Source organism: Adiantum capillus-veneris, chromosome 14 (genome assembly GCF_014529385.1).
Source record: "Adiantum capillus-veneris isolate H3 chromosome 14, ASM1452938v2, whole genome shotgun sequence".
Classification (NCBI taxonomy): Eukaryota; Viridiplantae; Streptophyta; class Polypodiopsida; order Polypodiales; family Pteridaceae; genus Adiantum; species Adiantum capillus-veneris.
In genome coordinates, this window is record NC_140944.1 from 125,969,605 (window position 1) to 126,113,783 (window position 144,179).

The window sequence follows — 144,179 nt, forward strand, 5'->3', positions numbered from 1 at the left end:
ATGAATGGTATTCGACTTTGTCATTATTTTTCACCAACCACTATCGTGTCCATTTGCTGTGGTACGAGAGTCGAAAGCCGCCTTAATCATGATTGGGGATTATATTCTTTGCCATGCAATCTCAAAAAGTGGGAAAAGGTCTATGAGGTGGAGACATTGTGTCACTACCTATTTTGAGAATTATTTTTGAGTGGAATAGTGTATGCAATAGATTGCTTATATTCTTTTAGTGCTATTTGTAGATATTTTGCACTTCTACATCTCAGCATTTTTGTGTTCTTTTGTGTGATCTCGCCACCATGACAGCTTCCTCTCTTCAGTGCATCCCCTTTACACCTGTGCAACAGCTAGATCTTTGACGGGTGGATGCATGGTTGCAGGATTTGTGGCTGCGAGTCTTCGCCAACCTTGACTAGCAAAGCATTCCTATAAACCCGCAGGCTTGTGCATTGATAAAACAATTGGCTCTTGGCAATATGGTGGAGGTAAACAATCAGAGTATTCAGTTAACAGCAGAAAGGATCTCAAGATGCTATTTTCTGTCTAAAGATGGTGTTGTCAGTGCCTCGAATGTTATTCTTGCTGCAGAGATAGAGCTTGAATTTGGATTGCAAGTGAAAGGGGAATATAAATTGTCACCGCTCGCTGATGCGGCAATTAGAGATGCTTATCGCTGGTTTTCAGAAGCTATTTGGCTGCAGACCAAAACTTATACCATCTTTGCTAAAGCTTGGAATGTGCTGCATTCAACCAATGTTGGGCGAGTGGCCTGGGAACCAATCGTCAGGGAGCGATTACTGGCTGAGTGTCAAAGAGTAGTAGGGCAAATGGGGTGTAGTATCCCAACTAATACAAAGGTGGGGTAGCTTTTGACATTGGTGTTCCCCTTAACATAATTTTTTCCTCTTGCCCTTCTACCTTTATGTCATTTTGAGGATGATTGATTCATGGCCCATAACACTGATCCAACAGCAGGGGCTCAGAGTTCTGTACTAGCTGTGGAGTTGCCTCTTACGCCTGCCCATGTAACAACTTTAGCTGATGCTTCTGCTTTAGTGGTAGCCCCTGTTTTAATTGAGATGGCCACTGCGGAGACTTCGAGCAGGAAGAGAGGACGGGAGGAAGTCCTACTTTCCACACCACCTCCTATGTTGACACCTTCTCTGGAGCAAAGCAGGTTGCCTCAGGATTTTGTAATTGCGCAATGGAGAAGAAGAATGCAGAAGTGTGTTGCACTTTCAAACCCTGGGGGAATTGGCTCTGCGGGTGCAGACACCTCATCACAACCAAAACATCCTGAAGTTTTCCAGGTAGCAACATATGTGGTGGGGACAACTCCAGTCCCTTTGCCTTGGGAAATTCAAGCTGCAAACCCTTCTAATCCGCTCTAGGCAGAAACATTTTTGCAACACATGGCAGAATCTTTGCGACCGGTTTGGCCAGCACCGGCTACTGAGGCATGGGTCACCGAGCTAGAATTTCAGGTGGCAGCTTTTCAAGCTCGAAATGTGGAGCTGAAGGGCCAAATCACAACACTTTGAGATACATCCTAGCAACATGATAGGAAAATGCAAGCTCTAAGAGAGGCCAACTCTTCCTTTTTCTCCTCTATTCAAGATGAGCTTCTTCGCTTGCGCACACAGAATGGCCTGGCCAACTATTTAATGTCACATCCAAGAGATGTATCGATCAATCTTAATTATCTCGATGGCGTGGCAATGGAAATGCGACATGATCTGCACAATTTTTGTGAGGGCCAAGTGCAAAATTGGAGATCGTCGTTGGCCAATACGGTGGTACCTGAGCAACAAGCACAACAGTTTGTGGTGCGCCAACCTGATCCACCTACCAATAATAGAGGTAAGGGCATTTTGCAAGAAGGTTTTGATTTCTCTGATTGGGCAAAAGCTACCGAAGATTGTGCTGAAGCCAATGCTCATGTCTCTCATTTGCAGCAAGTAATTCATCATCTTCGTAGGAAGCGGTACAGAATCCGTTTTTGGGTGGAGACACTTGCTCATTATTTTTCACTAAGTCTCCCACCTTGCTCGCCATTTTGGCCCGCTCTAAATCGATATCTGGCTCGGCATTATCCTATACATACACATCTTACTCCTTTACCCCAGGCTCCACAGTCTGCCTCCCTGCCAGCATAGTTCATTCCACGAGAACCTTGGCCAGAGCCGCCGAAGATAGACCCGCAGTTGATGGCCGAGGTTTATAGGGAAAATCGGCAAGACTTTCAAGATTTCGGCTACATTGACATTTCATCATCACTAGAGCGTGAGGAGGAGAAGCGACCAAAGCCTTCGGAATGGAGAAGCTAAAGTTGTGGGTTCACGCAGTCCACCGTGCATGCCAGGTGTTATGGCATAAGCTGTACACTGCGGACCCTGCGGATGTGCGGATCTTGCGAACTAGGACTTCATGCGGCTACGGATAGTTCTTCACGGGATACCATGGGACAGGACGGGTTTGCACCGTTTTCGATCTGCGCGCTGGAGTAGTGAGTGTATTAGGGGGGCATACTGGTCATTGTAGGGATAACAATATCATTCTCATGTAATTGTGTGCTCTGTTGTGTATCAATGAAGCAGATGGTGTTCTATCCTTTTGTACTATCTATTCTGTCTTCTTATATATTGTTGTCTCTCCACTCCCTATCGTTTAGCATCTGAGGTATTCTCTTTTTGGAAGATGAGAATTAGGATCGCTTAACTCTTATATTAGTTTCATTCTTCCCCTGTGGGACAAGGTTAAGACCCCTCTCTAATGGATCTAACTTAAGTTACTTTGTGTAGTATTGCTTGTCCATTGGATCCAATTTTGTCTTGACTATGCTTGCTTTGAACAGATCAGGCCTAGCTACCTGTCAGGTGCCCTCTAGCTGCCAAGTGATTATGGTGATGGGGTGGGGATGCATATATCAATCCCCACTCCATCACCATACAATTGGAGGGCACCTGACAGGTTGTCATACACTATTTGTTTGTAGCAAGCATAGTCAAGACGGATCCAATGGACAAGCTCTAGTAACAAAGTAACTTGAGTCTAAGCCATTAGAAAGGGTTTCTAGCCGTGTCTCACACGGAAAACTAATGCAAAAGTTAAGCGTTTCTAATTCTATCTTCCAAAAAGAGAGCTCCTAAAATTCCTTTTTTCCCATATCTCTCAAAGATACGAACCTCTAAGGGTTTCCCCACTCCATCCATGGACATGGCAACATGATTCGGTCTCTACTTTTTACCCCACACTCATACTTTGAGTTGTTTCCTAATTATTACCACCTTGTTGTTCACAACACAAAATTCCTTTCTTATTATTATTGTTAGTAAAAATGAACACCAAGACCATTTTTTTAAAGAAAAACTAAACATACAACACTGCTTCGTATCTATTCCAATACTCTAAAATCGTTAGAACTTCATCGGGCGGATGTTTACTCCACTCGTTGTCACAACCAATAAGTGCGACACCTCTTAGAGTAACCCTTCAGGTGAGTCACAATATATGTTCATAGAAACGAACTAAGTTGCCTCATAGCAATAAGTCGGCATCGTGTCTAGAGATGCACGGCTTTACGTAAAAATACAAGCTACGTAGCTAAGATCAAAAGGGAGTTTTGATTTAGTCAATATTGGAACAAATAAAGTAGGGTTGAGAGAGTGTTTCTTAAGCAAACATTCTTTCCCACTTTCAAAAAGTATAGCATTATCCAATTCCTTCCGAGTGATTCAACTTTAAAAAAATAACAAGGTTCAAATTGCGTAGTTTCTAATTGGGAGTAACCCAATGCGTTTAGGGTGATTTTTCATTTTTAATTACTTGTGATGCAATGAATGGAATATAATCAAAAGATTTTTCTTGCTTTTTGTGAACGATGACATCAATTCTTGAGATGATTAGTACTTCTTCATTTATGGGAGCCTTCCCTTACCATTCCCATTATTGGTTTGAGCCTCATGATCATGGGAACCATGAAAGCGAGGTTTTTTTGGGTGCCATTTCTCACTACTAATTACTTGATTAAATTGTGAGCTATGCCACTTTGGGAGCATGCCTCTAAACAATGGGTATGAAGAGGAGTGTAGAGAGATGGAGAGCACAATTTCAGAGGGATCTTCTCCTAGGAGCCATCAATTACAGACAGTCTCGAATAGCCTTTTGGCGCCTTATGTGACGAAAGAAGCAAGCGCTCCTAGCTCAGATGGAGGGAGACTTATACCATTTGTTCCTTAGTAGAGACTCAACAGATGCATGTCGTTTCTTTCATGAGTACTCCCCTTTCCCGGTGATTACTTCCCCCCTGATGTGTGGGGTCAGTTTGCAACATCCTTATATACAATCCCTGGACAAGCACCCCTTCCATATCCTCCTAAGCCATGCCCATATACGAGTACCTTATTTATTAGTGAGATGGTAAATCGACCTCGATAGGATGAGGATTGGGAGGGCATATGATCATGATGGTCCAGTAGCAGAGCACTTTATACATGCTAGAAATATGGTGATAGAGATTCTTGCAGTTCTGTTATATCGTGTTATGTGTGAGGGTCTACTTGAGACTTGAAGACTATCTTCTATTGTGCCTATCTTCAAGATAGGTGATCCTACGGAGCCTCGAAACAACAGTACTGTTATGATTGGACACACCTTGATACGGTTGTCAGTATCTATCCTTGAGCAACATTTGAGAAGATGGGCAGAGTGAGGGATGGACAATGGTATGGAGACTAATTTCAAGAGAGGGATATCCCCCCTTGACAATATTCTGACACTCAGAGCCATCATTGAGGAAGGTAGCCCACATGGGAGAAAGATTTATTGTAGCTTTGTGGATTTTTTTAAAGCATTTGACAAAGTGTCTAGAGCCAGATTGATGCGCATACTACAGAAGATGGAAGTTCCCATTGAGTTCATTTGGGGATCATGGCTCTATACAGATCAATGATGGGACGTGTATGCACTCTAGAGGGGGTATCTAATTTATTTCACTCCACTATTGGAGTGAAACAAGGTTTTCCATTGCGTCCTACTCTGTTTGGTATGTATATAGTTTGATGCGCATACTGCAAGAGATGGGAGTGCCATTGGCTTGATTAGAGGATCATGGCTCTATACAGGTCAATGGTGAGACTCATATGCACTCTAGAGGGGATATCTGATTTAGTTAACTCCACTGTTGGAGTGAAATAGGGTCGCCCATTGCCTCCTACTCTATTTCGCATGTATATAGACGAGATTTTGGATTACATCGACAGAGAGGTTGACAGAGGTGCCTAGCTAGAAGTGACATTTAGATGCATTACATAGCTTTGTGGGAGGATAGTGGATTGTCTATAAACCTTGGTAAAACCAAGATTATAGTGTTTAACACACCACAATGGATCAGGACATCAATACCTACATTCAATTATGGCTAGGAGACTATGGAGTAGATAGATACATAAAATTATCTTGGGGTAGTCTTCATTGGGCCAAAGTTTTCTTTGAAGAGAGCAACAAACACTAGACTGGCCAAAGTGTATGCAGCCTTGGGAGGATTGGAGAGGATGTGTTCGCAGGTTCAGTTCTAGGAACCCCGATGTCAGGTGCAGCAGAATTGAAATGGTGAAGATCTAGGTTCTACACTTCCACAAATCTTTACTTCTTTCCTGGCATTAATGATTGCCTTTCACATGAATGATGGTTTCTTTTATTTCTTAGGGGGAGGGGGGGGGGGGGGGGAGAGAGAGAGAGAGAGACCTAATGGGGTGTTACGGCATTAGCCGCACATGCGGTCCTGTGGAGGTCTGGACACTGCGGATCAGGGGTATGCACTATGCGGCGGCTGTAGCGGCAGTTCTTCACAGGATATCATGGGACAGGAGTGTGTGCACCGTTCCCGATCTGCATTGGAGCAGCGGTTGTATATGGAGGGGCATACCTGTCTTTTGATGTAACTTAACCAATCTCTATGATATTCATGGAAACTACTATTGTAACTCTGTGTCTAGAATACAAATGAATGAAGCAAGAGGTGTTTTGGGCCTGAGTACTGTGTACTTACTTCTCTTGTCATTTTTATATGGTCATGTTCATATAAAGTAGTTGCGGGTAATCATTCTCGTAATGCCTATTGCTCCTGTGCGGGCAATAGCCATTACATCTGGCAACCACAATGCGTGATGGACGACCAGCGATGAATATGCATGCGCACTAGGTTGGAGGGTCCGCCGGACCCTATGGTTCCAATTGTAGGAAGATGACGGAGGAGAGGCGGTTCAGATGAATTTGTTTTTTCTTCACCGCAGATTGATGAATCTGTATCTCCATCACCAAGCCCGGTGCGTGGTAGGCGGTTGCCGCGAGCGAGACGTACTCCGCGCTGTCAGTCATGTCCTTCTATTGTACGTTCACCCTCACCCACATAGGTTGCTCCACCACCGTCTCCGGTAAGCAGTCCGAGGGTATCTCCGCCACTGTCTCCACCTCCTAGGGCTCGTTAGCGTTTTTCGGGAGGAGGAGGAACAGTTGGGCAAGGGGTGATGGCTCATCCTCAGATTAAGTGTAGTCGGTTTTGAGGTCTTTCGAGTGAAGACCCTGATGCACATTTGCGCCAATTCAATAAAGCTTATGGATTGAATCATCCTGGGGTGGTGATTCCTCTCCATCAACATTCAGTGTTTGAATCTACACTCTCTGGGAAAGCTGCGAAATGGTTGTCCGAATACCCTGATGATCATTTCCAGACGTATGCTGAAGGATCCATAGCGTTTCTACGAAGGTTTCGAACGGAAAAGGCAGTCCCTCAACATTTGGAAAAGCTTCGAACGCTCCGCGGCAGAAGTCATTGCAAGTGGAGGATTACGTTGTAAAATTTTGGATGCTTTTGCAGAGGGTACCTCAGGCACAAAGGCCAGCGCGACCAAAGTGCTGAATGATTATTTTTTGCGGGGGCTCAACAAGGATCTCAGAATGGCTATGGCAACAATGGATAAGGTAACTACTCCACTGGATAATGTAATCGCTAGGGCTATAGTAGCAGGAGAGGCCTTAGAGGATACGGAATATCCAAAGAAGTCAAAGAAAAAAGACAGGAAGAAATCTCATCGCAAGTCGCAAGACAGTGGCAGTGATAGTTCGGAGTCGGAATTCACAGTATTAGATTCCTTGGACTCAGGCAACAGCGATTTGGGGAAAGAATTGGAAGAGACACCGCGAAAAAACTCCCAGCGTCACGGGAAAGGTGTTTCATCCGGATCGTCGGAATCGGCTGCGGTGGATAAAAGTCTAAAGGAACTATGGTGTACCCAATGTCGGAATCCGGGCCATGCTGATCAGTAGTGCACAATGAATCAGAAGTGGTGTGCGATTTGCACGACCAATACTCATAATATAGTGGAGTGTTATTTCAATGGCCGGGGTCGTCGAAGTCGAGGGGACTCTTCTACCTGGAAACAACCACAGATAGGGCAGGGATAAGAGCCTGCTGTGGCAATGGCTCATGCTCATACATCAGAGACGCCTATGGAAGGTCAAGCAGGAGGACGGGGTCAAGAGGGAGGACGAGGTCGCGGAAGAGGTGGCCGAGATCCTAATCGCCCCAAGACATGCCTTTTCTATTTGGGGGATGGACACTGGCGATCTGAGTGTACTGAAGCTATGGAATACAATCGGAAAAAGTAGGAACGCGCTGCAGGAAAACAACCTAGTGTGGCTATGGCTCAGATTGAAGGACTGGAGGAGTCTGATCCAGTGGTTTCATTAATCACGCGATCGGGTAAAAATGTGGTTGCAACTCCCGATGTGAAGATTCCGGATTGGACGGCTCAGGAAGAGGTTCGGAAAAAGACTGTGTCCTGGTTGCCACAATCTGCCCCACTAGTGAAGATAGTAGGACCATCGACTATGCCATCGATTGTGGACCTAGAAATAAAGGAAGGAAAAGCTGAAAATAGGCATGATATTAAATAACAGGAGGATTGGAATTCAGTTTGAAAAGAGGTCCTCACGTCACCAATTCAAGTACCTCTGGGTTCATTGCTGAAATTGGTCCCGAATTTCCATAATGCATTGCTGCGACAAATGACCACTGAGCTGAGGGGAGTCGCCATTGGGAAAGTTGAAAGCAAGGAGGATGATTCAACCCCGTTGCTGGCGAATAGGATCATGGATACCCGCATTCCAGAGCTTTCAGTTCGATACCATGGAACATACATTGACAAGGTACTATTGGATGGTGGAGCGGGAGTAAACATTATCACCCAAGCAGCTTGTGAGCATTTTGGTCTCAATGATTGGGAGCGTGCACCCTTTGTAGTCTGCATGACAGATCAAAGAAGAGTGCAACCAGTGGGTTTACTTCGGGGCATTGTTTTGGATGTGGCGGGCTTATCCTTTGTTGTTTCTTTAGTGGTCTTGAATATTGAAGATCATAATCAGGATTATCACATTATCTTGGGGAGACCCTGGTTATGATAAGCGAGGGTAAAGCATAATTGGGAAGCAAATATGCTTACAGTAAAGAAGGTTAGAAGAAAAGTGCATGCGATGTTGGGAACTTGCAGCCAGCCAGTTCAGGCAGCATGGCCGGTGATAGCCGAAACAGTCAATATGGTGGAAGGATTAGAAGAGGATGAAGAGGAACAATTTCTCAAAGCTAATCCGGATTTGGTTTCTTTATATCTTGCGGATATTTCTCTGATTCCAAAAGGGAAGTCTGTGGGGGTTTCGGGAACTCCAGCAGGAATAGGGGAGCAACAACAGGTGCTTCCAAGTCGTGAATCATTGGAGGACATGATTCAGCAAGAACGAGCGTTTGAGACGCAAATGGAAAAAATTACAAGGGTTAAAGAAGATGAATTAGAGAAGGTTTTTCTTGGGGAGCAAGCAGAGTCGCAGCCTATATACATTAATAAGCACCTGGAGGCCAGTTTTAGAGATGATTTGATCAAGTTACTGACAGAGTTTAAGGATGTTTTTGCCTGGGAATATGCGGATATGCAGGGATTGGATCGTAAGTTTTATCAGCATACGATCAATCTGAAACCGGATGCGGTGCCAGTGAAGCAACACTCATACAGGATCAATCCGAATGTGGCAAAGCAAGTTAAGATGGAAATTGATCGCCTGTTGGAAGTGGGTTTTATTACCCCTATTGATAATTCGGAGTGGATTTCTCCAATTGTGGTAGTACCAAAGCAAAATAAGCAAATCTGAATTTGTGTGGATTACCGAAAATTGAATGCAGCTACTGTTCCAGATCCTTTTCCTCTTCCATTTTTGGATTCCATTTTGGATGATGTAGTAGGATATGAGATGTATACTTTTTTGGATGGATTTAGTGGATATAATCAAATCCGAATGGCATTGCGGGATCAGCCAAAAACAGCTATTATTACCGCATGGGGTGTGTTTGCCTGCACAGTGATGTGGTTTGGATTGCGGAATGCACCTTCCACTTTTCAAAGGGATATGTTCAAATTTTTGGTCCTTATTTGACAGATTTTATGAGAATTTTTCTAGATGATCTTAGTGTTTTTGGAGCGCAATTGGAGCATTTGAAGCAATTACTGTTATGCTTTATGAAATGCAGAGAGGTGCATTTTCTGTTCGCAGTGGCAGGCTATTGGGGCATATAATTTCTGAATATGGTATTTCCGTGGATCCAGATAAAATTGCCGCAATTATGGAAGCGCCTCCACCGCGGAACCAGAAACAGTGTCAAATATTCTTGGGACAAGCTCGTTGGCATGGGAGGCATTTGCGGTTTGTCGCGCATTTAGCAATCCCAATTACTCAGGCAGCTCATGCTATAGATTTTGAATGGACACAGGAATGTGACTTGGCTTTTCGGAGATTAAAACTTCAGCTATCCAAAGCTCCGATTATGCTTGCACCGAATTGGGGTCAGGATTTTCATGTGTTTGTGGATGCTTCGGATCGTGCTATTGGCAGTGTGCTGATGCAGGAACAAAGTCAAGGATGGTTCCGACCTGTCTATTATGCCAGTAGACGATTATCATCCGCAGAAAGAAATTATTCCATAACCAAAAGGGAATGTTTAGGGATGATTTATTCAGTGAAGAAATTCCAGCACTATCTATTGGGCCGACGTTTTTTCTTCCATGTGGACCATTCGGCTCTTTTATACTTGGTAAGGAAAAATAATTTGACGGGAAGATTGGCTAGATGGGTGCTTTTGCTGGAGGAATTTGACTTTGAGGTCATACATCGGCCAGGGGCTCAGCATGCGGTGGCTGACTACCTATCCAGGTTAGATTCTGGAGAGCCGCCGACGTGTGTAGCTCATGAATTTTCGGATGCGTCTCTGTTTCTAACAAGAGTAGCTGCAGAGGATATCACAGTTCCGCAACCGGAAAGCGTCATAGCATCCCATGGACATGGTATGAGGAGATGTTTCATTTTATCGACAGCGGTGAAATGCCTTATTTCTTTTCCAGCCATCAGAGGAAACGTATGGCTATTAGAAGCAGGAATTTTGAGATTATTATGGGAAAGCTCTATTATCGTACGGTGGCAGAGGTACTACTCAGATGTGTGCTACCACAGGAGCAGGAAGCAGTATTAGAGGAAGTCCATAGTGGTATTGCGGGAGGTCACTTTGCCGCATTAATCACAGCTCGAAAGGTTCTCCAATCTGGATTATGGTGGCCCACATTATTTCAGGATGCGAGAAATTATGTGCAACAGTGTGATGTGTGTCAGCGGTTGGGGCAACCTACCAAACAGTCCAGAATGCCTTTTCAGCCAGTTCTGCCTTTGGAGCCTTTTCAAAAGTGGGGTTTGGATTTTGTTGGTCCTTTTAAACCAGTGGCAGCTCACATAGGAAATAAGTATATCTTGACAGCCACGGATTACGCTACCAAATGGGTGGAGGCATGGCCTTTGAGGGATAACACTGCAGTTTCTGTGGCGGAATGCTTACATAAGGATATCTTTTCTAGATATGGTTGCCCTATTGAGCTAGTTAGTGACAGGGGAAGTCATTTTTTGAATAAGGTGGTGGAGAGAATGCTACGGTTTTATTTTGTATTACACAAGAAATATTCTCCATATTATCCTCAAGTGAATGGGCAAGCAGATTCAACTAATAAGCAATTGATTCGGATTTTAACAAAGTTGGTGAATATGCATCGAACGAATTGGGATGTGAAACTTCCTTTCGCCGTATGGGCCTATCGAACAGCTTATAAAGTGGCAATAGGATTGACTCCTTTTAAGTTGGCATTTGGCATGGAGGCAATCACTCCGGTGGAGCATGTGATTCTGAGTATGTGGCTGTTGATTGCGGATCGTCTTCTTCCGGAGGATTCTGTGATTTATCGATTGGATGTTTTGCAGGAACTGGACGAACAGCGACTGAATAGCTTTGCGGTGCTGCAGGATCTGCAGTCTAGGTGGAAATAATGGTTGGATCGCCCGAAAGCACGGCAATTTGTTCGGGGACAGCTCGTCCTTGTCTTCAATTCCCGCCTCAGGAAGATGCCGAGGAAGCTTAAATTATGGTGGTCATGACCATTCTGGATTTTTCAAGCATGCGGGCCCATCTCTTTTTATTTGGCGGATTTACGGGGGGAGGTTATTTCTGTGCCAGTCAATGGTTTCAGACTGCACCATTATGTTTCACCTACCACTATTCAGTGGCCCTTTGCTGTCGTACAAGAGCCGGAAGCCGCCCTAATCATGATTGGGGATTCTTTTGCATGCAATCTTGGAAAGCGGAAAAGGATCTATGATGGTTGCGACACCGTGGATCGCCCTATTTTGGGAACTCGTTGTGGAAAGGTTACTACTACATACAGACGATTCTTATTGTGTTTCTCTTGTTTAGTGTGTCGCGCGCTCTTAGTTCTATACTCTCTGATCCTTCATCTCATCGCCACCATGACAGCTTCTCTCCTGCAATGTATTCCTTTCACGCCTGTACAACAGTTATCCCTTCGACGAGTGGACGCATGGATGCAAGACTTGCGACTGCGTGTGTTCGCCAACCTGGATTGGCAAGGGATCCCATTTCACTCGCAGGCAGCAGGTTTGATTGAGCAACTCGCTGCTGGCGATATAGTGGTGTTGAATAATCAGCACATTCAGTTGACAGCAGAAAGGGTCTCAAGGTGTTGTTGTTTGCCCAACGATGGCGTGGTGCGCACCTCTCATGTGATCCCTGCTGCTGATGTCAAGCAAGAATTTGGTTTGAAAGTCAAAGGCGAGTATAAGCTTTCAGGGTTCTTAGATGTAGCAACCAGGGATGCGTATCGATGGTTTCTCGAGGCGATTTGGCTGCAAGCCAAAACCTATACCATTTCGACCCGAGTAAGAAATGTTTTGCATTCAGCCAACTTTGGGCTAGTAGCTTGGGCAGCGGTGGTCAGAGAACGCCTGCTAGCGGAGTGCCAAAGAGTGATGGCACAGTTGGGGAGGAATACTCCAACCAATACAAAGGTTGGCCAACTGCTCACATTGATTTTTCCTTTAAGAGAAGTTTTTCCTCTCGCCCTGCGTCCTCTCTACCACTTTGAAGATGATCTCTTGGTGGTCCAAGGAACTAATGCTCCTCTGTCGCAAACGCAAAGCTTGGCAGTACCGGCTGAGAGGGAAACACAGCAGGAGCAGCATGTGGGCAGTGGGGATTTGCCTGGTCCATCGACAGCAGTGGTATCCTCTATAGCCCAAGAGATGGCCACTGCAGGTGCAGGATCAACAAGCCGCAAGCGCGGCAGGGAGGAACAACAATTTTCTACACCACCTCCGGCGAAAGCATCTCTTCTTTTGGAGGATTCTGGGGTGGCTCGTTGGCGCCGCCGAATGCAGGAGAGAGTGGATAGTGCTACTCCGCTGAGGACGGGTTCTCCGGTTGCGGATGTTCCCGATCAACTGGAAACTTCTGGCGCTACCAATGCGCCTGCCTCAACAAGAGGTACTCTTCCCACAGCTCTACCTATTAAGAAATAAGAGGTAGCTATATAGATTTTTGAGTAGATTACTTAATGGAGAGAGATAGATTTCACACACAGGAGATTATAGAGTAGAGTAGAGAGAGAGAGAGAGTACACACGATATACGTGGTTCACCCAATGTGGGCTACGTCCACAGGAAAGCAGCCACTCAATGGCTTTAGCACTTCAAAAGAAGAAGTAGTTTACAAAGGGATTAAACCCTTGATAGAGCTCCCGCCTTGCTTCACTCTCACCACCTCACACTCACCTTGTTGCATCAACTTCATGTAAAGAATGAGGATGCAAGAGAGCTACACAAGACAAGCACAAAGCACACAGAGATGGAAAGATTCTTCTTCTTCTTCACAGAAAAGAGAGTACAAAATGACTAAGTGCTAAAGCTGAAAAGTAGCACATATGTACATGCGGTCACTAAGTGTGAACTCGCTAGAAGCGTACTAGACTGGCACTATAAGTGTAGTCCAGCTGTAGAATCACTGGCAGAGATCCTCCGTGTCGGTCACCTAACACGCCAGTGAGTAAATGCCGTAAGCGGCCAAGACCCGTAGTGGATGCCAGCTCAAGGTGTAGAGCTCGACATCTCAACACTCCCCCTCGAGCTCTGCATGTCGCAGAGTCCAAGCATAGTCCGGAAACGTCGAAGCTTCTCAGCTCCGAGGGCCTTGGTAAAGATATCCGCTATCTGCTCCTCTGTGCTAACGTAGACCAAGTCGATGTCGCCCGCCAACACTCGCTCTCGAACGTAGTGGTAATGGACCTCTATGTGTTTGGTCCTGGCATGGAACACTGGGTTCCTAGCCAACTGCATGCTGCTGAGGTTGTCACAATGGATGAAAATCTGCTGGTCCACCTGCACTCCCAAGTCCTCAAGTAATGTGCATAGCCAAGCTACCTCGCACGCCGCAACTACTGCACCTCTGTACTCGGCCTCTGTGCTCGATAAAGCAACCGGAGGCTGCTTTTTGCTGCTCCAAGTAACAACAGCACTCCCAAAAGAGAACATGAAGCCACTCGTAGATCTCCTATCAACAATGCTACCTGCCCAATCTGCATCTGTATACCCATACAATGCTAATGGTGCATCTGCTGCATAGAACTATGCGTAGTCAAGAGTACCTTGCACATCCCTAAGTGTGCGTCGTACTCCATCCAAATGCGGCTTCCTCGGAAGTTGCATGAACTGACTCTCCAAGCCTACTGTGTAGCTCAAGTCTGGCCTCGTGATAGTCAAGTAGATTAGACTACCCACAATCTTCCTGTACATGTTGACATCCTCAACAACATCACCCTTCTCTGCACTCAGCTTTGCATTCACATCCAAGGGAATAGAAATTGGCTTACAATCAGCCATACCATACTTTGACAACATGTCCAAAGCATACTGTCTCTGTGATAGCCATACACCCTCTGGAGTCCTGATCACTTCAATGCCAAGAAAGTAGCGCAACTCGCCTAAATCTTTCATTTCAAACTCCTGTTTGAGAAGACCCTTCACATGGTCAATCTCCATAGCATTGTCACCAACAATAATAAGGTCATCTACATGTATGGTAATGACCACAATCCCCACATCACTCTCACGTACATAGAGTGAATGATCAGCATGAGCTCTCCTAAAACCAATACTGACAAGATACTTGGCAATCCTGTCATACCATGCTCTAGAGCCCTGCTTCAAACCATACAAAGCTTTGAGAAGTCTGCATACATAATCTGGGTAACCTGGATCGACATAACCAGGTGGCTGATCCATATACACTTACCATCCACCTTGAATTTGGGAAAACCTTTTACAATCAGTTTTGATTGCATGCTGCGCAATCTCTGCTCATTGACATGGCCAATGCGTTTGTGCCAAATGTCAACATCAGCCACAACACCTGTGCCCTGTGCAAATAATGCAGCTTTTACCTCAGGCATGTCTACATTCAGCGTAAACATTCTGCCCACACATTTGCCCTCTGTGATCAACTTACAGCCATTCTGGAAATCTTCTACATAACAGCCATTTGGATTGAAGCGAACCTGCAAACCCTGCTCAACCATTTGTCCAACAGAAACAAGATTCTTTGTAATGTTTGGGACATGAAGTACATCTGCTAAGTACTTTGATTTCCCACTCTTCGTATTTAGAGGTATGTCCCCTACATGAGCAATGGGGTGAGCTGTGCCATCTCCTGTCTGCACATAGCCTGACACATCTGGTTTGCGCATATCTCTAAACCACTCTCCACGAGACGTCATGTGATTAGAGGCACCTGAATCCACATACCAAACATCATCTTGGGTGGAATTCTCTGCGGTCATTGTATTCATTACATGTTGCATAACAAACATGCGCTCGTTTTTGCTGTCATCTGCATCTCTGCTAGTAGATGCATAGTTGCCCTGTTCTCTCTTTCTACTTGCTTTTCCCTTTGGACAGTCACGTGACATGTGACCTCTTTCACCACAAGTCCAACATTCTCTACTATCTGGAGTATGTTGCTGCCTGCTTGATCCTGCACAACGACCTCTTTGACTCCCCCTGCCTTGAGACTGGTTTCCCCTGCCACCTGTATTGTTTTGATTTGATTGACCTTCCAGAAATTGGCCCCTGCAACCCCTTGGGCCTCGACCACGACCTCTACCTCTACCTCTGTTGGAGTTAGAATAGAAGGCATGTTCAGAATTATTTCTGCCATGAGAAGAAGATGTGTCAAGTTTCTTCTCCTCAAGAATAAGCATAGAAATCAAATCTTGGAACACGGGGATGTCGTCTCTTGTATTCATGGAAGACCTAAAATGTACATACTCATCTCCTAGACCATCCAAGCATGCACGGACAATGTCATCGTCTTCCACTGAGACTTTAATAGATCCAAGAGCCTCAATGATACTTTTGATCTTCAAAGCATAATCATTGATGGAGAGGTTGTTCCTCTTAACCTGATTTAGCTCCGACTTTAGTTGAAGCTTCCTGGCCTTGGTGTTCACCTCGAACACTCTGCCTAAGTTTTTCCATGCAATGGCGGGGGTTTCAGCATCCTGTAGATAACCCATCATGCCATCTGTGATGCTCATAGAAAGCCAATACATCACTTTGCTCTGGCCTTGTTGCCAGTCCCTCAAAGCTTTCCTTTGTTCTACTGTAGCATTTGCCTCGGGAATCTCTGGTTCCTTTTCATTGTCTCCTTCTACATCGTCCCAATAACCTTTTCCTTTTAGGAAATTTGTTATTCTGAACTTCCATGCAGGGTAGTTATTTTTCTCAAGCTTCTCAGTAACAATCTGACTGAAACCGTCAGACATCTTGAAGCACTAAGACAAAATCTGCAAAAACCTGCAAATCTGCTGAACATGCTATCGTGGTTCTTGTAACGCTTTCTACACTCAACGAGTGTCCACAATCAAGCGTACATACAACCACTGTACTTGTACAGTAAATCTCTGTATACTGCACTTTGGAGACCTGTTTAGAAACTTGTGCGAAAAACCCCTAAAAAAAAAATTTCGCTACGCGAGGCGCCTTCGGCATCTGGTCGTGGATTGCGAACGAAGGGATTGTGATGCTCTTGCTCTCTTAGCCTCTCTTGCCTGCACCAGGATCTGATACCATGTAAAGAATGAGGATGCAAGAGAGCTACACAAGACAAGCACAAAGCACACAGAGATGGAAAGCTTCTTCTTCTTCTTCACAGAAAAGAGAGTACAAAATGACTAAGTGCTAAAGCTGAAAAGTAGCACATATGTACATGTGGTCACTAAGTGTGAACTCGCTAGAAGCGTACTAGGCTGGCACTATAAGTGTAGTCTAGCTGTAGAATCACTGGCAGAGATCCTCCGTGTCGGTCACCTAACGCGCCAGTGAGTAAATGCTGTAAGCGGCCAAGACCCGTAGTGGATGCCAGCTCAAGGTGTAGAGCTCGACATCTCAACACTTCACACTATGAAATGTGTGTAGAAATGGCCTCCTTTTATAGGCCAAAAGGGCTTCCCTCTCTTATGAGAGAGAGCCATGTGTAGCCGCCCTTGTGCAAATAAGTCCAAATCGGACCCTCTAATCCGCCCATGTGTGGCCGCCCTTGAGAAGACAAGTCCGCTTTTGAATTCGGCCACCGGCCATTGACTTCCGACCATCGTCCATTGGCCATTGACTACCGGCCAACCAACCGGTTGTTTTCCGACCACTTTCCGGCCGCCGTCCGACCATAATATTCCAGCGGAAAAAAAAAGTCTCGGGGGCCTCTGCCCCCGAGGCCTCTAAAGTTGCCCCTGATTCTTGTCTGTGAAAATTTTGGTTTCCGGTGAGTGATTTTCCTTCATGCACGATGGCTTCTCCTCATAATGGGGGCCTTACAAATGTGTGCTTTTACCACAGAAAATTACAAGGGTAAATCAGGCTCCATACTTAACACTACCTTGGGAGGCTACGGCAGCGACCCCCGCTGACCAATTGCAGGCATGCGGCACTTTTTTGAGCAGACTTGCAGAGTCTATTCGTGTGGCCTGGCCAACCCCCCGCCACAAAGGGAAGATTCAATGAGCTGGAAGCGCAGGTAGTGGCCGCGCAGACTCACATTGCTGAGTTGTCCACTCAAAATGAAGATCTGGCTGCAGCAACTCGCCAACAAGGGGCAGAAATACAAATGTTATGAGGGGCTAATGCTGAGTTTGTGGCCTCTATTCAACAGGAACTTCTCCAGTTGAGAACGCAGCATAGCCTAGCCTCTTACTTAGCCTCGCACCCTGGTGATGTAATGATCAATATGAATGACTTGGATGCGTTGGCAGTGGAGATGCAAGAATATCTCCGAGTTTTTTTGGATAATCAACTACAAATCTGGAGCACACGCTTGGGTGCTGAGGTAAGAGCACAGCCATCCACTCAGCAGGTTGTGGTGCAACACCCCGAGTCATCCAACACTGACAGAGAAAAAGTGTAGTTCAAGAGGGTTTTGATGTTGCTGAAGCTACAGAGGATTGTGCTGAAGCCCAGGCTCATGTATCTCGTTTGCAGAAAATGATTCGTCGATTTCGTAAGGATCGGCGCAGGGTCTGTTTTTGGGTGGAGACCTTAGCTCATTATTTTTTTCTCAATCTACCACCTTGCCGTCCATTTTGTTCTTCTCTTAATAGATACCTTTCTCGCTATTATCCCTTACATACACCTCTTGCTCCTCTGCCACAGGCGTCTCAATCTATTTCTTTGCCAATGCAGTTTATTCCTCGGGCTCCCTGGCCGGAACATATTGAGATAGATCCACGTCTTTTGGATGAGGTCTATCGGGCACATACTACAAATTTTAGAGGCTTTGGCTATATTAATATTTCCTCTTCACCAGAGCAACGTGCAGAGCAACCACCGGAACCTTCCAACCGGAGAGGCTGAGTGTGGGTTCGCGCAATCCACCTTGCGTACTAGGTGTTACGGCATTAGCCACACATGCGGTCATGCGGAGGTCTGGACACTGCGGATCAGGGTTCTTCACACGATATCATGGGACAGGAGTGTGTGCACCGTTCCCAATCTGCGCTGGAGCAGCGGTTAAATATGGAGGGGCATACCTCTCTTTTGATGTAACTTAACCAATCTTTATGATATTCATGGCAACTACTGTTGTAACTCTGTGTCTGGAATACAAATGAATGAAGCAACAGGTGTTCTGGGCCTGTGTACTGTGTACTTCCTTCTCTTGTCATTTTTATATGTTGATGTTCATATAATGTAGTTGTCGGTAATCATTCCAGTAATGCCTATTGCTCCTGTGCGGGCAATAGCCATTACATGGGGTCCCAAAAATCATTGCCCATGTGGTATTTGCTTTTGATTGTGTAAATGGAATGTACACAAATGCAATACTTCAAGTGCAAACTCTACTAACTTTAATGGGGAATGTTGCATGGGTAACTCTTCAAGATGAAGCACCTCCGAGGCTGATTTGATGCACCTTTGGATCCTTCTTGACGTGGGATCAAAGATAGCCACCAAGGGGTAGATTTGCCATTCCCATGTGTGAGGAATTAAGAGCTAAAATGCAGATCTTGATGATGCCGATGATAAACAACAATGGGAACACTTGATGCAGTGAGGGAATGGCCGAGAAGCTCAATGGGTTGCCGAAATACCAAACCACATATGGGAGGCTAGCGCTCGTAGATCTCATGCACCTCCAGTGACAAGTAAGGGCTGAAAACTGAAAACTCTGCTAATCTGCAAGGCTTGTGCTAGTGCTAGGCTAAAATCTACAAGTCACTGGCCGGATTTGCTACCAAAAAACGCTAGGCTGATATGGGAGTGAGAATGCTATGCTGGTCTGTAGCTCTGCAAAATGCTGAGGCTCATATGCTCTGCTCACTAGCGCTTTCTTTAGTGATGCCAATCAATGGAGCTCTTGCTCCATTTATAGACCAAGATTTGGGTTTATAAATGTCCTAAGGCTCCGATAGGGCAACCTTTGTCAAATTTCTTAAAAATAATCCTTAAAATGATTTTTTGATAAGTTTGACTAGAGCTAACCATTTATGCAAAAGAATTCCAAAATTGAGAAACCTAATCTAATGGACTCATCCAGACATGCCGGTCTTGTGAACACGCGGACAAAATTGTTAGTACTAATCCTCCTAGGATTCTAGGCACTCGTATCTAGGAATAGGTAAAAATTGGCTCTGGAAGTCGATGAGGCATCTCCACGTGGCACATGGAGCCATGTGCATGTGACACATGAACAAAGATTTGGCTCTATAATACCTTGGTAGTTTCTTTATGCTCTATGGGGTTTAGGTTTGGGACCCTCTGTGGGTCAAGATGGGTGGAGGGAGATGTAAAAACTCTTGGTATTTATGATCTCTCAATTGATTAGAGCCAAGGCCTCCATGCTATACAAAATCAATAGAGAGGAGTTGGCAACCCCCCCTATGGAGATAGAGGCGCTTACCAAATCAACCTCCTTTATGCATAACTTATGGGTTACTATCAGGGATAGATATGCCAAATTGGCCCTTGAGTTCTCTAAAGAGTTAGCTTTACGCACTCCACAGTGATAGGGAATGCTCCTCGCTGCTGCTCTACACTTGCCATCGCTACCTCCCCTTGCATTGCCCCCCTGCCTCCCTCCCTCCCTTCCGCTATCCTACGCAGCCTACCAGGCTCCCGCACTGTCCGACCACCCGCCTCTCTTTCGTGCTGCTTGTAGCTCCCCCCCCCCCCCCCCCCCCCCCTTTCTTTCTCTCTCTGAACTGTTGTCACAAAATGATGACGTGGAAGTACCGCCCGGACGAACGGATTAGTAGGTGATGTGAACAGCTGTACGACCTGCTGTGCATTGCGCTGGCATGATGACATGGTAGCTATATGGACCACCGCATTTTGCGTTGACATGCCACGTGGACAACAGTATGGATTTCCAGAAATTACGCCGGCTGCTCTTCTTGAGACAAAGTGCTGACTTTTGAAAGCAGATGCTTTTTGGGATTATTGCTTTTGAGCTGAATAATTTTGAGTGATTCCCTTATAAGAATAAATAAGGCCCTTGGGGCCTCACTCTACAGAGCAATTTGGACACAGAGTCTGAGAACAGAGGTCCCGCGGGTGTTGTACTTTTCTCAAGCATTAATATAAAAATAAATATCGAAAGGGACACCAAATTTTGGGGCCAATACCTCTAGGCACAGAACTCGACTCTAATTCTAAAGTGTGATAAAGTTACAAAATATTTTAAGTGATTCTCTTGTGTGTCATGCCAGAATTGTGACTTGGGGTGCCCAAGCCCGTAACAGTGGTATTAGAGTACAACCGATTTCTCTTCTATTGGAAAATCCGATCCTCTTATCGTAACACACATGGATTCAAAAGACCAATTCCACATGAATCGGGTGAAAGTACAAAAAATTCAAATGGACAATCGGAACAAGAGTACAAGCCTCCACGGTCTACGGAGTATCAATTGATGGAGATGCAGCGTTAACAATAGGCTCATGATTGTGCAAAGCAGATGCTCTAGTTTTGAAAGGATCCCCAATATGCCAAATTTTTTGACCCGCCATCCGATCAATGAAGTGCATATCTGGTGACAGAAAACCATTGATTTCTCACTAAAGTCATCCCTCAAAAAACCTCTTGTCCCATGGATGTTTACGGAAGATGAACTTGGCGACGTTGTCAAAAGATGAGTCAACCAACTTCTGGGGGAGAAGAAGCAACCAAAGAAACGCAAGAATGGAACTGACTACCTTGGTTATTTGGGCCTTTTTATTGAAGTTCAAGAGACTTTTTATTTCTTTGTCGCTCACTCGAGACGTGATTGTGATGCCTGGAATCATCTTCAGACGGTCAAGGCCGAAACTTTGGATACTTCTTGTGAGAGATTTTGGGATGTTTTTCTACTTGCTTCATCCTTCAAGAAGATGAGTTTAAAGTAGAAGATCAAGCGATTCTACTGTGGAGTCCATACAAGAATCGATGGGACATGCTAAGCAAGGTTTTGCCATGCATTCATGTAACTTGAATTATCCATCAGATCAACCTTCAGCAAGTGATGACAGAAGCAGACGACAGAAAGATACATGACCTCGACTAGCAGAGAAATAGAAAGACGAATATCTCAAAAGAAAAAAGTGTTTTGAATGCAGGGAACAAGGATATATATCTGCACGGTGCCCTAAAAAGTCAGAAGAAAGAGAACGACTAACATATTGAAAATAGAACTGGGCGAGGAGATACTTGCTCAAGAACCGATACTCGATAGAAAATTATGGATGAACTGGTGATATTTTGTTTTATGAATTTATGACTGAATAATTTTGAAGTAGGACTTTTATTTATGTTTGAAATTAATGTTTTATGGAAGATCCTGCTATTTGTGAACAGATAATATGTGAAAATCGAGAATGAAATGATGAAGAATTCGGATCCAGATGAACTTGATCATGATCATGAATCTTGAATGATGATGATCACTGATGATGAATGGTTGAATGAAACTGTGGTGAGCACATCAAGAGTTCGCGAGGGATGAGATGGACACACAGCGAAAAGATGACTAGAACTAAATGATTGAAACACTCTTTTCAGTATGAACTCAGTGGTCTGATTGATGGATTGGAATTCCTGGAAATAAATACTCACACATGTGATTTTGTTTGAGTGCAGGATTGAAAGATGGAATGATTGAAGAAATTATTGCACTTTTTGGTCTTGAGAAATCAATGGACATGATCGCAATAAGGATTAGTTAATCGGACACCAGTGAGGTCCGGTGTGAATCTAGATGCGATTGCTAAATACGTTACTAGGAATCATGGTCCTAGATAATAATGGATTCTACGTGATATGATTTGAATGTGATGTGATGTGACTATCGTATTTGTACAAGTGTTAGATTTGTGTCGCCTAGTGTGTCGACACTTAAGAGTCATTGTGCTGAATTGGTTTATGGTTTATGTTTTGATTTTGAAGGCGTATTGAGAGCGATTACAATTCTTTCAAGAGCGGGGTATGTCACAAAATGACGACGTGGTGGTACCGCCTGAACGTACATACCAGCAGGTGACATGGAAAATTGCACGGCCTTGTGGGAATCGTGCTGGCATGCTGACGTGGCAGCTATACAGACCACTACTTCTTGTGCTGACATGCCACGTGGACAGTGGTGGTGATGATGGCAGTGAGCTTTGAGATACCTGTCATGTCGGTAGAGGTCACTGCACATGGCATTGATGCGATTGCCATGAATATGCTGGCAAAGATTACACATTTGTCATCAGTCTTTGAGACTCACATGTACGACCTCTTAGTGTTAAGACCCGATATAGGAGTTGCAATGGGAGCGTTTGTAGTTGCGACTGTCAATTGTGCCATGGCTGACACTAGCATGATGTATCATGGAGCAGTGCACAACATTACACGATACTTGCAAGGTATGCATGCTGATTCTAGCAGGGATAAAGGCTTTCCTACACCACTAGAGCCTATATGGTTGTCACAAAAATGGAAGTGTGAACTTATAACTTTAAATTTAATCTAGCTTTTTATATGAGATTCCACAAAAAAAATAGAAAATATAACGCAGAGGAAAGACACCACACTAGGGACCAAGAGATGGGCTGGTCCCTGGAGTTTTTGGAGTTTTTCACGTACGCACTTTACTTGCACCATGTGGACATGCTTCTGCCATAGTCTAGCGTCAGTCTTAGTGTAGGACTGAGCTTGGCACTTTGTGAAACTTTAGCAGGACGTGCATGTCTAGGTCGGTCATAGTTGCATACCCTCTGTAGGTGTTTGCCACATGAACTACTTCTTAAGTGCTCACTTAATTTATTAAGTGGACCTTCAGGATGGTAATTTTAAAAGTGAATCGTGGGCTAATTTCAGCCTGCCCCTCCTATATAGGGGGCAACGATCTTAGCTAGAAAGATCCAAGAAGAGGGAGCGCCAGCATCAGCCCAGCATTTCTCAGTGCTCTAGCCTAGCGTTCTCAGTGTTTCAGCCATGATTAGCCAGCATTTTTCGGTTGCAGGCATTAGCATCTTTAGCCAATAGTCTCAACGTTTAGCAAAAGCAACAACCAGTGTTTCTAGAATTCAGCAGTGCAACAGCGTCTTCAGTCAGCAGTACAACGACGTTTTCACCCAATAGTAGATCAAAATATTTCAGTCCTAGCCTTGTCTTGGTAGCAGTCCCCAAACCATCGACCATGCTAGCAGTTCATCATTCAGCCATAGCGTCATCGTTGTCGTCCTTGTTGTCGCCATCGTCGATATAGTACACCTTTGTCGACAGAGCACACCGTAGTACCCGCAGGACCTCGTCGTTGACTTCACTGTCTGCAACATAGAACCGTCATCGACCTCACCTTCTTCGACACAGAACCGTCGTCGACTTCACTCTCTTCGACATAGTATCTTCGTCGACTTCATCGTCGTTGACAAAGACACTTAGTACCACGTCGTCGACTTTATCGTCTTCGACATAGACATCATCGTCAACCTCCCGTCTTCGACATAGAACCCGCAGTACCCGTCGTCGACAACATTGTCATCAACACAGACCCATCGGTACCTCGTCGTTGACATCACCGCCGTTGGCATAGAACCAGCATCAGTAGCATCAACACCTTAGCCCTTAGTCATTGTATCAGCATTGTGCAAGAATAAAGAAAGTACTTTCTTTGGAAATAGACCAAGGGGGACCTCAAGGGTTGGGATACGACATCCTGTATCGTCTCTCTCTCTCTCTCTCTCTCTCTCTCTCTCTCTCTCTCTCTCTCTCTCTCTCTCTCTCTCTCTCTCTCTCTCTCTCTCTCTCTCTCTCTCTCTCTCTCTCTCTCTCTCTCTCTCTCTCTCTCTCGTTATTTCACTTTAGTCCAATCTTTTGAGTGACGTAAAGAAACCAAGGTGGTACCATACGTAATGTACGGTACGTATATGTACGTATTGTACGTCATTCCATATGGATAAATTTTTTATGTACGTAAAAATACGTACCTTTGTAAAAAACCAGTAAATTAGAGAACAATTTTTAAAAAAAAACTATTATTCATTAGAGATTAAGAAAATGTATATCATGCAAACTACTTGGGGACACATTACTACACATTATCAACTGGAGATTCACTAGCCAAGTACCAAGTAACGATCGTGTAAAACATACATTAAACATTTGTATCTAGTGACAAAAGAACAATGAAAAACCTTCAAGTATTCATCAATGAAAGTTCCTGCTAACAAATGAACAATGAAAGTGTACATACTACATAATAAAGAGTCAGAAGTGTGAACATAACATTGCTTAAAGTAGCCCACGACTGCTAATAAGGAGCGACCCACAATCGTGACAAATGTCAAGCCAAAATGGCTCTTAATAGAGCATACCTGAAATATGTAAAAATGTATGGACCTTGGTCGCTGCCATGAGGCCGCTAGAAAATAAAGATTATAATAAATAAATCACCGTACAGTACGATCAATCCATGTACAATACGGATCAGTATCGACATGCCGTACAGTACGGATCAGCACGTACGGACTGAACCAACCTTGAAAGAAACCCTTCTATTTGTGTTTGGAGTACTAGATCCGAGCAAGATCCTTATTCTCTTTTATTGCACCTGAAAAAGTTTATAAGGTTTTTAACCTTTATACTTAAAAACATGCATTAAATTCCTGTTTTCTGGCCAATTTGGGGCATTATATCTCTCTCGACTCAGTCTGTCGACTATCATCGGGTTGTATTTCCATTGTGTCCGGCCGATCACTTCATGGGCGGCCACTAAAAAAATATTGAATTATAGCTTTCCGGAGTAAACTGGGGACACCATCTTATTCATGTGCTTGTTCAGTATTATGCACTGCATCCGTTGGCTACTGTTCTACTTATCATACTATCCGCGATTTCCAGATGGCGCATCACACTGGAAAATTTACCCATTCATAATTAGTACCAATAAATTCATAAAGTCATTCTATGTGCACAAAAATCATTTTCATTTATTTGTAGCCATAGCTAAAAATATTACATCCTTTGGCTTCTAAACAGTAGTCCTCAACTGTAAGGCTTCATGATACTAATGCAAGATGTCTATGAAATGTTGCACTTCTGATTCCGTCATCCACTTAGCATCTAGAGTGGAGTAATTCTAAACTTTACTAAGTACTTAGGATGAGTTCTTACAGACTTTAGTTGGAATTCTTGATGATGAGTGATTTCTTCTGGAAGAAGCATTTCTTCACTTTCATCTATCTCAAGGAGATCTTCTACGGTGCTTCTGCAGGAGGTTCACCAATGAAAGGTCGTAGAAGGTGTGGAAGCGGCGGAGCGAGTGGAACATCGATTGGTGGCCAAAGCCGGTGCTCATAGACGAGAGCGCGAGGCAGAGCCGAGGCCTCTAGACGAGAGCAAGAGGCCGAAGCTGAGTCACGTAGACCAAAAAGGGCAACCATGTGTGATCTCATCTCCACCTTGGCAGTGCGATCATATTCCCTTATTTGGAGCCCGATTATGAAAAGCTTGACAAGACAATCATGAATGTGATCAATGCTACACAGACAACCAATGAACCAATTCCTGAGAAGATTGGTGGCCGAAGCCGAGGCTCATAGATGAGAGCGTGAGGCAGAGCCGAGGCCCGTAGACGAGAGTAAGAGGCGGAAGCTGAGGCACGTAGACAAAAAAGGTCAACCATGTGTGATCTCATCTCCACCTTGACGGTGCGATCATATTTCCTTATTTGGAGCCCGATTATGAAAAGCTTGACAAGACGATCACGGATGCGAGCAATGCTACACGAACGACCGATGAACCAATTCCTGAGAAGATCATGTTGAATATGACGGTAAGATGGATGCCAAACAAGGTTACATGCTTATCATGGGTGATGTTATCACATGGAAGGATGAGTGGATGGACAAGAAGGAGAGAGCCCACAAGGCGGCCTATGCCAAGTCTCTCTTGGTCCCCCCTCTCAATCTTAGTTGGAAGGAGTTTGAGGAGGATCTAAATACTCGCTTCTTAAATACCTAAAGCGATTGAAAGAGGATTTTCGGGCTTTGTCTCCACAAGGTAAACCTGTAATGTTGTTGTTAGGAGTTTATTGGAAGAAGTGATTGCACATATGTACATACCCATGCATGGTGCATCGAATAAAGAATTGCCCATTTTCCAGAGCCAGGTGGTTACGTGGGGCCCACATGTGTACAGGTAGGACAGTAGGTACATAGTGCATCGATTTTCATCGTCACCAGTATCAGTGTTTTTTTCTATAATAATGAGGAGTTGGTAGCGAGTAAAATAGCCAAAACAACAGGAAAAAGTGAGAAATTTGGCAAAATAATGAGGAGTTGGTAGCGAGTCTCTGTTTTTTTTCTATAATAATGAGGAGTTGGTAGCAAGTCTCTGCTCTAATTTGTGATTGTATCTGGCATATTTCATCCATATTGTGTGAGCTATTTGCCCCATTAGTGTTGGCCCAATCTCAATTGTATCTAAACATCAGAAATTCTCCTCTTTTGAGCTGACTTTTTTTGGGTGTGTGTGTGTGTGTGTGTGTGTGTGCGCGTGTGTCTCTGTGTTGAGTGGGCAAACGGATAGTTTCTCTCCTCTCACTCCATCAGTGTGTTCCCTATCTCGGCCAGGTGGGTTGTGTAAGCCGAGTGGTGCCCCATAGTGTGTGTGTATCATTCCAAGAGTGTGTGTCGGGTCATTATAGAGGTGTTATGTGTGTTTCCATCGCACTCACATTCTGTTGGCGCCCCCACAGAGGATCTTCTTCAAGTACCTTGATCTTCGGGAGTATAGGTTACAGGTACAGGTAGCTGGAGTAGAGTGATATACTGACAGCAGAGTCACTTGTAGTCGTTGTGGGTATGCATCATTTGGTACTTGTTTGAGCACATTGTCTTGTATTGTATGTTACTTGTGGATACTGACATTGTATGCCTTTGTGGAGCCATACTTGGTTTTATTTGGCAGTCCCAGCCATTTCTGAGACTTGGTCTCGAAGATAGTCATTTCTGAGACTTGACTATATGAGACTTGCATAAGCTTTCATGAGAGGGTCGATACCGTGAGGTTTTATTGAGTTGGGGGATTCTCAAATGTGAGATCCTTTCGGTGATACAGATGGCTGGAGCACCGTTTTTGTGACCTCACCATAGGCTATGTACTAGTGATTCCTACTTGATGCTCGAGTTATTTTTGGCAAGTTATGCATACATATACAATCTATATTTTGGGTTCTTACTGCTCTACTTCTGGGGAAACTCTACCAAAATGTTTCCAAGTTGTGATGGCTAGTTTTTTGGTCTTTTGAGCCATTTATGTTGTTATGTTGCTGAAATTATGGTAAAATCAGAGGATAAGTCAGATGTGCCTTTTTGGGAGCTGCATGGTTAGCTTTAATGGATCATCAAAACGGACCTCAATTCACTCCTCTTCATTTAACACAAAGAATCCAGATAAATGTTCATGTGTCCAGGAAGATTTTTTTCCAGCAGCGCATAGTCTTTATGTTCGGGCCAAGAAGATTAAGAGAGATATTTGCCTGTTGTAATTCCGATGATTAACTATGAAAACTCATTTGATGTGCATGTGTTTGTCCTTATCTAAAGTTGAGCTCCATTGAAGTTTTTGGGGATTGAGTCAGTAAAATGTTTGGGTTCTTGCACGTGTGTTCGAAGGGGTTCTCAAAGCATTGAAACTTGGGTAGCCATCGCTTTCTCTTATCCGGAATTTCATGGAAGAAGTGATGAAGATGTGGAAGACTTTTTGGAAGAGATGTAGGTTGTCTGCATTAGAAATCAGATTCACAATCCTGGACATATGTAACCTCTTCTTCAAATTTGTTCGAAGAGTGATGCACGAGTTTGTTACAAAGCATTTGAAGAGGAGTTGCGTGCGGTGGATCCACCTGTGAGATTAAGTTGGGACAATCTAAGGCATGGATTGGAAGTGGAGTTTGTGAAGACAGATGACAAAGTGTGGCAATAATTACAGGTTTTGGTGCAAAGGGAAGGTGAGCCAGTAGATGCTTACATATGTAAGCTTTCAATGGCATGGGAGATGATGTGCAAGGCCTTAGCACCACAGGTACCCCCACCTAACATGATGAAGAAGGACAGGTTCTTGGCTGGTCTTTGGGAGAATATACATTAGAGAGTGGAGCTAAAGAATCCTAGGACATATGAAGATGCACTAGAGGTAGCAAGGAACAAAGAGTGGAAGCTGAGAAGAATGAGTCAACTAGGAGTAGAATCTTTGCCCATGAGGTCTGAATTTCAGCCTTTGGATTCTTTGCAAGGGCGCATGCCAGGGGTTCATCATGAATCATTGGTTTCTATTACTCCTTAGGTTATGCTAGCAATGGTCACTACAGCAGTGCAAGATGATGGGCTAAGGCAAAACATGAGGCAAGTGGTAGATTTAATGAATAATCTCATCCTAAACTTGCTAGGTAATGTGGAAAATAAATGTGTGGCATAAAAGAAAAAAATTGGGACAAGGTTATATTGATGGCGGAGCCCAAATATGTGTCATAACACACTCATGCGTTGAGAAGATGGGTCTTACATTGACTGGGGTGTGAAGATTTCGGATCAGATTGGCAAACCATCCAAAAGTAAAATTTGGGTTTTGTAAAGAGATTAGAAGTGGAGGCGTATGATACAAAGGTGGTGGTTGATTTTCATGTGATGCTAGCGGGGTTGGGAGCATATCCTATTATACAGGGTAGACCATGGTTACGTGCAGTGGGAGTTGTTCAAGATTGGAGACGTGGTATGATTAGCCTCTATGAAAAGACAGGTGCCAAGAAGCTATATAATATGAACACAAGGAAAGTATTGGAAGAGCTTTATGAAGATGAGGATGAGTCTAGTGTCCAACAGTGACTGATGAGGACAGTGATAGTACTACCAGCAGTGATGAGGATGTTGATGTTGCATTTCTTCTAATGGACAAAGAAACCCATGAGTCTGGTTTAGTTGCATTTGCAAATGAGATTGAAGATGAAAGTGAAAAGACTTCTGAAGTAACTGAAGGGCTGATGCAAACCAAGTTGAATTATCAAAGAAGCAAGAATTGATGACACACATGATCAGTGGAGACCTCTCAGCTATGGAGAAGGAGATATATTTGCACATACTGGCTAGTTTCCCTGATTTGTTCATTACTTCATATGAGGAGATTAGAGGGTTTAAAGGAGAAGAGATGCATATAGAGCTGAAAGGTGCTAAGCCAGTGTGGCAAAGGCTAACAAGGATGGGTCAAGAGCAGATGGAAGCCTTGCGGGAAGAGGTGGACAAGTTATTGAAGGCAGGGTTCATAGTCCCAGTGGAGACCACAGAATGGGTGAGTCCAGTAGTAGTCAGCCCAAAGAAGGATGGAAAGTGGAGGATTTGTGTAGATTTTAAACCCTAAATGTAGCCACTCAGAAGAACCCATATCCTCTTCCATTCATTGATAAAATCTTGGATTCAGCGCTGCAGGTTATGAGAAGTACAGTGTGTGTGATGGTTTTTCACGATATTTTCAATTGAAGATTGCTCTTAAAGACCGAACAAAGACAACTTTCGTTATGCCATGGGGCTATTATTGCTACACGGTATTTCCATTTGGGTTGTCAAATGGACCATCCTTCTATCAAGAGAGATCAAATTGGGTATTGGAACCATTTAGTGGTAGTTGTGTTAGAGATTTTATGGATGACTTCTGTGTCTACAGCGGTAGGGCTGAACACCATGAGAAGTTGCAGATGGTATTGGCTCGATATGATGAATGTGAAGGACAACTAAATCCAAAGAAATGTCATCTAGCACAGCCAAGGGTGAGGTTATTGGGCCATATGGTGTTAGAAAATGGCATTGAGGCTAATCTAGACAAGGTTAAATCTATTATTCTTCTTCCATCACCTACAAGTACAAAGCAATTGGAAACCTTCATACACAAAGTGAAGTACATGGCGCGGTTTATTCCATTGTCTTCGCAGCTCCTTTATCCATTACAACAAGTGGCAAAGCATGATCCATTGCAATGGGATGACAAGTGTGAAGAACTGTTTCAAGAGGTGAAAGAGGTGTTAGGGGGGTTATCAGTCATGCAAGCTCCTGATTGGGAGCATGCGTTTTATGTAAATCCATTAGTAGGGGATGATGCCGTTGGAGCCATGCTATTGCAAAAGGAGAAGGGAATCCATTACATGAGGGAAGTGTTTTGTGCAAGCCGAGTGAAGTTAGTAGCAGAGAGAAAATTCTCGGAAGTAGAGCTAGTGATGGCCAATGTAATATTTTCTTGTCGACGATTTCGTCATTACTTGCTACCACGACCTTTTGTTTTCTTAATGAGTTACATCTTTTTGCCATAGTTAATTAATGGCACTAACATGCCAAATGTGGTCAAGAAATGGGTAATTGAGCTGCAAGAGTTTGAGTTCTCTTTTTTAGTGGAAGACAGTACAAGAGCTACCCTAGCTGATTTGCTGACTTACAAGGAGAATCCCCTTCTTGTTAAGGAAGAGGTGGTGAGAAGGGTAGTTGAATAAGTTCCACATACCAGAAATGCACATGTGTTGTTCTTTGATTGCTCATACAGAAAGAGCCATGATGCGGCAAGAGAGAGTTCAAATTGGATGTTGATAGTAACAATGAGGCTGAATATGCTACTTTGGAAGCCGGATTACACATTTGTTTGAAGCATGGGATTAGAAGGTTGAACATAAAAGGTGATGCCTTGTTAGTTGTGAAGGAAGTGTAGGGTCTGTGGAAGCGCAAGAACACCTCATTGAAGGAAATGTGTTTCAGAATTAAAGGACTGTTAAAAAAGTTCGAAGCATGGAGCATAAAATAAATTAAACGTGCTCTAAATGGAGAGGCACATGAAGCATATCAAAGCATGATTGGGGAGCTATTTGTGTTGAGGACCAATTTACCTCTTTATCATGGCCGGGAAAGTTTGGCTCAAGAAGAGGAGTTTTTGCTAACAGGAATCATTTCGAAGGACATTCACAAGTCTAAGCAGTATGATTTTGTGCGTAGAGTATCTAGGTACAAATTGATTGGGGATGTCTTATACATGAAAGGGGTTGATCTTATGTTGAGATGTGTACCTTGGCGGGAGGAGCTTTATAGAGTGTTGGAAGAGAATCATGAAGGCGCATGTGGCGTACATTTTGCTTTAAAGATTACCTTGCATAAGATCTTGCAAGAGGGGTATGTATGGCCTAGTTTGCACAAGGATGTTCACCATTGGTGTAGGTCTTGCAATAGGTGTCAAGCATTTGAGAAGAGAGTGTTGAAGACAGAGCTACGAAAAACCATTATGGCATTTGATGTTTTTGAAAAGTGGGAGATTGATACAATTGGCCCGTTACCTATCACAGGCAGGGGCAAAAGCTATATTTTGACTGCAGTGGACTATCTCTCTAGATGAGCACAGGCTATAGCAGTAATACAAATCACTGCAAAGGATGTGGCAAAATTTGTGTACGATGAAATATGTTGCAAGTTTGGGGTGCCACTAGAGCTACTTTCGGATAAGGGGCGACGATTTAGAGCTAAACTGCTAGATTTTTTATGCACGAAGATGAAGATTAGGCACCAGCATACCACTCCTTATTATCCACAATGTAATGGCTTAAATGAACGATTCAATGGTGAGTTGGTACAAATTCTTTCGACAGTGACAGAGCACCAAGGAAAGAATTGGGATTTGGAATTGCCTAGTGCATTATGGGCTTACTATACTTCGGTGAAGACAGGTACAGGGTTTACTCCATTCCATTTGGTATATGGAAGGAAAGCACTATTGCCTAGGGAGGTAGAGTTTCCTGCAGTAAAGATGTTAGAAAAGGTGCTTGGGCATTCCGGTGATGCATTCAAAGAGAGGCTCTTACAATTATAAGAGGTTCAGCTGGATAGGATGAGCGCATTGGAGCATTATGGAAAGATGCAAGATAAGGCTTTAGCAAAGATAAATGAAAAGGTCAAAAGTAAGGGTATTAAGAAACATGACTTGGTTTTGCACTACAACAGTAAGCTGGACAAGACATTCCAAAAGAAGTTTCAAATCAAGTGGGAAGGCCCTTTCAAGGTAGCGGAGTGTTTTCTGAATGGTACATATAGCTGGCTAACCTGGATGGGATTTTATGTAAGTCAAGGGTAAATGGATTGCGTCTTAAATTGTATCACGCTAGATTGATGATGGTGGAGCAAGATGAGCTATATGTAGAACAAGTAATGCATGTGAGGGATGACGAGACCTGTCATGCGGCGAGTCTCATATCTCTTTTTGCTACTACTGATCATGAATGATCTAGCAGGCTAGGGGATGGGAAAATTATGTTAGGGATTTTTTGGAAGAAGTGATTATGCATATGTGCATACCCATGCATGGTGCATCGAATAAAGAATTGCCCATTTTCTAGATCCAGGTGGTTACATGGGCCCCACATGTGTACAGGTAGGACAACATGTACATAGTGCATCGATTTTCATCATCACCACTATCAGTGTGTTTTTCCTATAATAAGGAGGAGTTGGTAGTGCATAAAAATTCTCAAGGAATCTATTTGCGGGCTGAAGCCATGAGGTAATCAGGTGTGTCAGATGAGATAAGTAAGGTGCATATAGTGGCGTAAGGAGATCGAATTTGATCAATACTTGCATGTGGATAAGTACGGACACAACGTGGGTGTTTTCTTGTGATAATTATGCAAAACGTTCATCATGAGAACTATATTTAGGGGCCACTTCACGTGGTGGCGGGATGCATTATTGGAAAAGGCTGAGTGTCAGGTGGGCGGATGATGAAAAAAGGTAACAAAAATGCACTGCGTGGCCAGTTTTTGGCCTGTTCGGGGTCCGTTTGAGGTCAACTAAAAGACTAAAGGTGCCCAAGAGATAAAGTGAAGTGTGGACACTGAAAAACCTGAGAGAAGACTAGAAAAAACATGGAGAGAAGAGGAGGCACAACCGCAACTGAGTTTTTGCTGTTTTTGGAGCATGTTTTGGCCATAAAATGCTCATCCAAGGTTGGATTTGAGCACTTTGATATAGTAGACTGGGGTTTTGGGCCGTTCCGAACACAATGGAGCTGTAAATTTTTCCAAACTCCTCACTTTTCTCTGTTGTTTTGGCTGTGTAAGTTTCTCCTTGAGCGAAGTCTCTGATCCAATTTGTGATTGTATCTGGCATATTTCATCCATATTGTGTGAGCTATTTGCCCCATTGGTGTTGGCCCAAAATCAATTTTATCTAAACATAAGAAATTCTCCTGTTTTGAGCTGAGTTTTTTTGGGTGTGTGTGTGTGTGTGTGTGTGTCTGTGTTGAGTGGGCAAATGGATAGTTTTTCTCCTCTCATTCCATCAGTGTGTTCCCTGTCTCGACCAGGTGGGTTGTGTAAGCCGAGTGGTGCCCCATAGTCTGTGTGTGTGTATCATTCCAAGAGTGTGTGTCAGGTCATTATAGAGGCATTGTGTGCGTTTTCATCCCTCTCACATCATATGCTAATTGTGTGTCTCAGTTAGGTGGACAACTTGTTTGTAAGAAACTAAACTATTTCGTTATTGTGTGGATTTCAGGGCACTCACGACAAGGATGGTCAAACTCTAGAAGCCAAGATCTCACATGGCCGTTCCTCTGAAGCATCTACAAAAGGCACATCGAGTTTCCACAATGGGCGTGACGAGTTTCCGTCACAAGGGTGGACTTCCAAGGAGCAATCCAGAAGAAGAACCATCGGAGATCATTGTTCCAAATTCACCAAGCCGAAGCCTTTTTCAATGCTTCAATTTCAGTTTAGCGGTAAAAAGGAAGCAAAGCAACATTTCCTCAACTTCAAGGATCGAGGGACACACCAAGTGGCTTGGGTGGACAAGGAATTTTTCATCGACTACCCGGTTTTGCTAGCCTTATACAAGGAGGCCATACAGATCGGTACATATACCTAACCTTAAGCAGAAGGAGATGTCATGTGCACATGGCTCTGTGTGCCATGTGGACATGCTTCATTGACTTCCAAAGCGAGTTTTCTCCTTCTTCCTAGATAGGAGTGTCTAGAATCCTAGGAGGATTAGTTGAGCCTGTTCATAGAACCTGCATATCCGGACGAGTAGGTTTTCCAGTTTTGAAACCCGCTTGCGCATAAATGGTTTGTATATGCGTTTTGACACATGTTGTTACACTATTGTGGGCATCTAATATGACTTTCATGTAGTGCTAGGTTAGAGGAATCCAAAGAGCCATTCCTTATGCCGGTCGGATTCCTAGGTTGGCAGATGTGCGACAGTTTCACCCACAAACTGACCCCCTGGTTCAATTTATTAATATATCATTTTTATGATTTATTTTGTTGGGTTTGGTGAACACTTTTCCCTACGTAAGCCTAAATAAATTCATAAGCCCAATTCCTTACCTATAAAGGGAGCATATTGTGCTCCCGCTAGCAAGGAGGTAGAGGAGCTTCAACGTTTTGCACTCCAGATCAACCTAGCGTTTTCAGCCCTGTAGCATTTTTGGTTTTCAGCCTTATTTCTTGCAGATCCAAGCTCTACAAGTGAGCATTTTGGGTTTTCAGTCCTAGCATTGCGCAGCAAATCAGCCACCAACATTTTCAATTTTCAGCCCATCTTCCCGCGATAGAACGGCTCGAAAACTTTCCTCGCGATTTTCCATTGCGGTTCGGTACTTGTGCAACCCATCGAGCCATTCCCTCACCGACATCAAGTGCTTCATTGATATCTATCATCAGCTTCGTCAAGATTTATGTTTTAAGCCACTCATTTCTCTCACATCGGGAGTGAAATTAGCCCCTTGGTGACCATCCGCAAGCCCACATTGAGAAGGATCCAAAGGTGCATCAAATCAGCCCCGGAGGTGCCTCATCTTGAGGAGTTACCACGGTGACACATCATTCGAGTCAGTAGAGACTACACTTGAGTTATGGCATGTGTGTACATTTCATTTGAACAATCTAAAGCAAATACCACAACGGAAATGGTGTGGGGGGCCCTTGAGAGGGTTGGTTGGGACCCCATCGAGTGCCATTCTCCTCTTCTCTCTCTTTCTCTCTCCCTCTCCACATCTCTGTCACTCTCTCTCATTCCCTCTCTTCAGGGAAAGGTAAAAGGAATCATCATTCAAGTTGGAAAGAATCACTAACGCAAGGAAAGAAAGAGAAGGAGTTGTGGAAGTGTAAAACCTAGATCTTCACCATTGCTGATGGAAACCTTTGAATGACACAGCTTGCCGTTTGGGGAGCGTTTGATTGTATATGGAACCCTCTGAACGACTGAGACTTCAGTTTGGGGAGCATTTGCAAAGTCTGGATGTTTATGTGTTTGCACATGTGAGATTTGTGTCATCTGTAAACCATTTTTGTGAAGCATATGAATTTGGTGCATCAATAAGTTCCAAATTGGATGAGATTTCCTGTGTATGTGGTCTTTGTGCATCAAGACATCTGCTAGAGATTTGTGAGGTCTCGATGTTATGGCTAATTTTGCTATGCCAGAATGTCAAGAGATCCGATGTGGATGAGATGATAAGATGAAAATCTGATTATGGAACTGTATAATGTAATGCATGCTAGAGAATGTGTTGTCTGGACATGATGGGCATGCATGCATAAAGGCATTGTCTGCTAAAGAGTGGATTGAATTTTGCAGGTGTAATCACAAGAGATTACTCTTCTTCTAGGGGGGTACATCATATAGTGATGATGTGGCAACTCCACTGAATGCGGCTTGTTCTAAAGTGTCCAAAGTGGTCGGACCAAAGTGAACCATAAGAAGATGCTAGCACGAAAATTGTATAGATGGCCCCAAAAATGCAAAAATGTATGAACGGTTAGAAAACGTGGAAATAGCTTCCAATGGGAAAATGGATATCGCCAAGGACATACATGCGTATTCGGAAAATGGGTATCACCCGGGGTGTACACCTGTATCCGTGGCGAACCAACCTTTGTAGCTAGTGAACCTCATATAACCAAGCCCCACCTAGCAGCTATGCCAGTAAGACAACCCAAAAGATGGACTCGGAGCAATGGCAAGCAAAGAGTGACTCAAAAATGAGGGATCCACTACTAGCGATAAAACTCCTCAACATTTTGATCCTCAACATTGAATTCTTGTGTCCAACGTTCTAGAATCAAGAGCCGGGTCCTAGCCACAATAGGAGAGCAATTGTAGAGAGACTTGGAATAGCGCTCGTCTAAAAGCTGTACTTGAAGGATGCCACGGCCTAGCATGATGAGCTCTAGGATGTTGCCCTCAGAGCCACCGAGTGCAAAATGAAGCCACTCATGAACTGTGTCGTGCAAGGGTGAGAGGCCTACCATCCGCCCAACCATGTCGAGTGGCATGTCTCAATATTGCCTAGGTCCTCTGCAGCCAGGTCATTAAGTCCAGGTGAAGGGAGTGTGGGCAGTTGTTGTGGCACCTGGAGCAAGTGTGGTAGCAGTCATGAAACAAGAACTGACTAATGGGTAAAAGATGAAAATGTTGAAGCTCTGTGTGTGTGTGGTAATGGAAATGCTGTGAAGGGTAAGAATGTGAGGTCAAGTGATTCTAGCGCTTGGAGGTTCTTAAAAGGACGGTGAAAATTCGATGTCACGGTACTTGTAGACCCGTGTGGAGTCTCCTCTCTCTCTTGAAAATCTGTTTGTTGTCTATGCCCTAGACAATCCACTCTGCGTGGATATTCAACTCCTTATGTGCATATGTCTTGCTCTACTACAAACAAAAGTGTTCTAGGATCCTTGAGATAGTTGTCTACCTGTTGCGTCACCTTGCATATCGAGCAACATTCCAACAACAAAACCATCGAATTGAGAATGGAGCTAAGAGTGGCTGTTGATAGTCTAACCCCAATAGAAAATCCATCAGAGTCCGTAGTGTATAGAGTCTCACCTCCAAATTTGCAACACCAAATGAAATCTGGAAGGTCAAGAATTACGGATTACCAGATCTTGGAGCCAAAACTTGGCTCATCTTCCAACTCCCACAGTGCACCAGACAAGTGGTCCTCCCTAAGTTTTCATCATTCTTCTTCTTATTGGGACAATCTTTCACCATGTGCTCTTTGCTGTTACAAAAAAGCACTTTCCTTCACACTTCTTATTGAACTTTCATGACAATAGTTTTCACCCGATCGCGTAACCTAGTCAAACAGGATTCGATAGGTTAGGTGCATAATGTGACATCAAGGGTGTTCAACTAAGTTTGCATTTTGTGGTATTTTGTCTTGCATGTACTCATGTCTCAATTTTTTTACCTCCTGTGCAGCATGTAATAATTTAATAAAATAAGTTTTGCAATGGCTTTCAGTCCAACTTTCAAGCATTCTAGTAGTTCTTGAAACGAACACACACAGCTTGTTTGCTATTGTAGCCTTGCTCCTCTTCAATTTAATTTCCCCTTTTTGATAGTCTGTAGATAATATACTCTTAACATTAGGATGCATTCAAATATGAATGATATTTTTTCCCCTTTTTTCTCCCTCAAATGTGAACTAAAAGGGTTGATCTTTCATTGTTGTGAATGATTTTGGATCATGGGGATGCTTGCAAGATTGTTTCAGTGATATCACATCAATCCCACTCTCAGATTCAACAGCAATTCTTTCGGGTTACACCGATATGCCTTAAATTAAATACTTTCTTTGGCAAATGATATCCTTGAAGTTTAATGCATGTATGGAATGCTATTTTCTAATTTATTTGTTCAGAGTCAAAAACTCACTTTTTGAGTGAAGAGAGCTTTCAGGTTCAAAGGTTCTTAGATGTCAAAGCATTTTTGTAGCAAATTTTATCTAGCTAAACATGCTTTAAATATTTAAAAATATTTTCATTTCAAGCTCTCTTGAGAGCAAGATTACATTGGCTACCAGCTTGGCTATCGTAGCAGCCCTTGAAATAATCATAATATTGAAATGGTGCTTTATACTAATTTTTGAGTAGAAAAAGTGTATCAAACATGCTAAGTTGACAAGAATCTACGACAAAATTGTTCATAGCTATTCCCACTGGATTCCTTCGACAACTGGAGGTGATTCAACACATTACTTTAGTAGATCAAATGCACTCCTATCATGTCTATGACAAATCGATTAAAAAAATTTGTAAGTGAAGTGAGCGTCCTTCAGTGAAGTCCAAACAATCTCACTCATTGAACGTCCAATTTTAGCACAGTACCATCATTAATGTTTCTTTTTCATGATCTACATGCTATAGTATGGTCTCGGCTAAAGAGGAAGTCTTGAGAGTTACCAAGAGACGGTGAGAAGCCAACAAGCTACCATGGAGCGTTGTGCATTATGATTTATGGCTTTCAAAAACAAGAAAGAAACGCTAGGGAATGCTTGCCAAGCCGGTTATGAATTGCAAGCGGTACTCGTGTTGGCTCAAGATCATCACATGGTAGGACTCCTGCTTGCCTTTCGAAGGTTGTGAATTGCAGGTGCCACTTGTGCTGGCTCAAGATCACATGATAGGACTCTTGCATTTGGAAGAGTTGGCACTCAAGTAAATCAACCACCTATAAGAGTCAACTAGTGTTTAAAAGGCTTACCTCAATGTATGAACAACCCCTAATGCCAAGAAAACTTGCATGCACCCCTATGTGCATGGATACAACCTCCTACTTAGAAATCCCTAACACATGCTTCTCATTCCATGCACACATGCTACACTTTAAAGCCACAAGCTACATGGTGCTTGCCTCTTTATATTTGTGGTGCATATCCCTCCTGCCTTAATTTCCACTTTTCACCATTGAGCCTATATAAGGCTACTATGCTCACTTTGCAACATTAATCATTTTCATCAATCAAGCAAGTCCATTTATATTTTATTGAGTACAATCTCTCTAGTCTATTTGCTTCTACTTTGTTATGAAGCTCTCACCATGATGAATTCCTTGTTGGTCTATCCACCATAGGCTTTTCAAGTGGTATCAAAACATGGCATAAATTAGGATTTTCTAATCTACTAGATCCTAGGCATCTCCACTATGCTAGATTGCATCGGCCTTCTTTCTCTTCTTCATTGCTATTGTTAATCATAATTTCCCATGCATTTGCATATAGATTAGTGAGTTAATGGAATTGACATTTGTATCATTTTTTATGATGTTTTTTGGTTGTTTTTTTGTCCATAATTAAATCTTCCCCTCTCTATCGCTAGAGAGGTATTTGCTTTAGATTGCACAAATGCTGACACAATGGTCCTGCTGTACTTCTTATTAACGCGGTTTGTGAAACTTTACGGAGCTTTTAATTTGGAGGTGATAATCAAAGGCTTAATCTTGTGTGTGTGAGTGTGTTTTTCCCTTTTGAGTGAACGTGCTTGTGTGTGGCCTACAAAGACAAAGGAAGCACTTTAATATTCTCTTTCCTTTTTGGAGCTTCTGCAGGATGGAAATGGTGGGAACCACTTCAAATATTTTGAGTTTTGTCATCACTCGACTGCCCTGCACTGGATTAATGAAGCCGCCTATGCGAGATCGTGTGGAGGCTCACCTACCTATTGTGAAGCCAAAGCCGCTTTCCCTTGTCAAATTACCCAACAGTGTTCGGGAAAAATCATTTTCACAAACATTACAAAAATCCCTCCGAAACAAATCTCAACCGGAAATTTTACAATCCTAGCCAATATTTTTGCAAAATTACACTATTTTCCATGTATTTTAAGCGGATTTTTCTCCTCCTTGCCCTCCCTCAACCGGCTACTTTGATTTTGCAACCTTCTCAAGGCTAAGCTGAGGCACACTTTTCGCGAACACTGTTACCCAAGTTGCCAGCCACGGCCCGCTAGCACCTACTATCAGCTGCTCGTCAAATACTTGCCATCATCGTCAACTGCCGCTCTCAAGTTCCCCAAAAACTGCGAGCTTTTGACCAGCTTCCCAAAGTGCCGCACTGTCCCGCCCTCGGCTACTGCTTGTATCACCTGCAAAACACATCTCCCACATTAAAGGTTTTTCTCTCACTCAGTGCCATTCAGAGTCGTCACCTGCAACCCCATCACTGAAATTTTACTCTCGCTTCCGAGTTACTTCTACTCCCGAGTTCACATGCATGACATCTTCTCCCGCTATCTCTCGGCTACGCCCTGGCCTTGCTCTCAGCTGCGTTTACTACCCGCTACCTCCTAATATCTGTAGTTGCCGAAAGTCAGTAACGACACTGTGTGCCGGGTCTGTGAGTTCTTAGCTGCTTTTGTCAAGAATTGGCATTTTTGGCTAGTATTGTGTATAAGAAGCCATCATTCACACAGTGCTCATAGCATACTTCCGTTCTTATTTCACACAAACAATAAGAAGCTATTGAGTGTATTTATCATTGTTGGAGCATGTCTCTTTAGGCACTTCAATTCCCATTCGAAAGGCTAAAAGCCTCTCTTCTCAAAAAATTGAAATTTCCTCGTTTATGATGACGATGACAGTCATTTTGGGTCGTCAAAGAAACTTTGTATGCCATAGTGTCTCTCCCATAGTGCACTCTAATTGTAAAGGGTCAAGACACTACCAAACTATTTGGTAAGACCGCCCTATGAGCACAATGTCCACAAAAAACATAGACAAATTTAATGGCGCCGGGTTTCACACCTAGCAAAGCAAAGTGAAAGAAGTGCTTATGAAAAAAAAATCGTTGGAGCATTGTAAAACTATCGTTCGGTTTGGGGAAGCCTCGATACGAACCTTGAATGCTCAACAATGAGCCAAAGATGAGCAAGCACTTGGAATCATCATCACAGAACTCGAAGATGGCTTCATTCACCACGTGATGCTACATGCGCACTTCACGCTTGGAAAACACTAGAGCGGCTTTTCAGTGCTCGAGGTAAGCACTCTAAAATGAGCCTCAAAATTCAACTTTCTCACAATGCAAAAGTAAGATGATGTCGCTAGCCTCGTCAACAAACTTAAGCGTATCTCAACCCAACTTATCTATGCCGAGGTACAAGTCCCAGATGAGGATAAAATCACCATCCTTCTCAAAGCCTGCCAAGTAACTTTGATACCATTGTAACTGTGCTTGAGGAGAAAGATCCCATTCCCGCACTTGAAGATGTAATCAATTCACTTCTACAGAAAGAAAAAAGAATTGGCACTTACACAAGTTCTCAAAATAAAGCATTTGCTGTAAATAGTAAAGGTTGCTCACATTGTGGCAAAAGCAACCACAAGTCACAAGATTGCTTCCACATTAAGGTGTGCCCTCATTGCAACAAGAAGGGACATGCACCCAACCAATGCTTCTTCAAAGATAATGTGAAGAATTCAAAGAATCTTAGAGATCCCAAAGGCAAAACAAATATCGTGGAAGAAACAGAAGAAGAGGGGGACGCCAACATTGTTTACTATGAAGATGTATTGTAATGGGTTTAGACACTGCCCAAAGTTTGGAGTGAAGACATATCCTCTTTCATTCATCTTTTTTTTTTCCGAGAAAAAGATTCTGCTATTAGCTAATGAAAACTGCCCATAGGGCTACAACCACCTCTGCAAGAGAGGGCTACAACAAACATGATGGGGAGACTCTCCCAATGAAAAAATAGCATATATACAATGAGGCTACATCAAGAGATGGGAGGAGGGAAAAGCCACACGGGTGGACGGTAGTGCCATCTGAGCACACCGTGGACAATGGTGTACAAAGGTCCAGGGGGCCAGAGCCGAAGGAAAGCCTCCCGTCGCTCCCGCATGCGGTCGGAGCTGCCCTGTAGTCCCTCAAGCTGTCCTCTGAGAGTATGGATCAGCTCTAGCCAAAAGTCACGAACAGTCTCTGCTGGTGGCACAAGGCAAGCCTCAAAGATGCGGAAACAGTGGGCCCGCCAGATGAACCAAAGTGTCAGGCCACTGATGAGCTCCCAACACTCCTCTCTCTCACTGCACCACTCCTGTGGAGTAAGCACTCTGCTACCTGCGGGACCTCTACTGCAACTCGCTGTAGTCGTCCCCCACCCTGAAGCTCGAAGAACAGGGCTGGGACAGTCTTTGATCAGGCCCTCTAAGATGAGAACCTCCAGTCATGTGAAGGCTCCCATCCACTGGGGTGCTACTAGCTCAAGAGGCGTGAGCCACTCAGCTAGAACTGACTCTCAGATGTATTGACACATGCTCTGCACCCCTCTCATGCCCTCTAGCTGGAACCCCTGCACCTCCTCTAAAAAATCTGAGAACTCTAGCAAGTCACCTAGAGAGCGCGTTGGACCTGCTGCCATGGAACTCCAGGAAACATGAGGCCGACTACCAACCAAGTGGCCTCTCTGAGTGCTAACCATGGGGTTCCAGACGAGGGGATGTTGTAGGCGCTCCTCCGTGCACGTCAGCTGTCTCTGCTCTAGGACACGCGGTAAGAGCTCCCAAGATCGAAGCAAACTCATAGCAAAGCGTTCCTCCAGTCTCCTGCTCAAACCAACTCTACGCACCTCTGTAAAGATCCATCTGGTCGAAGGTTACCAAGGGCCTCCTGACTGAGGCACCCTGGAACGAAGCCGTTGTAGCAAGAACTCCTTCCAAGGCTCCTCACCTGGAAGAAGTCGTCTGATGATAAACTTCCCAAGAAGGGCTCTGCTCTGCTGTGCTGGATCAAATATCCCAAGTCCTCCCTGAGAACAATGAAGCATGATGACCTGCCAAGCCACCTTGGCTCGGGCTATCTGAGTGTCACGTCCTGACCAAAGGAAGTTCCTGATCAGCCTCTCTACCTGGCTGGTACACGAACTGGAGAAGATCCAGCAGGAAGTGATGTACCGCATAGTCGCCAACAACACCTGGTTAGCGACTACTACTCTGCCAGCAAGAGAAATTCGTACTAAGCTCCAATGTAACAACTTTCTCTTGATAGATAGGAGAAGGGGAGCAATCTGCTTCTCCGGAGACAAGTACAAACCAGCCTGACAACCCAAGTACCGAACTGCAGTCCCTGGGGGAATCCACCTGAAACCCTCTCCTGGCATCCAATTTGGCACAGGAGCACTACCAACTGAGAAAGCCACTATCTTTCTCCAGTTGATCAGTGCGCTCGATGCACAACAGAAGGTCTCCAAAGCCTGCTCAGATCTGTGAAGATTGGCCTCCTGGCCATGTAAGTACAAGGCTGAGTCATCGGCGAACTCAACGTCCAGTAGCTCATCACACCGAATAGGGAGTGCTAAGCCCCGTAGACCAACCTGCTGTGACACCAAAAATCTACTCATCGCCTCCGCATAGAACAGAAAGAGAAAGGGGGCAAGGGGACAGCCCTGTCTGACCGAGCATGTAAGCATGAAGCGATCAGCCCTACCTCCTGCCACAAGTACCTGTCTGTACAAGGCTGACACCCCTCTGATCCAAGCATCTGAGAATCCCATCCTGCGTAGAGTGCCCTCTATAAATTCCCAGTCAACTCTATCGTATGTCTTCTCAAAATCAAGAAGAATAATCACAAGGTCGTACGGAGCCATGCCAAGGCAGAAGCCTTCGAAAAAGTAAAGATGTTGTCAAGGATACTGTGTTCCTTGACAAAACCTATCTGAATCCCATGTGTAAGGCTCTCTAACAGTGGATGAATCCTCAAACTCAGAGCCTTGGCAAGAATTTTGTAGGCTGAGTTGAGGATGGTGATGGGGCGCCACTATCGAATCTCATCCAAGGAGCCACCCTCCTTGGGAATGAGGTACATCAAGCCCTTACTCATGCTGTCAGGCATCACTCCTGTGTGTAAAATGTACTGAAAAGCACTACAGAGATCTGGGCCAAGCAGGTCCCAGTACTCCAAGAAAAAGCTAGGAGTCAACCCATCCTCACCTGGACAGCTACCACAGGGGAGAGCCCTAAGAGCCGTGTGCAGCTCCTCAAGATGAAGTGGCATCTTTAGCCTCTGACGCATCTCCTCAGTCACAAGACAAGGCATCTGTGCCCAAACCTGCTCCCTGCATGCATCTTGCAACTCTGACTGGGGCTCTGTAGACAATAACTCACGGTAGAAGTCAGTAGCAACTACACGCATATCCTTGGGCTCACAAGCAACTGACCCATCGAGCCTCATCAACTGACTGACCTTGGCATGCGAGTGCTGAGGTCCCACTGTCTCAAAGAAAGCACCAGTCACTTTGTCACCCACCTGCGTCCATTGAGATGCCTCGGTGGAAAGCAAACTCATGTCGCCTCTCCACTATGCTAGCAAGCTCCTATCGAGCCTGCTGTAACTGCTCCTCCAACCAAGGGCTGTCTGGATACTGCTCCTGCATCTTCTGTAGTGAAGCAATGCCCCGTCTAAGGCACTGCTCTGCCTCTCTTGCTGCAACCCGACAAGCCAGAGACTCCTGAAGAAAAAAATGGCTAATCTCAGCTAGGCCTGAGGCCACTCTGTCAACAGGAGAATCCTGTCTATCCATGCCCTCTGTCCAGAGAGCCTCTACCCTCTCTCTGAGTGCTCAGTCCAACAAGACCCTCTCTAGGATGTGAAGCATCGTGCTCCCACTCCTCTGCATGTCTGCCACTGTGAGGATTTTTGGTGCATGGTCCGAGAAGAAGGTCCCTGCCAGGATGCCCACTGATCCTCCCAAGTCACTGAAGTGGTCACTAGTGTAGAAGCGATCTATCCGCGATAGATTCACTCCTCCCACTCTGCGGTCCGACCAAGAGAAGGCAAGACTGTCTGCGGGCCTCACAAAACCAGAGTTCTGCCATGTATCCGAGACACTCAGAGTCATACAAAACCTCTCCCAAGTTGCCAACTTGACTCCATGCACAGTAGCATGGCTGCCACCAATCCTGTCAGAAGGGTCCTCCAACATGTTGAAGCCCCCTCCTATAATGCACCAATGATCTACTTGCGGTAGAGACTCAACAATATGTGACCAAAACTCTGCAGAAGCACTCACCACATTGGGTGCATAGATGTTCAGGAAACCCACAAGGCCACCCTGAACCTGCATAGTAATCCATTGAGCCCTGCGTGGCACAATAATCCCTCTGCCCACAATGGCGTGCTGCAATGAGTCCGCAATAGTTATACATACCTCATCCTGGATGCCTCCAGGTCCAAAAGCAGTTGACCAAAAAGTATTATATCATCCATGCAAAAGCTGACCACATCGCCGAATGCGGTTCTCACACAGATGGTGCTCCTCAAGCATAAGGAGATCAATCTCTCCTCCCACAAGGCAACGCTGAAGCTCCTGACGCAATCGGCCCCGCTCACACTGAAATTGGGGCCCACCTAGTTCCTGTACGTTCCATGAGACGATCCTCATGGGGAGCGAGAGAGAACAGATGCTGTCGCAGTAGCTAGACGGGCTATCTTCGAGGCTCGCTTGGAAGGGGAGTAATCCGCATCCGAGCGTCCTCTAGATAGGCGTGACTGCAGTGAGTGCCTAGCCCAAGCCCAAGCAGAGCGAGCCATGCGTAAAACAACCTCCTCTGTCCAGGAGTCCTCATGAATGTATACATAGCATGGAAAACATTGCATATCAGCAAAGAAGTAAACCACAACATGCCTACATCCTGCTGAGTCTGGGGGTGTCACCGCAAACTTGGCCAATGGCCACAAAGTCTGCAGCATGTTTGTAACTCTTAGTTCTCCCATGTGGTGAGAGAACTCTAGGACCTGTGTATGCAACCATCCCAATGAGTCGATAGTCCACTCTGTCTCGGCCCTGCTGCAAAGGGGGAAGGAGAAACCAACTACTGAGTCCAAGGCCTCTATTCCCCTAGCGGCAAGGAACAGAGCATGGAGTCTGAAGCAGGCTGCCTAATGGTCTGCTGAGGGATCGCCAAGAAAACGAGTGAAGCCGTACTCAAAGAAGTCCCAGTGGCGCCGTATGTCAATGCTCGTGTTAACCCTCACGGCACACGGACACCCCATCACCTACGGCGGACGTGTATTATGTATTTGGTAGAGTCAGGTACCGGGCTTGTCGGTCCAATAGGGAAAGGTAGAGTGATCGCCGATGAGAGGCGCACTTTAACTTGGACATTCAAGGGATTAGTTGGTTAAGCATGGGCGCCCAAGTGTGAATGGGGTGAGCTCCTATAAAAGCCAACTAAACCTAATTTTTACTCATTCTCTCATTTGTGCAATTGAAGAGTGCTCTTGCTCCATCTCCATCTTCTTCTTCTTCACCTCCTTGTGTGTGTGTGTGTGTGAGAGAGAGAGAGGGAGAGTGTGTGTGCGATCGAGCATTACGAAGGCACGACGGCGGCGAAGCGGTTGAGCACGGCACGACTGCAGCTTCTTCTTCATCGCGGCGAGGAATCCACCACGAAGGCGAGCGTAGAGCGGTGAGTGACACACCCTTTGTTTTCTTGAGCTTGCTAGTTTAGGCTTGTTGTGTGCTTGGAGCCGTTTGTGGCTCGCATACGGTGTATTGACAAGTCCCTTGCTTCGACAGTGCGGCAAGGAGCGCACATTTTTGGCGCCGTTGCCGGGGATATGCCCTACACTAAGCTCGGTTAGCACTTTACGCTTCCTTGTGGTGCAATTTCTATCATAGGAAAGGCAGGGAAGGAGTGTGTGGAGATTTCTGTTTTTTACGTTTTCTGCATTTGCTGTCAAGTTTCAATTTCTGCTATTGTCTGCGTTTTTTCAATTTTTGCATTTTCAAGTTCGGCGTTTTCAATTTCTGCAATTTTCTGCATTTCTGCGTTTTTTCAATTTTCTGCAATTTCTGCATTTTCTGCAATTTCTGCGTTTTTTCTGCAATTTCTGCAATTTCTGAATTTCTGCGTTTTCTGCAATTCCGCATTTTCAATTTCTGTATTTTCTGCATCTTAAAAAATAAAAAACGTGACTCTTAAAACGGACGGTAAAAACGCGAGTGAGCGGGCGGCGAAATTTTTCGAAAATAAAAAACGTGACTCTTAAAACGGACGGGTTGGTTTGTATAAAAGATAGATCGGGATCATTTTCCCAAGCCCAAGCCCAAGCCCAGGCCCAGGCCTTAGTCCTCAGTCTTATGATATATACTAGACTCACTCTTATATATATACCCTACTCCCTCAAGAGAGAATGAGAGCATGTGGGACAAGTCCTCCACTCTCCTCCTTTCTCTTCCCACTTGCACCCTTAGACTTTCTAGTTTGGGCATAGTTCCCTACTGGAAATTGACAGTTTTAGGGATTCCGAGGGCATAGAGTGACCAAACGGAGGGCTGTAAAGCACGGCACGACCCTCTGACTGATACGCTCGTTTCGAGCTATCACACGGCCCATTCCACGACACGCTCTAAAAAATCTAGCAAAAAAACAAACAAAAAACACGCTAAAAACTAGTCACAAGGCCTCCTAGAGCAGCTTTTTGACACCTTAGGGTATCAAAAGCACATGCACTTACGCTCTAGGCGGGTGCTAGAACACGAACATATTGAGGGTGCCTCTGTTCATACGGACACCCATTACCCATCCACGATAAGCTCTAGACCCTCAGCGGGGACACAAGGTAGCACCACGCAAGACCCTAAAATAGCCGCTAGTGATTCCTCCTCCGACTCATAAATCATGGAAGCATACCCTACCCAAAACACTGAGAGAGAAGACCATGCACCTCCCGAAGCTCCACAGCCTAGTACTAGTATGTTTAGCCGTTTCATGGAAACATTAGGTAGAGCTACTCGCTCGGAACCTGATGCAAATGAAGCACACGAAGGGGGTGGGGAAGTGGACTCTCCTTTCACATCGCACGTGGACCCCACACCCCCAAAGAGTGTCCATGTGGATATCCTGCCAACTTCTTACCAAGAAGGCCCTGTTGGGCTGCCTCCTTCAGAAGTTCCCTCTAGAGTACCGTTGGTGACAAGTAAAACCACGGGGAGCAACATTGCTTCTACCTCACAAGAAACCATTAACACGTCGACTCTAGAAGGATTGTTCATTAATGATCATTGGACATACGACCTCCACACTGAGGTGTTGACGGATCTACACTTTGGCCACGCCTACCATGTAGGATGGATAGAGATTGTACAATCCACCTCTAGTGCCACGAGCATCGAAGATCAACAGAAAATGATCTGTAATGTTATCCATGGCATTATTCAATCAGTAAGGCAAAACCGAGGGGTAAATATACTCTCAACTGGCCCCATGAGATTTCTGGATACGAGCAAGGCTCAACAGCCTACTCTATCACAAATGGAGACTCCTCTAATGAGCCCCATGGACCCATCTTACGTCATTTCACCTGGGGTCTCTATGCAATCTGAGCCTCCGAGCGAAAACTTTAGCTTCCCTAACTTGGCTCAACCCTCTATTAAGGAAAACCCAGTGCTCACTCCAGGGATAAGCCTGACAGAGAATGTACCGATGACATCTACGATTAGCGTAGTGCCACTACCTAGTGTCGTAGTACCTAATATGGGGCCTCGACCATATGTGCCTCTAGCCCCTTATGCACACATGGCCCCCACACCTCCAATTGTACCACTTGTTCATGCTCCTCGAGTGCCGCTCCCTAGCTCTTATCCGAGTGGACCTATGCCCGGTTATGTTCCATATCCTGCATCATCTACACATATGCCAAGACCGATACCCGTTCCTCTCCCACATATGATTCCAAGAGTACCTCCACCGGCCCTACCTCCTCACATAGGTGACTTGGCAGCGTTTGCTTAAACCATAGGTCGATCTATCGCGGAAAATATGCGTCACGCATCTGATAGAGAGCCTAGAAGTAAGGCAGTACAAATTGCCAAACTCACGCAAAAATTCAATGGGGACGAAGATGCTAGAAAACACATTGAAGTGTTTGAACAAGTATGTGATTCCTTAGGGGAACGCAACGAACTACATAAGTGCAATGCCTTAAGCTTGACATTAAGTGGGAAGGCTGGAGATTGGTATAGGACCCTAAGGGTGGACGAGAAAACAATCTACCCTACCCTTCGAAGGTTGTTTCTAAAGGAGTACATACGAGAAGGTGTGCTTTGGGGTGTAGCATCTCAGCTACAGAAGGCCGAACATAAGGAAGGAGAGTCAGTCAGGGACTTCATTAGTCGTCTAAAGCACTTAAACTCTCGCTGCCCTGTAAATGAGCGCTTCAACAATAACCAACTGCTTGATCGATTCATTCGAGGGTTGAGGAATGATGGAATCTATAATGGACTAGTGATTAGAGGTATCACAACCTGGGAAGATGTCACTGCCAATGCAATCCAATTAGAGGACAACTTGATGATAGCAGGCATGAGGGTGTCTACTAACACGAGATCCACTAGCTCACAAGCCATTGAGTATGAACCCATGACTGCAAAGCCCATTGCCAATGAGCCAAAGGTATTTGAGACATTCTTGACAGACCTCACCAAGGCAATCCAAGAGTCTCTTAAGGATAATCGACCCCCTCAAAATAGTCACATGTATCCAAGAAGGGAGCAACAATGGTGTTCCATTTGCTTAGGTCCACATAGCACTAGTGAGTGCCCTACGTTTAGAGTAAAATTTAATGGAACTTGCAACGCATGTGGTAGGTATGGTCACCAAGCTAAGGATTGTTTAATGATCAAACGTATGATGGCAAATAGACCACCTGTAGCCTGGACGGATGCGCCTCGAGCTCCTGTATTGATGTCTACTCCACCTGTTGAGCAACTACCGCAACACATGGTCCCTAGATCTCAAAATGTTGTACAAGCTACACCGCTACCACCTCCTGTGCTAGGACCGCAGCCCCCGCATCCAAGAGTCGCCCCTATGAACCAAGTGGGTTGCGAGCCATCGAATGCTTATGCAGATGGCTGTGAGGAGGAAATAGACACTAGTATTGCCTACGGACTTGATACATTGGAAGAGTGTCCTATATACTACATGGAAGATTGTTGGGGACAAGTCAAGTCGGTTTATCAAGCTGCTGCTCTCGCATCCAGAGGTCAAAATATCAACACCCAGGCTAGGAGGCCACCTCTTCAATGCTACGAGTGTGGTGGACCACATCGAGTAGCGGAGTGCCCTATTAGGCTGCAAAAGAATGCTGCACAGATGCAAATGAATCAAGGGAGCACGTCTGCAATGCCAATACTCACATGTAATCGTTGTGGCATAGATCACTTGATTGCCCAATGCCCCTATAACCCAAATGCGCCTAAAATCACACCCCTGAATTTGGTCGAAATTGCTAGTGTGACGTCGCCAATACCACCCGTCGCACCCGCTTATGCGATTACACGGTCCATGCTTCAAGGGCCAGGACATATCCTCGAAGAGAGAGATACCGCGTCAGTTATCCAAGCAAAGAAAAAGAAGACACGAAGGAAGAAGTCGCAGAATACGGAAAATTCAAAGCCAAGTTCCAAAACAAACATAGGAACAGGAGATGACCCCGTGTATATGAATGACCTCGAGGATGATTCAGATTCAGTCGAGACAATGGAGACTAGAACCAATACCACAAAGGGAAAGACCGACAAGGAAAACCGTAACATGGGACCAAATGAAAACCGAATGAGAGAAAACCATAAAGAGCCTCTGAAAACACCACAAGTGTTTCCAAATCCAATCCAAGACCCCCAAGATAAATCGCAGGGGCAAAAAGGGAAAAATCGTAAAAAGAAGATTGGGACGTACCCAAACCCAGTAGACGAGATTGAGCAGGTGAAACATCTAAGAGGTTTAGTGGAGGAGACTCAAAGGAAACTAGAACCAGAACCCATGCAGGTCAAAATTCATGACTGTGGGTTCTGGTTCTAGTTTCCTTTGAGTCTCCTCCACTAAACCATAGACCGTTAGCCATATCTAGTATCATCCAAGAAGGGAGTGAGGACGGGACATCAGAAAGTGAGCATACACCCTTCTTGTTGGGAAGGATGTTTAACGAAGGAATACCTGATCCCATTGAGGAATATGAGATTCCATCCTCACCAGTTCTTAGTGAAGGACCTACACCCTGCAAAACGCCAATGAATGTTGCCAAACTAGTGGACTTCATATCTTCTGAGGTCCGAACCACGATCATAGCAAAGCTGTATGGAGATCCTGAGTTATTCCTTGCACTTCGAGCATTCCTTAACGGAGAGCTACGAACGGGACTACCGCAGTTTGCGCAACCAAATAGGCCTGACTCGATTATGATTGATGAGGAAAATCATGTGCAATCACTTGACTTAGATGGACACGAGTCTGTGATCGAGGTACCCATTAACGAATTAGGGCAGTATTTTGAAGGCGATGAGTTTAATGCGACCCTACCCATCACTACCAAGGGATTAACTATAAAGGGAATTCTTGATGGTGGTGCGGGAGTTAGCATCGTTACAAAAGATTGTTGGGAATCCATGGGAAAACCCCGCCTCAGTGTTACTAACATTGTGGTAAAGATGGCAAATGGTACCATAGCCAAACCTATGGGGATGCTCAAGGATCTTAAGATCAAAGTTCTAGGACACAAGGTACGACATACGTTCATTGTAATGAATTTCTCTAAACACCTTATGTCATATGAGATGATTTTAGGACGACCATTCATGAGGGAAGCACAAATGGTTCACGATTGGTCTAAAAATCATGTCTATCTGCAATTCCAAGACTCTGTCCTTAGAGTGGATTTGGTGACTGGTAAGGTACACCCCTTAGGGAGTAAAACCATTATTGATCATCGCTCTGACACCACAGTTCACTCGGCCCCACTACAATATTGTTACACTTGTAAGAAGGATACAGACATTGGCCAAGATTCTCCTTATATGGATATCTTACCTGGGATGACTGAGTCGGACAATGTAGATTGGGTCCACCTAGCATCAACCATAGACACTTGGGGAAATAGGGGGACGACCTGGGTAACACCTGAGGGGGATGAAATGCCTATACCCTTAAATATGCTACAAGCAATGCATATCGCTTCCGACAAGACTCATCCTAAGGTAACAAAGAAAACATACAAGTGGGTCCCTAAAGCTTCTTTAGTGACCATAGCTAGTGCTAAAAAACAGAAGCCTTGTAAGAAACGTACCACTCGCTCCAAGAAAAGTAAGAAAATGTTGCGATGGATTCCTAAACGACTATTGGAAGCCCAAGGCTACTATCAAGGAAATGATCAAATCTGGGTGCCCAAACGTAAAGTGTACTCTTACCTGTCACCTGACCCAAGTGAGCCCAATCCCGTAGCTCCAAAACGAATCAATGATCGTGGAAAGAAAAAAATCAGAGAATGCTACACACCCGCTCCCGAGCTAGTTTGGGTACCAAAGAAAGAACGATTTGTTCCACCTAGCTCAGGAAGGGGGGAGTCCCATGAAGCTTCTAGCTCCTCATGTAATACATCCATAGAGGTAAAAGCTTCTACACAGCCTCCATCTATAGTAGTGGACCTCCATGAAGCTACAAAAGAATCCACACCTCCCAGTGTTCAAGAATCACCTAATGAACCACTTCAAGTTCGATCCTGGGAGAGTACCTTACCACCCTTGCAGCTTGACAAGGCACCTAGGGTAATAGAAAACTACTGGCAAAAATCCTCACCTATTACCAACTGGAACAATTGGTTTCAAAGGGTGGCAAGCTCATTTCAAACGGTATGATCTACCCAAGGAAGGGGGGAGTGTTTGCTGACAGTCATCATTTATTTGTTTCCCTCTCAACCTTTTTCCCTGACCTCTCAATCACCAATCTTAGGGAATGTACATATAAAGCTTTATACTCACAAAAAAAAACAAAAAAAAAAGAGCAAGAGCAATTAACAAACGAGTATGCACATTAAAGTCAAAACATTGACTCAGACCTACACATGTCACATCTGGTACAGTGAAACAGAAACCTATGCCATAAAACACCTTTGATCCTCATCACTTGAATGATGGAGGGTAGGTAAGATTAGTACGATAGGAGTGTTTCTGTTTTAGAGTTGAGTGATTAGCAAAGATCTCTTTTCCCACTGATGTGCCTCCTAGAGGTATTGTTTGTATTTCATAGTGTGTACAGGAGCGTGTTGTTTTGGTTAGGATTTGGACCTTCATGGAACCTTCAAATCAAGCGCGACCATCAACACAAACAGGTGTTTCTTGTCCATTAGCATTGCCGTTATCTTTTTGCATCTATGTTTGTCTACCTTGATTGTGATTGGTAGCATAATATTCAGCGCATTGGCTTAGTATCAAACATTTAATTCAATGTAATGTTTTGTCATAGTCACTTGTCTAGGTTTAAAAATCAAGCAGTCCGACTAAGCTACTTTGAGCAAGTTAGGTGTTAGAGATCTTCTCTTAATACCATGGGGAATGCCTTCCTAATAAACAATGGTTACTTAGGTTCTTAATCCGATTTAGGCAGCATTGTATGAAATGTACTAGGGCTTTCTAGTGGGCTTAACACTAGTGACCTTTAGCTTAAGTATTATAAAGGGAGTTTACTAATGTGATGAGCCTGGGGAGTGTAACAATGTTATTTGACCCCCCAAAGTTACAAAATTTAAATGCTGAAAATGAACAAGCAAAAAATCAAAGTGCCACAATGTAAAATTTTAAGCTGGAAGAGAAATCTCAGCTTGATTTGGTACTTCACTCACATGTATCGCCTATGGTACTTGAGCCCTAGAGGTTCCCAGTGTGGGCGCTTTTCCTTGAAAAGCGAAAAACCCAAGGCATACAAAATAAGCACACACATCATAATTGAATCACTGTGAAAAGACCTTGGGGGGTCAAAGAAAAAGTAATCAGTCAGGCGATGATTTCATGAGAAATTCCTTTTATGGTAGCTTAACTACAAAGTCTTCTAGGTATAGCCTCTAGTCAGCCCTCGAACATGAATACTTGGCTCTCGCGATTAAACAACTTAATTGACCACAGAAAATTAAGAAGCTTACCCATGGTATTAATATTCGATCTCTAGTGCTTTTCGACCGTCAAATTAGCGACCCCAGACTTGTTTAATTTTCTACCTTTACATCTGTTTATGCATTTGATTACATTGCAATTTAATGCTACCAAATTGTTTGAAATTCTTTGACCAATCAATGTGTCTACCTCAAACTGCATATGCTTTTTAAGAGAATGCCATTACTGTGCCAATGTTGTTTGATTTTGCAGTGACTGAAGAAGGCTAAGGACATTCATCTCAAATGCTCTTCCACCTCGACGAACCAGCTTCAACTCAATAGCTTCCGAGGACGGAATCTACATCAGGAAGGGGGGCATGTTAACCCTCACGGCACACGGACACCCCATCACCTACGACGGACGTGTATTATGTATTTGGTAGAGTCAGGTACCGGGCTTGTCGGTCCAATAGGGAAAGGTAGAGTGATCGCCGATGAGAGGCGCACTTTAACTTGGACATTCAAGGGATTAGTTGGTTAAGCATGGGCGCCCAAGTGTGAATGGGGTGAGCTCCTATAAAAGCCAACTAAACCTAATTTTTACTCATTCTCTCATTTGTGCAATTGAAGAGTGCTCTTGCTCCATCTCCATCTTCTTCTTCTTCACCTCCTTGTGTGTGTGTGTGTGAGAGAGAGAGAGAGAGGGAGAGTGTGTGTGCGATCGAGCATTACGAAGGCACGACGGCGGCGAAGCGGTTGAGCACGGCACGACTGCAGCTTCTTCTTCATCGCGGCGAGGAATCCACCACGAAGGCGAGCGTAGAGCGGTGAGTGACACACCCTTTGTTTTCTTGAGCTTGCTAGTTTAGGCTTGTTGTGTGCTTGGAGCCGTTTGTGGCTCGCATATGGTGTATTGGCAAGTCCCTTGCTTCGACAGTGCGGCAAGGAGCGCACAGCTCGTCAGACCACGAGGGATAGCTGCAAGGGAAGATGTTTGTACCTGCAGAGGGGGCCGTAAGAAAGGCTGACCCTCTCTCACTAGGCGACTCGTGGCAAAGGCACTGCCAAGAGATCTCCTAGCCACCGGAGAAGGTCCTTCCTTCTAGGTCGACTGTGGAACTGGAGTAGGAAGGGGGAGAGAAGGAGCTGGGGGAAGTGGAGGAGAAGAGGGGCGGGAGGGGGCGACAGAGGTAGAGGGGTGAGGTAAAGAGGCGACGGGAGTAGAGGGCGGGTGGAAGGATGAGGAAGAGGGGGGGGGGACTCTGGGGTGGGGGTAGGGGTAGGGACCTCCTCCTGCTCAAGAGGACCAAAGCGGTTCCCCGTGGGAACCCACTACTGCTACTGAGTAGGCGCCCGAGGGTCACTCTGAGTGCCAGGCTGATGTTGTGGCCCCTGTTGGCGTCTACCATGGGCCTGCTGCCATCCCTCCTCCACTAGAGCCCCAAGATCGGAGGATGGCTCTGCATGTGTGCACTGTGTCTCTGTCTATGGCTGCAGGCTAGCCCTGGCAGGCTAGGGCTGAGGCTGTGGTGCAGGTCGAGGCCTCCTCCGTGGATAGGCCTTCACTAGATGGCCCATCTGTCGACAAATGAAGCACTGGTTCGGGAGGCCCGAATACTCCACACTCTGTCTAAACCAAGCCCCACTCACTCGAGGCAATAGAATAACCTTCATGAGCGTGTGGGTGTCTCTGACCAAAACGCGAACTAAGGGAATGCCAGCCACCTTGGCAGGTACTGATGCTGCCGTACCAGGTGTCTCCAGGATAGTCCCAATGGCTGAGCCGATCCTGGATAGAAGTGGTAAGTACTCCCTTCGTAAACCCCAAAATCATACCGAGATGGGGATGTCTGCCTCCTCTACTAGAACATCCGAAGCCGGGTCAAAACCATGTCTCCACTGTTGAAAGTGGGCACGTGCTGCTCAGATGGTCAGTGGACTCATGGTGATGAATGACATTGGACGCCATCTCGGAGGTCTCAAACTTGATCTGATAGTAACCCCATCTGAGAATCTGTACATCAAAGATCTTGCCCACCTCTCCGAGAAGACGGCGGGCCTAGAGAAGGTCACACAGCTCTCCTCTACTAGGTCTAGTACCGAGAATCTTGCAGATGACCAAAGTCGCCTGCAATCGCTCTACCTCTGCAGCAAGGCTCTCTTGCTCCGTCGGCGAAAGAGCAAGTCGGATGGTGGGCTCAGCGGGGTCGATCGAGGGGGCTTCGGACGAGTCCCTCTATGGCGAAGCTAGAGCCTCCATCTATGTCTACTGCTGTGGCGTAAGAAGAGGGTGGCGGGAGGATTCTGCAACTTGGCGCGCAGAGCACTATCCCAAAAATGACGAGTGTTGTAGGAGCCGACTTGCAAGAGGCTATCAGGAGGAAGGAAAGCAGGCATGGGGGGGGGGCAACGAGCGGGGGCGGTAATGGTGGGAGCGCTGGCGGCAGCGGGCGGGGGCGGCAGTGGCTGGAACGGTTGCAACAGGGGGGGGTAGCAGCGGGCAGGGGCACGAACAGCTGCAACAAGGGGGGGCAGCGTGCGAGCGAGCAGGGGAGGCGCGAGGGCAGGCAGGGCAGCAGGGGTTGGCGGGCAGCGCTCGGGGGGGGGGGGGGGGGGGGGGGGACACGATGGCGCAGCGAGGGGGGGACAGTAGCAGCAAGTGGGTTTCACTTTCCCAAAATATTTCACAGTAAGAATGCTCTTTCATTCATCTTATGAGCTATATGCAGGTATCTTAAGTAACCCATAATAAACTCCTTGATAAGAATCCACGCATTTCGTGTAAGATTTAGCTTATGGGGGCATTTGTTGAAATAAGCCTTTTAGCTTACATTCAATTTATGAACAATCTCTAAAGCCAAGAAAACTTGCATGCACCCCTATGTGCATGGATACAACATCCTACTTAGAAATCCCTAACACGTGCTTCTCATTCCATTGAGCCTATATAAGGCCACTAGTTTTGATTTTGCTAATTGAAAGAGCAACTAATGATGCCCCATGCTTGTAAACTATCTTGTTTCTAGGCTTCAACAAGCCCTGGGCAATCCAACACTCCAAGGTGAAGTGCTACAACAATTGTGCAGCCATGGTATTCTCCAAACTCCCCATCCAGAAGAGAGAGTACATAGGAAAGCTCCTAGTGAGACTTCCAAAAGAGGACACTCTCCGATAAGGGAAGAAGAGGAGGATGCGTACAAACAGCTCACAAAACTTACTATTCGATGAGGCATTTGCCTCCCAAAGGAGAACCCAAGCTTCAATGATAGATCCCCCACCAAAAGAACAAAAAGAAGCAAGTCTCCCAGTTCCACCTCGGCGGAGATGGCTCCATGAAGACGGCGGGAAAAATGCTCTCCAACACCCCCTAAATGGAGAATACCATCGCAGACTTCTCTACACCATAATTGAAAGAGGAAACAGAGAAAACAAGAGAAGAAATAGGCAAAAAAGAGGTCACCCTCTTCTCCATCTTCTTCATCCTCTTCCTCTTTTGAAGAAAGTGATGGTGCAGACAAGGAGGAACAAGGGAAGAAAAAGGCTAGAGAAAATTCACCCTCTTCTCTGTCATAATAATCAATATCTAATTCTCCTAAATGATTTTCTCATATTAAACTGATCATTTAATGTGGAGAAGTGCCAAGGGAGAAAAAGCTAGAATATTGGTTAAGTTAGCAGACCGGCCACAGTAGGGATCCAAAGGAGGGAAAATAGGGATCCAAACGGGGGGCCATCAGTTAGTTGAGAAGGGCATGGTTAGGCCTAGCTCATCTCCATTTTTCTCACCTGTGCTATTAGTGCAAAAGAAAGACGGCACATATCGTATGTGTGTCGACTATAGAGCACTAAATAGGATCACTATCAAGAATAGGTTTCCCGTTCCACGGGTAGAAGACCTATTTGATAAGCTACAAGGATCAACCTACTTCAGTAGGATTGACCTAAAAAGTGGCTATCATCAAATAAGGATAGTTGATCAAGACATTGTAAAGACCGCATTTCGTACTACATTTGGTCTTTACGAATACATTGTCATGCCTTTTGGCTTGACTAATGCACCAGCCACATTTAACCGCTTGATGGAGAAGCTGTTCAGACCTCATCGAACCTTCACTGGAGTGTTCTTTGATGATATTATCATCTACTCTAATTCATTAGAGGAACACAAGCAACACCTCCAGGTAATATTTCAAGTTTTAAGAGAGAATAAACTTTATGTTAATCGAAAGAAAAGTGAATTTTTCTTGCAAGAGATTCAATATTTAGGTCACATTATCTCTCAAGATGGAATCCAAATGGATCCATCCAAGTTAGAGGTAATAAAAGGATGGCCTAAACCAAGGAATCTTCATGAATTAAGAAGCTTTATAGGTATGTGTGCATACTATAGACGCTTCATAGAAAAGTTCTCACAAATTGCGGGACCATTACATGACCTAACAAAGAAAAATGTTAGGTATACGTGGTCCACTAAGGAGAACAATGCTTTCGAAAAGCTTAAAGAAAGGCTTATCTCTCAACCTGTGCTTACACTACCGGATCTCTCAAAACCATTTGAGGTCCAATGTGATGCTTGTGGTGATTGCCTTAGGGCTGTTTTGCTCCAAGAAGGGCACGCCATAGGCTATGAGAGTCGAAGGCTCGACCCTGTTGAGCAAGCTCTAGGCATATACGAAAAAGAACTCCTTGCAGTTCTACATGCCTTAGACTCATGGAAGCACTATTTATTGGGGACTCCTTTCATTCTGCGAACGGATCACCAAAGTCTTAAGTACTTCATGACGCAGACCAAGCTTTCCGACAAACAAATGAGGTGGGCAAATTTCCTTTCGCAATTTCATTTTCATATTGCTCACATTTCTGGCAAGCATAATCAAGTAGCCGATGCACTCTCAAGACGACCGAGAGTGAATGCGGTTTCCATAGCAACTCACAATGATCTATCTTCAATGATAGATGAGTATGCTATTGATCCCGATTTTAGAGATGTGATTTCAGCCCTTGCATTAGGGAAGAAAGAAGAACCATTTACTTTACAAGATGGTTATCTTCTCTATGGCAATAGACTATGCGTTACTAACTCACTACGTGAGAAAGTAATGTATGAATCTCATGCTCCCCCATATGCGGGGCATAGAGGGATTCAGTCTACCCTAAAGGGAATTGAAACATATTTCTATTGGCCTACCATGAAAGTGAACATACATGAGTATGTTTCCAAATGTGTGGTATGTCAAAAGACAAAATTTGATAGAGGGAAGCAACTTGGATTGCTTCAACCCTTGCCAATCCCTAATTCACCGTGGGAGAGCATATCCATGGATTTTATCTTTGGATTGCCTAAGTCTATCCATGGGAATACGGGAATATGGACGATAGTAGACAGGTTCAGTAAACAAGCTCATTTTATACCTGTCAAAAAGACTATCAAAGCCCATCAAATGGCAACCCTCTTCATTTCACAAATTTTCAAGTACCATGGCTTGCCAATGTCCATAGTGTCGGATAGAGATCCTAGAATGACCAGTAATTTCTGGAAGGGTCTCTTTGAGAATTTAGGAACAAGGCTAAACTTCTCTTCGGCCTATCATCCACAAACTGATTGCCAAAGTGAAATAGCTAACCTAACTATTCTCGATCTACTAAAAGCCTATGTAACGGAAGTAGATCAAAGATCCCAATGGGAGAAGTACTTACCCTTAGTAGAGTATGCTTACAATAACACTGTACATACTTCTACAGGAAAAGCACCTTTCGAGGTAATTGAGGGAAGATCAAAAAGTCCCTTGCTACTTAAGGTACATGGGAAGATCTTCGCTGCAGATGAGTATAGCCGAGACCTACAAGAATCTTTCCAAAAGATTAAGGATGCTATCTCTATCTCACAGCAAAGGCAAAAGGCTGCTGCTGACAAGCACAGAAGAGCCCAAGCCTTTAAAGAAAACGATTGGGTCTTGTTAAAGTTTCCCAAGGCTCGATTAAGGCACACGACGGGCAAGAATCCTACGGGCCACCAAAAGTACTATGCTAAACTAGCAAAAAGGTACTATGGTCCCTTCCAGATTCTTAGGCCAATCAATGAGATGGCCTATCAACTTAAGTTGCCCAATCATTGGCTCATACACAATGCTTTTCATGTGAGCCTCTTGAAGCCTTACAAAGGAGAGCCACCTCAAGAATCAACTATTGAAGACCCACCGGAGATCGAGGACCACGAGGAGGTGCTGCAGCCCGAGTCCATTCTCCGACATGAAGACAAGGTATTAAGAGGCGGTAAGATTATCAGACGATATCTTATTAAGTTTAAGAATTATCCTTTTGAAGATGCTAGATGGATGCAAGGCATACAATTAAAGGATAACCTAAACCTTGTCAATGCTTACAATGCTTCCCAAGAGTAAGCAAATGTACAAAATGTTAAAAATGAACAAAAATTTTTTGTCTTATAAGACTCTCTTTTTCTTTATTTGTGCACAAAAATGAAGTAGTATGCATGCTTAGATCAAGTTTGCGGAGACGACGTCTCCCGAACACCAAGTAGAGCTTGTCACTCTACTATGGAGGACTGATAGGACTAATGTGCATACATGCTTGCGGCAGCGTCAGGCTCTCAAGCGCCAAATGGACTAGTCATCCATTATGGAATGATGTCGTAGGGTAACATAGGGATCCTCTACCCGCTAAGAAAAGGACTCATGCATATGCTTTATCTTCTCTACACCATAGTCGAGGACGACTATGATTTCAAGAGAGAGGTAATGTCATAATAATCAATATCTAATTCTCCTAAATGATTTTCTCATATTAAACTGATCATTTAATGTGGGGAAGTGCCAAGGGAGAAAAAGCTAGAATATTGGTTAAGTTAGCAGACCGGCCACAGTAGGGATCCAAAGGAGGGAAAATAGGGATCCAAAGGGGGGGCCATCTGCAAAAGATCCATGTGAAACAATGGGCTAAAAAGACCCTAAGGTTCAGCCCATTAAGACTTCCAAAATGCTAAGGTTCCAAAATTCAAAGGTTGTGTCCAAAGGTCAACCTTAGGGAAAATTGGATGCTTAGTGTGTGCCCAAAAAGTCTTTCTACATCCCTACATGGGAGGGGGCGAGCCCCAAAGCTAGGGGATGAGAGAGAAAGCCACACACACACACACAGGCTCCCTTTACACAAAGGGAATGAGGGACACATGTCAGCTCCCTAGGCCAGATGCCCACAAGGTGTGCCCAATTCCTATTGGAAGACCCTTGAAGTGGACCAATGAGAATTAAGCTAGAGTAAATCTAGTTTAATTAATTTAAAAACATTTAATAAAAGGAACCAATAAGAATTAAGTGTCCTAGAAGACTATTGGACAGTCTCCCAAGGGGTCCAATGAGCATTCAGGAGCCCCATGGCTTGCCTGATTCCTATTGGCCAGGAGGCAAAGGGGTCCAATGCGAGTTTAGTTTAATTATTTAATTACCTAAAGCTCTCACAAAAGGGGAAAGGGGGACACATGTCAGAAGGCTATCACTTATGCTGCTTAATCCCTATTGGCTTGACCTGGGGAGGTCCAATGAGGCAAAAGCCAGACTAACTTAGCAGCTAGGGCTCGCCCAAGAGAGAGAGGGGGCTGATTTTTGCTTGGCATTTGACACACACACTCTCACACTTGACCATGTGTGAAGGGAAAAATACTCTATCTCCTCTCAAGCTTTAATGGAGAGCTCATCACCTACTCCAAGCTTGTGAGATAGAAGCCTACATCAACACTCTCTTGGCATGTGGATGCAAATCCAACCAAGAGCCAAGCTTCAATGCATGCTCATCTTCTCTACCAAGCTAATTACTAAGCTAAGCTATGCTAATATGAGTGATTATGTGAGGAGATGTACTTCTTTCTCGTAAGATACTTCTTTTGCTTTTCAATCTACTCTCATACCCTGCTAGCTCTCACCATCTTCGAAGGTGTGTGAGGTCTTGGGTCTGAGAACGGGGATAATTCAAGTTGTGTTTGATTAGGTGTTTTGCTTGGTGTATGAAGCTTCCATCTTCATTGCACTAGCTAGTCTTGAAGGAACACAAAGAATTGTATTGTACAATGTCTCTCTTGATGGGAGAAACAATAATACAAAGCCTTTTGGAGGGGGGACCGGCTCCATGCAAATCCGGTCCTCAACTGTTGTCAATAGCTTAATTGCTCTCTCTTTTGAAAGTATTGTCGATGCTATCTAACTAGGTGTTATGCTTTTTGTTGCTCTCTCCACCCAAGCACTCTTGTAATTCTCGTTAGGAATCTATTCTAATGAAATGCCCACTATGCTCATGCTAATTTCCGCTACAAATAAGATTTTAGGCCATTAAATGTTACATTGGTGCCAAGAGAAAAAGCTAGAATATTGGTTAAGTTAGCAAGCCACTAGTAGGGATCCAAAATTGGGCCATATGCAAAAGAGCCATGTGAAAACAATGGGCTAAAAAGACCCTAAGGTTCAGCCCATTAAGACTTCCAAAATGCTAAGGTTCCAAAATTCAAAGGTTGTGTCCAAAGGTCAACCTTAGGGAAAATTGGATGCTTAGTGTGTGCCCAAAAAGTCTTTCTACATCCCTACATGGGAGGGGGCGAGCCCCAAAGCTAGGGGATGAGAGAGAAAGCCACACATACACACACAGGCTCCCTTTACACAAAGGGAATGAGGGACACATGTCAGCTCCCTAGGCCAGATGCCCACAAGGTGTGCCCAATTCCTATTGGAAGACCCTTGAAGTGGACCAATGAGAATTAGGCTAGAGTAAATCTAGTTTAATTAATTTAAAAACATTTAATAAAAGAAACCAATAAGAATTAAGTGTCCTAGAAGACTATTGGGCAGTCTCGGAGGGAAGAGCATCTCTTTCCTTACCTATGATGGCACCTTCGGTGCTACAGACAATGTTTTGGCCTTTATCCAGCAATTCGATGCGGCGTTTGGAGATGAGGGCTTCACGGAGTCCTCTAAGCTACGCCATGTAGCTATGCACTTTCAAAAGTCCGCCAGACAATGGTGGTCTAGCCTACGAGCCAACGCTGAAGCTCCACGAACATGGAAGGCTTTAAGAGCTTCCATTATGAAGCAGTTTTTGGCCACCGATGCCAAAGACAAAGTACTCACCGAATGGCGAAGCTTAAAGCTCTCTCCCAATGAATCCATCCACAAATATGTAGACAAGTTTTGGGACCTACAACTCAAAGCCACTGTCTTCAAAAAGTTGGATTTTGGAGAGCAAAAGCAACAATTTTGGGCGGGCTTAACCGAAGAAATGGCGGAGTATGTCAACTCCCAAAGGCCACGTACCATATCGGCGGTAATACACCATACTATGGTGGCCTTGCGAATCAATTTCCAAACGGGGGGTAAAAGAAATAATAAGCCCCCGGAAAACAAAGGTTCCAATGAGCCTAAGGGGAAGGACAATGTCCAAAAGTCTCCTAAGGGCAATTTCAACAAAGCTAAAGAGAAGGGAGTTTACAAAGAAAAGAATAAACTCTCTCCTGAAGAGCTTGAGCGTTATCGTAAAGATAACCGGTGTTTCAAGTGCGGCGAACAAGGGCATGCGTACCGCGCTTGTCCCCAAAAGAACAACCGCCAAGATCCTCCTAGAGCTTCTTTGGTTGAAATCCAAGAGGAGGAGATTCACCAAACTCACCACAAAGGATCTCCTCTATGCCATGCTTGGGGAAAGGTAAGAGAACATGATGATTTTATTCTCTTTGACCCTGGTTCTACTCACAATTTCATATCTATGGAGTTAGCCACCAAGCTAGGCATACAATCCTACGAGATGGGAGATATCCTACCCGCAGACAGTGCCTTCAAGGGGCAAGAAGCTTCAGTCACTCCCTTAATCGGGAAATTGAGGCTTCATGTCCAAGGCTATGTGGACAAAGAGGATTTCTTTATCTCTCCTCTCAAGCATGAGGATGTAATCCTAGGGGCACCATGGTTTGACCGTCTGGCTGCCCATGTTAAATTTCCTGAAAGGAGAATCTCCTTTAAGTTGAGGGAAAAGGACATGTATATAGATGCTAGGGAGATGGGTAACACCATTCCCATTGTACATACACCAGCTTTCAACAAGTCAATAAAGAGCTCTATTTCCGTGTACATGATTTTTGTTAAAGATTCTCAAAATGAACCTAATGCTTTAGCAAAAGAAAATAAAAGCAACCAAAAGGAATTAGAGTTATCCAATTTTCTCAAGGGGTTTCAAGATGTCTTTATTGACGACATCCCTTGTGAGCTACCTCCTAAACGAGGTAATGACGACCATGCAATTGAACTTCTTCCAGGAAGTTCACCGCCTAACAAACCTCCTTATAGAGTTTCTCAAGCTCAACAAGAGGAGATTATGCGGCAAGTGCATGAGTTAGTTGAGAAGGGCATGGTTAGGCCTAGCTCATCTCCATTTTGCTCACCTGTGCTATTAGTGCAAAAGAAAGACGGCACATATCGTATGTGTGTCGACTATAGAGCACTAAATAGGATCACTATCAAGAATAGGTTTCCCGTTCCACGGGTAGAAGACCTATTTGATAAGCTACAAGGATCGACCTACTTCAGTAGGATTGACCTAAAAGTGCCTATCATCAAATAAGGATAGTTGATCAAGACATTGTAAAGACCGCATTTCGTACTACATTTGGTCTTTACGAATACATTGTCATGCCTTTTGGCTTGACTAATGCACCAGCCACATTTAACCGCTTGATGGAGAAGCTGTTCAGACCTCATCGAACCTTCACTGGAGTGTTCTTTGATGATATTATCATCTACTCTAATTCATTAGAGGAACACAAGCAACACCTCCAGGTAATATTTCAAGTTTTAAGAGAGAATAAACTTTATGTTAATCGAAAGAAAAGTGAATTTTTCTTGCAAGAGATTCAATATTTAGGTCACATTATCTCTCAAGATGGAATCCAAATGGATCCATCCAAGTTAGAGGTAATAAAAGGATGGCCTAAACCAAGGAATCTTCATGAATTAAGAAGCTTTATAGGTATGTGTGCATACTATAGACGCTTCATAGAAAAGTTCTCACAAATTGCGGGACCATTACATGACCTAACAAAGAAAAATGTTAGGTATACGTGGTCCGCTAAGGAGAACAATGCTTTTGAAAAGCTTAAAGAAAGGCTTATCTCTCAACCTGTGCTTACACTACTAGATCTCTCAAAACCATTTGAGGTCCAATGTGATGCTTGTGGTGATTGCCTTGGGGCTGTTTTGCTCCAAGAAGGGCACGCCATAGGCTATGAGAGTCGAAGGCTCGACCCTGTTGAGCAAGCTCTAGGCATATACGAAAAAGAACTCCTTGCAGTTCTACATGCCTTAGACTCATGGAAGCACTATTTATTGGGGACTCCTTTCATTCTGCGAACGGATCACCAAAGTCTTAAGTACTTCATGACGCAGACCAAGCTTTCCGACAAACAAATGAGGTGGGCAAATTTCCTTTCGCAATTTCATTTTCATATTGCTCACATTGCTGGCAAGCATAATCAAGTAGCCGATGCACTCTCAAGACGACCGAGAGTGAATGCGGTTTCCATAGCAACTCACAATGATCTATCTTCAATGATAGATGAGTATGCTATTGATCCCGATTTTAGAGATGTGATTTCAGCCCTTGCATTAGGGAAGAAAGAAGAACCATTTACTTTACAAGATGGTTATCTTCTCTATGGCAATAGACTATGCGTTACTAACTCACTACGTGAGAAAGTAATGTATGAATCTCATGCTCCCCCATATGCGGGGCATAGAGGGATTCAGTCTACCCTAAAGGGAATTGAAACATATTTCTATTGGCCTACCATGAAAGTGAACATACATGAGTATGTTTCCAAATGTGTGGTATGTCAAAAGACAAAATTTGATAGAGGGAAGCAACTTGGATTGCTTCAACCCTTGCCAATCCCTAATTCACCGTGGGAGAGCATATCCATGGATTTTATCTTTGGATTGCCTAAGTCTATCCATGGGAATACGGGAATATGGACGATAGTAGACAGGTTCAGTAAACAAGCTCATTTTATACCTGTCAAAAAGACTATCAAAGCCCATCAAATGGCAACCCTCTTCATTTCACAAATTTTCAAGTACCATGGCTTGCCAATGTCCATAGTGTCGGATAGAGATCCTAGAATGACCAGTAATTTCTGGAAGGGTCTCTTTGAGAATTTAGGAACAAGGCTAAACTTCTCTTCGGCCTATCATCCACAAACTGATTGCCAAAGTGAAATAGCTAACCTAACTATTCTCGATCTACTAAAAGCCTATGTAACGGAAGTAGATCAAAGATCCCAATGGGAGAAGTACTTACCCTTAGTAGAGTATGCTTACAATAACACTGTACATACTTCTACAGGAAAAGCACCTTTCGAGGTAATTGAGGGAAGATCAAAAAGTCCCTTGCTACTTAAGGTACATGGGAAGATCTTCGCTGCAGATGAGTATAGCCGAGACCTACAAGAATCTTTCCAAAAGATTAAGGATGCTATCTCTATCTCACAGCAAAGGCAAAAGGCTGCTGCTGACAAGCACAGAAGAGCCCAAGCCTTTAAAGAAAACGATTGGGTCTTGTTAAAGTTTCCCAAGGCTCGATTAAGGCACACGACGGGCAAGAATCCTACGGGCCACCAAAAGTACTATGCTAAACTAGCAAAAAGGTACTATGGTCCCTTCCAGATTCTTAGGCCAATCAATGAGATGGCCTATCAACTTAAGTTGCCCAATCATTGGCTCATACACAATGCTTTTCATGTGAGCCTCTTGAAGCCTTACAAAGGAGAGCCACCTCAAGAACCAACTATTGAAGACCCACCGGAGATCGAGGACCACGAGGAGGTGCTGCAGCCCGAGTCCATTCTCCGACATGAAGACAAGGTATTAAGAGGCGGTAAGATTATCAGACGATATCTTATTAAGTTTAAGAATTATCCTTTTGAAGATGCTAGATGGATGCAAGGCATACAATTAAAGGATAACCTAAACCTTGTCAATGCTTACAATGCTTCCCAAGAGTAAGCAAATGTACAAAATGTTAAAAATGAACAAAAATTTTTTGTCTTATAAGACTCTCTTTTTCTTTATTTGTGCACAAAAATGAAGTAGTATGCATGCTTAGATCAAGTTTGCGGAGACGACGTCTCCCGAACACCAAGTAGAGCTTGTCACTCTACTATGGAGGACTGATAGGACTAATGTGCATACATGCTTGCGGCAGCGTCAGGCTCTCAAGCGCCAAATGGACTAGTCATCCATTATGGAATGATGTCGTAGGGTAACATAGGGATCCTCTACCCGCTAAGAAAAGGACTCATGCATATGCTTTATCTTCTCTACACAATAGTCGAGGACGACTATGATTTCAAGAGAGAGGTAATGTCATAATAATCAATATCTAATTCTCCTAAATGATTTTCTCATATTAAACTGATCATTTAATGTGGGGAAGTGCCAAGGGAGAAAAAGCTAGAATATTGGTTAAGTTAGCAGACCGGCCACAGTAGGGATCCAAAGGAGGGAAAATAGGGATCCAAAGGGGGGGCCATCTGCAAAAGATCCATGTGAAACAATGGGCTAAAAAGACCCTAAGGTTCAGCCCATTAAGACTTCCAAAATGCTAAGGTTCCAAAATTCAAAGGTTGTGTCCAAAGGTCAACCTTAGGGAAAATTGGATGCTTAGTGTGTGCCCAAAAAGTCTTTCTACATCCCTACATGGGAGGGGGCGAGCCCCAAAGCTAGGGGATGAGAGAGAAAGCCACACACACACACACAGGCTCCCTTTACACAAAGGGAATGAGGGACACATGTCAGCTCCCTAGGCCAGATGCCCACAAGGTGTGCCCAATTCCTATTGGAAGACCCTTGAAGTGGACCAATGAGAATTAAGCTAGAGTAAATCTAGTTTAATTAATTTAAAAACATTTAATAAAAGGAACCAATAAGAATTAAGTGTCCTAGAAGACTATTGGGCAGTCTCCCAAGGGGTCCAATGAGCATTCAGGAGCCCCATGGCTTGCCTGATTCCTATTGGCCAGGAGGCAAAGGGGTCCAATGAGAGTTTAGTTTAATTATTTAATTACCTAAAGCTCTCACAAAAGGGGAAAGGGGGACACATGTCAGAAGGCTATCACATATGCTGCTTAATCCCTATTGGCTTGACCTGGGGAGGTCCAATGAGGCAAAAGCCAGACTAACTTAGCAGCTAGGGCTCGCCCACGAGAGATAGGGGGCTGATTTTTGCTTGGTATTTGACACACACACTCTCACACTTGACCATGTGTGAAGGGAAAAATACTCTATCTCCTCTCAAGCTTTAATGGAGAGCTCATCACCTACTCCAAGCTTGTGAGATAGAAGCCTACATCAACACTCTCTTGGCATGTGGATGCAAATCCAACCAAGAGCCAAGCTTCAATGCATGCTCATCTTCTCTACCAAGCTAATTACTAAGCTAAGCTATGCTAATATGAGTGATTATGTGAGGAGATGTACTTCTTTCTCGTAAGATACTTCTTTTGCTTTTCAATCTACTCTCATACCCTGCTAGCTCTCACCATCTTCGAAGGTGTGTGAGGTCTTGGGTCTGAGAACGGGGATAATTCAAGTTGTGTTTGATTAGGTGTTTTGCTTGGTGTATGAAGCTTCCATCTTCATTGCACTAGCTAGTCTTGAAGGAACACAAAGAATTGTATTGTACAATGTCTCTCTTGATGGGAGAAACAATAATACAAAGCCTTTTGGAGGGGGGACCGGCTCCATGCAAATCCGGTCCTCAACTGTTGTCAATAGCTTAATTGCTCTCTCTTTTGAAAGTATTGTCGATGCTATCTAACTAGGTGTTATGCTTTTTGTTGCTCTCTCCACCCAAGCACTCTTGTAATTCTCGTTAGGAATCTATTCTAATGAAATGCCCACTATGTTCATGCTAATTTCCGCTACAAATAAGATTTTAGGCCATTAAATGTTACATTGGTGCCAAGGGAGAAAAAGCTAGAATATTGGTTAAGTTAGCAGACCGGCCACAGTAGGGATCCAAAGGAGGGAAAATAGGGATCCAAAGGGGGGGCCATATGCAAAAGAGCCATGTGAAACAATGGGCTAAAAAGACCCTAAGGTTCAGCCCATTAAGACTTCCAAAATGCTAAGGTTCCAAAATTCAAAGGTTGTGTCCAAAGGTCAACCTTAGGGAAAATTGGATGCTTAGTGTGTGCCCAAAAAGTCTTTCTACATCCCTACATGGGAGGGGGCGAGCCCCAAAGCTAGGGGATGAGAGAGAAAGCCACACATACACACACAGGCTCCCTTTACACAAAGGGAATGAGGGACACATGTCAGCTCCCTAGGCCAGATGCCCACAAGGTGTGCCCAATTCCTATTGGAAGACCCTTGAAGTGGACCAATGAGAATTAGGCTAGAGTAAATCTAGTTTAATTAATTTAAAAACATTTAATAAAAGAAACCAATAAGAATTAAGTGTCCTAGAAGACTATTGGGCAGTCTCGGAGGGAAGAGCATCTCTTTCCTTACCTATGATGGCACCTTCGGTGCTACAGACAAAGTTTTGGCCTTTATCCAGCAATTCGATGCGGCGTTTGGAGATGAGGGCTTCACGGAGTCCTCTAAGCTACGCCATGTAGCTATGCACTTTCAAAAGTCCGCCAGACAATGGTGGTCTAGCCTACGAGCCAACGGTGAAGCTCCACGATCATGGAAGGCTTTAAGAGCTTCCATTATGAAGCAGTTTTTGGCCACCGATGCCAAAGACAAAGTACTCACCGAATGGCGAAGCTTAAAGCTCTCTCCCAATGAATCCATCCACAAATATGTAGACAAGTTTTGGGACCTACAACTCAAAGCCACTGTCTTCAAAAAGTTGGATTTTGGAGAGCAAAAGCAACAATTTTGTGCGGGCTTAACCGAAGAAATGGCGGAGTATGTCAACTCCCAAAGGCCACGTACCATATCGGCGGTAATACACCATACTATGGTGGCCTTGCGAATCAATTTCCAAACGGGGGGTAAAAGAAATAATAAGCCCCCGGAAAACAAAGGTTCCAATGAGCCTAAGGGGAAGGACAATGTCCAAAAGTCTCCTAAGGGCAATTTCAACAAAGCTAAAGAGAAGGGAGTTTACAAAGGAAAGAATAAACTCTCTCCTGAAGAGCTTGAGCGTTATCGTAAAGATAACCGGTGTTTCAAGTGCGGCGAACAAGGGCATGCGTACCGCGCTTGTCCCCAAAAGAACAACCGCCAAGATCCTCCTAGAGCTTCTTTGGTTGAAATCCAAGAGGAGGAGATTCACCAAACTCACCACAAAGGATCTCCTCTATGCCATGCTTGGGGAAAGGTAAGAGAACATGATGATTTTATTCTCTTTGACCCTGGTTCTACTCACAATTTCATATCTATGGAGTTAGCCACCAAGCTAGGCATACAATCCTACGAGATGGGAGATATCCTACCCGCAGACAGTGCCTTCAAGGGGCAAGAAGCTTCAGTCACTCCCTTAATCGGGAAATTGAGGCTTCATGTCCAAGGCTATGTGGACAAAGAGGATTTCTTTATCTCTCCTCTCAAGCATGAGGATGTAATCCTAGGGGCACCATGGTTTGACCGTCTGGCTGCCCATGTTAAATTTCCTGAAAGGAGAATCTCCTTTAAGTTGAGGGAAAAGGACATGTATATAGATGCTAGGGAGATGGGTAACACCATTCCCATTGTACATACACCAGCTTTCAACAAGTCAATAAAGAGCTCTATTTTCGTGTACATGATTTTTGTTAAAGATTCTCAAAATGAACCTAATGCTTTAGCAAAAGAAAATAAAAGCAACCAAAAGGAATTAGAGTTATCCAATTTTCTCAAGGGGTTTCAAGATGTCTTTATTGACGACATCCCTTGTGAGCTACCTCCTAAACGAGGTAATGACGACCATGCAATTGAACTTCTTCCAGGAAGTTCACCGCCTAACAAACCTCCTTATAGAGTTTCTCAAGCTCAACAAGAGGAGATTATGCGGCAAGTGCATGAGTTAGTTGAGAAGGGCATGGTTAGGCCTAGCTCATCTCCATTTTGCTCACCTATGCTATTAGTGCAAAAGAAAGACGGCACATATCGTATGTGTGTCGACTATAGAGCACTAAATAGGATCACTATCAAGAATAGGTTTCCCGTTCCACGGGTAGAAGACCTATTTGATAAGCTACAAGGATCGACCTACTTCAGTAGGATTGACCTAAAAAGTGGCTATCATCAAATAAGGATAGTTGATCAAGACATTGTAAAGACCGCATTTCGTACTACATTTGGTCTTTACGAATACATTGTCATGCCTTTTGGCTTGACTAATGCACCAGCCACATTTAACCGCTTGATGGAGAAGCTGTTGAGACCTCATCGAGCCTTCATTGGAGTGTTCTTTGATGATATTATCATAGACTACTCTAATTCATTAGAGGAACACAAGCAACACCTCCAGGTAATATTTCAAGTTTTAAGAGAGAATAAACTTTATGTTAATCGAAAGAAAAGTGAATTTTTCTTGCAAGAGATTCAATATTTAGGTCACATTATCTCTCAAGATGGAATCCAAATGGATCCATCCAAGTTAGAGGTAATAAAAGGATGGCCTAAACCAAGGAATCTTCATGAATTAAGAAGCTTTATAGGTATGTGTGCATACTATAGACGCTTCATAGAAAAGTTCTCACAAATTGCGGGACCATTACATGACCTAACAAAGAAAAATGTTAGGTATACGTGGTCCGCTAAGGAGAACAATGCTTTTGAAAAGCTTAAAGAAAGGCTTATCTCTCAACCTGTGCTTACACTACCGGATCTCTCAAAACCATTTGAGGTCCAATGTGATGCTTGTGGTGATTGCCTTGGGGCTGTTTTGCTCCAAGAAGGGCACGCCATAGGCTATGAGAGTCGAAGGCTCGACCCTGTTGAGCAAGCTCTAGGAATATACGAAAAAGAACTCCTTGCAGTTCTACATGCCTTAGACTCATGGAAGCACTATTTATTGGGGACTCCTTTCATTCTGCGAACGGATCACCAAAGTCTTAAGTACTTCATGACGCAGACCAAGCTTTCCGACAAACAAATGAGGTGGGCAAATTTCCTTTCGCAATTTCATTTTCATATTGCTCACATTGCTGGCAAGCATAATCAAGTAGCCGATGCACTCTCAAGACGACCGAGAGTGAATGCGGTTTCCATAGCAACTCACAATGATCTATCTTCAATGATAGATGAGTATGCTATTGATCCCGATTTTAGAGATGTGATTTCAGCCCTTGCATTAGGGAAGAAAGAAGAACCATTTACTTTACAAGATGGTTATCTTCTCTATGGCAATAGACTATGCGTTACTAACTCACTACGTGAGAAAGTAATGTATGAATCTCATGCTCCCCCATATGCGGGGCATAGAGGGATTCAGTCTACCCTAAAGGGAATTGAAACATATTTCTATTGGCCTACCATGAAAGTGAACATACATGAGTATGTTTCCAAATGTGTGGTATGTCAAAAGACAAAATTTGATAGAGGGAAGCAACTTGGATTGCTTCAACCCTTGCCAATCCCTAATTCACCGTGGGAGAGCATATCCATGGATTTTATCTTTGGATTGCCTAAGTCTATCCATGGGAATACGGGAATATGGACGATAGTAGACAGGTTCAGTAAACAAGCTCATTTTATACCTGTCAAAAAGACTATCAAAGCCCATCAAATGGCAACCCTCTTCATTTCACAAATTTTCAAGTACCATGGCTTGCCAATGTCCATAGTGTCGGATAGAGATCCTAGAATGACCAGTAATTTCTGGAAGGGTCTCTTTGAGAATTTAGGAACAAGGCTAAACTTCTCTTCGGCCTATCATCCACAAACTGATTGCCAAAGTGAAATAGCTAACCTAACTATTCTCGATCTACTAAAAGCCTATGTAACGGAAGTAGATCAAAGATCCCAATGGGAGAAGTACTTACCCTTAGTAGAGTATGCTTACAATAACACTGTACATACTTCTACAGGAAAAGCACCTTTCGAGGTAATTGAGGGAAGATCAAAAAGTCCCTTGCTACTTAAGGTACATGGGAAGATCTTCGCTGCAGATGAGTATAGCCGAGACCTACAAGAATCTTTCCAAAAGATTAAGGATGCTATCTCTATCTCACAGCAAAGGCAAAAGGCTGCTGCTGACAAGCACAGAAGAGCCCAAGCCTTTAAAGAAAACGATTGGGTCTTGTTAAAGTTTCCCAAGGCTCGATTAAGGCACACGACGGGCAAGAATCCTACGGGCCACCAAAAGTACTATGCTAAACTAGCAAAAAGGTACTATGGTCCCTTCCAGATTCTTAGGCCAATCAATGAGATGGCCTATCAACTTAAGTTGCCCAATCATTGGCTCATACACAATGCTTTTCATGTGAGCCTCTTGAAGCCTTACAAAGGAGAGCCACCTCAAGAACCAACTATTGAAGACCCACCGGAGATCGAGGACCACGAGGAGGTGCTGCAGCCCGAGTCCATTCTCCGACATGAAGACAAGGTATTAAGAGGCGGTAAGATTATCAGACGATATCTTATTAAGTTTAAGAATTATCCTTTTGAAGATGCTAGATGGATGCAAGGCATACAATTAAAGGATAACCTAAACCTTGTCAATGCTTACAATGCTTCCCAAGAGTAAGCAAATGTACAAAATGTTAAAAATGAACAAAAATTTTTTGTCTTATAAGACTCTCTTTTTCTTTATTTGTGCACAAAAATGAAGTAGTATGCATGCTTAGATCAAGTTTGCGGAGACGACGTCTCCCGAACACCAAGTAGAGCTTGTCACTCTACTATGGAGGACTGATAGGACTAATGTGCAGACATGCTTGCGGCAGCCTCAGGCTCTCAAGCGCCAAATGGACTAGTCATCCATTATGGAATGATGTCGTAGGGTAACATAGGGATCCTCTACCCGCTAAGAAAAGGACTCATGCATATGCTTTATCTTCTCTACACCATAGTCGAGGACGACTATGATTTCAAGAGAGAGGTAATGTCATAATAATCAATATCTAATTCTCCTAAATGATTTTCTCATATTAAACTGATCATTTAATGTGGGGAAGTGCCAAGGAAGAAAAAGCTAGAATATTGGTTAAGTTAGCAGACCGGCCACAGTAGGGATCCAAAGGAGGGAAAATAGGGATCCAAAGGGGGGGCCATCTGCAAAAGAGCCATGTGAAACAATGGGCTAAAAAGACCCTAAGGTTCAGCCCATTAAGACTTCCAAAATGCTAAGGTTCCAAAATTCAAAGGTTGTGTCCAAAGGTCAACCTTAGGGAAAATTGGATGCTTAGTGTGTGCCCAAAAAGTCTTTCTACATCCCTACATGGGAGGGGGCGAGCCCCAAAGCTAGGGGATGAGAGAGAAAGCCACACACACACACAGGCTCCCTTTACACAAAGGGAATGAGGGACACATGTCAGCTCCCTAGGCCAGATGCCCACAAGGTGTGCCCAATTCCTATTGGAAGACCCTTGAAGTGGACCAATGAGAATTAGGCTAGAGTAAATCTAGTTTAATTAATTTAAAAACATTTAATAAAAGAAACCAATAAGAATTAAGTGTCCTAGAAGACTATTGGGCAGTCTCCCAAGGGGTCCAATGAGCATTCAGGAGCCCCATGGCTTGCCTGATTCCTATTGGCCAGGAGGCAAAGGGGTCCAATGAGAGTTTAGTTTAATTATTTAATTACCTAAAGCTCTCACAAAAGGGGAAAGGGGGACACATGTCAGAAGGCTATCACTTATGCTGCTTAATCCCTATTGGCTTGACCTGGGGAGGTCCAATGAGGCAAAAGCCAGACTAACTTAGCAGCTAGGGCTCGCCCAAGAGAGAGAGGGGGCTGATTTTTGCTTGGCATTTGACACTCACACTCTCACACTTGACCATGTGTGAAGGGAAAAATACTCTATCTCCTCTCAAGCTTTAATGGAGAGCTCATCACCTACTCCAAGCTTGTGAGATAGAAGCCTACATCAACACTCTCTTGGCATGTGGATGCAAATCCAACCAAGAGCCAAGCTTCAATGCATGCTCATCTTCTCTACCAAGCTAATTACTAAGCTAAGCTATGCTAATATGAGTGATTATGTGAGGAGATGTACTTCTTTCTCGTAAGATACTTCTTTTGCTTTTCAATCTACTCTCATACCCTGCTAGCTCTCACCATCTTCGAAGGTGTGTGAGGTCTTGGGTCTGAGAACGGGGATAATTCAAGTTGTGTTTGATTAGGTGTTTTGCTTGGTGTATGAAGCTTCCATCTTCATTGCACTAGCTAGTCTTGAAGGAACACAAAGAATTGTATTGTACAATGTCTCTCTTGATGGGAGAAACAATAATACAAAGCCTTTTGGAGGGGGGACCGGCTCCATGCAAATCCGGTCCTCAACTGTTGTCAATAGCTTAATTGCTCTCTCTTTTGAAAGTATTGTCGATGCTATCTAACTAGGTGTTATGCTTTTTGTTGCTCTCTCCACCCAAGCACTCTTGTAATTCTCGTTAGGAATCTATTCTAATGAAATGCCCACTATGTTCATGCTAATTTCCGCTACAAATAAGATTTTAGGCCATTAAATGTTACATCTCTATCCTCCTCATACTCTTCCTCTTCTAAAGAAAGTGATGGTGCAACTCTCGAACCACCCAAAAGAAGAGGCCATAGGAAATCCTATGCCGCCTGGAAAAGGTCGTCAAAGCTCAAAAAGTTCAAAGAGGGAGAAAAGAACATCTCTTTCCTTACCTATGATGGCACCTTTGGTGCTACGGACAAAGTCTTGGCCTTCATCCAACAATTCGATGCGGCGTTTGGAGATGAGGGCTTCATGGAGTCCTCTAAGCTACAACATGTAGCTATGCATTTTCAAAAGTCTGCCAAGCAATGGTGGTCTAGCTTACAAGCAAATGGTGAAGCTCCACGAACATGGGAAGCTTTAAGATCTTCCATCATGAACCAATTTTTGGCTACCGATGCCTAAGACAAAGTATTCACTGAATGGCAACGCTTCAAGATCTCTCCCTACAAATCTATTCACAAGTATGTAGACAAGTTTTCAGATTTACATTGCAAAGCCATTGTCTACAAAAAGATGGATTTTGGAGAGAAAAAACAACAATTTTGTGTGGGTTTATTTGAGGATTTGGTAGATTATGTTAACTCCCAAGGGCTAGGCACCATATTTGCAGTCATACACCATACTATTTGTGGCTTCATGACTCAACTTACAACGAGGTGCTAAGGGAAATCTTAAGCCCATGGAAAACAAGGACCATAATGAGCCTAAGGTGAAGGACAATGTCCAAATGTCTCCCAAAGGCAACGCCAACAACAACAAAACCAAGGAGAACGGAGTTTATAAAGTAAAAAATAAACTCTCTCCGGAAGAGCTTGAGCGCTATCGTAAAGATAACCTTGCTTCAAGTGCGGGGAGCAAGGGCATGCCTATCGAGCTTCTCTTCACAGGAATACATGAAATGAGCCCCCTAGAGCTACCTTGGTCGAAATGCAAGAAGAGGATGCTCACCATAAAGGATCTCCTCTATGCCATGCCTGGGGAAAGGTAAGAAAACATGATGATTTTATTCTCTTTGACCCTGGTTCTACTCACAATTTCAAATCCACAGAGTTGTCCATCAAGCTAGGCATCCAAGCCTATGAGATAGGAGATGTCTTACCCGGTGATGGTGCTTTCAAGGGGCAATAAGCCTCAATCACTCCTTTACATGGAAAATGGACACTCCATGTCCAAAACTATGTGGACAAGGAGGACTTCTTTATCTCTCCTCTCAAGCACGAGGATGTAATCCTAGGGGCACCATGGTTTGATCGCATGGCTGCCAATATTAAATACCCTAAAAGGCAAATCTACTTTAGGTTCAAGAAAAAGGATATGTACATAGATACTAAGGAGTTGGGTAACACCATACCCATTGTACATACCTATTTCAAAATAAAGAGATCTATTTCCGTGTACATGAATTTTGTTAAACTTTTCTCAAAATGAACCTAATTCTTTAGCAAAAGAAAATATAAACAATCACAAGGAATTAGAGTTATCCAAATTTCTCAAGGGATTTCAAGATGTTTTTATTGACGACTTCCCTTGTGAACTACCTCCTAGACGAGGCAATGATGACCTTGCAATTGAATTTCTTCCAGGAAGTTCACCACCTAATAAACCTCCTTATAGAGTTTCCCAAGCTCATCAAGAGGAGATTATGCAGTAAGTGCATGAGTTAGTTGAGAAGGGCATGGTTAGGCTTAGCTCATCTCCATTTTTTTCACCCGTGTTATTAGTGCAAAAGAAATACGGCACATATCATATGTGTGTCGAGTATAGAGCACTAAATAGGATCACTATCAATAATAGGTTTTCCATTCCACGGGTAGAAGACCTAGTTTTTAAGCTGCAAGAGTCGAGCTACTTCAGTAGGATTGACCTAAAAAGTGGCTACCATCAAATAAGGATAGTTGATCAAGACATTGTAAAGACCTCATTTCACTCTAAGTTTGGTCTTTACGAATACATTTTCATGCCTTTTGGCTTGACCAATGCACCAATGGCAGTTAACAGTTTGATGGAGAAGTTATTCAGCCACACAGAACCTTTACTGGAGTGTTCTTTGATGATATAATCATCTACTCTAATTTACTAGACGAACACAAGCAGCACCTCCAGGTAATATTTCAAGTCTTACGAGAGAATAAACATTATATTAATCAAAAGAAAATTGAATTTTTCTTACAACAGATTCAGTATTTAGGTCACATTATCTCTCAAGACGGCATCCAAATGGATCCATCAAAGATAGAGGTAATAAAAGGATGGCCGAATCCAAGGAATCTACATGAACTAAGAAGCTTTATAGGTATGTGTGCATACTGTAGACACTTCATAGAAAATTTCTCACAAATCAGGGGACCATTACATGACCTAAGAAAGAAAAACGCTAGGTGTACATGGTTTGCCAAGGAGAACAATGCTTTTAAAAAGCTTAAAGAAAATCTTATCTCTCAACATGTGCTTACATTGCCGGATCTCTCAAAGCCATTTGAGGTCCAATGTGACGCTTGTGGTAATTGCCTTGGAGCTGTTTTGCTCCAAGAAGGGCACACCATAGCCTATGAAAGTCCCTATTGATCAAGCTCTAGGCTTAAATGCAAAGGAACTCCTCGCAGTTCTAAATGCGTTAGACTCGTGGAAGCACTATTTATTGGGGACTCCTTTCATTCTGCGAACGGATCACCAAAGCCTTAAGTACTTCATGATTTAGACCAAGCTCTTTGACAAACAAAAGAGGTGTGCATATTTTCTTTTGCAATTTCATTTTCATATTGCTCACGTTGTTGACAAGCATAATCAAGTAGGGCTGATGCACTCTCAAGATGGCCGAGAGTGACAATGATCTATCTTCTATGATATATGAGTACGGTATTGATCCCAATTTTAGAGATGTGATTTCAGCCCTTGCACTAGGGAAGAAAGAGGAACCATTTAAATTACAAGATGGTTATTTTCTCTATGGCAATAGACTATGTGTTACTAACTCACTACGTGAGAAAGTAATGTATGAATCTCATGCTCCTCCTTATGTGGGGTATAGAGGGATTCAGTCTACCCTAAAAGGGATAGAAACAATTTCTATTGGCTTCCGATGAAAGCAAACATATAAGAATATGTTTCAAAATGTGTGGTATGCCAAAAGACGAAGTTTGATAGAGGGAAGCAACCTGGATTGCTTCAACCTTTGCCAATCCCTAATTCTGTGTGCGTTTCTCTGCAAACCTAATTCCAACAATTGGTATCAGAGCAGGTTGCAGCCTCTCAGGCTTAGTCGCTAGCTGCTCCAGCACACGTCTACTCAAATTTTTGGTTCGGGCTCATTTCGGCCTCCGTTTCCACTACAGGCAGTACTGCACAGGCTATTTCGTCATTTTGTGCAGAATTTCTGTCAGATCCATTTTTTGCATAACAGGTGCCTCATAGTCTTCTACGGTTTGTGCTATATAGCACGTGTTGTTCCCGCTCTTTTTCTCCTATTTTTGGGCAGTTTTCACATCAGGTGCAGCATTTACCATGGCTGACAACAACACAGATGTGTTCAAGATGTTTGTTGTTGAGGACAAGTTGGATGGGTACAACTACCCTATGTGGGCTTATATGATGCAACATGTTCTTGTGTCAAAGGGCATCTGGAACATTGTCCAGGGCATGATGTACGTCCTGGTTCTGAGGATGTAGGCGATGTTGAGGATGTTGCATGTCTTGCTGCTATTAGAGTTGTTTTGCCTATGGCAGAACAAGCTCGTTGGGATGTAGAGGATGCACAGGCTCATGCATTGATATCGTTGTCTGTGAAGCACACCATTGTCCCTCACATTCGTTCAGCAAAATCTGCAAAACAGGCTTGGGATATTCTAGCAGATCTTTATGCAAGCCGCAATGAGGCTAAAATTGCTTTGTTGCGTAAAGAGCTGGAGTCGAAGATTATGCATGAGGAAGATGATATGGACACTTTTCTTGTTGGTGTCAAGGATATCAATGAGCAACTTATTTTTGCAGGTGAAGTCATTTCAGACAGTTTCCTTGTGCAGACTGTTTTTGATGCCTTACCAGATTCTTACCAGACTTTTGCTAGTACTTGGAGACTTATGACCCAAGGAAATCTTGAAGTTGTCAAGTTTGATGCATTATGCACATTGCTCTTTCAAGAGTCACTTTCCAGAAAAAACAGGATTAGGCAGTGTGCAGTTGAACAGGCTTTTATTGCTTCTCAAAGAAAGGGTGGTAACAGCAATGCAACCAATTCTTATGGTTCTGCTGCGAGTGGCAAAAATTCTGTTCCTAATGCTTCTGCTGGCAACAATTCATCTGGAAATTTTGGTGATAAAGGCAAAAAGAAGATGCGTTGCCATTATTGTAAAGCTAATCATCACTTGATCAAGTCGTGTCCTAAGTTGAAGGCCAAAGAGGCTAAGAAGAAAGAGGGTGGTTCCACTGCAAATGCTAGTTTCACTACAAATGCAGCCATTGTTGAGTCTTCTGTGAAAGAAGACTGTGATGCTGACGTCGATGCAGAATGGGCTTTTAGCGCAGAGTTCACTTACAATCCTACTATCAATGATGCATGCTTGTCAGTTTTGTTGCAGATTCACATGTGTGGTATTTTGACAGTGGTGCTACAAAGAACATTACCTCACATCGTGAATTGTTCACCTCTCTCGAGTCTGTCCCTCATGGGAACTCAGTCACTTGTGCCAACAATGCCTCTTATCCGGTTCAGGGAGTTGGAAAGATTGTGCTTCCTACTGCAAATGGCAGTTCCTTCACACTTGTTGATGCACTTTATGTACCTGGGATCAAGAAGAATCTCTTGTCTCTATCTGCACTTGCTAGACTTGGACTTGTAGTCAAATTTGTGGATGATAGATGTAGAATTCATGATCTCAATTTTGGTGATGAAATTGTTGCATCTGGCCTTTTGTGTCGTGGACTGTATAAGCTCACTTTGTATGACAAGTGTGGACAAAATTTTACAAATGTTGTTGCAGATTCAAGGGCTATTTCAGATGCAAAACTTTGGCATGCATGTTTTGGTCATTTGAATTTTGCCAGTTTTCTACGTTTGCAGAAATCTGATATGGTTGCTTCTTTGCTCCCTCTTGAAGAACCTGTCAAACATGTTTGTGAAGGTTGTATTTTGGGTAAGATGCATCGTTCTAAGTTTCCAAAGGATGGTTCAGTTTGGGCCACATGCAAGTTGCAGCTTGTGCATAGTGATGTTTGTGGGCCCATGCAAATTCCGTCCTTGGGCAATTACCTCTACTTCGTGATTTTCATTGATGATTACTCAAGGCATGCATGGGTATTTCCTCTTAAAGCGAAGTCCAAAGTTTTTATGTGCTTCAAACAATTTCTGGCTATGGCTGAAAATGTCTCAAAATGTACTATGGGCACCCTCCGTTCCGATCGAGGGGGGGAGTATATTTCTCATGAATTTAATGCATTTCTGGCTAGTTGTGGGATAAAACACCAATGTACAGTGCCTTATACACCTCAGCAAAATGGTGTTGCTGACAGGAAAAACAGGTCACTGACGGAAATGGCACAATGTATGGTCAAAAGTCAAGCTTTGCCGCATTCTTTTTGCTTGAGTCCATCATGTGTGCCACTTATGTACTTAACAGGTGTCCTACGAAAGCTTTGCAGTCTATTACTCCATATGAAGCATGGCATGATAGAAAGCCTTCTATTGAACACATGCATCTTTTTGGTTGTTTGACATATGCTTTGGTGCCACAAACACAGCACAGAAAATTGGATGATAAGGCTGTCAAATGTTTTTTTTTTGTTATAGTGCTGAAAGAAAAGGTTAAAAGTCAAGCTTTGCCGCATTCTTTTTGCTTGAGGCCATCATGTGTGCCACTTATGTACTTAACAGGTGTCCTACGAAAGCTTTGCAGTCTATTACTCCATATGAAGCATGGCATGATAGAAAGCCTTCTATTGAACACATGCGTGTTTTTGGCTGTTTGGCATATGCTTTGGTGCCACAAACACAGCACAGAAAATTGGATGATAAGGCTGTCAAATGTTTTTTTTTTGTTATAGTGCTGAAAGCAAAGGTTACAGGTTATATCATCTACAAACAAAGCGTATTCTGGTTTCACGGGATGTAGTGTTTGTGGAAGATTCTGTTCAGCCCTTGCTGTCATGTACTAGAGACAGTAATGTAAGCTCATAGGACAGTTATGACACTTTGTTGCCTCTTTTCAGTGGTGGAAATACGAGTGTAATTTCCAATGAGGCCAATGTACAGCCTATGAAGGTTTCTAAAAATGTTAGAGATCAGCCTATTACTGATGTAGATGTACATGATGTACTTGATGATTGTTATCTTTTGGTTGTGTCTAGCTTACATGATGTTTAGGAGCCTCTATCTTTTGATAAAGCACAGAATTCAAAAAATTGGATAGCTGCCATGCAATCACAATATGATGCACTCATAGAAAATGACACATGGACTTTATCTGATTTTCCTCCTGGGAAAAATGCCATTGGTACGAAGTGGGTTTACAAGTTGAAACGCAAACCAGATGGTGAGATTGATCGCCATAAGGCTCGACTTGCTGCAAAAGGTTATGCACATCAAAAAAAGGTATAGATTATGAAGAGACTTTTTCTCCCACTTGTCGTATGACTACTGTGCGTTTTCTATGTGCATTGGCAGCTCATTTTGGTTGGGATGTACATCAATCAGACATTGTTACTACTTTCTTGAAAGGTGACATATTTGAGGAAGTTTATGTTATGCAGCCTCGTGGTTTTGTCATAAAAGGACAAGAGGACAAAGTGTGGAGATGTAAGAAGGCTTTGTATGGGTTAAATCAATCTCCTTGTGCTTGGTATGAGAAATATGGCACTCAATTGGTTAAACGAGGCTTTTGTAACAGTTCAACAGAAAGCACATTGTATGTAAAGCATGAGGGTGATGTACTTCTCATTGTGGTTCTTTATGTCAATGATTTGCTGATCAAACTGGACCAAATGAGAGACATATTGTTGAAATTAAGGCGTATTTGAATGCTACTTTCAGGATGAAAGATTTGGGGATGTTGCATCATTACTTGGGTTTATAGTTTAAGTAGTGTGATGGTGGTATTGCCTTGTGTCAGAAAAGTTACATAGAGACATTGCTATTGAGGCGGTCCAGGGCGGGCAACAAGAAGAGCGGCCTCTAAACACCCTTCGAGGCTTTCATGATGCTCAATTGGGGCTGGGGCAAGCACAATCGAAGACAACAACAACACACAGCCAAAAACCAAACAAGAAAAGGGGCACCACCTAGTTGTAGATGCGAACTAGGACGCACGTGATATCTCCTTGTACTCAACGCACAAAGAGAGGGGAATGCAAGATAGCCACACACACCAAACACAAACATTCACCACGCCAGAGAGAGGTAAAGAGCACAAATCAACTTGAGCAACTCAGTCTTAGCCTTAAAGACTAGATGCACACAAAGCTTGATGAGAAATAGAGAGACAACACAAAACTTGACCTTGTTGCCAATACACAAATTGTCTTAGGGTCACGGGAGCCCTCTCACCGAGCACCCTCTTACAATTGAAAGTTTTGGCAAACAATTCAACAAGCCCTCAAACCACCAAGCATGAAATGACACAACAAACTTCAAGGACAATATACCTTCAACCACCTGGTGAGCCAACTTATCAAGTCAATTTGGAGAGAAGAGTCGTAGTTGCAGCATACAATTGCACCCAAAACTGTGAATCTTATTTATGGACAAGAGTAGGCTACAAGTGTGATTGCAGAGTATAGTATCACTCCACTCCTCTAGATGGCATAACTAACTTCAAGCTTCTCCATGCACCTATGTGTAGTGATGGAATAGAGCACTCACAATGCACACACTCTACACAACTAGGCTTGAAGAGTGGTGTGTTATGTGTTGAGAATGGTGTGGTGTAGTGTGATCATGTGATAATATACAAGGTAGAGAAGGGCTCCATTTATAGGTTTTAAAAGCCCCGATTTGGATTAGGCCAAATCAAGTTTATTTGAAAGAATAAAAGATTATGCATATTTTTATTTTGTTTAATGAGGGTGGGTCTCTCTTGTCCTTTGAGTCACATGGATGTGGGCTCAAGGGAAGAGAATTATTGAGGATAAAAGGAGAGAGGATTGAGTGAATAATTGGAGAGTGCCTACTCTAGTAAAGGGTGCATTTTACAATAAGGTTAGTGGTTAGTAATTATCACTAAAAAATATTTACAAAATCATTCACCAAATGGTGAGATATATGATGAGAAAAGTTAGAGAAGGGATGAGCTTGTAAAGAGAGGTTGAAGCTTTGACATTCACATCTTTACAGCACCGGAAGAAGAAGCGGTCAGCATGGCGAAGTAGCGCGTGTCGATGAAGCTATGTTATCTTCAAACCTTGGAAAATTCATAATAAAAGCCTTCATTTGCAGAGGTTATCCTTAGATTTTTGCTGATTTTTTGAAGTTCTTTACAAAGCTGAAGAGAGTATGGTAATATGGACATATATGTAGAGAGAAAGGGGGACACATAGGGTGTAGAAATGGAGGATGAAGGCTATGGAGGTGTGAGAGATGTGGAAATGGTGAAGAGGGTGAATTAGGACATGGGAGTTGCAGGTTTGGGAGTGGGAAGGAGAGGGAGGAGTGTGTGTGAAAGAGGAAAATGATAAAGTGGAAGAGAGAGTGTGGCTTCATAGCATGGGCAAACTGGGGTCCCCCAATAAAATCATAGATCACAGCTCGTAGCTATAAAAAATATGAAAAAATTTGAGGTGAAAGTTCAGCTCACGAGCTACAACTTTTGTTTGTATCACCTTTTCAAATTCGGGGAGCATGTGATCTTTAAAAATTCAGCAAAACCGACTGTTTTTTCCACTGCACAAGGTCCTTGTGAGGTCTTTCTTTGGATGATTCTTTTGAATACCTCCAAGAGTGAGCTCCCCATGGTGCATGCATGCATTCCACATACCCTTGACCTTATTTGAAAGGTCTATAATTGAAGATATTGTTGAGATCATGATATAAATGAATAGTACAACTAAGAAAATCAAATATTGAGGGGTCTAAAAAATATGTACATGTCAAATATAAATAATATAGGTGGAAAAAATATAAAGGGGTCAAAATAAATCTCTCTCATTATAAGTCTACCATAAAAAGATGAATATTTTTTGTGGTCTAATTTATGAGAGTAATAAAGAATAGATATAGGAAAGAAAAAATCACAATAGTGAAAAAATATACACATAAATAAAACTAGTTTTTTTGGATCTTTGTTGGGGATGAAGTTACACCAAAAATAAGAGAAGCTTGCATGAAATTATTTTTATATGGAATAAAGAGTATGCAAAATGGTAAGAAAAAATATGGTAATGGTGAGTCAATATACATAGCATAAATAACACACCATAAGTATAAATATTTAAATAAATACCAAAATAATTATGAAAAATCATTTTATTTAGGCCATAATATACTTATATTTTTTTTATTTTTTTATTTTGGCTCAACTAGCCCAGTGACTAGCTAATTAAGGGTTTTTAAGAAGATATGGGAAAAGTCCCCTAACTCACACACACACCTATATACAGTGAAATGGTAGGGATAGCCACCGTGTTTGGATGATTTTGGTAGGGTGGGTTAACTCACTATGGCAATTACGGAAAGCCGAAAAACGGCTATCATTAGCCGTCCCCCAGGATGATGGTATATTCGTGTACCATCATAGAGCATCTTTTCCAAAGAGAGTGCTTCAGAGTCCTTGACGAGATCTTCATTGTTTGGCCCCTCAAATTTTTGGTTGGAGTTACACTCATGATTCATGTAACAATGCTTACATGAGACATCTGCCCTTTGACAGATCTTTGGTAGATCCTTTGGTAGAAGGAGACTCAAATAAGGCTTCAAGCGATACCCGTTTACCTTCCTGGAGTGCTCTTTCCCATTCAAGTCCATAAGTTGATAGTAACTTGAATTGAAAGCCTTCTTAACTATGTATGGCCTCTGCCATCTAGTTTCAAATTTGGCATCAAAACGATTATCGAGTCGATTGTCATACCTTAGCACAAGATCTCCTTCATTGATGCGTTTGTCCTTTAGTTTCTTGTCAAGCTTCTCCTTCGCCTGCGTAGCTTTCCTCTTGTAGCACTCGTATGCTGCTTATCTTTTCCACTCAAGCTCAGCTAAGGTAAAAAATCGATCCATCCATGCTTCTTGATCATCTTGTGCTGCTTTGCCATGAAGTCGCATTGTTGCAATGTTGAGCTCAATTGGTTGTAAAGCCTCTTGACCATAGACCAAGTGAAATGGTGTAAACTCCGTGGCTTCCCTATATGTGGTTCAATACGCCCACAAGGCACCATCCAAGAAGTCATCCCACAACTTTGTCTTGTTTCTCACTATCTTTCTAATGATGCCTGCAATGACACCATTAGCTTTTTCTACCAAACCATTTGATTGGGGATAGTAGGGTGTACTATGATGATGTAGAATGTGAAGTTCTTCACAGACTTCTGTGAGCAAGCCCTTTCTAAACCCTGGACCATTATCAGAAACAATCTCCAAAGGTGTGCCAAATCTACAACAAATGTGAGTGTAGACAAATTTGCTCACTTTTCTCTCATTTACTCTTGCCACACTTTGAGCTTCTACCCATCTCGTCATGTATTCTATGGCCACCAAGATATACAATTTTCCTGGGCAATGGACCCATAGCATCAATGCCCCATTTTTCAAATGGACCATTTGCAAGGACTAACTGACGTGGACCATGTAGCAGACGCTTGTTTCCATTAATATGACAGTTGTGACAGCTTTTACACCAATGTCGAACATCAATGTGCAAGCTTGGCCAAACATATCCGGCAAGAAAAATCTTTTTTGCAGTGAGTTCCTGTGCAAAATGACCACCACACGCTTCCTCATGCAAACCTTTTAGAATGGCTCGGATTTCCTCAATAGTTGGTACTCTTCGGCACAATTGATCCTTCCCTCTTTGATAAAGGGATCCTTCTAGAAAGAGATACACGCTTGCCTTTTTCATGAGTCTCCTCTTCTTAGCCTTCGTGAAGTCTTGTGGAAACTCACCCTCCAAAATGTAGCTAATAATGGGAGTCAATGACTCCAATCCCTGGTATCTCGGTTGCTTGATAGTTGCTGCCACCATGATGACCTGCACTTCTTTCCCAACATATGTAACTTCTTGTTGTGCAAGTAAATCGGCATCTTCATTCTGTTTCCTAGGAATATGATATAGTTGCACGTCTTCAAATTGATTAAACAATCTACGAATGGCATGAACTTTTGACCTTAGTCTTTCATTCTTGCATGCCCAAATGCCTAAAATTTTGTTCATAATGAGAAGTGCATCCCCTTTTACCATGAGACGTTGTATACCTTGGCCAATGCATATCTTTAAACCATGAAGTAGTGTGTCATATTCTGCTTCATTGTCGCTAGTTGAACCTGGTAGATTGACCTTCTCTTTCATGACCACCTCTCCACTTGGGTTGAGCAATACTAGCCCTCCCCCTGCTTTTCATGTGACTCGTCGAAAAGCTCCATCAAAGAACAAGGTAAAAGCATTAGGAATACTTTTAGGTGGTGGCAATGGTAGGGTCTTTACTTCAGGCACCTTAATCTCCTTCTCATGTACCCTATAAGGATCCCTGCCAATTGTGCACGCACACTATCTTCTACCTTGAAAGAGTATTGGAACTCTTGCAATTCCATAATCCACTTTGAGATCCTGGTGCTAAGATTCATTTGAGATGATACCCAAGGAAATAAATTTTCAGCAGTGAGAATTACAAAAGGTTTTGGTATCAAGTAGGATCTAAACTTTCTCACCGCAAACATGAGAGACAGCATCATGAGTTCTGCCTCCGTGTAGCCTCTCTCCAAAGCATTCATGACCCTACTAGCAAAGTAGATGGGTCGCATCCGGGTACTATGGGGATCTTGTTGTAGCAAAACCGCTCCAATTGTTTCCCTTCCAACACTAGAGCTAACAAAGAATGTGTACTCCCAACAAGGAGGCATGAGTGTTGGTAGCTCTGACAAAATGACTTTAATGTTACAAAAGTACTCTTCAAGCTCATCAGACCATGCAAATTCTACTTGTTGTGTCAACTTTTGCAAAGGATGAAGCAACTCCGAAGCTAAGTGAATAAAGTGTGACATATACTTCACCTTTTTAATAAATGAAATGACCTCTTTGAGATTCTTGGGTGATGGGAGCTCAATAAGAGCCTTTGCCTTTGAAGGATCCACCTCAATGCCTTTATAGGAAACCTTGTGACCAAGCAAGATCACTTCATCCTCACCTATGTGACACTTGTCGGGGTTGAGTTGACCTCCCATGTTGTAGAGCTTCTTCTACCCTTTGTAGATGCAATGATTTTGAGTTATAAATGCAAAAATCATCAATAAAAACCCTAATGGACTTTCCAAAGAATTCTTGAAACACCATGTTCATGAAGTGTTGGAAAGTTGCAGGAGCATTTGTCAATCCAAATGGCATGACTCTAAAAGCATAACAACCCCAAGGAGTGATGAAGGTTGTTTTCAACTGATCTTCCAATGCGATACCTATTTGAAAGTAACCCGAGTAGCCATCACACACAGTGTACTTCTCATGACCAGCTACCTCATTTAGTATCTCATCCTGAAATGGGAGGGGAAAGTGATCTCTTTTTGTTGCCTCATTGAGCGGACGGTAATCCACACACACCCTCCACTTGCCATTTTTCTTAGGAGTGACAACAATGGGAGAGACCCACTCTGAATTCTCCACTGGATAAATGAAACCTGCTGCTAGAAGCTTTCTTACTTCGTTGAGTAAAGCCTGCTCCTTGATGACTCCTAGCCTTCGTAGCTTCTGAGCCTTAGGTGTGGCCTCTGGCTTCAACTCAATTTTGTGTTGAACAGCATCTACTCCACGCACATCGGTGTAGTCTTTATCAAAAATCCTTGGAAATTTCCCTAGCACACATTTGAACTCCTCTCTTTCTTCTTTTGTAAGTGTTGTAGACAACATACCTTCTAACATTCCTTCATCTTGCACATTTTGGTTCTCTTGAGTACCTACCTCTTCCAAACCTGGGCAAGAGGTCTCTTGGTTGTTTGGATTAAACCTTACCCCCATGACTTCGATGGAATACTCCTCTTCAGTAATGCTGCCGCTACTTTCTCCTTCTGAAGTGCTATGCCTCCAGCCTTCCTCCGTCTCACTTTGAGATGATTCTTGATGGAGCTCCTCTTGGCGTTGCTCCTTCATGTCAAAGACAACCTTCTTATGATTGTCATTCCTGCAAATTAGATTTCCACTCTCCCAATCCTACAAAGCTCGCATTTTCATTAGCCATGGTCTCCCTAGGATAAATGGGTAACCATTTCCTTTGGTAGACATGACATAGAAATCCACTGTCTTCTTAATGCCAAAGATCTCCACAGAGACATTTTTACAAATGCCTATGCACCTAGCCTTGCTATTGTTTGCCATTTTGACTTTAATTTCAGGTGTCTCATGGATGTGCATGCCTAGTCTTTGCATGAGTCCTTCTGTCATGATGCAAATTTGTGCACCCCCATCCACTAGACCTTTCCTAACCAATCTTCCTTTGATGTAACAATCTAGCACAGGTGTAATATCCTTATTCATTTCAGCATGTGCAATTTTTACAACAGGAACACTCTCTTTTATCTTTCTCCTAGTGCTAACTGCCTTCGTTAAATCCCTCCTAACTTGTGGGCATAATGCAAGAAACTGAGGCCATGTGATATCAGGACCCTTACCTCTCATGTCTTCCAACAAGTTGTATGGAGCCATACCATGTCCAAGAGGGAAGTCTTGGAAATTGATACGACGTCGAGTCCTATTAGCTTCCTTGGTCTCCTTTGCCTTCTTGCCTCGTCCATGGTCACTCTGTGATGTGACACCTTCTTTCTCTTTACCCTTCCCTCGGCCACGCTTAATGCCATTTGCTTCCATGTCAACCGCATTTGAGTTTGTCACCTCTACCAGATGCACATTTAGGTCTGGTAAAGGTGCAACTCCTTCCACTGCTTGTGGAGGTGGTCTTGCTCCATTTGGCCTTTGTAGAAGCCATGGTTGCTGACTAGTTCCTTCAACTGCATTCATCACTGGGTAATTCAAGTTAGGTCTCCCTGGCTCCCCACGGGGCCAAGGAAAATTATACATCGCATGTCCAGACTCTCCGCAATTCCAACATTGCAAGACTCTCCTAGGTCGTGGATCTCGTTCTGCAGACTTCTTTGCTTGTCCCTTCGGACCTAGAGCTTGTGCAAGGTGAATTGACAAGCTGCTTAAAGATTCATTTAACTTCTCAATCACTTCCGCCGTTACCTCAGGAATCTCCTTAGATGTTGATGCTTGTGACTTACCTTTGGGTCTAAGACCTTCTATTGGAACCTCCCCCCTTAGGTACTTGAGTTTTCTATATTTCTCAGCAGCCCTAGTTTTAGCTGCATCAAAGGTAGCAGGTGCACCCGCCTCAACTTTTTTCTTAAGGTCAGGAAAGAGTCAGGCTATGAACCTCTCCTTGTTTAGGAACTCTGCACCATCACCAGGGTTAGCAACATTTCGTATCCATAGAGCCCAAAGACGTAGAAACTCTTGCTTGTACAAGTAGTAGTCATCTAAGTCTTTTTGCTTATGAGAAACAATGTCTTTCCATAGCTTTTGAGTGTTTTGGGGATCAAAGAAGTATCTCTTGAAATGATTCACAACTTCCGTGTAATTCCCTTTAACTTCCTCAGGAAACGAGTCAAACCAAGTGCTAGCATCTTTCCTAAGGACCACTTCAAACATCTCTACACGTTCTTGATCAGTTACTATCCTCTTGATACGACAAGACATCTTCAAATTTGCTAAAAATAATTTTGCATCCTCTCCAGCCTCTCCAAAGAAAAGAGGATATCTAGACATTTGGCGTTGGCTCTCCATTGAATTGATTTCAAAGTGACGCGTTTTTGTATTTTCTTTCTTTAAAATATTTACACAATAATATTTTCTAAATTGCAATCTATTCTACAACAAAATAAAAATATTCACATCAAATGACCTATGATAATCAATAAGAGGTAGGATCACAGGGTTTGGTGACGCGAGAATTTCTCCTACTCTTTGGGCACCAAACATGAACACCATACGTTGTTGAAAATGAATTTTTTTACTAATTGCAATGTTTATTCTAATGTGTGGAGTGAAATGAAAGGGGAAAACCTCTATTCTTGGGCCATTATCCATTGTCTATGCATGACCTAATGCTTAAAACAAAACAAAAATATAGACGTCCAAACTAAGGTCGTACCTAATGAGAGGCAAAATAAGAGGATTTGATGAAGCATTTATCTCGGTCAACCTAAGAGGGCCTAAAATTCTACGAATTACTCGCTGAAATTGCAACTTAGTACTAACAATTATGTGTACCTTTTGCCTTGCAATGGAAATGAAGAGATCATACAAATTCTCGTGATTCATACAAGCTACTTGATTATGCTAAAGATTGAACCTACACAAAACATACATAAGCCGTCCTTCGTGGGGGCACCAATTTGAGGCGGTCCGGGGCGGGCAACAAGAAGAGCGGCCTCTAAACACCCTTCGAGACTCCCGTGATGCTCAATTGGGGCTGGGGCAAGCACAATCAGAGACAGCAACAACCCACAGCCAGAAACCAAACAAGAAAAGGGGCACCACCTAGTTGTAGATGCGAACTAGGATGCACGTGATATCTCCTTGTACTCAACGCACAAAGAGAGGGGAATGCAAGATAGCCACACACACCAAACACAAACATTCACCACACCAGAGAGAGGAAAAGAGCACAAATCAACTTGAGAAACTCAGCCTTAGCCTTGAAGACTAGATGCACACAAAGATTGATGAGAAATAGAGAGACAACACAAAACTTGACCTTGTTGCCAATACAAAAATTGTCTTAGGGTCACGGGAGCCCTCTCACCGAGCACCCTCTTACAATTGAAAGTTTTGGCAAACAATTTAACAAGCCCTCAAACCACCAAGCATGAAATGACACAACAAACTTCAAGGACAATATACCTTCAACCACCTGGTGAGCCAACTTATCAAGTCAATTTGGAGAGAAGAGTCGTAGTTGCAGCATACAATTGCACCCAAAACTATGAATCTTATTTATGGACAAGAGTAGGCTACAAGTGTGATTGCAGAGTATAGTATCACTCCACTCCTCTAGATGGCATAACTAACTTCAAGCTTCTCCATGCACCTATGTGTAGTGATGGAATAGAGCACTCACAATGCACACACTCTACACAACTAGGCTTGAAGAGTGGTGTGTTATGTGTTGAGAATGGTGTGGTGTAGTATGATCATGTGATAATTTACAAGGGAGAGAAGGGCTCTATTTATAGGTTTTAGAAGCCCCGATTTGGATTAGGACTAATCAAGTTTATTTGAAGGAATAAAAGATTATGCATATTTTTATTTTTTTTAATGAGGGTGGGTCTCTCTTGTCCTTTGAGTCACATGGATGTGGGCTCAAGGGAAGAGAATTATTAAGGATAAAAGGAGAGAGGATTGAGTGAATAATTGGAGAGTGCCTACTCTAGTAAAGGGTGCATTTTACAATAAGGTTAGTGGTTAGTGGTTAGTAATTATCACTAAAACATATTTACAAAATCATTCACCAAATGGTGAGATATATGATGAGAAAAGTTAGAGAAGGGATGAGCTTGTAAAGAGAGGTTGAAGCTTTGACATTCAGATCTTTACAGCACTGGAAGAAGAAGCGGTCAGCATGGCGAAGTAGCGCGTGTCGATGAAGCTATGTTATCTTCAAACCTTGGAAAATTCATGATAAAATCCTTCATTTGCAGAGGTTATCCTTGGATTTTTTCTGATTTTTTGAAGTTATTTACAAAGCTGAAGAGAGTATGGTAATATGGACATATATGTAGAGAGAAAAGGGGACACATAGGGTGTGGAAATGGAGGATGAAGGCTATGGAGGTGTGAGAGATGTGGAAATGGTGAAGAGGGTGAATTAGGACATGGGAGTTGCAGGTTTGGGAGTGGGAAGGAGAGGGAGGAGTGTGTGTGAAAGAGGAAAAGGATAAAGTGGAAGAGGGAGTGTGGCTTCATAGCATGGGCAAACTGGGGTCCCCCAATAAAATCATAGATCACAGCTCGTAGCTATAAAAAATATGAAAAACTTTGAGGTGAAAGTTCAGCTCACGAGCTACAACTTTTGTTTGTATCACCTTTTCAAATTCGGGGAGCATGTGATCTTTAAAAATTCAGCAAAACCGACTGTTTTTTCCACTGCACAAGGTCCTTGTGAGGTCTTTCTTTGGATGATTCTTTTGAATACCTCCAAGAGTGAGCTCCCCATGGTGCATGCATGCATTCCACATACCCTTGACCTTATTTGGTAGGTCTATAATTGAATATATTGTTGAGATCATGATATAAATGAATAGTACAACTAAGAAAATCAAATATTGAGGGGTCTAAAAAATATGTACATGTCAAATACAAATAATATAGGTGGAAAAAATATAAAGGGGTCAAAATAAATCTCTCTCATTATAAGTCTACCATAAAAAGATGAATATTTTTTGTGGTCTAATTTATGAGAGTAATAAAGAATATATGTAGGAAGGAAAAAATCACAATAGTGAAAAAATCTACACATAAATAAAACTAGTTTTTTTTTGGATTTTTGTTGGGGATGGAGTTACACCAAAAATAAGAGAAGCTTGCATGAAATTATTTTTATATGGAATAAAGAGTATGCAAAATGGTAAGAAAAAATATGGTAATGGTGAGTCAATGTACATAGCATAAATAACACACCATAAGTATAAATATTTAAATAAATACCAAAATAATTATGAAAAATAATTTTAGTTAGGTCCTATATACAATAAAATATTTACACACAAATGGGCCATAATATACTTATATTTTTTATTTATTTTTATGTTTTTGGCTCAACTAGCCTAGTGACTAGCTAATTAAGGGTTTTTAAGAAGATATGGAAAAAGTCCCCTAACTCACACACACCTATATACAGTGAAATGGTAGGGATAGCCACAGTGTTTGGATGATTTTGGTAGGGTGGGTTAACTCACTATGGCAATTACGGAAAGCCGAAAAACGGCTATCACTATGTAAGTTTGGACTTGAGGATTGCAAACCTATTGCCACTCCCATGGAAACAGGTTTGAAATTGAGTCTACATGATGCTAGCGATCCTGCTGATGTCACTCTTTACCAAACTATTGTCGGCTGCCTCATTTATGTATGCAGCACAAGGCCAGATATTTAGTTTGCAGTCTCACAGGTCAGCAGATTTATGCATAGCCCAGGGTCTAAGCATTGGCAGGCTGTCAAGAGTATTTTCTGCTACCTTAGCGGCACTTTACATCTTGGCTTGTTTTATCCCAAGGGGGGATCCTTGCCGCCAGACTTACATGCTTTTTCGGACTCAGATTGGGTTGGTTGTTTTGACACGCGAGTGTCCACAAGTGGTTTTTGTAGTTCATGTATATCATGGTTGAGCAAGAAGCAACCTACTGTGGCCACTTCTAGTTGTGAGGCTGAGTACAAGGCAGTCTTCACAGCTACGGTTGAGTGTGTATGGCTCAGATGCCTTATGGCTGATTTGGGTGTTGGACAGGACACTGCCAACACTATCTACACTAACAATCAGAGCGCATTGGCAGTTGTGAGGAACCCAGTTTTTCATGCTTGCACAAAGCACATTGAGGTGCATTACCACTATGTCAGGGAGAGGCTCTCAACTGGAGAGATCAGCTTGGCTTATGTGCCAACACAAGACAACCTTGCAGATCTTTTCACAAAGGCATTGTCTCATGAGAAGCTTGAAGCTTTCCCCAAAGCTTTGGGCTTACTCCCCTTTGTGGACTAATCATGTCCTAAGGGCATGGCAGTTCCCTTTACTCATGTCCCAGATCTCGTTCACCGCATCACTCTAGGGGGGATTTGTTACCATATACATGTGGTAGTGATGTGTGTGAACACACTAGGACCGCCGGGGCATTTTTTCCCTCTTTAGGAGTTTTTTTCCCCCATGCATTGTATATACGCCCATCACTCTAGGGCTATCTATCTTTCCATTGCATACTAAGTAACACACTCTCTATTGTGTTCCTTGAGCTTCCTTCATCTTCTCCAAGCTGTGTGCGTTTCTCTGCAACCCTAATTCCAACAAATTCACCATGGGAGAGCATATCCATGGATTTTATCTTTGGATTGCCTAAGTCTATCCATGGGAATACAGGAATATGGATGATAGTATAGAGGTTCAGCAAACAAGCTCATTTTATACTTGTCAAAACGACTCTCAAAGCCCATCAAATGGCAACCCTCTTCATATCACAAATCTTCAAGTACCATGGGTTGCCAATGTCCATAGTGTCGGATAGAGATCCTAGAGTGACCAGTAATTTTTGGAAGGGTCTCTTTGAGAATTTAGGGACAAGGCTAAACTTCTCTTCGGCCTATCACCCGCAAACAAATTGCCAAAGTGAAATAGCTAACCTAAAATTTCTTGATCTAGTAAAAGCCTATGTAACAGAAGTAGATCAAAGGTCCCAATGGGATAAGTACTTACCCTTAGTGGAGTATGCCTACAATAATATTGTACATACCTCCATAGGAAAAGAACCTTTCCAAGTAATTGAGGGAAGACCCAAAAGTCCCCTGCTACTTAAGGTAAATGGGAAGACCTTCATTGTAGATGAATCTAGCCAAGACCTACAAGAATCTCTCCAAAAGATTAAGGATGCTATCTCTATCTCACAGCAGAGGCAAAAGGCTGTTATTGATAATCACATAAGAGCCCAAGCCTTTAACACTAGGTTGGTAATGGGACACTTTTATGTCATGTTAAGTGACCATTTTCCTTGACTTATGTCAAGAGTTTCAAATTGGATTTTGAGGAGCTATCTATCTAGAAAGTTGTCTCATGAGCTGAAAAAAACTCGACATTTTTTTGGAATACCAATTCCATCTTTAACCTTGTCCTTGCACAACATTTCACAACCTAAACTGTGTGAAAAAACGGGTCCTATTTTTGGCTTTTTTCAACTTTTTGCAACTATACCACTCTAGAATTCATGTTTGTGAGGTCTATAATGCTAGAGAACTATCTTTAGTAGTCCTCAACATGTCTTGATGCTTCTAGGGAGAAATAAATGTTAAAGTTGTAAGTTATGACCAAATTACAAAAATTATCAAATCTTGTTTTTTAGCCTATTTTAGCTCTTCTATGATTTTTTTTGTGGCTTTCATGATATCCAAATGCAGTTTTGATTTTCTATGTCGCATATTGTAACATAAAGCTAATATTCCATGAGTTCTGGGGCACCTAATACCCTATTTTTCATAGTAGACAATGATGGCTGATTTTTTCAATTATAGAAGAAAACGAAACATTCTAGTATATCAAGTATAGGTTTTTCAATATTGTTAGTTTCTTATGACAACTACATGCATTTTGTAGGTAGTAACCATATCTAATCATAGTGATCAAATTTGGCTAGATATTGAAGAGTTTCTATGGGATTCTACAACTCATAATGTTGAACCCAGTTTTTTCATGTTTGTTGTATTTAGCACTTCATCTTTGTCCCCAAGATTCCCCTTGGTAAGAGATGTATTATTCTTTTTACATGCTCCATGGATCCTTATGAACCTAAAGGACAATAGGAAACTAAGAAAACATGCATATATTATTTGTAGTGAGCGTGGCTATAGAAACTTTGCTGATAGGTTTGCAGAATGGTAAAAAATCAACTTTTTTGTACCTATTTCTTTTGGCAAAACAACAAATAGTGAGTCAGAAGCAATCATATGTTCTGATCACCAACCCATTGAAGTTAACTAGGGAATTTATCTCAAGTCCTACAAAAATCCCTAATCTTATTTTTATTCAACAAAACATAAGAAATGACTGTTTTGATGAAAATGTACTGGTCCGTCAACTTTGGAGGCTTGGTGTGACCAAAAGATGAGAAATTTTACAAGTTTCTTATTTTTTCCATGTGTAGTAGGCCTTGAACTATAACCTCATGAAATGATTTACAAAACGAGTGGATCTACTATGGTTTTGGAGGTTTTTTTCAAAACCCTGAGAGGACACTTTTATGTCCTGTTAGGTTACCAACCTAGTGTTAAAGAAAATGATTGGGTCTTGCTTAAATTTTCCCAAGGCTTGATTAAGTCACACGACGGGAAAGAATCCTACGGGAAACCAAAAGTACTATGCTAAGTTAGCAAAAAGGTACTACGGTCGCTCCCAGTCATTGGCTCATGTAAAATGCTTTACATGTGAGCCTACTAAATCCTCACAAAGGAGGGCCACCTCAAGAACCAACTATTGAAGACCCACCGGAGATTGAGGACCAAGAAGAGGTGATGCAGCCCGAGTCCGTTCTCCCACATGAAGACAAGGTATTGAGAGGCGGTAAGATTATCTGACGGTATCTCATGAAGTTTAAGAACTATCCTTTTAAAGATGCTAGATGGATGCAAGGCATACAATAAAAGGATAACCTAAACCTTGTCAATGCTTACAATGCTTCCCTAGAGTAAGGAAATGTAAAAATGTTAAAGTTTTGTCTTATAAGACTCTCTTTTCCTTTATTGTGCACAAATGTTAAGAAGTATGCATGCTTAGGATCAAGTTTGTGGAGACGACGTCTTCCAAACACCAAGTAGAGCTTGTCACTCTACTATGGAAGATTGATAGGATTAATGCGCAGATATGCTTGCGGTAGCTTAGGCTCTCAAGCGCCAAATGGATTAGTCATCCATTCTAGAATGATGTCGTATGGGTAAAATAGGGATACTCTACCCGCTAGAAAAGGGACTAATGACTGCGGCTTTATCTTCTCTACCCCATAGTTGAGGACGACTATGATTTCAAGAGAGAGGTAATGTCATAATAACTAATATCTAGTTCTCCTAAATGATTTTCTCATGTCAAACTGATCATTTAATATGGGAAAGCACCAGAGGAGAAAAAGCTAGAATATTTGTTGAGCTGGCAGACCAGTCACAGTAGGGATCCAAAGGAGGAAAAATAGTGATCCAAAGAGGGGCCCATCTACAAAGGAGCAATGTGCATCAATGGTCTTCAAAGACCCTAAGGTTCAGCCCATTAAGACTTCCAAATGCTAAGGTTTCAAAATTCAAAGGTAATATCCAATGGTCAAAACTTAGGGAATATTGGATGCTTGTAGGAAGACTCAAAAGTCTTCCCACATTCCTATCCTTGAGGGGGTGAGCCTTTTTAGTAGGGTATGAGAGATAAACACACACACACTCTTGCAAGATCCCTTTACACAAAGGGCATAGTGGACACATGTCAGCTCCCTAGCCCAGTTGCCCCCAAGGTGCATTCGAATCCTATTGGATGGCCATAGAGGTGGACCAATGAGAATTAGGCTAGAGTAAATCTAGTTTAATTCATTTAAAAACGCTTGATAAAAGAACCAATATAAAGTTAGCTCTCTAGAAGACTATTGGACAGTCTCCCAAGGGATCCAATGAGCATTTAGCAACCCAATGACTTGCCTGGTTCCTATTGGCTAGAAGACTAAGGGGTCCAATGAGAGTTAATTGCATTATTTAAAGACCTAAAGCTCTCACAAAAGGGTAAAGGGGGACACATGTCACAAGGCTATCACTTATGCTTCTTAATTGTCATTTGCTAAGCTTTGCAGAGCCCAATAGAATGCCAGCATGAGTAAAAAGCAAAAGGGGTCGACCAAGAGAGAGAGAGGGGGCTGATTTTTGCAAGGATTATCACACATACACACTCACACAATCTCATGTGTGACGTAAAGAAGACTATATATTCTTCTCAAGATTTAATGGAAAGCTCATCATCTACTCCAAGCTTGTGACAAGGGAGGCCTTCACCAACAACTCTTGGCTTTGTGATGCAAATCCAACCAAGAGCCAAGCTCCAATGCATGCTTATATACTCTACCATGCTATTTACTAAGCTATGCTAATCTATTATGAGTGATTATGTGAGGAGACATACTTCTTTCTCATAAGAATACTCCTTCTTTCTCTTATCTACTCTCATAACCCGCTAGCTCTCACCATCTTGTAAGGTGTGTGAGGTCTTGGGTCTGAGACCGTGAGGGAATTAATGTTGTGTCTTCAAGTGTGAGCTTGGTGCTTGAAGCTTCCATCTTCATTGCACCAGAAAGATATTGAAGGAACAAAAAGTATTGTATTGTAAAATGTCTCCCTTGATGGGGGGAAACCTATAATACAAAGCTTTTTGGAGGGGGGACCGGCTCCATGAAAATCCCGTCCTCAACTATTTTCAATAGCTTAATTTCTCTCTCTTTTTGAAGTATTGTTCATGCCTATATCTAACTAGGTGTTATGCTTTTGTTGCTCTCTCCATCCAAGCATTGTTGCTATTCTCATCAGGAATCTATTCTTAATGAAATGCTCACTACGCTATGTTATTTTCCGCTACACACAAGTAATCAGACCATTAAATTTTACAACAACCGCCTTGCTGTGAACATCACAATCATTCCAAGGAGGAGACTATTTAGATGCAAAGTTATAATATCATTCCTTGCAAAACACTATCATTTTAATAATATAATTCCTTGTAAAATTCCTTTAAATCTCCTTGCAAAACATTCTTTTTAACAATACACTACCTTCTAAAGTTACAACATATTTTCCTCTAAACATTGCAACCTCAGGATTAACACTTTATTTCCCCTTTTCCACGCAATTGTTTTACTCATTTATAACTCTTAAGACAAGTTTACTATTAGCTTTTCTAACATTTGTGTGAGAGAAAACTTGAGCTTGAAAGTTTTCACTCTTCTATGTAGACTTCCATGTTACCATGATCCTATAACATGACATCTAGAAACCATTGGCATGGACCAGCATTATTAGACTTTTCATCATCCTCGAGCCCCGTTGCCTTTGAGCCATGTTAATGAAACTTTGTTCCTTCAGCTCTTTTGACTAGGGTAAAACCCCCAATAGAAAATTGGGTCCCTGTGTTGGGACCCGTCTGCCATCTATAATAAGGTGCTTTCATTCCAGTATTGAGACAATTCAACCCCGGTGGTGGACTAGTTACAACAAGCTGTGATGGGGCTCTCGCCGTTGGACCTTGGGTTCGAGGCGTGTAGGCACACCGGCTTGATTTAGGCCCCTCACTGCCTCCTTGCTGGCGGCCAAATTTTTTACACGCAAAATTTTGTTTTGTGGCCTGCTCCCTGCTTGCCTCATCGCTCGTGACGTTATCTCTACCCGAGATAGGCCTAGCATTCAACTCTCGAATGCGCCATTGCAAGGTCAAAATAGTGCAAAGCATTGGCGGCAATTTGTCAGCTCTCTTAAGTAGCCTTATATTGGGTGTTTTACCTTAGAGAAAAATGACAAAATTATAACATCATAAACGAGTTGGGAATGCCCAAAAACCTTGGAAACGACTGGATATATGCCTGGTTCTGACACCTGAAGAGGTCGATATGGCCAAAAAGGCCTCCGGAGGCACTATCCCGTACGGTGCGAGGAGAGGGGTAGGCAGATTCTATGGCCAAAAAAGGCCTCCGGAGGCACTATCCCATACGTGTGAGGAGAGGGGTAGGTAAAATCTACCTACCCCTCTCCTCGCACCGAACGGGATAGTGCCTCTGGAGACCTTTTTTGGTCATACCGACCTCTCCGGGTGTTAGAATGAGGCATATAGCCAATTGTTTCCAGGGTTTTTGGGCATTGTGGACTCATCTGTGATTTCAAATTCTTCAAGTAATATAGATTTTAAAAGTTACAAGTATTAGTTATCGTAAAATAGAATTGAGTAATTTTGTGACTATGCTTGGGTCCAATATGCTTAATAAGGCTGTATATAAAAAGAGATCTATAGTAGGTAGGAAAGGTGAATCTGTGAATGAAAATAACCCACACATCATGATTGGGGTAATGAGATTCTAAAACTAACCTCTATCCTGTTGTGCAAGCAAGGCATAATGTGGCACCAAATTGGTGTTCCAAAAATGAGCCACACAACATGAGGGTTGGGGTAGTGAGATTCTAAAACTACCCCCTATCCCGTTGTGCAAGCAAGCATAGTGTGGCACCAAATATGCCTTTTGCTAATATCCTATACATATGAGAAAAACCATACGAATTCAAATAATAAGGTCACTCAAGATTATTTGCATGGTGTGCGTATGGAGCCAAAACGACGCCGGGGGGGGGGTTGACAAGCTCTATGATGCCCTCTTCGCGCGGTGTGGGCAGAAGCTAAAATGATGCAACATGGGGAGTTTCAAAGTCTCTGAGCGCTTTTGCACATGATTTAGAAAACCTTAGGAATCCAATTAACAAGGTGATTCAAGGTTCTTATGTGGTGTGGCCGCAGAGCTAGAAGAACGTGATAGGAGGGTGACAAGATCACACATGACAAGTGCAATGTGGGCAAAAGATGGACCGGTGAGATGGGGGGGGAGTGAAAAATTTATTGATTCCTTTTGCGCATGATGTGGGTACACTGCCAAAACGGGGTGAGTGGGCCCTAGAGTGACTAGATCAATCAAGCCACAATCGCATAGTGTGGTCATTGATCCAAAACAATGTGAGAAAGGATGTCTTCAATGGTGGTCCCATGTTGATGTAGATATTATGTACGCACGTGATGAGTGCAAGCTCTTGATGCGGTCCTTGGAAGTAGAGGGTAAGTGAAAAGTAGACATTAAAAAAATACGGATTAGCCATTAATAGGTGTCATCATCACTGTTTCAAAAGAAAGACTTTGTATCTTCTAGCTTAATATTGTACAATAGTATATAGAAAAGAGAACTTGTTCATTAGGCCCAGAATATGATGTTATCCGTCAAAAACAATAGGAACGCCATCAAGTATAGGCAATTAGCCAAATGAAAGTGACATTTAGATGTACTTTGCTAAAGTAGGAGCACAAAAGCTCAAGCTAGAGGAGAAAAGAATGACATACTTTTGTATACATTTTAAGTGAGTATTGGCCTATTCTTAATCCATGGATTACCAAACAACCCTTTTTAGACGTTTTTGGCCCTAACGGGAGCTTAAACTCCTCAATTAGCATTTAATTTAAGTAGCGATGATGTTAACACTCCACTTTGGGTAATCAAGCTTCAGAATCTTGTTCAAGTTGTGAGATTAGTGTTTAAGCTTCACTGATTGTGTCTATTGCAACTCTCTTTCTCACACCTCTCATAGCCAGAGGCCCCGTGCCTTCTCGGCTCACCTTTTGAACACAAATTCCCCGACAATGCCTCAACCACTAGTGGTGGGGCACCTAGTTCTACTTGAACATTGTCACATGGTACTAAAGCCTTGTCTGTAATGAGCCACGAGATCATAGAGACCAGAGGCTTCTCCATGTCCCCCATCCAATGAAGGTTCCCATATCTCAACTCCATAGAGAAATGCAAAGCCGCCAAAGTGTCAAAGAGCCAAAGCTTTGTCCGAGGCTCCTAAAATACAACCTGTGAACACATTCTCTCCAATCTACCCAATGTTGAATGGGCTCTGGTTAATCTAGTCTCTCATGTATCCTCAATGAAAGTGTTGGTCCACTAAACACTACCCTTTAGCAAAAGAAAAATATAAACAACCACAAGGTATTAGAGTTATGCAACTTTCTGAAGGGATTTCAAGATGTTTTTATTGAAGACATCCCTTGTGAACTACCTCCTGAACGAGGCAATGATGACCATGCAATTGAACTTCTTCTAGGACCGTTCACCGCCTAATAAACCTCCTTATAGAGTTTCCTAAGCTCAACAAGAGGAGATTATGCAAGAAGTACATCAGTTAGTTGATAAGGGCATGGTTAGGCCTAGCTCATCTCCATTTTGTTCACCCGTGTTATTAGTGCAAAAGAAAGACGGCACATATCGTATGTGTGTCGAGTATAGAGCACTAAATAGGATAACTATCAAGAATAGGTTTCCCATTCCATGGGTAGAAGACCTATTTGATAAGCTGCAAGGGTCGACCTTCTTCGGTAGGATTGACCTAGAAAGTGGCTACCATCAAATAAGGATAGTTGATCAAGACATTGTAAAGATCGCATTTTGTACTACGTTTGGTCTTTACGAGTACATTTTCATGCATTTTGGCTTGACCAATGCACCAGCCACATTTAATCGCTTGATGGAGAAGCTATTCAGGCCTCACCGAACCTTTACTAGAGTATTTTTGATGATATAATCATCTACTCTAATTCATTGGATAAACACAAGCAACACCTCCAGGTAATATTTCAAGTTTTACTAGAGAATAAACTTTATATTTATCGAAAGAAAAGTGAATTTTTATTACAAGAGATTCAATATTTAGGTCACATTATCTCTCAAGATGGCATCCAAATGGATCCATCAAAGTTATAGGTAATAAAAGGATGGCCTAATCCAAGGAATTTTCATGGACTAAAAAGCTTTGTAGGTATGTGTGCATACTATAGATGCTTCATATAAAAGTTCTCAAAAATCGCGGGACCATTACATGACGTAACAAAGAAAAATATGGGTATATATGGTCCACCAAGGAGAAAAATGGTTTCAAAAATCTTAAAGAGAAGCTTATCTCTCAACCTATGCTTACACTCTTGGATCTCTCAAAGCCATTTGAGGTCCAATGTGATGCCTGTGGTGATTGCCTTATAGCTATTTTGCTACAAGGACACCCCATACCCTACAAAAGTCAAAGGCTCGGCCTGGTGAGCAAGGTCTAGGGATATATGAGAAGGAAGTCTTAGCAATTCTACATGCTCTAGATTCATGGAACCACTATTTATTGGAGACTCCTATCATTCTGCGAATGGATCACCAAAGCCTTAAGTACTTCATGAAGTAGACTCTCCGACAAACAAATGAGGTGGGCAAATTTCTTTTCCCAATTTCATTTTCATATTCCTCACTTTGCTACAAAGCATAATCAAGTGGCAGATGCACTCTCAAGACGACCGAGAGTGAATGCGGTATCCATAGCAACTCACAATGATCTATCTTCTATGATAGATGAGTATGCTATTGATCGCGATTTTAGAGATATGATTTCAGCCCTTGCACTAGGGAAGAAGGAAGATCCATTTACCCTACAAGATGGTTATCTACTGTATGAAAATAGACTATGCATTACTAGCTCACTACGTGAGAAAGTAATGTATGAATCTCATGCTCCTTCTTATGTGGGGCATAGAGAGATTTAGTCTACCCTAAAAGGGATAGAAACATATCTATTGGCTTGCCATGAAAGAAAACATACAAGAGTACGTTTCACAATGTGTGGTATGCCAAAAGATGAAGTTTGATAGAGGGAAGCAACCTGGATTGCTTCAACCTTTGCCAATCCCTAATTCACCATGGGAGAGCATATCCATGGATTTTATCTTTGGATTGCCTAAGTCTATCCATGGGAATACGGGAATATGGACAATAGTAGACAATTTCAGCAAAGAAGCTCATTTTATACCTGTCAAAAAGACTACTAAGGCCCATCAAATGGCAACCCTCTTTATATCACAAATCTTCAAGTACCACGGCTTACCAATGTCCATAGTGTCGGATAGAGATCCTAGAATGACCAGTAATTTTTGGAAGGGTCTCTTTGAGAGTTTAGGTACAAGGCAAGGATAAACTTCTCTTTGGCCTATCATCCGCAAACAATGGCCAAAGTGAAGTAGCTAACCTATGTAAACACCAAGGGACTGACATGCCTGGTCCATCCGCCCAACCTCCCTTTAATAGGATCCTAGCCCCTTTCGGACCCCTTCCCACTGGCAGCCGGCCCTTGGCCGAGTCCGTGACCCCTTGGTTTGGCCCTTGGCCTAACAACCTAACAATTATTGATCTACTAAAAGCTTATGTCACAGAAGTAGCTCAAAAGTCCCAGTGGGAGAAGTACTTACCTTAAGTATAGTATGCTTACAATAACACTGTACATACTTCCACAGGAAAAGCACCTTTTGAGGTGATAGAGGGAAGATCAAAACGTCCCCTACTACTCTAGGTACATGGGAAGATTTTCACTGCAAATGAATATAGCCAAGACTTGCAAGAATCTTTCCAAACGATTAAGGATGCTATATCCATCTCTCAGCAAAGGCAAAAGGCTGCTGATAAGCACAAAAGAGCTCTAGCCTTTAAACAAAACGATTGGGTCTTGCTTAAGTTTCCCAAGGCTCGATTAAGGCACACAATGGGGACAAGAATCTTACAGGAGACCAAAAGTACTATGCTAAGTTAGAAAAAGGGTACTATGGTCCCTTTCAAATTTTTAGACCAATCAATGAGATGAACTATCAATTCAAGTTTCCCAACCATTGGCTCACACACAATGCTTTCCACGTGAGCCTACTAAAGCCTTACAAAGGAGAGACACCTCAAGAAGCAACCATTGAAGACCCACCGGAGATTGAGGACCACGAAGAGGTGTTTCATCTTGAGTCCATTCTCCGACATGAAGACAAGGTATTGAGAGGCGTTAAGACTATCCGCCAATATCTTATCAAGTTTAAAAATTATCTTTTTGAAGATGCTAGATGGATGCAAGGCATACAATTAAAGGATAACCTAAACCTTGTCAATGCTTACAATGATTCCCTAGAGTAATAAAATGTAAATATGTTTAAATGAACAAATTTTTTGTCTTATAAGACTCTCTTTTTTTTTATTGTGCACAAATGTTAATAAGTATGCATGCTTAGGATCATGTTTGTGGAGACGAAGTCTCCCAAATACCAACTAGAGTTTGTCACTCTAGATTGATACGGACTAATGTGCAGACATGCTTGTGGCAGCTAAGGCTCTCAAGCACCAAATGGACTAGTCATCCATTCTAAAATGGTGTCGTAGGGTGAAATAGGGATCCTCTACCCGCTAGCAAACGGACTAATGATTAGTCTTTTTCTCTATCTCATAGTCGAGGACGACTATGATTTCAAGTGAGAGGTAATTTCATAAAAAATAGAATCTAATTCTCCCAAATGATTTTCTCATGTTAAACTAATCATTTAATATGGAGAGGTACCAGGGGAGTAAAAGCTAGAATATTGATAAGGCTGCCAAGCCGGTCTCAGTAGGGATGCAAAGGAGGGAAAATAGGGATCCACTACAACACGTTGCACAGAAATCGGAGCAGATACCGATGAGATAAAGTTAGTTTTAAAACTAAAAAGCGCTAAAATAGGCCTCGAAAAAGACGTCAATTTTGTTTCATCGGTATAAGCATCGATATACTTTGCATCGGAATCAGCTTAGAAATAAGCATCGGAATCAGCTATGATATAAGCGCCGGTAATTGTAAAGGATATTCCGATGCATCCTCCAAAGTTTATACTGATGTTTGTACCAACGACCAGACCTGCAATTCTTTTTTGGGTAGAGAGGGCTGGGAACTGATGCTACATGCATTGCAGCAAAAGAAAACAGCCCTCTCTGCCCAAAGGAAAAGTGCACAAACAACCGCACTCCACCTACAAGCTAACTCTAAAGAGCGAGTGCATGGCAATTAGAAAAATTGTAAGGATAACATAACCACAAAATCAAAAGCTTGTCATGGCATAACGGCATAAAGATTTTATAACCATAATTAAAACATGATTCAAAAACTGCAAAACCATAAACATAACCCGTTTTCCATACCATAACCATTACCATGATGTGCTTGTCATACCATAACCATAACAGCCATACCATCATTGCACAACCATAACCATAACCATAACCATAACTATCACATGATTTCCATACCATCATAGCAAAACCATAACCTTAACTTGACTGCCAAACCATAACCATAACATATGTGCCATACCATAAACATAACCATAAACCATAAGCATAAGCACTACAAAATTGTACATATGCAAACAATCACTGAGTGAGACTGTATCAAGAAGACCACAACTACAAAAAAAAATGTACCAAGAAGACTATATAAAGATGACTAGGTAAAACTTTATCAAGAAGACCCTCATGGTAATGCCTCCCAATTGACGTTCTCTCCCTCCTCTTGTAGTTGGGTCAAAAGGGCCACCAGTCCATGCTTGTATTCATACTTCTCCTCTCGACGTGTCGGAGGGAGCTTCATGGCAACTTCCTGCAAAATTATGATATAATCATTAGATAAATCTTTAAATAACATATATATATTCAATAATTTAAAGCATACATATAATACTTACAAACTCATGTCGAAGCGTGTCGTAGCCTCCATTCCCAAGATGTGACACTCCAACAGACTCCAAATGTGCTCTGGCTGCATCTCTCTGCTTTTGCTGAAATCTCTCAGGATTGTCTTGTGTCTCTCGTGCAATCCCCACCCACTCCTCTACGTCCAACCATGCTGGCTTTGGACTGTCAGCATTGTACCTGTCTCTTATCTCTGACCGACGGTGCCAACATTGTGGCCTTCGTCACACTGAAAATTTAGGGATTCGAGACTGGATCATACCCCTCTGTCGGCCTGTACTCTCTGTGAATGGCCTCGATGATGTAATTTTTTCTTTCAAGATGGAGATTATCCCAAACCTCCATCACAAATTGACCAAATTGAATTGTACAAAGTTGTTGAATCCTCTGTCGTATGGCCTTTCCGACCCTACCCGCCACAATAGCTTCATCTCTACTCTTGTACACCTTGCAAGGATCATGCTCATGTGATTCCCAAGGTGTACGTGGTATGCCAATCGGTGAACTATCTACTGAAGAGAGTGATGGATGCTCTCTCAATGGTGTGGATGCATTAGTAAAACCGCTATCACAGCAACCACCACCTCCAGAACGACGCCTACCTCGTCTCGAGGATGAACCACCCGTCGGTGTAGGGGGCATACGAGGGGCCTAGGCATAGGGGGCACACTTGACTGAGGTGTGGGGCCGCTCGGTTTAGGGACCACACTAGTCCCGAGCGTAGGGTCAGCCATAGTAGGTCTAGAGGGACCTGCTACCCAAAGGTATTGTTCCATCGCGATCTGCTCTAGTGTGAATTGAGACAAAAGTGAGACCATTTGCTCGGGTGACATGCCGGCCGGAGTGACAGGAAAACTAAAACTAGGAGAGTATGGCTCATCTTCATTGGCCATGGCTAATCATACACAAATACACCCACAAAACACATTAGTTTACAGAAGAAACGCTTAATCAATATAAATAACAAATAAACAAAGCTGCAACACAAACGAATGAATCTAAAGTGTATTGTAGACTAATAAAAAGAGTTTTACAAAAGAGTTCCTAGCAAAAATCATTAGTTAATCTATCATCTTCTATCAGATCTAATGCACCAAAGATGTCTATCTCAATCTATACTTCTGCATCTTCGTCATCGAACTCTACTTCTTCGTCGCTCTCCACATCAACTTCAGTATTTGACACCTCAACTTTAGGTTGAGACAATTGCTCATTGCTGACATCCACCTCAAAATCTAAACCGTCAGTCCTGTGCTTTGTTCATGAATCACCTCTTCGACTCAACGTCCAATCCTTCACACACTTTCTTGCTCCGTGGAGCAACTTGAGCGACATAGAGCCAGCAGGATTTAGACAGATCATTCTCATCATTTTTTGTCCATAGTGGATCGTGTGTGAACACAACTTGTTCACAATGCTGTGGAAGTACGAATATATCCCGCGCATCTATCCACACCCGCCTAGAGTTCACTTGAACCAATCCACTCTTGTCTTTACGCACAGTTGCATTAGGGCCGTTGGTAATAATTTTGAAGCACTTGACATCAAAGATAAAGATATCAAACTTTCTAAAGCTAATCTTCAAGATGTCTTGGATGTAGCCAAAGTATTCAAGTTGGCTAGTCTCTCTGTTCTCACCCCTTGCACTACTTCTACTTTCTTGGACGAAGCTTTAATATATATGCCAATCGCAACCCCTTGACATCTCCTCTTCCTCTTCAATAATCAACACTCCATTCCTCTTTGCCTTTGAGATTGTCGCATCTAACCACCGCCCAATTGGAAAGTTAGACAATTTTTTAAGATGATCTGTGAAAGGAAGGTTTCTAGTGGCACGGTTGCACTTGAATTGCAAGCGATCTGTCAAGCATTGTTGCTTTTCCCCTTTGTACCTCTCTAGCCACTTTTGCATGATGTCTTATTTGAGAAGGCAAAATCTCATAACCTTTTCTCGCATTGTGATGTCCATCTTCCTAATGATGACTTGTCCCTACAGCTTGTCCCTTGTCACCTTGACATTGAACTCAATAGTCCACATTTGGGGCATCTCTCTATCAATTGAGACCAAAAATTCATTAATGAGGACAAGAAACTCTTGTACAAGCCATCCTTCGGTCATGCTACCCTCTGGGTGAGCCCTTTGATGAACAAACCCCTTTAAAGTCTTCATAAATCTCTCCAAGAAGAACATCCACCTACTATGGACCACCCCAGCAACTGCAACTTCATCGACCACATGCACAAGTACATGCATTTGGAGGTAAGAATATTTGTTGGAAATTATTTCTCCACCATGCACACTGCTTCAACAGCATTTAAGAGTGTTGCATCGATGCTATCTTCTCTTATCTCTTTTCAATTGATCCAGCGTCCCAACTCACTAATTTTGTAGATTGTTCTTCTAATTTCATCTATCAAACAACCCTTTATGGAAATTGGTAAGATGAACTGTAAAAATTTGTGTCAATCGTGGGACTTAAGACCACTGAGATTGTCATCTCTCATAAAAGCCGTTTCCAAACATCACATGCAATAAAGATATAATATTCTTCACTTGCTGCTCTTCTGCATGACTCAAAACCCATGGACCTTTTGGTATAGCAAACTTTCCATGGGTTTAAGTCGAGGCCACTTCTCTGGCATTCGACCCACAGCCTGCAGGTCATCTCTTTGGGCCTTGCTCTCCCTTTTTCCAATGATGGTTTTCCATATGATCTCCCCCACATTCTTGAAGATGTCCATTGGGTCGAGCAAATGATTAATCAGCAGGTCACTCCAGTACAGGATTTCATGGAAAACAGAAAGTCTTTTGATTCCAAATAGCCTCCAATCTCCCCTCTCCAGGCATATGTTTTTCCAATCGCTCGCATATGATTGGTCCACGTAGCTCATGTCCTTCAGGAAAAAATCTATTGTAAACTGCCTTGCTCAAATGCTCAGAGCGACGAAAGCCAAGTTGAGGACCACATTTTGGACATGCATGATTGCCCAAGTAACTCAATCCTAAAACATCGCAAAATTAAGATATAAAAGCGTTGGCATAGCCAGGAATTGCATGTGTGTGAGGGTTTCAAAGGCACTTACCTGAGCACTCACCGAAGCCTGGCCAATCATGCATGGTCCACATGAGAATGCCTTGCACATGTACATTTCATCATCCGATTGGTTGGGACATGTCAACCACATCGATTCCTGTCCACAAGATTTGGATCTCTTCTATAAGTAGTGTCAGATAGACGTCCATGTTCTTTTCTTTGTACTTTCCTGGGATGATCAATGACAACAACAGATGGCCCTTCTTGATAGCTAGCCATGGTGGAAGATTATAATTAACCAAACAGATAGGCCACGTGCTACATGAAAAAATCTGTAATCCGAATGGGTTTACTCCGTCCATTTCCAGACCAAAGCGGATACATCAATGCTCGTTCTTAAATGTAGGCCAACTTTCCTCTATGTGCTTCCATGCACGAGAGTCAACAGGTACCCGCATCACATCATCTGTCGATCTAGTATTTGAGTGCCATGTCATCGAAGTGGCTATGGACTTGCACCTGAACATGCTCTTTATTCTTGGAAATGATAGGAAAGTGTCGAAGGACCTTTGAAGAGATAAATTTTTCTTGTGTGTCCTCACTGTACCTGTTTGATCCACAATTGGGACATTGTTCCATATTTGCATACTCATTGCCAAAAAGTATACAATCATTAGGACATGCATGCATTTTGTGATAATCCAAGCCCAAATTAGTAAGAAGCTTTTTAGCGGTTGAACGGGTAGGGGCCATGTGATTCCCTTCTGGCAAGATTTTCTCATTGAGCCACCTATCGTTAAATAAACAAGTCAGCCCCTTTATCACATTATTAACTGTAATTATCACTTTATCATGCTTAGGATACAATGTATTTACCTAAAAAGCTCTGTGATTGAGATGTCAGACCAACCATAGACAGACTGCAAATTAAGCATTACCAACGCGGTATGGATAACTGAGATTTTTGCACCACTATAAAGCGGCATGCGTGCAATACTTTGCATCATCTCGCCCTCTTTATCGTTGCTATCATGCCGTCAATATGAATGGGATGACTGAGGTTGGTCCATAGTATTGCGTTCAATGTTGTCTTTCTATGTTTTCAATGATGGGATCCATGTCAAAGAACACGCCCAACATCTGTTCCATCTCTACTTCTTGAAATTCCACATTAGGTATTGGTTGGTAGGACTTAGTTGATGGCTACTTGTTTGAAAATTGTCTTCTCTTGGATGAAGTTGGAGCAATATCTACTTGCATATTTTGACCTTCAGTATCTAGACCATGAGATTGATAATGTAGGTCTCGTAGTTGCTCAATCGGAAAGAGACCATGCTTGCGTATGTGTTGGTTGCAATGCGCACAAGGACACGCCATTCTATCGGCCATAATTTATCTACCAATGATGCAACAAATAATTAAAACACTCTAGTTGTTATAACTACACACTACTAAGTACATGATAATACATGACAACCTCACGTTCTCTAGCGAGGCCCGATCCCCGCACACCTCAGTCTAGAGGTGCACGGAGATTAGGACCACAGGGTAATAATCTTGTCTTTATTGGTCAATGACTATATAATAAGGTTCTTGAAGTCTCTGTGCACTTTGGAAGTCTAATTGTGTTTTTTCAACTATTTGCTGCTAGCTCTAACAACCTCACATTCTCTAGCCATGTCTGATCCCCGCACACCTCAGTCTAGAGATGCACGAAAATCTCGTCTTTATTGGTCAGTGACTATATATTAAGGTTCTTGAAGTCTGTGTGCACTTTGGAGGTTCGATTGTGTTTTTTCAACTATTTATTGCTAGCTGCAGCTCTAATAATCTCACATTCTCTAGCCATGTCCGATCCCCGTATACCTCGGTCTAGAGGTGCACGGAGATTAGGACCACAGAATCAATGACTATATATTAGTGTTTTTGAAGTTTGTGTGCGCCTAACCTAACCTATAACCTAAACTATAACCTAACCTATAACCAAATTAAACGTAACCTATAACTTCACCTATAACAAAACCTAACCGAAGTCCGTTTGCATTTTTTGAAGTACATGAGTCATTCTTGAAGTCCATTTACATTTTTTCTATTATTTGCCACTAGCTCTAACCTAACTTATAATCTAACCTAACTTATAACCTAAACCTAACCTAACCGAAGTTCGTTTGCATTTTTAGAAGTACACGAGTCATCTTCGAAGTCCGTTTGCATTTTTTCTACTATTCATTCGCCGCTAGATCTAACCTAACCTATAATCTCACCTAGCCTATAACCTAACCTAACATAACCTATAACCTAAACCTAACTTATAGGATAACCTAACCAAAGTCTGCTTGCATTTTTTGAAGTACACGAGTCATCTTCCAAGTTCGTTTGCGTCTTGTCTACTATTTGTCACTAGCTCTAACATAGCCTATGTAACATTTAATGGCCTAAAAACTTGTGTGTAGCGGAAATTAGCATGAACATAGTGGGCATTTCATTAGAATAGATTCCTAATGAGAATTACAAGAGTGCTTGGGTGGAGAGAGAAACAAAAAGCATAACACCTAGTTAGATAGCATGAACAATACTTTCAAAAGAGAGAGAAATTAAGCTATTGACAACAGTTGAGGACCGGATTTTCATGGAGCCGATCCCCCCTCCAAAAGGCTTTGTATTATGGTTTCTCCCATCAAGAGAGACATTGTACAATACAATTCTTTGTGTTCCTTCAAGACAAGCTAGTGCAATGAAGATGAAAGCTTCATGCACTAAGCAAAACACTTAGCAAACACAACATCAATTATCCCCGGTCTCATACCCAAGACCTCACACACCTTCGAAGATGGTGAGAGCTAGCAGGGTATGAGAGTAGATTAAGAGGAAGAAGGACTAGTCTTACGAGAAAGATGTACATCTCCTCACATAATCACTCATATTAGCATAGCTTAGCTTAGTAATTAGCTTGGTAGAGGAGATGAGCATGCATTGAAGCTTGGCTCTTGGTTGGATTTGCATCACAAAGCCAAGAGTTGTTGGTGTAGGCCTCCCTTCTCACAAGCTTGGAGTAGGTAACAAGCTTTCCATTAAAGCTTGAGAAGGAGAGAGAGTCTTCTTTACTTCACACATGAGATTGTGTGAGTGTGTGTGTGTGTGTGATAAGCCTTGAAAAAATCAGTCCCCCTCTCTCTCTTGGGCGACCCCTCTTGCTATTTGCTCTTGTTGTCCTCCCATTGGACCTCCCTAGGGCTAGCCAATGACAATTAAGCAGCATAAGTGATAGCCTTTTGACATGTGTCCCCCTTTCCCCTTTTGTGAGAGATTTAGGCAATTTAATAATTCAACTAAACTCTCATTGGACCCCTTTGCCTCCTGGCCAATAGGAATCAGGCAAGCCATTGGGCTGTTGAATGCTCATTGGACCCCTTGGGAGACTGTACAATAGTCTTCTAGAGGACTTAATTCTCATTGGTTCTTTTATTAAGTGTTTTTAAATTAAATAAACTCGATTTAATCTAGCCTAATTCTCATTGGTCCACCTCCAAGGCCATCCAATAGGAATTGGGTACACCTTGTGGGCATCTGGCCTAGGGAGCTGACTTGTGTCCATCATTCCCTTTGTGTAAAGGGCACTTGTGTGTGTGTGTGTGACTTTCTCTCTTATCCCCTACATGCAAGGCTCACCCCCTCCTTAGTAGGGATTTGTAAAGACTTTTTTGGCACACACAAAGCATCCAATTCCCCCATGGTTGACCTTTGGACACAACCTTTGAATATTGGAACCTTAGCATTGTGGAAGTCTTCATGGGCTGAACCTTAGGGTCTTTTTAGCCCATTGTTGCACATGGATATTTTGTAGATGGCCCCCCCTTTGGATCCCTATTTTCCCTCCTTTGGATCCCTACTGTGGCCGGTCTGCTAGCTTAACCAATATTCTAGCTTTTTCTCCCCTAGCACTTCCCCATATTAAATGATCATGAGAAAATCATTTAGGAGAATTAGATATTGATTATTATGACATTACCTCTCTCTTGAAATCATAGTCGTCCTCGACTATGATGTAGAGAAGATAAAGCATATTCATGAGTCCTTTTCTTAGCGTGTAGAGGATTCCTATGTTACCCTACGACATCATTCCACAATGGATGACTAGTCCATTTGGCGCTTGAGAGCTTGAGGCTGCCGCAAGCATGTCTGCACATTAGTCCTATCAATCCTCCATAGTAGAGTGACAAGCTCTACTTGGTGTTTGGGAGACGTGGTCTCCGCAAACTTGATCTAGGCATGCATACTACTTCATTTTTGTGCACAATAAAGAAAAAGAGAGTCTTATAAGACAAAAACTTTGTTCATTTTTAACATTTTGTACATTTGCTTACTCTTGGGAAGCATTGTAAGCATTGACAAGGTTTAGGTTATCCTTTAATTGTATGTCTTGCATCCATCTAGCATCTTCAAAAGGATAATTCTTAAACTTAATAAGATATCGTCGGATAGTCTTACCGCCTCTTAGTACCTTGTCTTCATGTCGGAGAATGGACTCGGGCTGCAACACCTCCTCTTGGTCCTCGATCTCCGGTGGGTCTTCAATAGTTGGTTCTTCAGGTGGCTCTCCTTTGTAAGGCTTTAATAGGCTCACATGGAAAGCATTGTGTATGAGCCAATGATTGGGCAACTTGAGTTGATAGGCCATCTCATTGATTGGCCTAAGAATCTAGAAGGGACCATAGTACCCTTTTGCTAGTTTAGCATAGTACTTTTGGTGTCCCGTAGGATTCTTGCCCGTCATTTGCCTTAATCGAGCCTTGGGAAACTTTAATAAGACCCAATCATTTTCTTTAAAGGCTTGGGCTCTTCAGTGCTTGTCAGCAGCAGCCTTTTGCCTTTGTTGTGAGATAGAGATAGCATCCTTAATCTTTTGAAAAGATTCTTGTAGGTCTCTGTTGACCGCTAGGTCAACAACACAACATAACTCAAATTTTGTACCAAAGTCTTATCTTTTGCGAGTTATAAAATATTGCGGATTATGGCTATAAACATCATTTGTAATGAGTAGTTATTCTAATTTCAGAAGCCGGGGTGCAATGGCACTTCCAGATTGTAACTACAAAGCCATTTAACCTTTTCAACCCCATTTATGGTTAAACCTAAGGTAACCTTAGTATATAAGGTACCTAGGTCATTTTTGTAAAAGGACTTTTATCATCATCAAAACCTTAGCGCTGCCGTCTACTGTGTGTGAGAGAGAAAGAGAGTGAGCGTGAGCTTTATCCTCTCGCTACGCCCGGCTCGCTCAACACATTGGAGATCCGACTGCACCATTGTTGTAGGCTCAAGGAGAGCTACGCGACAACACCAAGCATTCTACGAGCTATTTGTGGCCGTATGTCTATCAAACGATGTTTGTTTTCTGCGTGCTAGTAGTCTATAGAATCGTGGCAACATAAGCTACGCATAGGTACTCATAAATTTAAGTTTTGGGCACTTTCAAAATTTTGTTCTGTCATCCTACGCGTTTTTCGCAGATGGGTTTAGAGTGAGGGTTTTGAGTGTAGAAGCTTAGGGACAGGTGTATCCTAGTGAGGGGATGGTGTTCCTTAAGTTTCATACGAATATGGCATGATTAGGTGAGATACCTTCCGTATGTGTGTATGTGGCTAGGTGGTGTAGTTGAGAGCAGTGAGGCTCTTGATGGTGGTTTAGTTGCCCTTCCAGAGTGTTGTATGTGTAGGATGGTCTCAGTCTGACAAGCTTAAGATATTTCCTCCGTGTGCCTATCGTGTCATCTGTGTCCTCGATTGACATTATGTTGATCTAGGTAGTGTTTGCATGCACTTCATGGGTGTGTGAGTCGCTCTCCGTCCAACATTGGCGCCGTTGCCAGGGACACAAGGACCTAAGTAGGTTTCCTACTAACACTCGTGTGATGGTTGTTTGATTTAGTTTCGGCTAAAGAAAGCGTTTTTCTTAAGTGGATCCAAAAGAGGATATTCCGTGATCAAGTGGATAGCCAAGAAGCGTGTGTCTTGCCGAGGGTGTGCGACTAGATAGGTTTAGTTAGGATCTGTGGATTAGAGTAGTTGTTGGTGGTCGAGTGATTTGTGAGGTGATAAAAGCGTTTACTAGTCTGTGTGTGGCAGTGAAGCGTTTTTCTACTCATAGATGCAAAACCCCATATGATTTGTAGGAGTAGCTTTAGGTAAGTGATCCGATTCTGATCTAGAGCTATTCAGCACTGAATTATTTGCTAAAGTGCTTGATTGCATTTGAAATCACAAAAAAGTGTGCTTTTGAGGATAAAAATGCATTAAACAAGCTTTCGTGGATATTTTTGTATGACTGACCGATGCTGTGCATATAAAAGAGCATTTGCAAGGGTTCTGTGAAAAAACCTACAATTCTGTAAACATAGACATCCTACACGTGGGATGTCTCAAGGGGGTTTTGGAGACCAAATTTGAAAATTCTGACTGCACCAGTGGGTTTAGAGGGTAGGTTTTACCCTAGTAACATATTGACTTGGGTGTTTTTCCCTATTTTTGTTGACCAAAAGCCAAAAGGCGAAGTCAGAAAACACAAAATTTTAGCAAAGGCTTAATTGAGTGATTTTTGCATGTTTTTGCAATTGTGAAGCATACTTGCACTTGCTGAGAGCATAAGGAAGCATCAGGGACACTTCAGTCTCAAAAAATCCAGCAATGGATATCATACGCGTAGGATGTTTACAGGGTGATCTGGTGAAAATTTTGAAATTATGAGCTGACTAGTGTGTTCAGAAGGTAGGTTTTACCCTATTTTCACATGGAAAGTGGAATTTTGACCAAGTTTTGACAGATCAAAGCCAAAAGACGAGAATTGTCAGACATCCTACCCAAATTGTGCCAAGGCATAATTTTTGAGACCAAACCATAGGATGACTCCATAGGCATGTTCTAAATGTTGTATTGAGTGCATGTGATAAATTTCATCTCATTTGGGTCACTGAAAGTGAATATTGAACAGACTTTAGCATTTTTTACTGAAAAAGGCAAGGATAGCTAGTTTTGGGGTCTTTTGACATCCAAATTAAAATCTAAGTATAGCATTGGGTTGCTGACATCAAGGGGAAGTTGTGGCTCAAGTTTGGGGCAAATATGAGCAGTTAGACATCCTACGCGTAGGATGTGTTCACCATGATTTAGCACTTCAAATCAACCTCTGAGCATACCACAGTGATCAACACCTTAAGGAGAGTCTGTGGTTCAAATTTGGGTTCATTCTGAGCAAAAAGACATCCTACGTGTAGGATGTCTACTGCATAATTCTGAAATCAAAATTCTATTGTGACCATACCAGGGTGTTGTATAGCCTTAGGCAAGCCTCCTAGTCAATTTTGGTCCAATTTGGAATTGATTTGACTTGGGAATTCATCAGACCAGACATTAGGCTTTTGGAACAGATTCTTGATCATTTGACCAACCTATAGGTGTCAGAATCAAAAAATAAAATTAGCTATGAGTTTAGCACATCAAGGGGAAGCTACAGTGCAAGTTTGAGCTGAAACAGAGCAAAAAGACATCCTACGCGTAGGATGTCTCCAGGGTCATAAAGTGGTCAAAATTCTACTTTGGCCATATAGGGAGGTTCTAAGTGTCTCAAGGATTCCAGAACTTTTTTCAAAAGTGAATTTGGACCTTGTTTGACCTATTTACCAAGCAAAGACAAGAATTGTCAGACATCCTACTCTTGGAGTGTACTAGAAGCTCTTGCAGCCTAAATCTTGACTTATTGGCATCCAAATTCAATTTTGAGTATACCATTGGGTTGCTGAGCACTAGGAGAATCTTGGGATCAAGTTTGGACAAAATCTGAGCAGTTAGACATCCTACGCGTAGTATGTCTTTAGCTTGATTTAGGACTCCAAACCAATTTATGAGCACACAACTGTGATCAACACATCAAGGAGAAGCTAGGGTGAAAATTTCAAGTCATTCTGAGCAAAAAGACATCCTACGCGTAGGATGTCTCAAGGACATTTTTAGGTCCAAATTAAATTCTGAGCATACCATTGTGTTGTTGGACTTAAGGAGAGTCTCCGGACCAAATTTTGTTAAATTCTGAGCATATAGACATCCTACGCTTAGGATGTCTCTAGGCCAGTTTTAGGAACTGTACTTTTGACCATACAGGAGTGTTCACAGTCTCACAGAGATCCCAAATCTTCTTTTAAATTTGAATTTGGACTCATTTTGACCATTCTAAACTGCATTTAACTGTTTTGGCAACCATTTAGTTCAACTTTGAAAAAAACATCGTTTAAAGCCTCAAAATGCATCCGGAAGTCGGGGGTGTCTGAAAGCGACAATTTTTGAGAATTGTGAGAAAACGGTTGCGGTTTTGGACATAGTTTTGACTTTTCCCTAACCAAAGCACTTGAACACAGTGGACTAAGTCTACTTGAACCAAGGAAAAGCTCTTAAGCGCAGAAATCATGTCTACCCTAGATTCAAACGCAGCTTACACAAGCTTGGAGATCCCCATGATAGAGGAATATCCTCCCACAATGGATCTTCCAAACTTACAATTGATAAAGACCCATCTTGTTGAGAGAGTTTGGATGATTGGTCATGAGAGTGAAGGACTATATAGATACATTGACGACAATGAGGTCAATCTTTATAGGTGCTCAGGTCCATACCTAGAAGAGATAACAGATTACAAGCTCTTATATGTCTACACATACGGAGTTGACTGTCAATGGAGATCTATAGTTGTCGACAAGTATAGACAAGAATGCAGAGTTGTAGAAAGCACAAATCCACAGACTGTACTAGAAAGAGGTGGATATTTGGTCAATGAAGGACCACAAATGCCTACACCAAACACGAGAATTCCTATAGGAATTCCAAGAAGAGAGCCACTAGGATTCCCTTCAAGAGCGATAACGAGAGAAGGATTGGGAGAGTCTCTGGTTAGACTTGTAGACAATCGACGAGTTAGACCATCCCAAGTCCAGAAATGGGTAAACAGAAAATACTCCAGAGATAAAGATCCGAGAGATCACGTAACAGCTTTTAGAAGAGTGATTAGAGTAGAGGAAGTTTTAGATTTTGAGACACAGTTTGCGGGATTTGGATTTACTCTAGAAGATGATGCAGCTACATAGTTCGACTCGGTGGAAAAATGGGATTTTGAGACCCTAGAAGAGCTTTTTGAGGAGTTTATTAAAGAATTCTCGCCAAAAGGCATTGCTCACAACACGATCTCGCAAATCCATAGATTCAAACAGAAAGAGAATGAATCAGTACGCAAAGCATCATTACAGCCCAAGAGATATGTTAAGCTCTGTCCGAGAGCGGAATTACCTACGCAAGCACGACTGATATTGATCTTTATCCAGGGAATGAGACATGCAGGCCTTCAGAAGGATCTGCATATGATAAGGAGGATGACACTAAACGAGTTGATCAAAGAAGCTCTTTATCTAGTGGATAACTGTGAGGCATACAAAGAAACAGACTTAAAGAGTCAAGGAGATGACACATCCTCCCAGCACAGTGTTTCACAGATAAGTGAGTCCATTGCCAAGCCAACGGCACCTATTGATCAAGAAAATCTTATCGACGACTTGGTCAAGAGGTTGATTCCTCTTGTAAGGTCTGATTTGGGAGAGCCGAAGTGGTGTGAAATTGAGAGAAAATGGACGAACCATAGGAGGAACAGTGCTATTACAGCATGGAAAATGCTAGGGAGAGATATGTATAACCTATTCCAGAACTACCTACTCCACCTAGATACATTACGGGGAATGCGCCGAGACCAGTAGGAGTTTTAAGGCCACAGCTTGTCTTAGGACAACAACCTCCGCTGCCAGGAGCTAGAATGCCGGTAGACATGAGATACATTCCAATGATGGAAGCATCAAATAAACCAACGCCAGTACCAGCTACAATGTGGTATAGCAACCAAAGTAAGTACTACCCTTCGGAGCAACAAAATGTGAGAGAAACACATGGAGTGGTGAGGCCGGTACAACTTCCACCTCCTGGGTTTCAGTCGAAAGAAAGAAGGTATCAAATGGACAAAAGGTCATTGCGATTCATTGCAAATAATGGCTTATCTAGGTCAAAGCTTGCTTATAGCCAACAGGAAATGCTAAAAGGATCTCCTCAACCAGAGACAGATTGTCACAAAAGTCGTGACAACCACTTGGTCAAACAATGTGCTCATACGGAGATCACTGAAGTAAATGCCTATTTTCTTGAGTGTGGCATCACTCACTTGATCCCCGATTGCCCGAAAAGACCAAACCAAATCAGGAAGATCACGACAAATGTATCAGGGATTGTTCAGCTCCCTAGTAGCTCAGAAAATGAAAATGTTGTACCAATTCAAGTGGTTACGAGAGCACAAGCTCAAAAGAAAGCTGATGAGAATCCAGAGACAAAGAACACGAAAAGTGACACGAGTCCAAAGAGAGATGATGGACCAAAGCAACTAGTCAGAAAACCAAGAGCAAACGAAATAGTTGGAAAGCTAGAAAGACTAGGATGAAAGCACGCAAGGAACGAGAGAAAAAATCCCTAGATGAGAAGCTTACCGAAGATAAGGAGAAGATAAAACAACATGAGGAAAAGGAGGCACCTTCTCTTACACAGATGGTTAAACCTCTAGAAGAACCATCCACGGATGAGAAACAAAGAAGTGCTAGTTCAGGAGGATCTGTGTTGGTAGAGAAGGTTAATGAGACATTAGATGCCCTCTTGAAAGCCTATGATGCGAGGCTCAAAAACAACCAAACCCAAGAACACAGGTGGATGACATATCCCTATACGGAACTAGAAAAGAAAAGATTTGAAATGTGCAGAAAGATGATTCAAACAGACCAAGCTTTACCAGAACCACCAGTTGCAAAACCTGAGGATGTGATCCGTGTCATGCCTACACAAATAATCCCACCAAACCAGGAACAAAAAGAGCCAGATTCTAGTCATGAGCACAGACCAAACCTCAAAGACCTAGCATTAGAACCAAGGATAGTACTAAATACCACGTATAACTCTTCCGAGGGATTTCACCAAGCTATACCTGAGGATTGTAAAGAGATAGATGGTCTTGACAAATTGTGGAAACAAGTGAGAGAGGCCAATGAATTCGATGACTTAAGAAGACAAGTAGACAAGACTGGTGATGAACGAGGAGTGTTTCTACCACCAATAGAGGAATTTGATACTGGATCTCAAATGAATCTAGACGTGCAATCGTATTGGGGCGACAAAGGATCTGTACAATCTATGGATAGTCAACCCCATTCGCTAAGAACACTATCGTCCTACATGGGAGAGTGCGAGACCAAGTCAGATGTGGTTGCAGTCCCATCACAGAGACTGTCTCCCCTCAAGTCCATCGATTCAAAGGGGCTAGTAGATACTCTATCTACCCCAGTCACCTGTACAATAATGTTAGCGGAGTTGCTTAGAATAATACCAAACATGTGGGCTGATGTGGGTAAATGTCTAGAGAAATTTGGTCATTAAAGAGATTGAAATGCCTCAACTATACTAGTCCAGTGCCATTAAACAAGGTAGGCGAGTATTACGAGGGAGAAGATGGAAACACCACCCTTCCTGTGGAATTCAATAATGTAAAAACCATGGCAATCCTTGACAGTGGAGCTGGTGTGGCCATTGCAACCAAAGAGGTTTGGAAAAAGTGGGGAAAACCTGCCTTGATATCCACACGAATGACCCTGCAGCTTGCAAACGGACACAAGGAAAAGCCCCTAGGACTACTAGAAAAAGTACTTGTTACTTCTTGTGGCATTGAATATGAACACACTTTTGTTGTTGTTGACTTTGGCAAGAAGAACAACTATGACATCATTCTGGGAAGACCATTCATGCGACAATTGAAAATGGTCCAAGATTGGGGTTATGACCATATATACCTGAGACATATGGAAACCATAACAAAGATAAACTTGAGTGACCATAGCTATAGGGATGTGACGAGAACACCGGTTCAGGAGTTTGATTCCGCCACAGTAGCAAGATCAGAACTTCTAGCTTGTTTAGGTAAGCCTAAAGAACTGTGGATGTGAGGAGCTTCACAATGTGGTAGCTTGAAACGTGAGGAATGTATCCTAGAACGGGTTATAGAGGATATGGACTATATCCCAGAACCATTTCTTGAAGAAGAGTTAGAGCCTTTTGGATGGGAACACATCTTGGCTACTCTGGACGTGTCCGCCGTGGAGGATGCTCCCACAACAAAGTTTTGTGATGAAAATGGCTATGATGTCGTCCCTTATTTTGCATTGAGTGTAATCCAGGAAAACGAAGAGATCCAGACATCAACAAGCTCTTGAAATAAGGATCAAACAAAGAAATGTGGAGAATCAAAAGATGAAGAAGACGACGAGTTCTATGACTCTGTAGAATACTTCGAGCTTCAAGAAGATCAACGACCCGGGAATGAATGTCATCGCTACACGAATAAAGTGCATCAAAAGTGGATCCAAAGTCCTCCGTGAAGACACAGCCACCACAAGCATCCTCATACATGGCTCCTAATAAGGATGCAAAGACTCAGCTAGGAGGAATACGACCAGAGCAACGAGCTAAGAATGCTCTAATCAATGAGCTAGAAAAGTCCTCCAAGAAACTACCACCCACGAGCAAACAGACAGTAACTTTCCACTACCAACCAAAAAATCAAGGAAAAGTACAAGAAGTCAACCTGGTTGAGGATAGTAGCGATAGTGATGAATCTTACGACATCCCCTATCACCAACTCAGGCCATCACTATCACCAACCCCTTCAGCAACAACCATGATAGGTCAAAAGAACAAGACAACAAGTCAAAGCCAAAAAGCTCAACAAATCTGGATACAAAAAAGTCAAATCGGCCAAAAACAGATATGGATCAAGACAAAGATCTCTAATGACAAATCACAAGATCCAACACCAAAACAAAAACAAGGAAAGCGTGCACGAACGGGTAAGAATATCACAAAGTCGCAACCTTTCACAACTCAGGTTTGGGCTCCAACGAATTTGATTCAAGCACAAAAAAGTCAGGAATTCATTTGGATTCCAAAACAACCACAGTATCAACTTTAAAGCCTAAATCCCATCCCCAACCAAGCGTACAACGGCTGAAGCGAAGACCACTGTTGACTCACACAACAAAAAGGTGGATCCCAAAGAAGTGTCTTCAAACACAAACGAAGCATGGGCAAGTATGGGTTCCTAAACGAGAGCTAGCAACAAAACAGCCAATAATCGCAAAGAAATGGGTCCCAAAGAAGAACAACAAAACTGTTGTCAGTGCACGCCATTTGAATTCTTACAATTCTTCCTACTATTAGAGTACAATTAGAAGAGAGCAAGTCGCTTCAATCAAGCAACGATAAGGGAGCTTCAAAGACCATTACATTGCTTAGAATAGGAAGCCTCGCCAACAAATGCCAATAAGCAAATTGCTTATACCCACCTCTTGCACAACATAAATCTTTTCCATGCATTGACTGTGTATGCATAATAGGGCTACATTACAAGGCCTGCATAGGCACAACTTTTAATTGCCCAAGCACAACACATACCCTTTGCGATACTCTGTCGTAAAGGATGACTCCAAATAGGATGGGGGGAGGCATTCTGAATGCGGACCTAACATTATGACTATTAGAGGGCAATGTTTTGTGAGATGCATTGAATTTTTGCGTTTTATTGTGATAACTTTTTTGACAAAATTTAGATTATATTCCCTCATAGTAGTGTTACAAAGGAGTATGGGGATAAAATCCATATATGAGCCCCTAGGGACATGTGTATAGTGTACATAGCATTTAGATTTCTATTTGAATGATTTTTCTTTTGTTGAGTTGTTTTAAGATTTTCTTTGTTTATTACTAAGAAAAAAATTAAAAAATCCATAATCCACATGAAGAAAAGACTAACGAGAGGCCTGAGCACTACAAAGAGAAGAAGGTACAAGGAAACGATGAAACTTCACGAAGTATGTCTCAACAGCCGAAGAACTTGTCACAAAGCAGTGTCAATAGGCAACCGACAAGTCATAAAAGTCAGAGTCGAGTAGCTAAGCCACAGAATGAGTGAGTGTTGACCACTGGGTCAACAACACAACATAACTCAAGTTTCGTACCAAAGTCTTATCTTTTGCGAGTTATGAAATGCTGCGGATCATGGCTATAAACATCATTTGTAATGAGTAGTTATTCTAGTTTCAGAAGCCAGGGTGCAATGGCACTTCCAGATTGTAAATACAAAGCCATTTGACCCTTTCAACCCCATTTTTGGTTAAACCTAAGGTAGCCTTAGTATATAAGGTACCTACGTCATTTTGTAAAAAAAACTTTTTCCATAATCAAAACATAGTGCTTCCGTCTACTGTGTGTGAGAGAGAAAGAGAGTGAGCGTGAGCTTCATCCTCTCGCTACGCCCGACTCGCTCAACACATTGGAGATCTAATTGCACCATTGTTGTAGGCTCGAGGAGAGCTACGCGACGACACCAAGCATTCCACGCTAGACGAAGCGCACACGCCTACGCATCTACGAGCTATCTGTGGTCGTAAGTGTATCAAACGATGTCTGTTTTCTACGTGCTAGTAGTCTATAGAATCGTGGCGACATAAGCTACGCATAGGTACTTATAAATTTCATGTTGGGGTATAAAGCCCAATGTGGTCGCCCAGGTAAGTGGGCGGGCCGCCAGGTATGTACACATATTCTTTTGTATAAACCTAATAAGAACTCACTATGCTCTACACATTACAGTAGAGCGAGTTCACCATATCGTCGTGCTCTTCTTCTCGCACTCTCTCTCGCGTCGCACTTCCACTCGTACTGCTTCAACTAGTATCAGAGCTCAGATCGAGGCTCGGGGCAGCATTGCAGGAGGCTAGAGTCGCCAGCTCAGATTGGAGTGAAATTCGACAGGCAAAAACACGGCCCCAAATCCTGTGGGCGTGCTCGAAGGGCTCGGTGTTGTCAGAATTTCATTCTGAGGTCATCTCGGCCACCGTTCGGCTTCGACAAAGGTCTGCGCAGGCCATTTTCGACTACGTGGTCTTGACGGGTGCAGATCTGACTCTGCAAATTTGGGGTTTTCGGCCTACGACTGCAGGTGCTGAGGATATCGACACTCCCAGAGTGTTGATTTGTGGCTGTCTACACATCTAAGGACGGCTTACAATTCTTGGAGGCGTGTCACATATGACACGAGCGCATCTACACACAGACTGTAGGCGACATCCACTAGTTCATCAGGTAGCTTGTGTTTGCTGCTTGATATTCCAGATTTCATCCTGACATTGCAGGTACTTCCACATGGGATGTATTGTCAGAGATGATGTATGTTTGTTGAGGGTTTGCTGGCTGTGAGTCACGCAGCAAACAACCGCCGCAGCGGTTACAACATATAGTGGGAAATTTGTGGATGTATGACTTTGTGGGAAGTCTATGTACTATCATATTTACTGAAGCCTTTGTTGAGGGTCGAGTGAGGTTTTATTGAGCTGGGGGATTCTCGAATGTTGAGATCCTTTTGGTGATACAGGTCTTGGAGCGATCCCTCGAGCACCCTTAGATAGGCAGCTAGGATGTATTGACTGTGAGTTAGACAGTTGGGATTGCATCTTTGCTTTACTGCCGTTGAGACATTGTCACAGTCTATGCTTACAGGACAGTGACAGGACAGTGAGAGACAGTACAGGTGCAGGACAGGTTTACCCGCAGATTACAGTGTTAGAGAGACAGTGTTTTTTGAGATGTTTTTTGGTCTGTTTTTAGTACACCAGAGCCATTTTACAAAGGAGACTCTGCCAAAATTTCTGCAGAATCTGAAGCTTTCTTGGTTCATTTGACAGGTTGATATTGGTTCAGAGATCAGTTTACAGGGGAAACTCTGCCGAATTTTTCCCTGAAAAGTAAACTACTGTGAAGCGTAGCTATGGCTCGATCACAGGACACTGCTCTTGACAATATCAAGAAGCTGGATGGAACCAATTTCCCATTGTGGAAGAAGCAGATTTGGCACGTGTTGGTACAAAAGAAGCAGATAAAACCTATAAAGCTCAAGGGGATAAAACCAGAAGATATGGAAGAAGATGAATGGAGCGAAATGGATGAATTGGCACTTTCTACCATTATGCTGACTTTGGCAGAAAGCGTTTACTTCAATGTAGCAGACGAGATGTCGGCTTATCAAGCATGGTTAAAGCTGAGTGATCTTTATGAGAAGCAGAGTGCAGCTTCACAGGTATACTGGCTTAAGAAGCTTGTTGACTTGAAGATGCAAGAAGGGACACCTATGTCCAATCATCTGAATGAATTCAACACAATCTATAGTCAGTTGTTAGCTCAAGGTGTCAAGTTTGATAAACCTGTTAGAGCTATGTTCCTGTTGATCACATTGCCGGAAATTTGGGACACTTTTCGCACAGCTTTGAGTAATTCTGCACCTCCAGATGGTTTGAACATAGCAGGTGTAGAAGGAAGTCTGCTTATTGAAGAAACCAATAGAAAGACAATGGACAAAGGCAAAGGAACAGCCTTAGTTGTCAAGGGAGGGACCAAAGAAAAGTACAAAGGTGGAAAGAGGAATCAGTCTCGTAGCAAGTCCCGCAGTGCTAAAGGCAAGAGTGACATAGAATGCTGCCATTGTGGCAAGAAGGGTCACATGAAAAGAGACTGCAGAGAATGGAAAGGAGAAAAAGGCAAAGAGAAAGCTAAAGACCATGGTAAGAAGAACAAGTCCTCAGTGAAGATTCAAGAAATAAATGTGACAAACACTGTTGCAGAGGATGACAGTCTAGTGTCAGGAGACATCTACTTCTTGAAGAATACAATGGACTCAGCTCTTCTTACAGCATCTGATGGAAATGCACTGAGTGACTGGATTATAAACTCAGGGGCATCACTTCATGTGTCTCCAAACAAGGAGTGGTTTACCTCTTATGTGACCACTAAAGATCATGTTCGGCTAGGCAATGGGCAGACATGTGAGATCTTAGGTGTTGGAGATGTTCAATTGAAGTTTCAGAATGGCTCTTCTTTCACGCTGAAGAATGTGAGACATGTTCCCGCAATTACAAAGAGCTTGATCAGCACAGGTTTACTTGATGATGCTGGCTACGTCACCATTTTTGGACAGAACATGTGGAATATATCCAAGGGTTCTATGACAGTAGCACATGGAGTAAAGTTTGGAGGACTTTACGAGACAAGATTTCCATTCCCTTCTTGTCTCGTTCTGGTTATTTGCCTGGATTTTCATTTAATGATTTTGAATTCTGTGAACATTGTCTGTATGGTAAGCAAACACAGCAGCCACATAAGCATAGAAGTAGTAGAAGAGATACAGAGTTGGCACTTGTTCATAGTGATTTGTGTGGACCTATGCCTAACCTATCTCTAGGGGGAGCTTCTTACTTTATGAAATTTATAGATGATTACTCGAGGAAAGTATGGGTTTACTTTCTCAAGCACAAGGATGAAGCGTTTAGTGTTTTCAAAACGTTTGTGACACTTGTGGAGAATCAGAGTGGCAAGAAGCTTAAATGCTTATGCACTGACAATGGTGGAGAGTATGTTTCAAAGGCCTTTCAGGACTTTTGTGAGTCAAAAGGTATAAAACGTGAACTTACTGCTCCTTACAATACTCCTCAAAATGGTGTTGCTGAGAGGATGAATAGGACCATACAAGAGAAGGTCAGAAGTATGTTGTCTAATGCACAGCTGCCAAATGGGTTTTGGGCTGAAGCTGTATCAACATATGTTCATCTTGTAAATAGATCTCCTAGTAAGGTTTTGCAGAAGGATTCAGTGCCAGAGATGGTATGGTCGGGAAAAATGCCCTCATACAAGCATCTCAGAGTCTTTGGCTGTGAGGCATATACTCACGTTCTTAAGGAATTTAGGAACAAACTTGAGCCAAAGAGTAGAAAGTGCATCTTTCTAGGCTATGGTAATTCTGGTGAGATGGGGTACAGACTTTGGGATCCCGAATCCAGAAAGGTTTTCCGCAGCAATGATGTTCACTTTAATGAATCCAAATATCATTCTAAACCAGAGAGGGTTGAGGAGATTAGAAGAGTTGTCTTCCAAGAAGATGGACCTGCACGTGCAAGACAAAATGTCAGGGCTCAGGAGGAGCAAGGACAGGATAGAGTGGAACCACAGGTTGTGGCTGAGCCTGAGCCACCTATTGTTCATAGATCTGGACGTGTCACGCGACCTCCTGATAGGTTTGTTCCATCTATGAACTATGTCATGTTGACTGATTGCAATGAGCCTTCATGTTACAAGGAAGCAGTGCAAATGAAGGACTCTGGGAATTGGCAATTGGCCATGCAGTCAGAGATGACAGCTCTGCATAAAAACAAGACATGGAAGCTAGTTAAATTACCACAGGGCAAAAAGGCTCTACCTTGTAAATGGGTTTACAGGTATAAGATCACCGCTCATGATAGTCAACCAAAGTACAAAGCAAGCCTTGTTGCCAAGGGCTTTAAGCAAGAACAAGGCATTGACTTTGATGAAGTCTTCTCTCCGGTGGTCAAGATGACTACATTGAGATGCTTTCTTGCATTGGTTGCCATATTAGATTTGGTGTTGCACCAAATGGATGTCAAGACAGCGTTCTTGCATGGTGATTTAGATGTGGAAATTTACATGCAGCAGCTAGAAGGGTTTGTTGAGAAAGGCAAGGAAGATTGGGTATGCCAGTTGTTAAAGAGTCTTTATGGCTTAAAACAATCACCGAGGGCATGGTACCATAAATTCCACAAGTTTATGCTTTCTCAAGGCTACAAACGTAGTGAGTTCGATCACTGTCTATATACAAAGAAGGCTAAGGATGGTAGTTGGCTGATCCTTATTTTGTATGTGGATGACATGTTGATTGCTGGCAAGCACTTGGAAGAAATTTCAGCTTTGAAGTCAAAGATGGTGAAATCGTTTGACATGAAAGACATGGGTGAGGCAAGTCATATACTTGGTATGCGCATTGAGAGAGACAGATCAAAGAAGTTGATTTGGTTATCTCAAACAGAGTATATCGACAAGGTTTTGCAACGTTTCAATATGGAGAAGGGAAAGGCATTGAGTGTTCCATTGCCACCATATGTGAAACTTAGCAAACAAGATTGTCCTGCGACTGAGGAAGAACAGGCTGAAATGGATAAGATTCCATATGCTTCTGCAGTGGGTAGTTTGATGTATGCAGTGATTGCTACTCGCCCAGACATTGCATTTGCAGTGGGAGTAGTAAGTCGATACATGTCAAACCCATGCAAGAAACATTGGGAGGCAGTGAAAGGAATATTGAGATACCTGAAATCTACAAAGAGTATGCGTATATGCTATGGGAGTCAGGAGCTAAGTGTAAAGGATTTTACAGACTCAGATTATGCAGGTGACTTAGACAAGCGAAGGTCTACGTCAGGGTATGTCTTTACATTGGCTGGTGGAGCAATATCATGGCGTTCTAGATTACAAGATTGTGTTACTCAGTCTACTACAGAGGCTGAATATGTTGCAGCATCAGAGGCATGCAAAGAATCAATTTGGCTTAATCGACTAGTAACAGATTTGGGAATCAAAGAAGAGATGCCTGTGTTATATTGTGATAGTCAAAGTGCTATACAATTGGCTCGCAATCCAGTTTATCACTCAAAGACAAAGCATGTGGATGTGAAGTATCATTTCATCAGGGAAATGCTCGAGGATAAGCAACTTCAGCTTGTCAAAGTTCACACCACAGAAAATCCTGTTGATCTACTTACAAAAGGACTTCCCTCAGAGAGCTTTGCGCATTTTCGCAAGCAGTTGGGTGTAGGGTAGTGCATCACTTCTCTACATCTCTTGTATATTAGCTTGTATAGTAGCATCTCTCACACTTAAAGTACCACATTGGACTTTAAGTGGGAGGTTGTTGGGGAATAAAGCCCAATGTGGTCGCCCAGGTAAGTTGGCGGGCCGCCAAGTATGTACACGTATTCTTTTGTATAAACCTAATAAGAACTCACTATGCTCTACACATTACAGTAGATCGAGTTCACCATATCGTCGTGCTCTTCTTCTCGCACTCTCTCTCGCGTCGCACTTCCGCACGTACTCCTTCATTTCAGTTTCGGGCACTTTCAAAATTCGGCTCTGTCATCCTACGCGTTTTCCGCAGATGGGTTTAGAGTGTAGAAGCTTAGGGACAGGTGTATCCTAGTGAGGGGATGGTGTTCCTTAAGTTTCGTACGAATCTGGCATGATTAGGTGAGTTACCTTCCGTATGTGTGTATGTGGCTAGGTGGTGTAGTTGAGAGCAGTGAGGCTCTTGATGGTGGTTTAGTTGCCCTTCCTGAGTGTTGTATGTGTAGGATGGTCTCAGCCTGACAAGCTTAAGATAATTCCTCCGTGTGCCTATCGTGTCATCTGTGTCCTCGATTGACATTATGTTGATCTAGGTAGTGTTTGCATGCACTTCATGGGTGTGTGAGTCGCTTTCCGTCCAACATTGGCGCCGTTGCCGGGGACACAAGGACCTAAGTAGGTTTCCTACTAACACTCATGTGATGGTTGCTTGATTTAGTTTCGGCTAAAGAAATCGCTTTTTTAAGTGGATCCGGAAGAGGATATTCCGCGATCAAGTGGATAGCCAAGAAGCGTGTGTCTTGCCGAGGGTCTGCGACTAGATGGGTTTAGTTAGGATCTGTGGATTAGAGTAGTTTTTGGTGGTCGAGTGATTTGTGAGGTGATAAAAGCATTTACTAGTCCGTGTGTGGCAATGAAGCGTTTTTCTACTCGTAGATGCAAAACCCCATATGATTTGTAGGAGTAGCTTTAGGTAAGTGATCCGATTCTGATCTAGAGCTATTCATCACCGAATTATTTGCTAAAGTGCTTGATTGCATTTGAAATCAAGGAAAAGTGTGCTTTTGAGGATAAAAATGCATTAAACAAGCTTTCGTGGATATTTTTGTATGACTGACTGATGCTGTGCATATAAAACAGCATTTGCGAGGGTTCTGTGAAGAAAGCCTGCAATTCTGTAAACATAAACATCCTACGCGTAGGATGTCTCAAGGGGGTTCTAGAGACCAAATTTGAAAATTCTGACTACACCAGTGGGTTCAGAGGGTAGGTTTTACCCTAGTAACATATTGCCTTGGGTGTTTTTCCCTATTTTGTTGACCAAAAGCCAAAAGGCGAAGTCAGAAAATGTAAAATTTCAGAAAAGGCTTAATTGAGTGATTTTTGCATGTTTTTGCAATTGTGAAGCATACTTGCACTTGCTGAGAGCATAAGGAAGCATCAGGGACACTTCAGTCTCAAACAATCAGTAGTAGACATCCTATGCGTAGGATGTCTATAGGGTGATCTGGTAGAAATTTTGAAAATCTGAGGTTACCAGTGTGCTCAGAAGGTAGGTTTTACCCTATTTTCACCTGGAAAGTGGAAATTTGACCAAATTTTGACAGGTCAAAGCCAAAAGACAAAAATTGCCAGACATCGTACCCAATTTGTGCCAAAGACTTATTTTTAGACCAAAACCATAGGATGGCTGCAAGAGCATGATCTGCATGATACATTGAGTGACTGAGAGAGTTTTCAGCTCATTTGGGTGAGAAAATTGGGTTCAAAGCGGACTTTAGCACTTTTGACTGAAAAAGGCAAGGATAGCTAGTTTTGGGGGTCTTTTGACATCCAAACTCAAATCTAAGCATAGCATTGGGTTGCTGACATCAAGGGGAAGCTGTGGGACAAGTCTGGGGTCAAAGTCTAGGGTCAAACAGGCCAAAAAGACATCCTACGCGTAGGATGTCTTCTGTGCGATTTTGGACTCTAAAGAAAATTCTAAGCATACCACTGTGATCAGCACCTTTAGGAGAGTCTGTGATTCAAGTTTGGGTTCATTATGAGAAAAAAGACATCCTACGCGTAGGATGTCTACTGCATAATTCTGAAACCAAATCTCTATTGTGACCATACCGTGCTGTCATATAGCCTTAGGCAAGCGTTCTAGTCAATTTTGATCCAATTTGGAGTTGATTTGACTTAGGAATTCATCAGAACAGACATCAGGTTTTTGGAACAGATTCTTGATCATTTGACCAACCTATAGGTGTCAGAATCAAAAAGTAAAAATAGCTTAGGATACAATGTATTTACCTAAAAAGCTCTGTGATTGAGATGTCAGACCAACCATAGACAGACTGCAAATTAAGCATTACCAATGCGGGATGGATAACTGAGATTTTTGCACCACTATAAAGCGGCATGCGTGCAATACTTTGCATCATCTCGCCCTCTTTATCGTTGCTATCATGCCGTCAATATGAATGGGATGACTGAGATTGGTCCGTAGTATTGCGTTCAATGTTGTCTTTCTATGTTTTCAATGATGGGATCCATGTCAAAGAACACGCCCAACATCTGTTCCATCTCTACTTCTTGAAATTCCACATTAGGTATTGGTTGGTAGGACTTAGTTGATGGCTACTTGTTTGAAAATTGTCTTCTCTTGGATGAAGTTGGAGCAATATCTACTTGCATATTTTGACCTTCAGTATCTAGACCATGAGATTGATAATGTAGGTCTTGTAGTTGCTCAATCGGAAAGAGACCGTGCTTGCGTATGTGTTGGTTGCAATGCGCACAAGGACACGCCATCCTATCGGCCATAATTTATCTACCAATGATGCAACAAATAATTAAAACACTCTAGTTGTTATAACTACACACTACTAAGTACATGATAATACATGACAACCTCACGTTCTCTAGCGAGGCTCGATCCCCGCACACCTCAGTCTAGAGGTGCACGGAGATTAGGACCACAGGGTAATAATCTTGTCTTTATTGTTCAATGACTATATATTAAGGTTCTTGAAGTCTGTGTGCACTTTGGAAGTCTAATTGTGTTTTTTCAACTATTTGCTGCTAGCTCTAACAACCTCACATTCTCTAGCCATGTCTGATCCCCGCACACCTCGGTCTAGAGATGCACGAAAATCTCGTCTTTATTGGTCAATGACTATATATTAAGGTTCTTGAAGTCTGTGTGCACTTTGGAAGTCCGATTGTGTTTTTTCAACTATTTGCTGCTAGCTCGAGCTCTAACAATCTCTCATTCTCTAGCCATGTCCGATCCCCGTATACCTCGGTCTAGAGGTGCACGGAGATTAGGACCACAGAATCAATGACTATATATTAGTGTTTTTGAAGTTTGTGTGCGCCTAACCTAACCTATAACCTAAACTATAACCTAACCTATAACCAAATTAAACGTAACCTATAACTTCACCTATAACAAAACCTAACCGAAGTCCGTTTGCATTTTTTGAAGTACATGAGTCATTCTTGAAGTCCATTTACATTTTTTCTATTATTTGCCACTAGCTCTAACCTAACTTATAATCTAACCTAACCTATAACCTAAACCTGACCTAACCTAACCTATAACCTAAACCTAACCTAACCGAAGTTCGTTTGCATTTTTAGAAGTACACGAGTCATCTTCGAAGTCCGTTTGCGTTTTTTCTACTATTCATTCGCCGCTAGCTCTAACCTAACCTATAATCTCACCTAGCCTATAACCTAACCTAACATAACCTATAACCTAAACCTAACTTATAGGCTAACCTAACCAAAGTCTGCATTTTTTGAAGTACACGAGTCATCTTCCAAGTTCGTTTGCGTCTTGTCTACTATTTGTCACTAGCTCTAACATAGTCTATGTAACATTTAATGGCCTAAAAACTTGTGTGTAGCGGAAATTAGCATGAACATAGTGGGCATTTCATTAGAATAGATTCCTAATGAGAATTACAAGAGTGCTTGGGTGGAGAGAGCAACAAAAAGCATAACACCTAGTTAGATAGCATGAACAATACTTTCAAAAGAGAGAGAAATTAAGCTATTGACAATAGTTGAGGACCGGATTTTCATGGAGCCGGTCCCCCCTCCAAAAGGCTTTGTATTATGGTTTCTCCAATCAAGAGAGACATTGTACAATACAATTCTTTGTGTTCCTTCAAGACTAGCTAGTGCAATGAAGATGAAAGCTTCATGCACTAAGCAAAACACTTAGCAAACACAACATCAATTATCCCCGGTCTCATACCCAAGACCTCACACACCTTCGAAGATGGTGAGAGCTAGCAGGGTATGAGAGTAGATTAAGAGGAAGAAGGACTAGTCTTACGAGAAAGATGTACATCTCCTCACATAATCACTCATATTAGCATAGCTTAGCTTAGTAATTAGCTTGGTAGAGGAGATGAGCATGCATTGAAGCTTGGCTCTTGGTTGGATTTTCAACACAAAGCCAAGAGTTGTTGGTGTAGGCCTCCCTTCTCACAAGCTTGGAGTAGGTAACAAGCTTTCCATTAAAGCTTGAGAAGGAGAGACAATCTTCTTTACTTCACACATGAGATTGTGTGAGTGTGTGTGTGTGTGATAAGCCTTGCAAAAATCAGTCCCCCTCTCTCTCTTGGGCGACCCCTCTTGCTATTTGCTCTTGCTGTCCTCCCATTAGACCTCCCTAGGGCTAGCCAATGACAATTAAGCAGCATAAGTGATAGCCTTTTGACATGTGTCCCCCTTTCCCCTTTTGTGAGAGCTTTAGGCAATTTAATAATTCAACTAAACTCTCATTGGACCCCTTTGCCTCCTGGCCAATAGGAATCAGGCAAGCCATTGGGCTATTGAATGCTCATTGGACCCCTTGGGAGACTGTACAATAGTCTTCTAGAGGACTTAATTCTCATTGGTTCTTTTATTAAGTGTTTTTAAATTAATTAAACTCGATTTACTCTAGCCTAATTCCCATTGGTCCACCTCCAAGGCCATCCAATAGGAATTGGGTACACCTTGTGGGCATCTGGCCTAGGGAGCTGACATGTGTCCCTCATTCCCTTTGTGTAAAGGGAGCTTGTGTGTGTGTGTGTGTGACTTTCTCTCTCATCCCCTACATGCAAGGCTCACCCCCTCCTTAGTAGGGATTTGTAAAGACTTTTTTGACACACACAAAGCATCCAATTCCCCCATGGTTGAACTTTGGACACAACCTTCGAATATTGGAACCTTAGCATTTTGGAAGTCTTCATGGGCTGAACCTTAGGGTCTTTTTAGCCCATTGTTGCACATGGCTCTTTTGTAGATGGCCCCCCCTTTGGATCCCTATTTTCCCTCCTTTGGATCCCTACTGTGGCCGGTCTGCTAGCTTAACCAATATTCTAGCTTTTTCTCCCCTAGCACTTCCCCATATTAAATGATCATGAGAAAATCATTTAGGAGAATTAGATATTGATTATTATGACATTACCTCTCTCTTGAGATCATAGTCGTCCTCGACTATGGTGTAGAGAAGATAAAGCATATTCATGAGTCCTTTTCTTAGCGTGTAGAGGATTCCTATGTTACCCTACGACTTCATTCCACAATGGATGACTAGTCCATTTGGCGCTTGAGAGCTTGAGGCTGCCGCAAGCATGTCTGCACATTAGTCCTATCAATCCTCCATAGTAGAGTGACAAGCTCTACTTGGTGTTTGGGAGACGTGGTCTCCGCAAACTTGATCTAAGCATGCATACTACTTCATTTTTGTGCACAATAAAGAAAAAGAGAGTCTTATAAGACAAAAACTTTGTTCATTTTTAACATTTTGTACATTTGCTTACTCTTGGGAAGCATTGTAAGCATTGACAAGGTTTAGGTTATCCTTTAATTGTATGTCTTGCATCCATCTAGCATCTTCAAAAGGATAATTCTTAAACTTAATAAGATATCGTCGGATAGTCTTACCGCCTCTTAGTACCTTGTCTTCATGTCGGAGAATGGACTCGGGCTGCAACACCTCCTCTTGGTCCTCGATCTCCGGTGGGTCTTCAGTAGTTGGTTCTTCAGGTGGCTCTCCTTTGTAAGGCTTTAATAGGCTCACATGGAAAGCATTGTGTATGAGCCAATGATTGGGCAACTTGAGTTGATAGGCCATCTCATTGATTGGCCTAAGAATTCCGAAGGGACCATAGTACCTTTTTGCTAGTTTAGCATAGTACTTTTGGTGTCCCGTAGGATTCTTGCCCGTCGTGTGCCTTAATCGAGCCTTGGGAAACTTTAATAAAACCCAATCATTTTCTTTAAAGGCTTGGGCTCTTCAGTGCTTGTCAGCAGCAGCCTTTTGCCTTTGTTGTGAGATAGAGATAGCATCCTTAATCTTTTGAAAAGATTCTTGTAGGTCTCTGTTGACCGCTAGGTCAACAACACAACATAACTCAAATTTTGTACCAAAGTCTTATCTTTTGCGAGTTATGAAATGTTGCGGATTATGGCTATAAACATCATTTGTAATGAGTAGTTATTCTAATTTCAGAAGCCGGGGTGCAATGGCACTTCCAGATTGTAACTACAAAGCCATTTGACCATTTCAACCCCATTTATGGTTAAACCTAAGGTAACCTTAGTATATAAGGTACCTAGGTCATTTTTGTAAAAGGACTTTTATCATAATCAAAACTTTAGCGCTGCCATCTACTGTGTGTGAGAGAGAAAGAGAGTGAGCGTGAGCTTTATCCTCTCGCTACGCTCGGCTCGCTCAACACATTGGAGATCCGACTGCACCATTGTTGTAGGCTCAAGGAGAGCTACGTGACAACACCAAGCATTCCACGTGAGAGGAAGCGCACACGTTGACGCATCTACGAGCTATTTGTGGCCGTAAGTGTATCAAACGTTGTTTGTTTTGTGCGTGCTAGTAGTCTATAGAATCGTGGCAACATAAGCTACGCATAGGTACTCATAAATTTCAGTTTTGGGCACTTTCAAAATTTTGTTCTGTCATCCTACGCATTTTCCGCAGATGGGTTTAGAGTGAGGGTTTTGAGTGTAGAAGCTTAGGGACAGGTGTATCCTAGTGAGGGGATGGTGTTCCTTAAGTTTCATACGAATCTGGCATGATTAGGTGAGATACCTTCCGTATGTGTGTATGTGGCTAGGTGGTGTAGTTGAGAGCAGTGAGGCTCTTGATGGTGGTTTAGTTGCCCTTCCAGAGTGTTGTATGTGTAGGATGGTCTCAGCCTAACAAGCTTAAGATATTTCCTCTGTGTGCCTATCGTGTCATCTGTGTCCTCGATTGACATTATGTTGATCTAGGTAGTTTTTGCATGCACTTCATGGGTGTGTGAGTCGCTCTCCGTCCAACATTGGCGCCGTTGCCAGGGACACAAGGACCTAAGTAGGTTTCCTACTAACACTAGTGTGATGGTTGTTTGATTTAGTTTCGGCTAAAGAAAGCGTTTTTCTTAAGTGGATCCAAAAGAGGATATTCCGTGATCAAGTGGATAGCCAGGAAGCGTGTGTCTTGCCGAGGTTCTGCGATTAGATAGGTTTAGTTAGGATCTGTGGATTAGAGTAGTTGTTGGTGGTCGAGTGATTTGTGAGGTGATAAAAGCGTTTACTAGTCTGTGTGTGGCAGTGAAGCGTTTTTCTACTCATAGATGCAAAACCCCATATGATTTGTAGGAGTAGCTTTAGGTAAGTGATCCGATTCTGATCTAGAGCTATTCAACACTGAATTATTTGCTAAAGTGCTTGATTGCATTTGAAATCACAAAAAAGTGTGCTTTTGAGGATAAAAATGCATTAAACAAGCCTTCGTGGATATTCTTGTATGACTGACTGATGCTGTGCATATAAAAGAGCATTTGCAAGGGTTCTGTGAAAAAACCTACAATTCTGTAAACATAGACATCCTACGCGTGGGATGTCTCAAGGGGGTTTTGGAGACCAAATTTGAAAATTCTGACTGCACCAGTGGGTTTAGAGGGTAGGTTTTACCCTAGTAACATATTGACTTGGGTGTTTTTCCCTATTTTTGTTGACCAAAAGCCAAAAGGCGGAGTCAGAAAACACAAAATTTTAGCAAAGGCTTAATTGAGTGATTTGTGCATGTTTTTGCAATTGTGAAGCATACTTGCACTTGCTCAGAGCATAAGGAAGCGTCAGGGACAATTCAGTCTCAAAAAATTAGCAATGGATATCCTACGCGTAGGATGTTTACAGGGTGATCTGTTGAAAATTTTGAAATTATGAGTTGACTAGTGTGTTCAGAAGGTAGGTTTTACCCTATTTTCACATGGAAAGTGGAATTTTGACCAAATTTTGACAGATCAAAGCCAAAAGACGAGAATTGTCAGACATCCTACCCAAATTGTGCCAAGGCATAATTTTTGAGACCAAACCATAGGATGACTTTATAGGCATGTTCTAAATGTTGTATTGAGTGCATGTGATAAATTTCATCTCATTTGGGTCACTGAAAGTGAATATTGAACAGACTTTAGCATTTTTTACTGAAAAAGGCAAGGATAGCTAGTTTTGGGGTCTTTTGACATCCAAATTAAAATCTAAGCATAGCATTGGATTGCTGACATCAAGGGGAAGTTGTGGCTCAAGTTTGGGGCAAATATGAGCAGTTAGACATCCTACGCGTAGGATGTGTTCACCATGATTTAGCACTTCAAATCAACCTCTGAGCATACCACAGTGATCAGCACCTTAAGGAGAGTCTGTGGTTCAAATTTGGGTTCATTCTGAGCAAAAAGACATCCTACGCGTAGGATGTCTACTGCATAATTCTGAAATCAAAATTCTATTGTGACCATACCAGGGTGTTGTATAGCCTTAGGCAAGCCTCCTAGTCAATTTTGGTCCAATTTGGAATTGATTTGACTTGGGAATTCATCAGACCAGACATTAGGATTTTGGAACAGATTCTTGATCATTTGACCAACCTATAGGTGTCAGAATCAAAAAATAAAATTAGCTGTGAGTTTAGCACATCAAGGGGAAGCTACAGTGCAAGTTTGAGCTGAAACAGAGCAAAAAGACATCCTACGCGTAGGATGTCTCCAGGGTCATAAAGTGGTCAAAATTCTACTTTGGCCATATAGGGAGGTTCTAAGTGTCTCAAGGATTCCAGAACTTTTTTCAAAAGTGAATTTGGACCTTGTTTGACCTATTTACCAAGCAGAGACAAGAATTGTCAGACATCCTACTCTTGGAGTGCACTAGAAGCTCTTGCAGCCTAAATCTTGACTTATTGGCATCCAAATTCAATTTTGAGTATACCATTGGGTTGCTGAGCACTAGGAGAATCTTGGGATCAAGTTTGGACAAAATCTGAGCAGTTAGACATCCTACGCGTAGTATGTCTTCAGCTTGATTTAGGACTCCAAACCAATTTATGAGCACACAACTGTGATCAACACATCAAGGAGAAGCTGGGGTGAAAATTTCAAGTCATTCTGAGCAAAAAGACATCCTACGCGTAGGATGTCTCAAGGAAATTTTTAGGTCCAAATTAAATTCTGAGCATACCATTGTGTTGTTGGACTTAAGGAGAGTCTTGAACACAATGGACTAAATCTACTTGAACCAAGAAAAAGCTCTTAAGCCCAGAAATCATGTCTACCCTAGATTCAAACGCAGCTTACACAAGCTTGGAGATCCCCACGATAGAGGAATATCCTCCCACAATGGATCTTCCAAACTTACAATTGATAAAGACCCATCTTGTTGAGAGAGTTTGGATGATTGGTCATGAGAGTGAAGGACTATATAGATACATTGACGACAATGAGGTCAATCTTTATAGGTGCTCAGGTCCATACCTAGAAGAGATAACAGATTACAAGCTCTTATATGTCTACACATACGGAGTTGACTGTCAATGGAGATCTATAGTTGTCGACAAGTATAGACAAGAATGCAGAGTTGTAGAAAGCACAAATCCACAGACTGTACTAGAAAGAGGTGGATATTTGGTCAATGAAGGACCACAAATGCCTACACCAAACACGAGAATTCCTATAGGAATTCCAAGAAGAGAGCCACTAGGATTCCCTTCAAGAGCGATAACAAGAGAAGGATTGGGAGAGTCTCTGGTTAGACTTGTAGACAATCGACGAGTTAGACCATCCCAAGTCCAGAAATGGGTAAACAGAAAATACTCCAGAGATAAAGATCCGAGAGATCACGTAACAGCTTTTAGAAGAGTGATTAGAGCAGAGGAAGTTTTAGATTTTGAGACACAGTTTGCGGGATTTGGATTTACTCTAGAAGATGATGCAGCTACATGGTTCGACTCGGTGGAAAAATGGGATTTTGAGACCCTAGATGCGCTTTTTGAGGAGTTTATTGAAGAATTCTCGCCAAAAGGCATTGCTCACAACACGGTCTCGCAAATCCATAGATTCAAACAGAAAGAGAATGAATCAGTACGCAAAGCATCATTACAGCTCAAGAGATATGTTAAGCTCTGTCCGAGAGCGGAATTACCTACGCAAGCACGACTGATATTGATCTTTATCCAGGGAATGAGACATGCGGGCCTTCAGAAGGATCTGCATATGATAAGGAGGATGACACTAAACGAGTTGATCAAAGAAGGTCTTTATCTAGTGGATAACTGTGAGGCATACAAAGAAACAGACTTAAAGAGTCAAGGAGATGACACATCCTCCCAGCACAGTGTTTCACAGATAAGTGAGTCCATTGCCAAGCCAACGGCACCTATTGATCAAGAAAATCTTATCGACGACTTGGTCAAGAGGTTGATTCCTCTTGTAAGGTCTGATTTGGGAGAGCCGAAGTGGTGTGAAATTGAGAGAAAATGGATGAACCATAGGAGGAACAGTGCTATTACAGCATGGAAAATGCTAGGGAGAGATATGTACAACCTATTCCAGAACTACATACTCCACCTAGATACATTACGGGGAATGCGCCAAGACCAGTAGGAGTTTTAAGGCCACAGCTTCTCTTAGGACAACAACCTCCGCTGCCAGGAGCTAGAATGCCGGTAGACATGAGATACATGCCAATGATGGAAGCATCAAATAAACCAACGCCAGTACCAGCTACAATGTGGTATAGCAACCAAAGTAGGTACTACCCTTCGGAGCAACAAAATGTGAGAGAAACACATGGAGTGGTGAGGCCGGTACAACTTCCACCTCCTGGGTTTCAGTCGAAAGAAAGAAGGTATGAAATGGACAAAAGAACATTGCGATTCATTGCAAATAATGGCTTATCTAGGTCAAAGCTTGCTTATAGCCAATAGGAAATGCTAAAAGGATCTCCTCAACCAGAGACAGATTGTCACAAAAGTCGTGACAACCACTTGGTCAAACAGTGTGCTCATACGGAGATCACTGAAGTAAATGCCTATTTTCTTGAGTGTGGCATCACTCACTTGATCCCCAATTGCCCGATAAAACCAAACTAAATCAGGAAGATCACGACAAATGTATCAGGGATTGTTCAGCTCCCTAGTAGCTCAGAAAATGAAAATGTTGTACCAATTCAAGTGGTTACGAGAGCACAAGCTCAAAAGAAAGCTGATGAGAATCCAGAGACAAAGAACACGAAAAGTGACACGAGTCCAAAGACAGATGATGGACCAAAGACGGACGCACCTAGTTAGAAAACCAAGAGCAAACGAAATAGTTGGAACGCTAGAAAGACTAGGATGAAAGCACGCAGGGAACGAGAGCAAAAATCCCTAGCTGAGGAGCTTACCGAAGATAAGGAGAAGATAAAACAACATGAGGAAAAGGAGGCACCTTCTCTTACACAAATGGTTAAACCTCTAGAAGAACCATCCACGGATGAGAAACAAAGAAGTGCTAGTTCAGGAGGATCTGTGTTGGTAGAGAAGGTTAATGAGACATTAGATGCCCTCTTGAAAGCCTATGATGCGAGGCTCAAAAACAACCAAACCCAAGAACACAGGTGGATGACATATCCCTATACGGAACTAGAAAAGAAAAGATTTGAAATGTACAGAAAGATGATTCAAACAAACCAAGCTTTACTAGAACCACCAGTTGCAAAACCTGAGGATGTGATCCGTGTCATGCCTACACAAATAATCCCACCAAACCAGGAACTAAAAGAGCCAGATTTTAGTCATGAGCACAAACCAAACCTCAAAGACCGAGCATTAGAACCAAGGATAGTACTGAATACCACGTATAACTCTTCCGAGGGATTTCACCAAGCTATACCTGAGGATTGTAAAGAGATAGATGGTTTTGACGAATTGTGAGAGGCCTATGAAGCCGATGACCCAAGAAGACGAGTAGACAAAACTGGTGATGAAGGAGGAGTGTTTCTACCACCAATAGAGGAATTTGAGACTGGATCTCAAATGAGTCTAGACGTGCAATCTTATTGGGGCGAGAAAGGATCTGTACAATCTATGGATAGTCAACCCCATTCGCTAAGAACACTACCGTACTACATGGGAAAGTACGAGACCAAGTCAGATGTGGTTGCAGTCCCATCAAAGAGACTGTCTCCCAACAAGGGCATCGATTCAAAGGGGCTAGTATATATTCTATCTACCCCAGTCACCTGTACAATAATGTTAGCCGAGGTGCTCATAATAAGACCAAACATGTGGGCTAATGTGGGTAAATGTCTAGAGAAATTTGGTGTAGAAACCCCACTGACTCAAATCGAGGAAGGCATCCAAGAGCTTGAAATGCCACAACTAAATACTAGGCCAGTTCCATTAAACAAGGTAGGCGCGTATTATGAGGGAGAAGATGGAAACACCACCCTTCCTGTGGAATTCAATGGTGTAAAAACCATGGCAATCCTTGACAGTGGAGCCAGTGTGGCCATTGCAACCAAAGTGGTTTGGAAAAAGTGGAGAAAACCTGACTTGAGATCCACACGAATGACCCTGCAGCTTGCAGACGGACACAAGGAAAAGCCCACAGGACTGCTAGAAAAAGTACTTGTTACTTCTTGTGGCATTGAATATGAACACACTTTTGCTGTTGTTGACTTTGGCAAGAAGAACAACTATGACATCATTCTGGGAAGACCATTCATGCGACAATTGAATATGGTCCAAGATTGGGGTTATGACCATATATACCTGAGACATATGAAAACCATAACAAAGGTAAACTTGAGGGACCATAGCTATAGGAATGTGACGAAAACACCGGTTGAGGAGTTTGATTCCGCCACAGTGGCAGGATCAGAACTTCCAGCTTGGTTAGGTAAGCCTAAACAACTGTGGATGTGAGGATCTTCACAATGTGGTAGCTTGAAACATGAGGAATGTATCCTAGAGCGGGTTATAGAGGATATGGACTATATCCTAGAACCATTTCCTGAAGAAGAGTTAGAGCCTTTTGGATGGGAACACATCTTGGCTACTCTGGACGTGTGCGCCGTGAAGGATGCTCCCACAAAAAAGTTTTGTGATGAAAATGGCTATGATCTCGTTCCTTATTTTGCAGTGAGTGTAATCCAGGAAAACGAAGAGAACCAGACATCAACAATCTCTCGACATAAGGAGCAAACAAAGAAATGTGGAGAATCAAAAGATGAAAAAGACGACGAGTTCTATGACTCTGTAGAACACTTCGAGCTTCAAGAAGATCAACGACCCGGGAATCAATGTCATCGCTACACGAATAAAGTGCATCAAAAGTGGATTCCAAAGTCCTCCGTGAAGACACAGCCACCACAAGCATCCTCATACATGGCTCCTAATAAGGATGCAAAGACTCAGCTAGGAGGAATAGGACTAGAGCAACGAGCTAACAATGCTCTAATCAATGAGCTAGAAAAGTCCTCCAAGAAACTACCACCCACGAGCAAACAGAAAGTAACTTTCCACTACCAGCCAAAAAATCAAGGGAAAGTACAAGAAGTCAACCTGGCTGAGGATAGTAGCGATAGTGATGAATTTTACGACATCCCCTATCACCAACTCAGGCCATCACTATCACCAACCCCTTCAGCAACAACCATGATAGGTCAAAAGAACAAGACAACAAGTCAAAGCCAAAAAGCTCGACAAATCTGGATACAAAAAAGTCAAATCGGCCAAAAACAGATATGGATCAAGACAAAGATCTCTAATGACAAATCACAAGATCCAACACCAAAACAAAAACAAGGAAAGAGTGCACGAACGGGTAAGAATATCACAAAGTCGCAAGCTTTCACAACTCAGGTTTGGGCTCCAAAGAAGTTGATTCAAGCACA